At 48.0% G+C, this 144,179-nt stretch overlaps 2 protein-coding genes across 4 annotated transcripts in view; one reads left to right on the plus strand and one right to left on the minus strand.

Annotated features, from left to right (window-relative positions):
- Nucleotides 1–7,432: 7,432 nt before the first annotated feature.
- LOC141173051 (uncharacterized) lies at nucleotides 7,433–90,720 on the minus strand. Of its 2 annotated transcripts, none has more exons than XM_073657685.1 (2): nucleotides 90,392–90,720; nucleotides 7,433–9,035 (listed from the first exon to the last, which is right to left on the minus strand). In XM_073657685.1, the coding sequence occupies exon 2, from the start codon at nucleotides 8,485–8,487 to the stop codon at nucleotides 7,510–7,512; it is 978 nt and encodes a 325-aa protein (XP_073513786.1). In that variant the 5' UTR covers nucleotides 8,488–9,035; nucleotides 90,392–90,720; the 3' UTR covers nucleotides 7,433–7,509. The 2 variants fall into 2 exon arrangements, 1 of the variants encoding a protein (XP_073513786.1); XR_012252578.1 differs by lacking the exon at nucleotides 7,433–9,035 and adding an exon at nucleotides 32,504–33,244.
- An 11,641-nt stretch (nucleotides 90,721–102,361) lies between these two features.
- The window catches only part of LOC141173052 (uncharacterized), a 51,637-nt gene continuing 9,819 nt past the window's right edge, over nucleotides 102,362–144,179 (plus strand). For both annotated transcript variants that reach the window (XM_073657686.1, XM_073657687.1), the window contains exons 1-4: nucleotides 102,362–102,473; nucleotides 107,508–107,627; nucleotides 108,547–108,696; nucleotides 112,218–112,361. In XM_073657686.1, coding sequence (XP_073513787.1) covers nucleotides 102,419–102,473; nucleotides 107,508–107,627; nucleotides 108,547–108,696; nucleotides 112,218–112,361 — 469 coding nt within the window. In that variant the 5' untranslated portion in view covers nucleotides 102,362–102,418. The remainder of the gene's footprint in view (nucleotides 102,474–107,507; nucleotides 107,628–108,546; nucleotides 108,697–112,217; nucleotides 112,362–144,179) is intronic.

The raw sequence follows: 144,179 nt of genomic DNA on the forward strand, positions 1-144,179 counted from the left end.
TATCAAGATGGGGGTTTGGGGTGCCATGCACCAGGATGGGGGTTTGGAGTGCCATGCATACCAGGATGGGGGTTTGGGGTGCCATGCATGCCAGGATGGAGGATTAGGGTTCCATGCATACCAGGATTGAGGATTAGGATGCCATGCATACCAAGATTGAGGATTAGTGTGCCATGCATACCAGAATTGGGGATTAGGGTGCCATGCATACCAGGATTGGGGATTAGGGTGCCATGCATACCAGGATAGGGCATTAGGGTGCCATGCATACCAGGATAGGGGATTAGGGTGCCATGCATACCAGGATGGGGGATATTAACAGTGCATCACCCCTATACCAGTGTCAGCAGCAGACCCCCTCCCCCTTAACAGTACATCATGACCAAATTTTTTGCTTAAATGAAACCTAGTTCCGTCTTATGGTCTGAAAAATACAGTATGCCCCTATTGTGCTGTTCTTCACATACACATAAGAGAGTAAAAAAAAATTTCTTCTCACCTGTCCTCCATTTCCTCAGTTGTCCTTTCTGCACATGCGGCCTGCAGGCTCCATAGACTCCTTGACGATCTCGGCCCGTTCCATTGCTGCCTACGACAGCGCATTATTTCAGTTGAATGTGTGTCCTTGGACGCACATGCAACTGAAATGGATTGCCGCTCAGAAACCAGCTTTCTGCACAGCAATATCAATGCCAGTCGCCGGCCAATCAGAGGCCAGCAGCGGACATCTACGTGCCTGCGCAGCAGCATATCACGTCACTGCCATGCGCAGATGTCTGCTGCTGGCCTCTGAATTGCCGGCGCCTGGCATTGGTATTGCTGTGCAGAGAACTGGTCTCTGAGCGGCAATCCATTTCAATTGCATGTGCGTCCAAGGACACACATTCAACTGAAATAATGCGCTGATGTCGGCAGGTCCTGTAACAGGCCAGGATCATTAAGGGGTCTATGGTGCCTGTGGGACGCATAAAGCAACCTCAGGGACCACATGCAGCCCGCGGACAACCTAATAGAGACCCCTGATCTAGAGCCCACAAGGAATACGTTCTCAACTTCACATGTGTAAATGGCTAATATAATATCAGAAAAAGTCTGTTTAGTCACATAAAATAACCCCATTAAAAGAGGGTCTATCATTTGTCATAAATATATTACATTTATTTGGTGTAAACGTTGCTGTTCTTCTGAATCCAGCATTTTTTCCCTGTACCGCTCTGCTCCTGAAATATGGCCTCCTCTTTCTTTCTTGTATGTAAATCTAGTCCTTTTAGCTAAGTGAGAGTGATCCTTAACGCCTCTATTTTTGATTTTTCTTTGAAGATCACTCCAAGATGGTTATAAAGACTACTTTATACAAGGAGTGTCAGGAACTCCACAGGGACGACACCGGGGAGATCACGCATTATCTCGCCGTTGCCATCACGCTGTCTGTATTTCGTTCGAAATTGCGAGCACACGATCCAGACTATTCACTCCTTATGTATCGGCAAGCAACCAGTGAGCGTATGGGCGTCACACCTCTGGAGTCCAACACATGGAATACGTGTTTATGCCCCGTACGGTCACTGTCAGCTTCACGACAGCCCGATTATTAATATTATTCTCTGCCACCACTGTCCAGATTTCAAGTATAATACAGGCCTGGGCGGACGCCTGTGTTTCAGTAGCATATATGGCTTCAGGGGAGGGAACAATTACAGGACAAAAGAAACAGAACTATTAAATATTATATTTAATCCAAAAGGGAGGCGGCGTTTAGGAGAGATATATGCAAGGATATTACAAAAGAGACAATAAAATACATAAGCAGTTACATAAAATAAACATGATTAAAGAGGATACTTATGCTATACAGTTCGTAGGGATGAATCATCATAGGTGGAGGAGGGGCTCCCAGGTTTGATTTGAGCGTTAGCCAACACGACCCGTTGCTTATAGTCCTTATACCCCCCTGGCAATGAGTGCTCCTCTATTCTCCATGGGTTCTCTTATACCTAAGGAGAGATCTGCCCACACGCCCCTTGTGGTGACATCATGTAAGCTGGTCTCCAGCCTGTACATTTTTATTAAAACCGCTAACTTCTGCAATAACTTATCGCTCGTTGATCGCATAAGCTTGCAAATGATGCCATTTTACCTTCATTTAGAGACCACGCATGACGTATTTGTGACCCATCATTCTGGTGCTTTTGCGCTACAGCTTGACAGAGGGCTTTTCAGCGACAGAAAAATTTCCCAATCATTTCCTAGCTGGTCCTACCCCTAAAAATATGGGACCCGTTATTATCGGAGTTATGGAACTTACAATATTGCATATTCCGTATCAGAGTCGGCGTGTCCATAAACTTATTTTTGAAGCTCGGGAATCAAGCTTCAACAGTTAAACGCAAATGACTGCAATCCTGCAACTAATTACCCCCTGCATCTGCCAGGGACAAGATTCTGGCATTTTAACTAAGTTGTAACACTTCTTGGCTGGCATTTGTTTGTATAAGCTATTTTGGCTGTGGGTGATAATTTTCAGGGAGACACTAGATTGTCATCTCTGGATAAGGGAGGGGGTGAAGAGCGGCTTGGGAGAAATGGTCAATATGTATGAATTTTCAATATTCCTCAATAGTTCCCAGACAAGGAGTAAAATGCCATATTTCAGAAATTGAGGGACACAGGAAAAAAAAACCTAAATAAAATTATACAGATTCAGGAGAGCAGAAAACCGGAATTAGTCTTACCGGTAATGATGTTTTCAGGAGTCCACATGACTGCACCATAGGAGGAGTAATCCCATTTCCTGTGTAGTGACAGGAAGCACAAGAGGTTAAAAGCCCTCCCACCCCAACCTCCTCAGTGATTTTCCAAGAATCACATTGGCTGTGTACAACAAAATTTTATTTTAGACTGCTTAGACATATGTTAGAGTCACATACAGTAGCAATATAGGGAAGGAAATAAGGGTGCTGTCATGTGGACTCCTGGAAACATCATTACCGGTAAGACTAATTCCGGTTTTCCAGTATGTCCCCGTGACAGCACCATAGGAGTATACCCAAGAACTCATAGCTTAGGGTGGGATAACTGCCTGAAGTACCTTCCTACCAAATGCAGATCTCTTCTGTGAGAGAACATCTAGCTTGTAGTGTTTGCAGAAAGTAGTATGTCCTGACCATGTGGCTGCAGTACATATTTGTTCAATGGTAACCACTGCTCTAGTCGCCCATGAGGTGGAAATTGCTCTCGTGGAATGGGCTCTGATAATTTCAGGGGGAGGCTGTCCTTCTGAAAGATATGCTAGATTAATCATGGATGTAACCCATCTAGCTAAGGATTGTTTTGAAGCCTTCCTGCCTCTATTTTTCCCCCCAAACTGTATAAAAAGATTAGAGTCTAATCTCCAGTTCCGAATGGCTTCCAAATAGGCCAACACTGCTCTGCGGACATCAAGCTGGTGGAACTCTTCCTCCCTCTGATTCCTAGGATTTTCGCAGAATGATGGAAGAACCACTTCTTGGTTTAAAGTCATCGATGACACCACCTTCGTGGAGAAATTTGGATCCAGTTTGAGAATGATGCAATCATCCCAAATCTGAATACATGGCTCGATAACCGATAGAGTCTGGATTTCACCTAACCGTTTAGCCGCGGTGATTGCCACCAAGAAGACTGTTTTCAGAGTTAAGTTCTTGTTAAATAATACTCTTTTCTGTATTATTTTTTCTACTGAGTATTTCTCAAAGTATCAATATCACAATATTCTTATAAAAAAATGTATCGATTTATTCTTGGATTGTCCATTAAAAAGAATCAGATTGCAGCAGGTACATACAATAATTAATTATAAAGTAATTGTCCATTTGTCCATAATTAGCTTAATTGTTGAGATTCACCCATCTTTCCTTGGATCCTGGCTGGTAAATCACGTCTTTATCCAGCACGTGTGTCAGGATGACACCATGTGTCCGTTGGCCTACATCAGCAGCTGGGCTACACACAGATCTTCCTTCTGTGTGCTGTGGAGTGGGAAGAGCGAGCGAGAGAGCCCCCTGCCTCCAACCATGGGTTTTTATATAGACCGGTCATATGGCTGTTCTCTGTCTATGGTAGTGAACTAAAAATACACACACAAATGACGCATGTCAACTAGAAACGATGGCTGATGCAATCCTTGTGCAATGTATAGAACTCAGAATTAAGAATAAAATGAATATCCATAATTAATTATTTAACATTCTCCCCTTTTTTGAGGATAAAAAGACTTTAACTGAAAATCCTCAAAAGAAGATAGGTTCATCATTAGGATAACAATCATTTTTTTCTTTCCTTCTTCCTTGGCATATCATTCAATTTCCATAATAATAATATCAATATCTGATTATTGTTATATAATAATGTGAATTCATGTTATGGTAAGCCGTGACTAATATTCATTTAACATGTATAATTATACTTCCCTATATCTAAATTGAAGCAATCACGGGTCCAATCGTCATCATCTGAAGTCATCGGGTCTTCGTCTCGTCTTCTTCTTGGTTCTTTTTTAACACAGTATTTAGATGAAAACTCCTTTGAAATAAATTATAGCGTGTAGATATTGTACAGTCCATAATTGTATTCATTATTGTTCAGTCCATAAACTATACTCTTTATTAGAAAGATCATGTGTCAACTGATAAGAAAACAAAGTCCATGGATGAAATGTAGCTTTAATATCTGTGCGATGTCACCTGGGCTTACATTGGATTGTCTTCAGATAATTCTTGAATTCTCCGTGTCGCACTGGTCTCGTGTCACTTTTGGAGCAGATGTGACGTCTTTGGTCAGCAAAGCAAGGGTTAACTTGACACTTCCCTGCTTTATATAGCACCATAACCAGTACTCAGTCCTTTATGTACAGGACACATATGCCAGGCATTACCTGTTCACCAGCTTTCATTGAAGCGTTGCAGGTGATAAGAAACCACTGGAACGTGATGAAACTTGAGCACAACACAGTACATATAGGATCATCGTCCTCTGCCGTCCCGGTGATCAGTGGTGTGAATTGTATCTGACACAGTCTATTATCACTCAGCATTCACACCTGTTACCTTCTGAGACTTCCGGATAACGGTTGCTTCTTCTTGTAACTTTTGAGAATCTCTTTAATTTATAAATATTAAAAGTCTTTATTAAAATAGAATTCATAATTGTGATGTCTTGATTGAAGTCTTCATTCCCTAATCTGATACCAAATCTGGCAATTTTTCCTAACCTATAGTATCACAGCGTACCATAGCAATCAATAATATCAATCTAATTATTATCAAAATATTAAAATAAATTATGTTTGGAATAATAAACAATAATAGATAATAATTCATTATTAATCAAGTTCTTCATGTGATAAAAATATTGTGTCATAGGTGTAATTACTTTTTCCAACCCATAGGTGTCAGTGTGTTTTGAAACAACAAGTGTTTATATCTTTATTAAACCAATAATACCAAAGAATGTATACTCCTGAACTAAAATGAATAAATATATGAATGAATGAATGAATGAATTGTTGTGTTTACTCAAAAAATTTAAACATTTTTCTTATATTAATTTATCATTATATTTAATGAAGCAATATTCTTGTATTAGACATTACTTTATTAACTATTAATGTGTTTTCTCAATTGAGATATTGAACTGAAATAAAATCAAAAAATGAGAATTAAAAATGAAAAATGGAAAAATAAGAATAAAGTAGGAATAAAAATTAAAAAATAAAAATAAAATTAAGAGTAAAAATAAGAATAAAAAATAAGGCCTTTAAATTTTAATGACAAATGCAGAGTAATTATATTCTCCATAAAAAATACCCTTATATCTCAATTATCTGAATGATTTAATATTTGTCATAACCTTGTATCACCAAAAACTATTAAATGATGCAACTTTGCATGTAATACCCTTCTTAATTATACCATAGTACCTTATTATTATTTTACCTTTATTAAAATGTGTGAAAAATAAGTATTGATCAAAAGTGATTATGTAATCAGGATCAAAAACACATTTTCCCCCTTAATACCAAAAAATATTATTTTATAAAATAATTTATGTATATATCAGAACCAAATTAAAAATAATTATTCTTCTATAAAAAATTTGCATAAAGTTCATATCGATGAGTAGCATAGATTTGTCTAAAGAGAGGTGTGTACCTATTTAGGTAACCATTAAAAAATAATAATATCATAGTTATTCAAGGATATTATCATGTGGAAAAATTATTCTAAATGTAAATTTGCTTTGCAAACCATTTTGATGTGTGGTTGCCCTTATCCACTACTAGTTAAATCAAGAAATAATAATTACTAAAGAAATCTAGAAATATATATATATATATATATATATATATGTTGATAATACTTAATTATGTATCATAATTTTCTCAGAATTAAATATATTTTTGTACCTTCACATAAAGAAACGTTTTTTTTTTTGTTGTTTGTTTTTTACACTCATGAGGCTTCTGTCACACCAATCACACTTAGCAGCTGCTGATTTACTCATCTGTCATATTCACTCTGACATTCACAGATCTGTTCAACCCATACATTCCACATATGAAGTTATAGATATATATATATTTAACCCAAAATTGTTGTATCCTATTTATCAATTAAATTTAATATATTATATATATTATGTTATATACATATAATATAATATGAGAGTAAGTCACTGAAATTTAAGATACTTGAAAAAAACTCTTGACTTACAAAAAATAGAAATGTACTTAGATTATTTTTTCGCTGGCTGCCAGGTTTTAAGTTACATCAGCTGGAAATAGAATGAATGGGATTCTATACTATTTGCTCAAAGTTCAAAGGCTGCAGCTGTCACACGTCATGCTGTAAAGCTACTTTAATTAGCACGAACACTTCATGCACAGAAAATATTAATTAATAAGTGTTACACATAATAATTCAACTAGTTATATTGTTAATATTTTAAAATGTTATACACATAAAATCATGCAATTTTTCCAACTTCCTGTGTGAATAAAGAAATAAATCCATTTTAGAGTTGTTTGATCAAATCCTGCTTTGGAATGAAAACTCTAAGGAAATATAAAAAAAATAAAATTAAATATCAAATTTATACAAAAAGAGAATTATTTAAATGTCTTATACATATATTGGTTGGTTCTAATGTAATTCAAAATATTACTATTTTAATTTATATATGAAGTTCTAATTTATTAATTAATATTTTAATTTTTACTATAAATATATATATATATACAATTATACACAATCTCTACTTAGACAAGTATATATATATATGAACTATTAGAAACTATGTAATTACAATTTTACTGTATAAGATTATAAATAAATAATGATACATTGTTACACTTTTATGCAACATAATAATTACAGTTTTTCCTTAGCCACTCCCTAAACCAAATCTTCTGTCTCTGTCGAAAATCTCCATAAACGCCCTATTTAGAAAATTAATTTTTCTATTCTTCAAAACCTAAGAGAACTGCCTGTTCTTCTGTCCACATTCCATGACATCACTCTCAGCCGGTCGTCTCACCTGTCCCTGTCCATCAATTTCAGCCATTTTCGTTTCTAGGGAGAAGTCACAGCTTTGAATTTTTAACTCTTTCGGTGGAGAAATTGACTTTTGAATTGTCTGATATGGCTTATAACATATATGAAATCTTCTGCGCATTTGATAGATTTCATTATGGGGATGACTCAGTCTAGGAGAGTTTGATATTGGCTTTTGGTAAGATTTTACCTTTTCTGGTTTTATAAATTTAGCTTGATTTATTTTCTTTTCACGATTCTCATGTTTTCTAACAGAATCCAGCAACTGCGCACATTTAAATAGAGAAAATTTTTGTGATGCAATAACTTGAAATACTGGATTTAAGAATTTGAATTTCTGTACAAAAGTGCTTATCATTTGTTGTAATTTTCCATTTTTGTACATCCGTTCAAATATGGACATGAATGTATATGTACATTCTTTCCTACCAATCCTTAATTTCTGCAGATCTTCTATGTTGGGAAAATCCTTTGTGACACAATAAATCAAATATCTTAATCTGTCCGAATCATTTTCCCATCCATTAGGAGAGTCATTTTCACAGGGCATTAAATTTAAACGTCTGGAAAATGTCACAGGAATCCACATTTTAAATAATTGATTCCTCTCCTCATTGGATAAATCAAACTTATCAGAGAAGCTCTCAAATGTCTCTAAATTTCTACAGGCATGGATTTTGACATCATATTTTGGCATGATTTTGTATAATTTTAGCAAATTTTTCCTCATTTTAATTTGGAGTTGAGCCTGGGTAATTTCTGAATTCTCTAATATTTTTAGTGGCTCTTGTACGTCAGCTCCTCCTACGTCACTCACGTCTCCTCCCACATCACCTAATATGTCAGTTTCTCGTATGTCAGTCATGTCTCCTCCCATGTCTGGTTTCTGTATGTCCATCTCTTAGTCAGACCCAAGGTCACCTTCAGTTACACACACGTGTCTCAAATCTTGTTCAATTTTATCTTTACAGTCAGAATCATTGTCACCATCTGACACTATCTCTACTCTATTGTCCTGCTTAGAACTTTGAAGCACAAAATTATGAAATACTTGTATCAAATTTAGAATATTCTGCAATTTGTGTTTATTTCTATTTATCAATTTAGAAATTAACTGTAAATTTAAATTCTCCAATTCACATTCTCTATATAAACTAAGCCACAAACCGTCTAAGTCATTTTCTTCATTAACTCTAAAGTTATCCTTACTTTGTTTAGCTTGTTTAGCAAAAGAAGAAATTTTATCGATATTTTGCTTACCTTCAGATTCCTTAGCTTCTCTTTATCAGCACGTCCTGTCTTCAGTTCGTCTGATTCTGATCCTTGTTAGTACCTCTGATTCTTGTCAGTTCTCAGTCTGTAGGTTCCTTTCTGCTTCTCGTGACAAATTAGTGGATTTCCTGACATGTGAACAACAGCTGTTCAGCTCGTCTCTTCTCTCCCTCCCTTTGTTCAAAAAAGGAAATTCACTTAAAAACGAAAAATCAGGACTGGCTAGGCTCTCCATTGTTAAATAATACTCTTTTCTGTATTATTTTCTCTACTGAGGACTTCTCAAAGTATCAATATCACGATATTCTTATAAAAAAAGTATCGATTTATTCTTGGATTGTCCATTAAAAAGAATCAAATTTCAGCAGGTATATATAATAATTAGTTATTAAGTAATTGTCCATTTGTCCATAATTAGCTTAATTGTTGAGATTCACCCATCTTTCCTGGGATCCTGGCTGGTAAATCACACCTTTGTCCAGCACGTGTCCGGCCTACATGTCAGCTGCTTCTCAGCATGCAGATCCTTCTTCTGTGTCCTGTGGAGTGGGAAGAGCGAGAGAGCCCCCTGCCTCCAACCATGGGTTTTTATATAGACCGGTCATATGGCTGTTCTCTGTCTATGGTAGTGAACTAAAAATACACACACAAATGACGCATGTCAACTAGAAACGATGGCTGATGCAATCCTTGTGCAATGTATAGATCTCAGAATTAAGAATAAAATAAATATCCATAATTAATTATTTAACATACCTCTGCCTTTGTGCAAGGAGGAACAAGAGGAGCACTGCCGGAGCCCTGCAAAATGACCTCCAGCAGGCCACAAATGTGCATGTGTCTGCACAAACGGTTAGAAACTGACTCCATGAGGGTGGTATAAGGGCCCGACGTCCACAGATGGGGGTTGTGCTCACAGCGCAACACCGTGCAGGACGCTTGGCATTTGCCACAGAACACCAGGATTTGCAAAGTCGCCACTGGTGCCCTGTGCTCTTCACATATGAAAGCAGGTTCACACTGAGCACATGTGACAGACGTGACAGTCTGGAGACGCCGTGGAGAGCGATCTGCTGCCTGCAACATCCTTCAGTATGACCGGTTTGGCAGTGGGTCAGTAATGGTGTGGGGTGGCATTTCTTTGGAGGGCCACACAGCCCTCCATGTGCTCGCCAGAGGTAGTCTGACTGCCATTAGGTACTGAGATGAGATTCTCAGACCCCTCGTGAGACCATATACTGGTGCGGTTGGCCCTGGATTCCTCCTAATGCAGGACAATGCCAGACCTCATGTGGCTGGAGTGTGTCAGCAGTTCCTGCAAGATGAAGGCATTGAAGCTATGGACTGGCCCGCCCGTTCCCCAGACCTGAATCTGATTGAGCACATCAGGGACATCATGTCTCGCTCCATCCACCAACGTCACGTTGCACCACAGACTGTCCAGGAGTTGGCGGATGCTTTAGTCCAGCTCTGGGAGGAGATCCCACAGGAGACCATCCGCAACCTCATCAGGAGCATGCCCAGGCGTTGTAGGGAGGTCATACAGGCACGTGGAGGCCACACACTCTACTGAGTCTCCTTTTGACTTGTTTTAAGGACATAACATCAAAGTTGGATCAGCCTGTAGTGTGTTCTTCCACTTTAATTTTGGGGGTGACTCCAAATCCAGGCCTCCATTGGTTAATACATTTGATTTCCATTGATGATTTGTGTGTGATTTTGTTGTCAGCACATTCAACTTTGTACAGAACAAAGTATTCAATGAGAATATTTCATTCATTCAGATCTAGGATGTGTTATTTGAGTGTTATTTGAGTGTTCCCTTTATTTTTTTGAGCAGTGTATAAATGAAATTGTGAACAGCTCTTCTGAGTGTTCAAATGTAGGATCAGTTGTCTCCGGGCACTCAGCATGGTGGGAGGAAGGAGGATCAGGGTGAGGAATATGTGGACTGAGACTGGACCTTGTGAAAGACAGGGTGGTGGTGGTGGCAAACTGACTGGCAGCATTATCTGCTATACAACCAACAACCTTTTCACACTGCTCTGGCTTCAAGAGTGGTGTTCCACAGCCCCCTAGAAAGTGAGACAGGAAGCTAAGTTGACATGATGTGTGTGCTTGTTGTGTTCCCTCAGCAGGCACAGTCTCATGTTGCCCACGGCCTTGGCCTCTGGTTGCGCCACCAGCATCACGTCCACTTCCGCGTCCCCTACCACGTCCCTTACTCAATATTTTGTAGCTTGCAAAAAAATATCAGGATTAATACCACAGTATTTGATCACGTCTGCTGACCAATTCTTTTGGGCAGTGCCAGTATACCGATGCTATTGGTCAGCGAACAAGTGAGAATATATTTTGGACACACAAGTAGCAGACTTTAAATGGAGTATAATATTTTCCAGCTTCCAAAAAAATTCAGGATTAATACTGCAGTAATATTTGATCACCTGAGATGATGGACAAGTCTCTCTGCTTCCACAATACAGCAATGCTATTCAAATCATACAGATCTGGCTGTATGCTGCTAGCAAGCAAATGGAGCAGTAAAATGGGGTATTATATTGCTTTTCACCAAAATTATCAGGATTAACAGCAAAAAGAATATTATTAGCCCTGATATCTAGGGCTATTGATAGGAGTTCCAGCAGCAGAAAGAACGTGCAATATTCTGTACTATAGTAGCTCTCCTCAAACTCTGCCTAACTAGTGCTATCAGCAGGATTAATATTCTTGAGAATTAGTCCTTACAGGGACTGTTAGAGTAGATTAATAATAGTGGTGTGGAATCTCTGTTTAAAATAACCGTCAATTCTCTCCCTCGCTCAGCTGTTGCTCTCCCTACTCTGTGTCTTTGACAGGTAGATTGTGACTAGCATAGGGTCCCGGTCTTATATAGACCTGATGACGCTAAGCGACCAGCCAATCACTGTAATGCCCACAACCAACATGGCTACGGCATTACAGTGACAGGCAGGCAATCTGTGCATAGTAATTGGCTGCCTAGTATGTGCCAAACATTCCAGGTGGGGATTCGAGTTCCCATCCGAACATTCAAAAAATACTCGCCGAGTAACGCGACTCTTAAGCACTGTGATGCTCGGGTGGGTAAAGAATAGTGGCAAGCATGCTCACTCATCACTAGTAGGCAGTGTTTATAAAAATTATACAAGATAATAAAAAATGAGAACAAACACAGCGATATATACAATTACATAAAACAAAAGGAATAATGAAAGAATATTACTAAATCTGATGTCAAAGAAATGGCTGAGAGCTTAGCGGGGGGAGACACTCCTTAAGAAAACGGACGGAACTACAGCAAGCTGTACCTTCCAGGACTGACAAATGAACAATTACAAATTTTGGTTTTTATTAAATTAAGGTTATGCCCACATACCTCCCCTTGGTGAGCTCATATGGGGCACTGGTTGCGGGATGTGATAGTGTCGCGCCCAGGGGATGGGGACGAATCGGCGCCCGGGCCTTGTTGCCTGGTCTTGGGGGATGTCGCGGTAGTCGGCTCCCGGGCCCGTACCCTGGGCCTCTCTTTAAAAGGGTGGAAAATTATATAAAAATTTGTGACGCCACTTGTGGTGTCTGGTGAGGCTCACCAGCGCTGCGGCAGTCCACTGAGGCCGGTGTTAATGCAGCTTGCGTGGTATAGCTCCCCACAGGTGGAGCTAGGCCTCAGGGAAGTGGGGATGTAAGGATACAGGGATGCAGGACAGAGGTGACCCAGCCAGGCCAGAGTAAAAACGGAGACAGACACGATAGTCACTTCAGTACCTTTTACTGATGGAAGTTCAGGCACATCCCGGAGCACCGTAGGGTGAAGGGTGCATATCAGGATCCTCCCCAGTGAGCGGGTGTAGGGCCTCCTGTTTCTTGCCTTTGTGTAGTAAGTTTCTGACCTGCCTGGAGCTAGGCCTAACTTTGTCTCTGTCCTGCACCGGCTGACTTTGTGGTAGGGCCTTCTCTTGGAGTACACACTCCCAGCTCGCGGGGCCTCCGTGACTCCTGGCTCTGTTACGTATCAGCTCTTGGGTGATCCTGGGACTTGAAGTCTTCCAGGGGTCTCCGGTTGTCTCTACAGGGGGGTATACGGCCCTGTAGACGCGGACCCGGTGTCCGGTATATGTTTTCTGGGGTGAGCTTGTACAGCTCCTCTGCCCCCAATGCTACTCACTCCTCTAGCCTTCAGCCTCGCTTGAGGCCCTCAATAGGCTATACACACTAGCGGCAGCTTGCCGCGCTTCACCGCTCTTATGGCGTCGGCACGCCTTGGGCTAACTAACCTGAGCTTCACTCTAGGCTGAGCTCTACTCTGTATTCAGGCCTGTACTTGCTGAACTCTCCAGAGGAACTACTCAGAGGAACTGCAGACTTAGACTGAACTGCCTAGCTCCACCTTCCCTATTTATATCCCTATCGGGCTCCCTCTGGTGGTCTGAGGTGGAAGGTGGTGGTGTGTGTATGCTGTGAGGGCCTCTTGTGGAGGAATCCGTTCATGCACCCCTCTAGGATCTGTGGCACTCATGCGCAGCAGGGGCGCCACAATAGGTCCTTCAGAATTTTACGAGCTCTCCAACTTACAGGATATCTTCACCGCTGGAGGTCCCAGGCAGTAGATATTGTTGTTACATTTCTTATCTCACCTGTCTATAGAGATGAAATATGGCATGGATAGCACCATGCATTGGACCAATATTAAGTTGGAGGGGTTCTGCCGGCTTTACGGTGATGTGAGTGTTTGTCCCATCGCTATGACGCCGAAAATATATCTCCCATAAAAATCAGATTGATGCAAATCCTAATTTTCATTACTGACCACTGGCTCCAACTAGTCTGTGATCAGTGCTTTGATCAGACGAAGCTCTTGGTTTGGAAGTGTACTTCACTGCCTTAGCGTAAACTAATTTCAGCATCAGTGTCTTCTTCCTAGAAAATCTCCCTGCTATAATTACCTGATCACTGCAGGGAGTCCCTACTGCTCCATGACTAAAAGGATAAATGTTTGGGCAGCAGGTAGTGACAAGAGCAGCCACTCATAGCTCAGATCTATAGGATCCACAGATCCCCAGTCAGTGATAGAGACTCTACATACAAGACATGTGCAGGAATTGTCTCCTGACATGAAGACTCCACAAGTAGATGGTGATGAGGAGCTATTTTGCAGCCGGTGGCAAGAAGATCCTAGGTGACACCCACCATAGGTAGCCATTATATCTCCATGCAGTTGTCACCGGAGTCCTCACCTGGAGAGAACACTGTCACCTCCCAGCCTCGCCTTGGTCATAATGGGGTCATGTGTGGTCACATCTGGCAGGTTTCCCAGAGGAATAACAAGAAGTTCTTGGACCTCGATCAAAATTTTTTAGAACCCCTCCATGTATTTGATATCTTATTCAGCAGCAACATATGTGTCCTTGGTTACTTTTGCTCTTAATGTAAGAGTGACGCGAGAAAAAGCAGATAATACTTTCCTGGGAGATATTTATGATATATGGCCACCTAGTGGTCTTGGTGTGCATTGCATTCAACAATTCATGAATTGCAAGAGTATGCACCAAGTTATTTTTAAGTGCTTAGGGGAGTTTTTATTTATTGATTATCAGATCAATGGGAAAAAGTGTTTAAAGGGACGGTAATTCAGTGGAAATCACACAGCTCCCTACTTTGTGTAGTGGCCGGAATTGTTACTGCAGGCGCTATATCATTAGTTTGTATACTTGAGTCACTCCATGTATGAAGCTGTTATACGGAAGTAAGGAACATATAATTAGTATTGCCTCATCCACAATGCCCCAAACTTTTCACAATAATTGACCCTTTAAAATAAAAGTCGTAAAAATCAAATAAATATAATAAAAAATGGCAGAATTGCTCTTTTTTTTGCCTTTTACATCTCACAAAGAATGGAATAAAAGGCAAACAAAAAGTTGGATATATTACAAAATGAGTATAAAAGTCAGATCTGCTTGTAAAATACAAGGACTCAAACAACTTTGGTTATAAAAAAAAAAGTTTGGGCACATAAAAGAAGAGGAGGAGAAATTGAAATAGTGAAAATTAAAATTGGCTGCAATTTTAAAGGGTTAATGGGATGTTTGTGTGATCTTCAAAGAAGAGAATGTGACATCAAATAAAGGCATCCTCTTGGAACTTGTAAAGTAGGGCGCCCTCTAAAGGCCACATTGGTTGCTAGCGATGACAGATTTCCGAACCTGCAGGGCTAACCCCTTCAGATCATCATGTAGATGTTTCTATTTGCAATGTACAAAGAAAAAAAATCTAATAATGTCCACAACCAGCAGGTGGCAGCATCAGACTTAGAATAAATGTTATATAGTCATAAACTTTTTCCCCCACTGCTGAGGGTTTGCTACAATGTATCAGCTCTGGGGTATAATACAGAATGTAACTCAGGATCAGTAATGTAATGTATGTACACAGTGACTGCACCAGCAGAATAGTGAGTGCAGCTCTGGAGTATAATACAGGATGTAACTCAGGATCAGTAATGTAATGTATGTACACAGTGACTGCACCAGCAGAATAGTGAGTGCAGCTCTGGAGTATAATACAGGAGGTAACTCAGGATCAGTAATGTAATGTAATGTACACAGTGACTGCACCAGCAGAATAGTGAGTGCAGCTCTGGAGTATAATACAGGATGTAACTCAGGATCAGTACAGGATCAGTAATGTAATGTATGTACACAGTGACTGCACCAGCAGAATAGTGAGTGCAGCTCTGGAGTATAATACAGGATGTAACTCAGGATCAGTAATGTAATGTATGTACACAGTGACTGCACCAGCATAATAGTGAGTGCAGCTCTGGAGTATAATACAGGAGGTAACTCAGGATCAGTAATGTAATGTAATGTACACAGTGACTGCACCAGCAGAATAGTGAGTGCAGCTCTGGAGTATAATACAGGATATAACTCAGGATCAGTAATGTAATGTATGTACACAGTGACTGCACCAGCAGAATAGTGAGTGCAGCTCTGGAGTATAATACAGGATGTAACTCAGGATCAGTAATGTAATGTATGTACACAGTGACTGCACCAGTAGAATAGTGAGTGCAGCACTGGAGTATAATACAGGATGTAACTCAGGATCAGTAATGTAATGTATGTACACAGTGACTGCACCAGCAGAATAGTGAGTGCAGCTCTGGAGTATAATACAGGATGTAACTCAGGATCAGTAATGTAATGTATGTACACAGTGACTGCACCAGCAGAATAGTGAGTGCAGCTCTGGAGTATAATACAGGATGTAACTCAGGATCAGTAATGTAATGTATGTACACAGTGACTGCACCAGCAGAATAGTGAGTGCAACTCTGGAGTATAATACAGGATGTAACTCAGGATCAGTAATGTAATGTATGTACACAGTGACTGCACCAGCAGAATAGTGAGTGCAGCTCTGGAGTATAATACAGGAGGTAACTCAGGATCAGTAATGTAATGTATGTACACAGTGACTGCACCAGTAGAATAGTGAGTGCAGCACTGGAGTATAATACAGGATGTAACTCAGGATCAGTAATGTAATGTATGTATACAGTGACTGCACCAGGAGAATAGTGAGTGCAGCTCTGGGGTATAATACAAGATGTAACTCAGGATCAGTACAGGATCAGTAATGTAATGTGTGTACACAGTGACTGCACCAGCAGAATAGTGAGTGCAGCTCTGGAGTATAATACAGGATGTAACTCAGGATCAGTAATGTAATGTATGTACACAGTGACTGCACCAGCAGAATAGTGAGTGCAGCTCTGGAGTATAATACAGGAGGTAACTCAGGATCAGTAATGTAATGTAATGTACACAGTGACTGCACCAGCAGAATAGTGAGTGCAGCTCTGGAGTATAATACAGGATATAACTCAGGATCAGTAATGTAATGTATGTACACAGTGACTGCACCAGCAGAATAGTGAGTGCAGCTCTGCAGTATAATACAGGATGTAACTCAGGATCAGTACAGGATCAGTAATGTAATGTATGTACACAGTGACGACACCAGCAGAATAGTGAGTGCAGCTCTGGAGTATAATACAGGATGTAACTCAGGATCAGTAATGTAATGTATGTACACAGTGACGGCACCAGCAGAATAGTGAGTGCAGCTCTGGGGTATAATACAGGATGTAACTCAGGATCAGTAATGTAATGTATGTACACAGTGACTGCACCAGCAGAATAGTGAGTGCAGCTCTGGAGTATAATACGGGATGTAACTCAGGATCAGTAATGTAATGTATATACACAGTGACTGCACCAGCAGAATAGTGAGTGCAGATCTGGAGTATAATACAGGATGTAACTCAGGATCAGTAATGTAATGTATGTACACAGTGACTGCACCAGCAGAATAGTGAGTGCAGCTCTGGAGTATAATACAGGATGTAACTCAGGATCAGTAATGTAATGTATGTATACAGTGACTGCACCAGCAGAATAGTGAGTGCAGCTCTGGAGTATAATACAGGATGTAACTCAGGATCAGTAATGTAATGTATGTACACAGTGACTGCACCAGCAGAATAGTGAGTGCAGCTCTGGAGTATAATACAGGAGGTAACTCAGAATCAGTAATGTAATGTATGTACACAGTGACTGCACCAGCAGAATAGTGAGTGCAGCTCTGGAGTATAATACAGGATGTAACTCAGGATCAGTAATGTAATGTATGTACACAGTGACTGCACCAGCAGAATAGTGAGTGCAGCTCTGGAGTATAATACAGGATGTAACTCAGGATCAGTAATGTAATGTATGTACACAGTGACTGCACCAGCAGAATAGTGAGTGCAGCTCTGGAGTATAATACAGGATGTAACTCAGGATCAGTAATGTAATGTATATACACAGTGACACCACCAGCAGAATAGTGAGTGCAGCTCTGGAGTATAATACAGGATGTAACTCAGGATCAGTAATGTAATGTATATACACAGTGACTGCACCAGCAGAATAGTGAGTGAAGCTCTGGGGTATAATACAGGATGTAACTCAGGATCAGTACAGGATCAGTAATGTAATGTATGTACACAGTGACTGCACCAACAGAATAGTGAGTGCAGCTCTGGAGTATAATACGAGATGTAACTCAGGATCAGTACAGGATCAGTAATGTAATGTATGTACACAGGGACTGCACCAGCAGAATAGTGAGTGCAGCTCTGGAGTGTAATACAGGATGTAACTCAGGATCAGTAATGTAATGTATGTACACAGTGACTACACCAGCAGAATAGTGAGTGCAGCTCTGGAGTATAATACAGGATGAAACTCAGGATCAGTAATGTAGTGTATGTACACAGTGACTGCACCAGCAGAATAGTGAGTGAAGCTCTGGGGTATAATACAGGATGTAACTCAGGATCAGTACAGGATCAGTAATGTATGTACACAGTGGCTGCACCAGCAGAATAGTGAGTACAGCTCTGGAGTATAATACAGGATGTAACTCAGGTTCAGTACAGGATCAGTAATGTAATGTATGTACACAGTGACTGCACCAGCAGAATAGTGAGTACAGCTCTGGAGTATAATACAGGACTGTAACTCAGGATCAGTACAGGATCAGTAATGTAACGTATGTACACAGTGACTGCACCAGCAGAATAGGGAATGCAGCTCTGGGTATAATACAGGATTTATCTCAGGATCAGTAATGTAATGTATGTACACAGTGACTGCACCAGCAGAATAGTGAGTGCAGCTCTGGAGTATAATACAGGATGTAACTCAGGATCAGTAATGTAATGTATGTATACAGTGACTGCACCAGCAGAATAGTGAGTGCAGCTCTGGAGTATAATACAGGATGTAACTCAGGATCAGTAATGTAATGTATGTACACAGTGACTGCACCAGCAGAATAGTGAGTGCAGCTCTGGAGTATAATACAGGAGGTAACTCAGAATCAGTAATGTAATGTATGTACACAGTGACTGCACCAGCAGAATAGTGAGTGCAGCTCTGGAGTATAATACAGGATGTAACTCAGGATCAGTAATGTAATGTATGTACACAGTGACTGCACCAGCAGAATAGTGAGTGCAGCTCTGGAGTATAATACAGGATGAAACTCAGGATCAGTAATGTAATGTATATACACAGTGACTGCACCAGCATAATAGTGAGTGCAGCTCTGGAGTATAATACAGGATGTAACTCAGGATCAGTAATGTAATGTATGTATACAGTGACTGCACCAGCAGAATAGTGAGTGCAGCTCTGGAGTATAATACAGGATGTAACTCAGGATCAGTAATGTAATGTATGTACACAGTGACTGCACCAGCAGAATAGTGAGTGCAGCTCTGGAGTATAATACAGGAGGTAACTCAGAATCAGTAATGTAATGTATGTACACAGTGACTGCACCAGCAGAATAGTGAGTGCAGCTCTGGAGTATAATACAGGATGTAACTCAGGATCAGTAATGTAATGTATGTACACAGTGACTGCACCAGCAGAATAGTGAGTGCAGCTCTGGAGTGTAATACAGGATGTAACTCAGGATCAGTAATGTAATGTATGTACACAGTGACTACACCAGCAGAATAGTGAGTGCAGCTCTGGAGTATAATACAGGATGAAACTCAGGATCAGTAATGTAGTGTATGTACACAGTGACTGCACCAGCAGAATAGTGAGTGAAGCTCTGGGGTATAATACAGGATGTAACTCAGGATCAGTACAGGATCAGTAATGTATGTACACAGTGGCTGCACCAGCAGAATAGTGAGTACAGCTCTGGAGTATAATACAGGATGTAACTCAGGATCAGTACATGATCAGTAATGTAATGTATGTACACAGTGACTGCACCAGCAGAATAGTGAGTACAGCTCTGGAGTATAATACAGGACTGTAACTCAGGATCAGTACAGGATCAGTAATGTAACGTATGTACACAGTGACTGCACCAGCAGAATAGGGAATGCAGCTCTGGGTATAATACAGGATTTATCTCAGGATCAGTAATGTAATGTATGTACACAGTGACTGCACCAGCAGAATAGTGAGTGCAGATCTGGAGTATAATACAGGATGTAACTCAGGATCAGTACAGGTATGTACACAGTGACTGCACCAGCAGAATAGTGAGTGCAGCTCTGGAGTATAATACAGGATGTAACTCAGGATCAGTAATGTAATGTATGTACACAGTGACTGCACCAGCAGAATAGTGAATGCAGCTCTGGGGTATAATACAGGATGCAACTCAGGATCAGTAATGTAATGTATGTACACAGTAACTGCACCAGCAGAATAGTAAGTGCAGCTCTGGAGTATAATACAGGATGTAACTCAGGATCAGTGATGTAATGTATGTACACAGTGACTGCACCAGCAGAATAGTAAGTGCAGCTCTGGAGTATAATACAGAATGTAACTCAGGATCAGTAATGTAATGTATGTACACAGTGACTGCACCAGCAGAATAGTGAGTGCAGCTCTGGAGTATAATACAGGATGTAACTCAGGATCAGTACAGGATCAGTAATGTAATGTATGTACATGACTCGACCCCTGGGCCGTGGGGCACTCGGGACCGGACTTCAGGGCAACGCTGGGAGTTGTAGTGGCGACCCGGTCCCGTGGCTCAGGGTGGTCAGACCAGTGGTAGTCTACTATGTGCTTTAAGTAATGTCCGACTACGCCACCCGTGGATTGCGGTCAGGGCTAACCACCGCTGCAGTGCAGACCGCTGGGGCTGATATAAATGTGCAGCACTGAATCGTTCAACTCCCCATGGGAGGAGTATGGCCCCAGGGCAGAATATATAATGGATGATGGAGGGGATGATTCCGACCGCGATAGCCAGGAAACAGAGGCCTCTTAAACAGTTCAGGGTCTTTATTAGAACAGGTAATATGACCCAGAAACAGGCCCGGCTAGGAGGGGGCCTGGATGTCTGAGAACAAGTGGGAGGCTGGCCCTGGTCAGGGTGAGGGTTGTAGGCCTACCGTGCTCTCTGTGCTCCTTCTGGCTATTTCCCTCCTTGTAGGGTAACAGCCCACATTCCCGAGCTCACTGTGTCCTCTCGCCCGTATGGCTTGCAACGTGGGTCACTTTCTACTCCCGGCCTGGTACGGCTTTGCTGGTCCCTTCTGCTGTGGCGGAGCCTCCGGGCTTCTTAGGCCAAGGAACATGCAGTCCCCTGCGGACTGGTTTCTGCTGTGGGACGTGGAATCCTCACAGCCTCAGACACCAAAGTCTGGTAGAGTAGTCTCTTTGTCTCCCAGGACAGGCGCACTTCGCCTCTTGTCCCTGGCTCGTGGCTCTCCTATTGCCACACGTCCTCTTAGGCTGCAGCACAACTGTCTGTCCCTGCTCTGGGACACCTCTCAATCCAGAGACAGGTTGTCCAGTTCTCCCTAACCCTGCCCCCAGTTCCAGCTTTTAAAGGGGCAGCCTGCTCCCCCTACTGGCCTGAGACAGGAGGTATTGCATGCTAATGTTCCCCTGACTAGAGAACCTCCCCCTTGCTCTCAGACACAGCTTTATTATATTTGTGGCATCCAGGCCAGGGTGACACATACACAGTGACTGCACCAGCAGAATAGTGAGTGCAGCTCTGATCAGCTGTTGCTCAGTGTGCTGATTACAGGTGTGGTGGCTGCAGATCCTGCTGTGTGCTCCTGATCTCTCTGAGTACCAACACCTCTCCACCTGGGGACCTGCTCTCTCTCTTACCCAGGGAGGGAGCAGGTTTCTGGGATGAGTGATGGAGCCAAGTCCCAAGCTTCTGATTCCCGAACCAGGCCGGCGGGGGGCAGGAGAAACCAACAACCGGCCTGCACATCGGAGGACTCGGGGGTGAGACGCTCCACCAGGAGTCGCAGCAATGTGGCTCCTACTCCCCCCGGGACTGTGGAGACTCCCAAAAGCCACAAGGATTCCAGCATGGAGGTAAAGCCTGACAGCGGCGTGCATGATGGCGCTTCTTCCGGAGGAAAGCTGAGTGCTCACGGAGGTGAGGCCGACCTCACTGAGGGGGGTTGGGCGCTGCAGGGACTCCGGGAGTCTGTGTGCACCTATGCCTCCCGGGTCATGATCCACCTCCGTGAGTATGAAGATGCCAGTAAGCTCGTCAGGAGACTTCGGGAGGAGCTGCACTGCACAAGCGCAAAAGCTGCAGGAGTCTCCAAACAGAGGAAGGCTAAACTCCAGGCTGAAGTAAAGAGGCTGACCAGTGAAATTCACCTGCTGGAACTAAGGAAAGCCACCATCAGGGAGCAGAGTGGTCCATTCAAAGAAACACTTAAAAATGAAGACCGCTTCAGAGAAATGGCTGATACCAGAGAGCAAAGGCAGATGGGGCTGCAGCCTGAGAGCCAGGTGGATGATGAGAGTGATGATGACCAGCAGGAAGCCCCACCTGGCAGCCTGCAAAGTCACCCGCAGGCCACGTGCAGCGAGCTCCCTGCAGGACAGGTGGCAATGGCATCCGGTCGCAGTTCTGCCGGCTCTGGGGAGGACAGTGACAGCAGCAGCCAGGGAGGGGCGCTAATGGCCGAGATAAAGATCCTGGAGTCCCCAGTGTGCCTCCAAAACTTCCATCTTGGTGACGATCTATCAGAAGAGGCACCTGGGGGCCACAAAAAGGCTAAGAAGACCAAGCCAAAGCTGCAGGAAGCGGTAAGCTCTGTCTATGCCCCCCTCCCTGTACCCCCTGAGTCGGCGGCAGGCTCAGCTCACTGTATAAGCCCCATTGCCCAGCCCAGCCCGGGTTCTGCTGTGGATCCGGTGCCAAGGCGCGGGAAGATTGCACAGCGCGGTAGTGAGGCGCAGAGCTCCGTCTCTGCTTGTAGTAGCGGGGACGCAGCAGGAGGTGCATCAGCCGAGAGGCTGAACAGTGAGGGCGGCCCGGCGGCATGCGTTCCGTCAGGCCACGATGCTGTGGTGTGCACCTCAGTGGGAGGGGAGAGCGGCCCGGTGTCGGGGGCAGCTCCGGTAGCCTCGGCGCCTCTGAATGCTGTTGCCGCTGATCACTTAGTTGAGGAGCGGCGGCAGTGTGAGGGGGCTGTCGGGGCTGAGCGTTCCAGTCCTCCCACCAAAGTGCTATTCTGTGTTGGCGCCGCTGATCAGGAAGATCCTAATGCTAAAGATCAGCGGCGCCTCACAGCGGCTAAAGATCAGCGGCGCATCACTATAAATTCAAAACAGTGGAAATTACCGACTGATGATGTGGAGGGCACACACAAGACCAGGGGTGAGGTCGCCTCCAGTTCTATGGAGGTGACTGAGACCCTTGTGCCTGATGCAGAGGTCAAAAGGTCATCCACCATTGTCACTGGTCCAGCAGGAATGAATGTGGTGGTGGGTGTGAATCAGGCCAATTCATTGTCTAGTGGTATGGTTGGTGGTTTGGTGGAGGGTGAGATGGAGGTGGGTAATAGTGATGCTGTTGGGGCTGATGTAGTCACTGGTCCGGTTGCCCCCCCTGGGGTGGCAACGCCTATCCAGAGTTATGTCAGTGTCACCTCCGGGGCAAATAGGGCATCCTCCTCGTCTCCGGGCTTTGGGGACGGCATGTTGCAACGGCGCCTTCTGGATGCTCTAAAGAAGGGGGAGAGATCACTAATGGTAGAGGGTCGAGAGGTTGATCTATCCTTCTGAATAGAGAGGCATGGCCTCGGGGCCTTCCGAGAGCAAAAAGGGGGGGATACAGTGTGGTCCCATCCAACAGCCCGGCCAGGCAGTGTGCGTAGGAATGTGATCCGTCTTTGGTGGAGGGGCAGTGATACATGTCCTCCAAGGTCTAAAGTTGTGGAGCTCCTGCTGAGGATGGGCTTAAAGGCGATTGACATCTACGCCTTGATACATCCCTATTCCACGCCTAAGTTTGATGTCAGCTTTGTTCGGCCGGAGGGGCTTGAGCTCTTCTGGACGAATTATGAGTTGGCAAAAAATGAGCCCGGCTGGCGAGACTTTGCCGTTCAAGCAGTGTCTCGCAAAAACCAGATCAAGAAAGTGACCGTGATGACTTGTAACGAGTCGCTTTCTTGTTATGACATCATGACGTGGCTTGGTCGGTATGGAGAGATGGTGGAGATGTAAAAGAAAAACCGCGACGGGTTTGGTATCTGGTCAGGGGCCTGGACGTTTATGGTAAAACTTAAGTGTTCAGGTGGTACGGTTGCCCACATTCCATCATCTGCCTTCCTGGGTAGGGATCGTACCCTGGTCTTCTACCAGGGGCAACCGAAGCTCTGTCACAGGTGCAGTTACCCCACACACTTCAGTGCAAGCTTCACTGTGCAGAAATGTGCGTTCTGTGGGGGTGTCGGCCATCTTGCTGCCTCTTGTGTGGAGATAAGGTGCCACCTGTGTGGTGAGTTAGGTCACCCATTCAGCCGTTGTCCTCTGACTCCCCTCTAGTTGGTCTTTCTAACCGGTTCCAAGCCCTTGATAACATCTCTTCCTCAGAAGAGGAGGCTGAGGGTGAGGTTCCTGCTTCGGCGGACCTTACAGGGGGCGCCGAGTCTCCTTCTCCTGGGGATGCAAGGTCCTTGGGGGGAGGGACTGGCCCAGAGTCCGGAGACGAGGACACAAGGGGCATCTTGCTGCCCCTTGTGTGGAGATTAGATGCCACCTGTGTGGTGAGTTAGGTCACCCATTCAGCCGTTGTCCTCGCTCCTTCGCTAATGCAGTCGAGACCCCGGTGGGAGAAAGCCATGAGGCCGATTCTGCTGGGGAGGAGACTAGAAGGGGTGGGGGAGCTGAGGGGCCAGGGAAGAAAAGCATTAAAAAAAGTGTGCCCAGCTGAGGCGTCTAGACAAGCTCAGACTGGAGAGGGAGCGGGGCGAGCCCCGGGTTACTGGGGCGGGCCCTGTCCTGGATGCCAGTCTTGCTTCTGAGGCCCTGAGGGATGCTGAGTTGGATGAGGAGGTCAGGAGGATCCACAGGGAGGAAACTGCCTCTGCCTCAGAATCCTCCCATTATGAAAGTATGGATGAGGATAATAAGCGGTGGCTAGAGAACGAGCGTGAGCTCAGTACCAAAAAGAAGAAAAAGAAGGGAGATAAAACATCTTCTCCCGCTCTGACCAAGGTACCTAAGGAAGGTAAAACTGACTCCCCTCTGGTTGGTCTTTCTAACCGGTTCCAAGCCCTTAATAACATCTCTTACTCTGAGGAGGAGGCCGAGGGTGAGGTTCCGGCTTCGGCGGAGCTTACAGGGGGTGCCGAGTCTCCTTCTCCTGGGAATGCAAGGTCCTTGGGGGGAGGGACTGGCCCAGAGTCCGGAGAAGAGGACGAAAAAAGAAGGAAAAATGTGGGAATGGACACCTCTGTGTCATTAAAGAGGGGGAAGGATTCCTTGTCTGAGGCAGAGGATAAGGGGAGTGGGAAGAAGAAAGCCATCTAACTCAATCACCAATAATGGCTTTACCCACTCCGTTGACGCTGGCGTCCATTAATGTCGCCAGCATTAAGTCAAATATGGCTAGATTTGCGGCCTTTGATTTTCTCAGCCTGGTTGAAGCTGACATTTTCTTTTTGCAGGAGACCAGGCTGCCAAATATGGCAGAGGTGTTTATAGCCAAGAGGGAGTGGAGACTCGGGCCCTCCTATTAGTCTCTTGCAGCCGAGCCGTATAGCGGAGTGGCGGTCCTTTTTACCGCAGCGGTAGAATGCAGACGAGTTATTGAGTTAGAAATGGGGACGTGCCTGATATTAGATGTCCTCATGAAGGGACAAGAGCTCCGGCTCATTAAATCTATGGTCCCCAATCTAAGTGGGACCGGAAGCGTCTCTTTATGAGGATCAAGCCCTACCTTTTTATGAGTCGGCAGGTCGTCTTTGGAGGGGACTTTAGCACTGCCACGAGGCCCCGGGATAGAGGAGGTTCCAGAGACAAGCTGACTTATGATAGGGTCGCCCTTAATAGTATAGCTAGTGAGGCTCGCCTGGTGGATGTCCACATCCGGCACACCGCAAGCCACGAGGGGTTCACCTATCATAGAGGTAACTGTAGGTCCAGGATAGACAGGTTTTATTTAAAGGAGGAAGCCGTCTCTTCAGCAGTATCTGTTGTCGAGGTGGAGTTCTCCGATCACTGTTTGATTTTGTTTCATTTGAATGTTACAGAGACCCCCCCAGATGGGAAGAGGCTTTAGGAGGCTCAAATCGTCTCTCTTGGAAGAAGCGGAGAAAAGACAGTCCTTTGAGGATTTTCTTTAGAGCCAGGTACCCTTACTGGATCTTTGTAGTAGTAAGTCAGAGTGGTGGGAGATGTTCAAGAAAATTGCGTCGAGATTCTTCCGCCAGCTCTCGAGCCTCAGGAGCCTGGACAGGTACAGCCTATATCAGGGTCTGAGGAGGAAACTCGAGCATCTTGTCTCAACTAGAGGTAGCCGCGAGGAGATCTCCAGAGTGAAATCTTTGCTAATGAGGTGTCAGTATGATAGACACGCATCTTTGGTTTTTGAGAGGGATTATGGGAAGTACCGCTTGCCCGACCCTTACAGAAACTGCAAGATGTCAGTGAATAGTAAAGTTTTTACAGGACTGGTTGACACTGCGGGTTCCCTGAAAAGATCCATATCAGGGATCCTGGAGGTCGTCAGATTCTTCTACTTGCACCTCTTGGGGAAGAGAGATCTGGATTGGGATGAGATGTCGGCTTTTCTGGCTGAAGCCGTCCCCGAACCAGGGGTAGACCCCTCTCTTGGCGTTTTGACAGAGATGATCAGGGAAGAGGAAGTTAAGCTGGCAATTGAAGGGCTTGCCCTAAAGAAATCTGCCGGTCCAGATGGCTTAACATCTGAATTCTATAAGACCTTTAAGGACGCCATGGTTCCCCTCTTGACTGAAGTATTCAATGAGTGTCTTTCCTCGGGCACTCTGTCAAAGTCAATGAGGAGGTCTGCTCTGATCATCTTGTCAAAGGGTAAGGACCCATCTTGCATTGAGAATTGGCATCCCATAGCGCTTCTCAATGCAGACAGGAAGGTTTTGGCAAAGGTGCTGTTTAATCGGCTGGTGAAATTTGTGCCCTGACTCCTTTTGGGAGCTCAGCATTGCTCTGTTCCGGGCCGCAGTACAATTAGTGCTGTACTCTGTGTCCGAGAGGCGGTGGACCAGGGTAGGGCTGGTCACTGGAAGGGGTACATGCTGTCATTGGGCCAGGCAAAAGCGTTTGATCGGATTAATCATGAGAACCTCTGGTCTGTCCTTCTGAGGTATGGCCTGCCAGGGGGGTTTGTTGATTGGCTTAAGACCTTGTACGCTGGGGCAGAGAGTTTCCCGCTTGTCAACGGTTGGATTGGCAGCTCTTTTAAGGTTGGGTGTGGTGTTCGCCAGTGTTGCCCCTTGAGCCCACTGCTGTACGTGTTTGCAATTGACCTGCTTCATAGGAGGGTGGAGCGTGGACCATTGGCTGGGATCGGAATGGACCAGGCAGCACCGGAAGCCACTCTGAGAGTGGTGGCGTATGCAGATGATGTCACCGTTTTTGTTTCCTCTGATGGGGAGGCAGAATGGATGATGTCAGAGGTAAATCGCTACTCGGAGGCATCCGGGTCCAAGATCAACCGGGATAAGTGAGAGAGTCTCTGGTTGGGAGGAGGAGATCCTGGTTTTGATCTCCTGGACACCCTTCCAGGACCCAAAATCTCTGAAAAAGTTCTTGGCATCGAATTTGGCCAGGGGGATTACCCCAAACAAAATTGGGACAGCAGGCTAGGGATCGCCACTCAGAAGGTGAACCAATGGAAGGGTTGGTCTTTGACCCTAAGGGAAAGGATAAACCTGAGCAAAACTTACCTGCTCCCTTTGCTGATCTATCTTGGCAGTGCGTGCATCTTGCCGGAGCCTCTCTGGACTCGGGTCTACAGTTTGTTCTTCCAACTGTTATGGGGGAATAGAGTCAACCTGGTCAAGAGGGAGGTTACTTACCGTACGAGGAGACTAGGAGGGTTGGGTATGGTCAACCCTATGGTATTCCTTGTGAATACCTTCATTAAGATCAATATTGCAAACCTCTGGAAAGAGAGGGCTCCTCCGTGGGTACTCTCCTGTAAGGGATGGTTTCAGCCTCTCTTCCAGGAATGGGAGACAGGGGGGCAAGTAAAGGATCTACGCACACCGCATGGACATCTCCCGGCTTACGCTACCGTGGTTCTGAAGGTAATTCGCCGGTGGGGTCTGGGAATGTGGGAGGTCAGGACTCTGCCAAGGAAGCTCCTTGACAAAAGGGTTCTGTTGACCCATTTTCAGAGGCCTCTGCGCTCAGGAATTGCCCAAGTCAGGATCTTGGGGTGGGTCTGCATCTTTTGAATTCTATCAGGATCCCCTCGAAGTTTTGGGACTTGGCTTGGCGCTGCTTCCATGGGAAAGTGTGTGTGAGGGACAATCTGAAGTGTAGGAGCTCTGAGGACAGGAAGGGAGAATTGTGGTACCATGCTAGAAAGCATGGACCACTTCCTGCTTCATTGTCCCTTTAACACAGAGGTGTACAGGGTGGACGCCTCCATTGGCTGCCCCCGGCTGGCCGGTCTCTCTTATGCGGAATGGGCCTATGGAGCATTTGGGGACCTGGGTGGTCGGGACCATTGCACCTTATTTCTAGTTAGCGCAGTGGTTATGTATCACACGTGGAATGCACGGTGCTTAGTATCGACGCAACGGAAAATCCTCCCAGTGGACGATGTGTTTAGGACCATACTTGGAGACCTGGTGAAGGTGCGTTCTCTGGAGTATGAGAGACTGGGTACACGAAGGGCCGCTCTCCTCTGGAGGGGCTTTTCTTTTAGTGTGCCCTAGTCTTGTCATCTCCTCTCCTGGTGGTGGGCTGCTGCTTACACCATAGATTTTTGCTTTGTTTTGAGTAGTAGACAGTGATGTAGGGCTGCAGGCGCCGAACTTGGGCTTTGTCAGTTGTGGTTATTGTATTGTTTGTTTCTGTATATATTGTTTATAAGGATATGGATTTGGGTGTAGATGTTAGGTTGGGTGGTGGGAAAAGGGGGGAGGTGGGTTCATCTTGTGGGACACTGGTTATTTGGGGGAAAAGTTGCACTGCCTGATCTGGCCTATGGACGTTGGACATGGACTGAGGCATGAGACGCAGGACCAGCTCTCAGGTCAGTGCCGGGGTTGGGAATGGTGGGCTTGAGTGTGGGGTGCTTAGTTTGGTCTTGTATTTATTTTATATTTTATAATTAAAAAAAAAATGTATATATTTTTGTCGGCTATTGTTTATTTTACTTATTATGTTGTTATTATTTGTTTGGTAACCGGGCCAGATGTCACAGTGTAAGTAGTTATTATTGTGTATATATGTATAATATGTGTGTGAGGAGAGAGGGAGCGGCTGGACCAGTTCATTACATTGTTTATTTTGTGGTTGTTAATTTTGTTTTGCTTCTGTTATTATTATTGTTATGCTTTTCATTTTTATAACAAAAGATCTACAGGATGTAACTCAGGATCAGTAATGTAATGTATGTACACAGTGACTGCACCAGCAGAATAGTGAGTGCAGCTCTGGAGTATAATACAGAATGTAACTCAGGATCAGTACAGGATCAGTAATGTAATGTATGTACACAGTGACTGCAGCAGCAGGATAGTGAGTGCAGCTCTGGAGTATAATACAGGATGTAACTCAGGATCAGTAATGTAATGTATGTACACAGTGACTGCACCAGCAGGATAGTGAGTGCAGCTCTGGAGTATAATACAGGATGTAACTTAGGATCAGTACAGGATCAGTAATGTAATGTATGTACACAGTGGCTGCACCAGGAGAATAGTGAGTGCAGCTCTGGAGTATAATACAGGATGTAACTCAGGATCAGTAATGTAATGTGTGTACACAGTGACTGCACCAGCAGAATAGTGAGTGCAGCTCTGGAGTATAATACAGGATGGAACTCAGGATCAGTAATGTAATGTGTGTACACAGTGACTGCACCAGCAGAATAGTGAGTGCAGCTCTGGAGTATAATACAGGATGTAACTCAGGATCAGTAATGTAATGTATGTGCACAGTGACTGCACCAGCAGAATAGTGAATGCAGCTCTGGAGTATAATACAGGATGTAACTCAGGATCAGTAATGTAATGTATGTACACAGTGACTGCACCATCATAATAGTGAGTGCAGCTCTGGAGTATAATACAGGATGTAACTCAGGATCAGTAATGTAATGTATACACACAGTGACTGCACCATCATAATAGTGAGAGTAAGGGCTCATACTCATATACGGGTAAAAAAGATGAGTACAATCTAATAACAAATCGGATTGCACTTGGACCAATGTTAATCCATGAGTCCCTGCTCATCTGCGATTTTTCTCTCAGCTGAAATCGGACTGAGAAAAAAATCGCAGCCTATATTGCCGTATATCTCGGATGAGACTCTCCAATGCAAGTCAATGGGTGTGTGAAAAAAATCGCACAGCACTCGGGCCATGTGAGTCCGCCTGATTTTCATGCACCCATCTCCTTGAAACCCGACAATTCATCAGGTGCTGTACTGTAAAATCACAGCGGTATCCAACATTATAGAATAGAGAGAATAGATATACATAGAATATTTAGATAGAAAGATGTCATTTATATATATAAGTAGTACAGTGACTTTGTTGCTCACTGTGCATCTAATTTATTGGAAAATTTAAGAATTTTTTTTTAAAAATGTCATGGGGGTCTATCCAGCCTGCCATCCTGCAGAGACACTGAGGAGCATATGCTTGCGCTCCTCAGTGACTCACAATGCCGTCAAATTGGTCAGGGTTCATCTCATATGAACTCTGTTCAACTCACTGACATCAGCGCGAGCGTGGGAAAGTTCTCACCGCGCATGCACTGATGTCATTTGCCGACACCATGAGCGTGAGAACTTTCTGTCAATGAGGTGAACAGAATTCATATCACATATACATATTTTTATATGTAGTGAAGAATATTTCCTTTGAAAACTAAGTAAAAGCCCATGTTAAAATCGCATGGCAATCGGATGTAAATCGGGTGCTAGATGAGAAAATCGCACAGCACTCGCATGAAAATCACATGACACTCATCCGTTTTTTCGGTCCAGAAATCGGAACGTATTTTTTTCTCACATACGGGCATGAGCCCTTATACAGTATATAAACATTATCAAACAATAATTTCTGATTCATTCATTTTACACATACCCTCAGTAGTAAGTTTTAGCATCTTTTCAGAGCACTACTCTGATATTTTCCTGTATAATTAATTATCCTCTCAATACTTTTGCAGACTCATTAGGGATTACAGCACAAAGCTAAGGACTGTTTTCAGTTTCCCACCCGTCATTATAGCAAAAGTAGTCAACAAAAGGATTAAGAATCAGAATGCAAAGAAGCGGCAAAAGTCAGATTATTACCGTAACATGATCGCCCCAAAGACTTGAAATTAGAACAAAGACGAATTATTTTTAAGTCTGTACATTACATGGCAAAGCGCAATCCACAGAAAATGTTCTTAGAGTGTGATGCTTCTATTAGAGATTAATTAATTTGCATTTTATTGCATGAAATAAGTATTTGATTACCTACCAACCAGCGAGCATTCTCACAGACCTGTTAGTTTTTCTTTAAGAAGCCCTCCTACTCTGCACTCATTACCTGCATTATTTGCACCTGTTTGAACTCATTACCTGTATATAAAACACCTGTCCACACACTCAATCAATCACACTCCAACCTCTCCACCATGGCCAAGACCAAAGAGCTGTCTAAGGAAACCAGGGACAAAATTGTAGACCTGCACAAGACTGGGATGGGCTACAGGACAATAGGCAAGCAGCTTGGTGAGAAGGCAACAACTGTTGGCACAATTATTAGAAAATGGAAGAAACACAAGATGACTGTCAATCTTCCTCAGTCTCGGGCTCCATGCAAGATCTCGCCTTGTGGGGTAAGGATGATTCTGAGAAAGGTCAGGAATCAGCCCACAACTACATGGGAGGAACTGGTCAATGACCTGAAGAGAGCTGGGACCACAGTATCAAAAATTATCATTAGTAACACACTACGCTGTCATTGATTAAAAATTCTGCCGAGCATGCAAGATCCCCCTGCTCACACCAGCACATGTCCAGGCCTGTTTGAAGTTCACCAATGACCATCTGGATGACCAAGAGGAGGCATGGGAGAAAGTCATGTGGTCAGATAAGAACAAAATAGAACTTTTTGGTGTCAACTCCACTTGCCGTGTTTAGAGGAAGAAGAAGGATGAGTACAACCCCCAAGAACATCATTCCAACCGTGAAGCATGGTGGGAAAAACATCATACTTTGGGGGTGATTTTCTGCAAAGGGAACAGGATGACTGCACCGTACTGAAGAGAGGATGGATGGGGTTATGTATTGTGAGGTTTTGGCCAGCAACCTCTTTCCCTCAGTAAGACAATTGAAGATGGGTCGTGGCTAGGTCTTCCAGCATGACAATGACCCAAAACACACAATCAGGGCAACTAAGGAGTGGCTCCGTAAGAAGCATTTCAAGGTCCTGGAGTGGCCTAGCCAGTCTCCAGACCTGAATCCAATAGAGAATCTTTGGAGGGAGCTGAAACTCAATGTTGCTCAGCGACAGCCCCAAAACCTGAACGATCTGGAGAAGATCTGTATGGAGGAGTGGGCCAAAATCCCTGCTGCAGTGTGTGCAAACCTAGTCAAGAACTACAGGAAATGTCTGACCTCGGTAATTGCAAACAAAGGTTTCTGTACCAAATATTAAGTTCTGATTTTCTATTGTATCGAATACTTATTTCATGCAATAAAATGTTAATTATATATCTGTCACCTTTATCCTAGCAGCTCTCTCACTTTAAATCAGTGGTTCAGGACCACGGACAGTACAATAATGTCATGCATGGGATTCTCTTTATCTTCATGGTCAGATTTCGGACCGTGGCTTTAGAGATGTGTGTCCATTGCCACAATAAGGACATTAATGAGCCAAAACCTTAGCAGCCAACAGATTTTGGCAGATACCAAGCTTCACTAGTTCTTGGTAAACTTTTTTCAGTCCTTCAGTAAAAAATGAAACAATTCAACGACAAAGTCGTCTCTGCTACATCTGAACCTTCTTCATGATCCGGGGTGTTACATTGTTACATTATGATGCAATTCCGCTCTTTAATCAATTATAATGATGTCATCATCATCGCGGCCCTGGAAATCCGGGAAATTCAACTTTTGAGTAATAGTTACGTTCTTAAAGTTTATATTCTGCAGTTTGACAACTTTTTCTGAAACCTTTGCCTTTAAAAGTCAGTCCAGCTTCTGATCCGAGGAGGTAATGTAAGGATTGGTCTCAGTATTCGTGACTTTTTTTGTTGTCAGCGGTTGTCAGATCAACTGAAGAATTAAGAGGAACAAGAGAAACATTGTAATGACTCCTGAAAGTTTCTATAGGCTGAGACTCATTGTGAAGACAATAGGGGGTCATTATATTCCCATTATTACGTGTTCCATGACTGTAGAGCCCCAGTGTATGGACTGTATATAACATAAGCATTCTATTACAGAACATAAATATGTTATATAAATACAGGTATAATCTGAGGATATACAGTAAAGGGGTTTATTACAGATCTCTGTACTCCAGTAGAGGGAATAATGCTGGTGGATGACACACAGCCTCCTATGCAACCTCCAGCTTTATATTTGCTCCCTCCATGGACTTGGTATTCCAACAGACCCCACAGATGGTCAATCGGACTGAGATTTAGGGATCTGGAAACAAATCATCACCTTCATCTTTCTCGTGCTCCTCCTTTCCTGACCAACATGATCTGATGAATAAGGCCACAGTCATTATGGAACCTGCTATATATTGGGAGCACCCAACAAGACCTGTGGTATACTGGGAACACCCAACAAGACCTGCCATATAGTGGGAACACCCCACAAGACCTGCCGTATACCGGGAAAACATCACAAGATCTGCCGTATACCAGGAGCATCCCACAAGATCTGCCGTATACCAGGAACACCCCACAAGACCTGCTGTACATTGGGATCACCCCACAAGACCTGCTGTATGCTGGTGTGACGCTCGCTCGATGGAAGCCCTACCCTGGGAGATGGGGGACTCGGAGCCGGGTCCTGTGTTGCAGATGGGGTGCAGCCGTGGCCCGGACCCGCTCCATGCCCAGGGCCGTCACATTAAAAAGGATGGTATGGGCTTATCCGGGTTTAGTGGCTGATCTCGACTACGCCACCTGTGGCACCTGGTGAAGGCCACCAACGCTGCTGCAGACCGCTGAGGCAGGATGTTATGGCAGCCGTCGTTGTTACTACTCCACACAGGCGGAGCAGGGCCTCAGGGCAGAGAGAGACAGGATGGAGGGGGTTGTAGTCTAGGAGGTCTGGTGCTGCGTAGTGCAGTGCAATGCAGAATAAAGAGTCCGGAGGCCATAGGGGTTAACTTCCAGGGTTTTTACTCACCGTGGACAGTACAGCTGCAAGGCTTCTCCCTGCTCCTCGCGGAGTTCTGCGGTCACCAGCAGCCGAGGTCCGACAACCTCCGAGTAAGTCAAGTCTTCAATCAGGACCCCACACCAGAGTGTTCCTAGACTTCAGACTGGGTCCTTTCCTGTCTGTGTGTGTGTAGATAGGCCGGGTCTCCCTCTGAACTTCACTCAGAAAAAGGGTACGCGCAGCAGCTCCGCTCCTTCCGTTACCCGGTGGGGTCCTCAGGGCCTACCAGACTTCCCTGACCAGGACGTAGAGTAGCAAGGTCAGGTGTCGGGGGCTGGTTCCCCTCTTGCAGCCGGAATCCCTCTGAATAGATCAGGTAGGCGAGGACAGGTGGCGTATACCGCTCCGTCTGCATCCCCCCCGGGATCAATTTGCAGTGGAGCTACACTCCTAAGCTCCAGGCCTTCTTGGTCATGGTCCTTGACCGGGCTGAGACATACATTATCTGCAACCTGCCCCTCGACCCAAGGCCAGGGTACGAGGGCAGTGTCCCCATCCTCTGCAGGTCCACACAGGATCCACTCTCAGGGAGGAAGATCACGATCAAAGAACCCAGAACCAAGATGGCTGTGAATTAAATATGAAATATTAAGTGTCACTAAAATGTGAGTCCTCCACCCTCACCCACTAGTTGGTTCCCCTATCTCTTGGTTCCCGAATCTCCCAACTTCCAGTAGGGGCAGCACCTAGTGCCTTCTATCCCCCTCTGGTGGGAGAAGTGTGGTGTTGGATGTGGAGGTAGGGTCCTGACCATCGCATTGTTCTTACCTCAAAGGAGGAACACTACACCCCATTAAAGAGGTGTAGCATCCTTGTGACGGTTGAACCCTCAGGGGCGCCACATTGGGGTCACACCATAAGACCTGTCGTATACCGGGAATGCCCCTCAAGACTTGCCATAGACTGGGAACACCCCACAAGACCTGCTGTATACCTGGAAAACCCCTCAAGATCTGTCATACACCGAGAACACCCTTCAAAACCTACCGTATACCTGGAACACCCCAAAACACCTGCCGTATACCAGGAACACCTCACAAGGCCAGTGATTTACCGAGAACACTCCACAAGTTGTGCCGTATAGTGGGAACACACCAAAAGGTATGCCATATACCGGAAACACCCCACAAGACAAGTTGTATACCGGAAACACCCCACAAGACAAGTTGTATACTGGGAACATCCCACAAGACCAGCCGCATACCGGGAACACCCCAGAAGACCTGCCAAAAGCCAAGAACACCCCTCAAGATCTTGCCATATACCAAGAACACTCCACAAGTTCTGCTGTATACCGGGAACACACCACAAGACAAGTTGTGTACCAGGGACACTCAACAAGACATGCTGTATACCGGGAACACCCCACAAGACCTGCCATATACCGGGAACATCCCACAAGAACTGTTGTATATCGGAAAGAGCCCACAAGACCTGCCGTATACCGGGAACATCCCACAAGACCTGCTGTATACCGGAAACACCCCACAAGACCTGTCATATAATGGGAACATCTCATAAGACCTTTTGTTTTGGAGATGCTCTGACCCATCTTCTAGATAGTGTAAGAAGGAAGACTTGCCTAGAGACAGGTGCGGAGCTCCTGCGCCGGAACTGTCAGGGTCCTGCCCAGTGTTGCCAGGGGACGGGATTAAGAGTGCACGGGGGACTTCCTGGACAGTGCTGGGGAACAGAGGAGAGGGACTGAAGAGAGGAAGTCAGGTGTCTGGGCTCGCACGAAAGAGACAGTTGGTTGTGACTCGCCCCCTGGGCCGTGGGGTACCCGGAACCAGGCCTTCTGGTGTACGGTGCTGATGGGGGTAGTAGTGGCAACCCGATCCCGTGGCTCAGGGTGGTCAGACCAAATGGCGGCAGTCTATTTATCAGTGTTTTGAATGTCTGACTATGCCACCCATGGATTGCGGTCAGGGATAACCGTCGCTGCGAGGCAGACCGCTGAGGCCGGTGTTGGTGTGCAGCACAGGGATAGGATAACTCCCCACGGGAAGAGTGTAGCCTCAGGGCAGTGTAGATGGATGCCTTGGGTGATGGTGCAGGCGCAGCAAAGATCACACTGAGTCCAATGGTGCAGTCCAGGGTTTTTACTCACAGTTGTTATCCATGTCACTTCTGTCAGCAATGACTGCCCAAGCCGTGCTGCGTCCACCAGGTGAGGAGCTCGGTCAACCCCCAGGCAATTCAGGAGTATGGCACAGGACCCCCTTCTGTCCTTTCTCTGGCCTCTCGTGCCCCACCAGTGACCAAACTTCTGTCCAGCTACCGCGGACCGTTTTGGGAAAGCGTTGGCCTCCGCTTCCCGCTATCCTATATGGTGCCTTCCTAGCAGGTTTGGCGGGGGGTCACACCAATAAATGATCACGACCTCCGGTTCTTGGCTGAGGGATAATTTACCTTCACCAACTTGGGAATCTGGTACCCTTCCACAGCCTGACCCTTCACCCGATATAACACGGGCTTGCAACGGTTGCTGTCCATTCTGCTCTCTTAGGGTCCCTTCTGCCTTCTTGTTTCTGGAGCCTTTCTACTCCTCTGTCTCTCCTCCTTCCTTCCTTCGCCTTCTTCTCTTCTCCTCTCTGGCCCCGGCCTTCTCTCTAGGCCTGCCTCGTGGAACTGAGCTCAGGCTGAGCCTCGGCTCCCTGTCAGCTCTCCACTCCTTTACTCTGCTCTGCTTCACTGAACTGAACTCTAAAGATGGCCCCCACCTTTTATCTGCTTCTCTGTGTCTGAGCTCAGGTGACCTGCACCCAATGAGCTCCTTCCTATGCTCCAGAAACAGTCCCCTTATGCTCCTACATCACTGAGTTCTCTCCCCCCTCCCCACTCCAGCCAGGGACATGGTCAGTTGTGCCCACATAAAATGGGAGCACCGTCAAGCTGTCCCCCGGAAATGGGGTGAGTGTGTGTATGCAGCTAACTGAGCCCTGGTCCACACTCCATCCTTACCTGGGAGTGGAATATCACACCTCTGGTTGAGGTGCAATACCCCTGTAGCAACCGATCCCTAGGGGCGCCACAGTTGTGGAGAGCAGACCGGCAGTTGGGGAGAAACGGTCTAACCTGCCGACAACGAGAGAGACGTGCTGCCCTGTCCTCGGTGAAATAGAGACGTGCTGACCTGTCTGCGGTGATGGACAAACAGGTGACACAGCTTGCCGCAAAACAAGGGGCGTGCGGTCTGTACCGGGCCTACAGAAAGTGATCGTTCAGTTACCTGCATCACCACAGTTTTCCAGACATCTGACGGTGACCTACGGGTGAGGACGCACCCGGGATTAGTGATCCTAACACAGTTTGTTGTACGCCGGAGGAGCTTACTACGGCTCTTAAAGGAGTCGTGACCGCTGTCGTGTGGTCAAAGGACTGGGTCCCAGTGGGTAAGACCCGAGACCGCCCACTGCCGTCAGAAGACGGACACCCTCCGGAGTGAGTGTCTGAAGACGGATGTAGTTATCGCTAAAGGACAGATAAGTGCAAGCCTCCAGTAATCTACCTTCTCTTATTCAGCCTGAACTTTTGGGACTGTGCCGTATTGTTCATCCTTTCCGTGTTCTAGTTAAACCACAATTGTTTATTGTCCGATTTTACTGTTTTATTGTTGTTACTTAAATTTACACTCCCTCCATGGAGAAACCAAATCTTGAATTAAACCTCTGCCATACTCTCTGCGTGCTGTGTGCGGCATCCGAACCTTTTAACATTTGGCGTAGTCGGCAGGATGTCATCCCCAGACGCAGTTGCAGGCATGGCAGACCAGGCTAGCGCGAGAGCCCCTACAGCTAGCCTACCCCTGGGCGCCATCTTGAATAATCTCTCAAAATTTACCGGAGACAACATGATGCTGTGGGATTGGGTAGAACGGGTTAAGAGCATGTTACGGATGCACCCAATGACCCCCGATATGCAAGCAGAGATAGCTTTGCTGGCTTTAGAAGGAGAAGCTCGTCAGTCAGTAATGTTTCGTTCCCCCACTGACTGAAATACGGTGGAAAAGGTGGTACGGATCCTAGAAGAAATGCATGGGGACCCTACTAATGTGGCAGAGTTAAGGATGCGACTGTTCCAACAGGTACAAAGGGAGGGGGAGACTGTGACCAAATATGTCAACGCCCTACAGAGTGTGTGCACTTACATCACTAGGAAAATGAACCTAGAAGACGTGGGAGTGGGGCCCCCGGACCTAGTACTTAGGGACCAGTTCGTAGCCGGCCTCAGAGATGCGCAGCTGAGACAGGCCTTGCGAGAGCTCTTGCGCACCAACCCGCGTATGACATTTCTGGAGGCAGGGGCAGAGGCCCGCGTGAGGGAACAGGAGATGGGGGTAGTGACCCTGGCAGGGATGGTCCCGGGGAATGCAGTGCGCCCGTCACCCATGGATGAACCAGAATAGGCCCAAGAGATGTGGCGGGAGATCCAAGAAATGCGAGAAGAGTGGTATAATATTCGAGTGGCTCAATCAGTGAGAGCCGGAACAGCTGACCCGAGACCCCCGGGCGAAGTAAAGGACGAGCCCAGACCCTGGGTTGGAACAGAGCCCAATCGGGTGGCCCGACGACCCCCTGCAGACATGGGACCAACGTGTTAGAATTGTGGGGGCATGGGGCATTACGCCAGGAGCTGTGCCAGTCGAGGAAGGCCTCTGTCCCAGCAGCCGTTAAATTGACGGGCTCAGGGTGTGAGGGACGCAACCCGGAGCAGAGGTAGGCAGTGAGTCCCGAAGACTTAATATCCATGAGCCCGACAGTGTGGGCTAAGCTTGGGGGATGGGCGGTTCACTGCTTGATCGACACGGCATCTCAAGTGAACACCATGGGAGAAACTTATTTCAGCGGTACCCAGAGATGGCACGAAATGAAGGGGGTCCCTTGATAAAGCTCACAGCCGCTAACCAACTGCCCATTCCAGTCACAGGAGTAGTGTGGTTATGCATCCGGGTGTGCGGACAAGATGTGGGAAGAAAAGGAGTCGTCCTGACAGGCGGAGATGCCGGCCCAGGACCACCAGTGACCCTCGGTATGAACGTGCTGAAGGAAATCGGGCAGATCCTGATTAGAGAACCAAAAGAGCTCACGCTAAGGCGGTGGAATTCTAGAGCCCCTCAAAGGAAGGCCCTCCAGCAGCTGATCAGGGTTACCCAGGCGCAAGAGACCTCGAGTGGGGGAAAAGTTCTGGGAAAGGTGATAATACCCGCCACCAACACCCTTATCTTACCACCAGGAAAGACAGTCCTCACTTTGCCCATCCGAGCCTGTACCCCACTAGAAGGGGTAGAGATTCAGATCGAGTCAACCACCGTGGACAAGGTGCCTCCGGGTCTATTGGTAGCGTGGACCTTGGCTACCGTCCATGAGGGAAACGTGGTGGTACGATGCGTGAACCTGAATCCGAGTGAGCTCATTCTTCCCGCCAAGACCGAAATGGCCCAGATCCTGGGGATGCCAGAACAGCTGGAACCGCCAGATGCGATACAATTGGTAGCCGTAAGGGGGGATCCCTGGACCCTGGCGATCACTGTACGATCGGAGTCTCCTCGACCTCAGACTAAGGACGGTCGAAGGATCCTAGAACAGATGCGTGCTGATTTGACAGGACTCACGACGGAACAGGTGTACCAGGTCGAAGAGATGCTGGGACGGTACCAGGACGTCTTTGCCCGACATGAGGACGACTTTGGATGTACCGAGGCCATCACCCATGAGATCCCTACAGGAAATGCTGCTCCGGTACGGGAACGGTATAGACAGATACCCCCGCAAATGTACCAGGAGGTGAAGGAAATGCTGGCCCATATGATACAGAACGGGGTGATTCGGGAAAGCCAGAGCCCGTGGGTGGCTCCAATCGTCCTGGTCAGGAAGAAGGATTGAACCCTACGATTCTGTGTGGACTACAGGCGGCTAAATGCTTGCACCGTAAGAGACTCGTACCCTTTACCCAGGATCGAGGAGTCTCTATCCACCATAGGCAAGGCGAAATACTTCTCCTCCCTGGATCTGGCCAGCGGATACTGGAAAGTTCGAGTGGCTGAACACGACCGCGCCAAGACAGCATTCGTGTTGCCCATGGGACTTTTCAAGTTTAATCGGATGCCTTTTGGCCTAACCAACGCTCCAGGGACCTTTCAACGCTTGATGGAGAGATGTTTAGGCGATCTGAACTTTGAGGCCTCACTGATCTACCTCGATGACATCATCGTCTATGTGTCTACCTTCCAGGAACATCTACGACGACTGGAGTAAGTCTTGAGTTGCCTTCGAAATCACGGCCTGAAGGTGAAGCCACAAAAATGTCATATATTCTGCAAGCAGTTTGAGTATCTCGGACACATGGTGTCCAGTGAAGGAGTCAGGCCCACTCGGGAGAAAGTGGCCGCCGTGCAAGAGTGGCCCTCCCCGAAGACTGTAAAGGACGTTCAGGCCTTCCTAGGACTCGCAGGGAATTACCGCAGATTCGTGAAAAATTTCACATGCATCGCTAATCCGCTACTGGAGCTCCTTCAAGGGATACCTGCGGGTTCAAAAAATCGAACAGTGAAATGGGGAAGAGAACAGGAGGAGGCCTTCATGGCCTTGAAGATGGCCCTGACGGAAGCTCCCATACTGGCCTATGCTGACTTTTCTCAGCCCTTTTTTCTTCACACCGATGGAAGTCTCCTTGGTCTAGGGGCCGTGCTGTCGCAGGAGCAGGAGGGGAGAGACCGGGAGATAGCATATGCGAGTCGCTCCCTCCGAGACTCGGAGAAGAACCCAGACAATTACATCTCCTTTAAGCTGGAATTGTTGGCCCTAGTGTGGGCAATGACAGAAAAGTTTGCAGAGTACTTGTCGGGGTCTGAAGTGTTGGTGAAGACAGACAACAACCCATTGGCTCATCTGGAGAACGCGAAGTTGGGAGCCCTGGAACAACGATGGGTGGCTCGCATGGCTCGGTACCGGTATAAGATCACCTACCGGCCTAGGACTGAAAACATGCATGCTGATGCCCTCTCCAGGGTGACCCATGAGTACCCCGACCGTGACTGAGATGAAGAACTGGAGGCTGAAGAGGTGCCCAGCTTCCGGAGGGTTGGCAGCCCGTTGTTTGCTATGCAGAGACAGATCGGGGAAGTGAAAGAAGGACATGTGTTGGGGCGGCCCAGGGACGAGTGGGTACGGATACAGCAAATGGATGGAGAGATTGCGCGGTTGCGACAGTGGGTGGCTTTGAAACAAGTCCCTAACCGCGAAGAAAGGGGGACCCTGACGCCAGAGGGGCTGAAGATGCTGTGGCAGTGGGAGAGACTGAGCCTGCAGGACGGCTTGTGGTACAGACGGGTGCAGTTGGTACGGGAGTTCGACCCCACTTGGCAAGTAGTGGTTCCAGAGAGTGTGATCAGGACACTGGCCAAGGAAGCACACGAGCGGGGAGCACACTTTGGACCCGAAAAGACCTTCCAGTGGCTGCAGAGACTGGTGTACCACCCCCAGCTAAGAGTTGCAGTGGAGAACGTCTGCCAGAAGTGCCGGAGTTGTGAGTTGGTGATAACCCGAGAGCAGCGGGCCCCCATCCAGACCATTGTGACGGCTGCACCCTTAGAGGTGTTGATGATCGACTACCTGACCATCGGGCCGGCGCATCTCGGGTATGGACATTGCCTGGTCATGACCGACCACTTCACGAAATTCGTGGTGGTAACTCCGACCAGGGATCAGACAGCTGAATCTGCTGCCCAGGCTATCTGTTGGGACTTCATCAGGGTCTATGGCTGTCCGAAGAGAATTCACTCCGATCAAGGAGCTTGTTTCCAAGGACGGGTGATGGAGGAGCTGCACCAGCTATACAAGATCGAGAAGTCTAGGACCACCCCTTACCATCCGCAAGGGAATGGGTCTTGTGAACGCTTCAACAGAACTTTGATCCAGATGCTTCGAACCTTTGAAGAAGATCAGAAGGTACGCTGGCCGGAGTTTGTGGCCAAGCTGGTGTGGGTCTATAATAACCGGGTACATAGTGCCACAGGGTTCACCCCCTACACCCTGCTGTTCGGACAAAGAGGTAGGGAGATCACCGAGCTCGAACTAGATCCCGTGGAGGACTGGCCCCGGACGGGCCCATCTACCTCGGTCCGGGAGCATCGGCACCGGTTGCAGACTCTTCGGAAGGTTGGTGCAGCAGAAGTTTAAGGAACATAGGCACCATGAAACGCCACCTATTCGGGGGACAGCCCTTAAGTCGGGAGAACGGGTGTTGGTACGGGACAAGAGACCCCGGGGCAAGCTGAGTAGACAGTGGGAATCAAAGCCGTATCGAGTGAAATGGAGAGTTAGTCCTGAAGGACCGGTGTATGAGGTTCGGCCTGAGGGGGAAGAAACGGCTCCAACTAGAATCGTTCATCAAAGCATGTTACGGCCCTGTTTGTCTAGCGATGAGGAAAAGAAGGAAGAACTCAGCATAAGGACGAGAGATCCCACACCCAGTGCGCCCATCTACGATGATGAGGAGAAAGAGACTATAGTGGCTGCGATCCCCAGTCTCACATCGCCCACAGCTTCCCACACAAGAGAGGAGGGCCCACCTCTCCGTTAGGCTGGGCCGGGCGAAGTTGGGAACCCCAGTGACTCTCAAGTACCCTGCGCTCCATCTGCGTTACGCCGGTCCGAACAATCCACGGCTGGTGTGCCGCCTATCCGCTACAATCAGGATCAGTTCATCTGGCAACGTATCATCCAAGAGGTCAAGGAGTGTGAGCACCTGGTGAAAAAACTCTCGCCCGTGGAATGGCGAGCTCAAAGGGAGCGGGAGTGTAAGAAGGAAGACTTGCCTAAGGACAGGTGCGGAGCTCCAGCGCCGGAACTGCCAGGGTCCTGCCCAGTGTTGCCAGGGGACGGGATTAAGAGTGCACGGGGGACTTCCTGGACAGTGCTGGGGGACAGAGGAGAGGGACGGAAGAGAGAAAGTCAGGTGTCTGTGCTCGCGCGAAAGAGACAGTTGGTTGTGGAGAGCAGACCGGCAGTTGGGGAGAAATGGTCTAACCTGCCGACAACGAGAGAGAGATGTGCTGCCCTGTCCTCAGTGAAATAGAGACGTGCTGACCTGTCTGCAGTGATGGACAAACGGGTGACACAGCTTGCCGCAAACCAAGGGGGGTGCGGTCTGTACCGGGCCTACAGAAAGTGATCGTTCAGTTACCTGCATCACCACAGTTTTCCAGACATCTGACGGTGACCTACGGGTGAGGACGCACCCGGGATTAGTGATCCTAACGCAGTTTTTTGTACGCCGGAGGAGCTTGCTACGGCTCTTAAAGGAGTCGTGACCGCTGTCATGTGGTCAAAGGACTGGGGGCCCAGTGGGTGAGACCCGAGACCGCCCACTGCCACCAGAAGATGGACACCCTCCGGAGTGAGTCTCTTAAGACGGACGTAGTTATCGCTAAAGGACAGATAAGTGCAAGCCTCCAGTAATCTACCTTCTCTTATTCAGCCTGAACTTTTGGGACTGCGCCGTAATGTTCATCCCTTTCCGTGTTATAGTTAAACCACAATCGTATATTGTCCGATTTTACTGTTTTATTGTTGTGTTACTTAAATTTACGCTCCCTGCGTGGAGAAACCAAATCTTGAATTAAACCTCTGCCATACTCTCTGCGTGCTGTGTGCGGCATCCGAGCCTTTTAACAATATCACTAATTGCCCTTGGTCACAGTCGCTCAGGTCCGTACATTTGCCCATTCTTTTTTCTCCTAACACATCAACCTCAGGAACTGACTGTTCACTTGATGCCTCAAAAGTCTCAGCCCTCCCAGCTGGAGCCATTGTCATGAGTCATTATTCTCTTCATCTGTCAGTGGTATTAATGTCATGATTGTGGCATACTGTCTATACCTATATACACAGCACTGTCCTCTTATATACCTGACTCCCGGCCCCTCCTCTGGTCTCTATGGAGAGCTCTGCCTATATATCAGGGATATGTCCTTGATGCAAATACTCCCAGGTGCACACAGGTATCGTACCATGGTCGTCACCGTCACATTCCTGTGCTTCGTGTGCGGATGGCTGGGCTCAGGTAAGAACTAGAACTGATATTTTCCAAATTTACTTCCAGAAGTCAATAAATGTAAAAGTAAAAAGTTCTGCAACTTTAAAATATTTTGATTTTTTTTGCTTCAAAGTTCTTTGCTGTAAGTTAATGGAAACATTTTCTTCATTACATTAGAAGCTGAAAACTTGTAAGGACCTAATATTTTTCACAACTGAGGGTTGGGTACAATATCATCATCCAGTCTAGATAATTATTTGTGAGCAAAATAGCCTGGATTCCGGAGTGATCCTTTTTACCAGCATTACTTCGTTGTTACAAAATGATTTATTCTGTTCACAGGATTTTTCGAGATCAGTGATCAGGAACCTTCGACTCTCTGACTGTTATGGAAATATAACTTTTAGATACCCTAAAAAATCCTAAATATGAGGAAGCAATTAATCAAGAAAGCCAACACATGCACTACCATTAGTTAATAGTTTATATCTTTATTGAGAATACAACACAGAAAATCAATAAAAACAATTAAAGAGAGGTTGTACTGCAGTAAACACAGGAAATATGAATATACGTTTTATGCCAGTTCAAAACAATCCTTATAGATGTGTCTATTCCTTATTAGTGACCCATGTGGAGAAAATATAGCACATCTACAGTACAGACCAAAAGTTTGGACACACCTTCTCATTTAAAGATTTTTCTGTATTTTCATGACTTTGAAAATTGTACATTCACACTGAAGGCATCAAAACTATGAATTAACACATGTGGAATTATATACTTAACAAAAAAGTGTGAAACAACTGAAAATATGTCTTATATTCTAGGTTCTTCAAAGTAGCCACCTTTTGCTTTGATGACTGCTTTGCACACTTTTGGCATTCTCTTGATCAGCTTCAAGAGGTAGCCACCGGAAATGGTTTTCACTTCACAGGTGTGCCCTGTCAGATTTAATAAGTGGGATTTCTTGCCTTATAAATGGGGTTGGGACCATCAGTTGTGTTGTGCAGAAGTCAGGTGGATACACAGCTGATAGTCCTACTGAATAGACTGTTAGAATTTGTATTATGGCAAGAAAAAAGCAGCTAACTAAAGAAAAACGAGTGGCCATCATTACTTTAAGAAATAAAGGTCAGTCAGTCCGAAAAATTGGGCAAACTTTGAAAGTGTCCCCAAGTGCAGTTGCAAAAACCATCAAGGGCTACAAAGAAACTGGCTCACATGAGGACCGCCCCAGGAAAGGAAGACCAAGAGTCACCTCTGCTTCTCAGGATAAGTTTATCCGAGTCACCAGCCTCAGAAATCACAGGTTAACAGCAGCTCAGATTAGAGACCAGGTCAATGCCACACAGAGTTCTAGCAGCAGACACATCTCTACAACAACTGTTAAGAGGAGACTTTGTGCAGCAGGCCTTCATGGTAAAATAGCTGCTAGGAAACCACTGCTAAGGACAGGCAACAAGCAGAAGAGACTTGTTTGGGCTAAAGAACACAAGGAATGGACATTAGACCAGTGGAAATCTGTGCATTGGTCTGATGAGTCCAAATTTGAGATCTTTGGTTCCAACCACCGTGTCTTTGTGCGACGCAGAAAAGGTGAACGGATGGACTCTACATGCCTGGTTCCCACCGTGAAGCATGGAGGAAGAGGTGTGATGGTGCTTTGCTGGTGACACTGTTAGGGATTTATTCAAAATTGAAGGCATACTGAACCAGCATGGCTACCACAGCATCTTGAAGCGGCATGCTATTCCATCCAGTTTGCGTTTAGTTGGACCATCATTTATTTTTCAACAGGACAATGACCTCAAACACACCTCCAGGCTGTGTAAGGGCTATTTGACCAAGAAAGAGAGTGATGGGGTGCTACGCCAGATGACCTGGCCTCCACAGTCACCAGACCTGAACCCAATCGAGATGGTTTGGGGTGAGCTGGACCGCAGAGTGAAGGCTAAAGGGCCAACAAGTGCTAAGCATCTCTGGGAACTCCTTCAAGATTGTTGGCAGACCATTTCCGGTGACTACCTCTTGAAGCTCATCAAGAGAATGCCAAGAGTGTGCAAAGCAGTCATCAAAGCAAAAGGTGGCTACTTTGAAGAACCTAGAATATAAGACACATTTTCAGTTGTTTCACACTTTTTTGTTAAGTATATAATTCCACATGTGTTAATTCATAGTTTTGATGCCTTCAGTGTGAATGTACAATTTTCAAAGTCATGAAAATACAGAAAAATCTTTAAATGAGAAGGTGTGTCCAAACTTTTGGTCTGTACTGTATATACTTCACACAAAAATGGGTATTAGGTCTCCATCTGATGGCCAAATTTGGTTAATCACTCAAAAGGTAAGTGTGACAATTCATATACATCTTATATAGTAATAAAGTGCATGTGCTAAAGGAAAATCCCCATTTAGTAAGGACCTGCTTGGAGTTGTAGATTGCAGAAGTTGGAATGGGTCTCAATGAAGAACTTCTGATGAAGCATTCTGCGAAACGTGCGTTAAAGGGCTTTTAGGTGCTAAATACGAAAATGTCTATTTTTATCCTTTGAAATATGTATTCTTGGGTAAACTCCTCTTTTGTGATGTTCATGTGCTCCTTCACTGCAATTACTTATGCATTTGCTCTTTATTGTGTAAAGTCTAAGCTCTGTCTGAAGCTCTGGAGCATTTGATCACTGAGATTGTATATATACTGTACCTTTGTAATCCTCTAAATGGCCTCCATTTGACCTTACTGAATGGGTTTTTCCATTAGCACATGCACTTTATTGCTAATGTAGCACCCCGAGGGCTCAGTTGCTACAGAGGTATTGCACTTCAACCAGAGGTGTGATATCCCACTTCCAGGTAAGGATGGAGTGTTGATCAGGACCCTGATACCTGCATGCATTACAAGGGCGACCGATATGCCCCTAAGATGGGCACGACAGTCCCTGTCCCTGGCTGGAGTGGGGGGAGGGAACACCAAGGAAGGGGGGACCCTGTAGTGCAGGAGCAGGGAGGAATCAGTTCTTGGGTGCACAGTTAGGAAGTATAAAAGGGAGGAGCCATCTTGGGTTCAGGGCTCAGTCTGAGGAGAAGTGACAGGGAGCAGAGGCTCTGCATGAGCTCTGCTCCAGAGGCGGGCCTAGCAACTGAGGCCCAAGCCTGGAGAGGAAGAGAAAGGAAGAGGAGCGGAGAAGGCTCCAGGAACAAGGAACGAATGGACCCCAGGGGTGTGGACCGGCGAGTCGCCACCACATGCCCGAATCTACCTGCGTGGAGGGGTCAGGCCAAGAGAGGGTACCGGATCCCTAACTAGTGGAGGCGGGGAACTACCCTCAGCTAGAAACCGGAGGCTGTGACATTTCATGTGGCGCAGCCCCTCGCTACACTCGCTAGGAAGGCACCACATAGGGTCAGGAAAACTGGCACCAAGTTTACCAAGAGAAGGCCCAAGGCAGCCGGACAGAAGCGAGGTCACTGGCGGGGTATGACAGGCCAGAGAAAGGACACACAAAGGGGGCCCTGTGTAACACTCCGGAGATGCCTGGGAGTCGGCCGAGCCCCTCACCTGGTGAGCACAGTACGACATGGGCAGCCGTTACCTGCAGAAGTGGTCTGGATAATAAGAACTGTGAGTAAAGACCCTGGACTGCATCACTGACTCTGTGTCGTCACTGCTATTCCTGCACCATCACCCCCATCCTCCGCATACACTGCCCTGAGGCTACACTCCTCCCGTGGGGAGTTGTACTACACTCAGCTGCACCCACAACACCAGCCTCAGCGGTCTGCCCTGCAGCGGCGGTTCATCCTGACCGCAATCCACGGGTGGCGTAGTCGGACATTTTAATATCATCAAAACCACATAAATAGACTGCCATTTGAGTTGACCACCCTGAGCCATGGGACCGGGTCCCCGCCACACGAGGACTACAACCCCAAGCATCCGCAACGGGTCCGGTTCCGGGTATCCCCTCACACGCGCGGCCCAGGGGGCGCATCAACTTTTGGCGTAGTCGGCAGGATTTTGTGCCCGCCACCAACGGGTACTGTGTGCCTGAAAAGAGACTGTTTCACTGTATTAAATATGGCGCCCGCCCCAGCAGAACGGATGCCATAATGTGCGCACCAAAAGACAACAGGAAGCCACCTCCCATCGTGGGTGAGGTCCCAAAATGGCGCCAAAGATGGAGCCCACCCCCAACAGCCATGAGTGCGGCTGTAGAGATGTCCATCAACGTGGGGGGGCTGCCCCTAAGAGTAATTGTCAGAAGATTGCCCCAGGACCTCCCCCAACAGGGGCGGAAAGAGAGAAAAACCGGGGGGCAGGGCGTGGTTTATATCAGTCTCGGCAGACCACACCCGAAGATGGCGAGCAGCACCGACTTCAGCACCCTAACGGGTGGCTTGCTGCTGGCCATCGTGGCCCCGTACAGCCTCAGGGAGCTGATGGCGCAGCTCCCCGGAAAAGACCCGGAGTTCCTTCGAACTGCGTTGGAGGATTTGGACCGGAGGATGGTCCAGGCGCAGCGAGAAGCTGTAATGGAGTGGAGAGAGGAGATGGCCCGGCGGGTCACGGCCCAGCAGCACAGGACGCCGCCAACACCGGCCAGCGAGCCAGCCCCTGAGGACGAGGAGCGGAGGCCGGAAGCAGAGAGCAGCGCAGCCCTGGAAGCAGGTGAGGGGGACACCCCTGACACCAGCCCTAATGCTACCAACCTGCCTCTGGACCTTGTCGCGGAGCCAGACGTCCCGGGCGTCGCTGCGCCACCCCCGCTCCCGCCGCCGGCATGCAGGCCCCAAGCTGTGAGCCCCGTCGCCGGATCACGCCCCAGACCGTGCCCCCTGACCCCGGGTGTGGTCGGAAGCGGCCCGCTCCAGGCCCGGTCGCAAGGCCTGGCCTCCCCAGGCGCCTCCGAACCGCGTGCGCCCCAGGTCCCGAAGCCACCACCCCTTGGGACCGACCTGTACAGCCAGCTCGCCGGACCCGATGGAGAGCCGGTCCCTGTGCCAGAGGGATGGGTTCACCCCAGTCAGCAGAAGAACCTGTCCGCAGAGGCCGAGGCCCCACTTGCTCCGCTCCTGCCCGTGCCACAGCCAGTCACCATCCCCCAGCTCCCGGAGGAAGAGGCCCAGATCGAATGGAACCAGACCGGGGAGGATCTGATGGGGTTTGTGCAGGAGACGCAGGCGGCTACAGCCCGCAGGCAGGAGTTCTGTGAGCAGGAAATTAGGTAGCTTAAAAAAGAAGAGCGGGCGCGGCGCCAGAAGAGGGAGCAGCTGCAGGCCCGGAGCACGGAGGAGAAGACACGAACCTGCCGAAACCCCCAAGCTCCATGCGGTCCTAAAACTGCTGGGACCGTGGTAAAGTTCCACCAAGAGAAAGGGTGGGGGTTCATCCGGGACTCTACCACAGCCACAGACCTCTATGTTGACAGGAGGGACGTGGATGGTCATCTGCCAGCGGGTCACCCGAAGCGGGAGCTGTTCCCGGGAGATCGGGTAATATACACTCGACATCGGGGCCTGAAAGGGTGGTATGCCCTCAATGTCCAGCAGGTAGAGGAAGAGCACTACCTTGAACACTGCTATTCAGAGGACCCGGACGGGTCTGAAGAAAACTATGAGGAGGAAGAAGGTGCGCAAGGAGGACACCGCTACTGATGAGCGGCAGCGTACAATGTACATAGTTACCCGTCAGGGTAAAGAGAAAAAGTTGGCTACTGTTACCTGACTGTTGTCTGACTGTTACCCGTTGTTCTACCTAAAGTTACCCGGAAACGGGTCAGATAAAGCCGGCTGAGGACTGGGAGCAGTCAACCCTGTAAATAATTGCACTTCTTAAAGTGCCCCCTACTGGTTTTATAAGGAACTACAACAACTGACCTCAGAACAAAAACCCGTCAGAGGTGGCCGAAGACGAGGTCCAGCAGCTGGATCAGCTACGCCCTGCAGCCACCCCAGGGGCTTCGTTGAGGGTTTACGAACGGGTCCCTCCTGTTAAAAGTTTTGCAAGTTGGCACCTTATAAAAAAAAAAAATGGACACCTGGTCGCAAGTTGCACCGCGGCCCGTGAAGAAGAGAATTTACCTAAAAATGTATTACTTGAAAAAGTTTTATATATAGAATTGTTATATATGCTGCTAGAAGAGTAACATGATAGTAAAAATGTTTTATATGATGTCTACCAAAAGAGTTCTGGTGATATTAAAAATCCACTAAAATATTGAGTAAAGAAAAGTGGCTGAAAATGTTGAAAAAGAGAAAGTGTTTCCCATAAAGGGAATTGTATAATGTCGGCTGTTTTAAAAAAAAAAAAAAGTTTTTGCATGTCTTGTAAATCAAATGTCTTTTACTCTGTTCCAGCCCGCGGACGTGCTGTGATTTACCAGGGGGGAATGTAGCACCCCGAGGGCTCGGTTGCTACAGAGGTATTGCACCTCAACCAGAGGTGTGATATCCCACTTCCGGGTAAGGATGGAGTGTGGATCAGGACTCTGATACCTGCATGCATTACAAGGGCGACCGATATGCCCCTAAGATGGGCACGACAGTCCCTGTCCCTGGCTGGAGTGGGGGGAGGGAACACCGAGGAAGGGGGGACCCTGTAGTGCAGGAGCAGGGAGGAAGCAGTTCTTGGGTGCACAGTTAGGAAGTATAAAAGGGAGGAGCCATCTTGGGTTCAGGGCTCAGTCTGAGGAGAAGTGACAGGGAGCAGAGGCTCTGCATGAGCTCTGCTCCAGAGACGGGCCTAGCAACTGAGGCCCAAGCCTGGAGAGGAAGAGAAAGGAAGAGGAGCGGAGAAGGCTCCAGGAACAAGGAACGAAGGGACCCCAGGGGTGTGGACCGGCGAGTCGCCACCACACGCCCGAATCTACCTGCGTGGAGGGGTCAGGCCAAGTGAGGGTACCGGATCCCTAACTAGTGGAGGCGGGGAACTACCCTCAGCTAGAAACCGGAGGCTGTGATATTTCATGTGGAGCAGCCCCTCGCTACACTCACTAGGAAGGCACCACATAGGGTCAGGGAAACTGGCGCAAAGGTTTACCAGAGAAGGCCCAAGGCAGCCGGACAGAACCGAGGTCACTGGCGGGGTATGACAGGCCAGAGAAAGGACACACAAAGGGGGCCCTGTGAAACACTCCGGAGATACCTGGGAGTCGGTCGAGCCCCTCACCTGGTGAGCACAGTACGACGTGGGCAGCCGTTACCTGCAGAAGTGGTCTGGATAATAAGAACTGTGAGTAAAGACCCTGGACTGCATCACTGACTCTGTGTCGTCACTGCTACTCCTGCATCATCACCCCCATCCTCCGCATACACTGCCCTGAGGCTACACTCCTCCCGTGGGGAGTTGTACTACACTCAGCTGCACCCACAACAGCAGCCTCAGCGGTCTACCCTGCAGCGGCGGTTCATCCTGACCGCAATCCACGGGTGGCGTAGTCGGACATTTTAATATAATCAAAACCACATAAATAGACTGCCATTTGAGTTGACTACCCTGAGCCACGGGACCGGGTCCCCGCCACACGAGGACTACAACCCCCAGCATCCGCAACGGGTCCGGTTCCGGGTATCCCCTCACACGCGTGGCCTAGGGGGCGCGTCACTATATAAGATGAATATGAATTGTCACACTTACCTTTCGAGTGATTAACCAAATTTGGCCATCAGATGGAGACCTAATACCCAATTTTATGTGAAGAATATAGATGTGATGTATTTTCTCCACATGGGTCACTAGTAAGAAATTGACACATCTATAAGGATTGTTTTGGACTGGCATAAAACTTATATTCATATTTACCTGTGTTTACTGCAGTACAACCTCCTTTTAATTTTTTTTTATTGTTTTTCTGTGTTGATTTTATAAGTATAACTTTTAGTAGACATCACAGGACTTGTTTGGAGTTGTAGTTTGCAGAAGTTGGAAAGTCACAGATTTTGGAGAACATTGTTCTATAAATTAGAGGGATTGTCCCCATAGGGAAAAAAATGATAAATATATGATCCCTAGGAGTCTGACTGCCGATATCCAAGAAAAGGGGGCTAAAAGTCCTCTGTGTGAGTGAAACGGCACTGACCTATAGAAAGTGAATGGAGCAGCGGTTGCACATGCTCACTACCACTCCATCTCTACAGGGCATTGTTGTGATTGGTGGGTGTCCGATACATCGGATCCCCTGTGATCCTGCATTTATCATCTGCGTGTGCAATGCTATTTAAAGGGGACATGCTCTGTATAAATCATTAGTGGTGGCTATGAAGTACCAGAACCCAACCAATATCAATATTGCACCAGTTTAATAAATATGGCACCTTCTTTATTCTCCCCAGCATCCGCTCTGCTCTGTGCCGAATGCACTTCCCAAACATCCACCTCTTGTACATCTGTGGAGGTGAAATGTCCGACGTCCGCTCCTCTATGTATGTCTGTATGGACCATGCAATACACAGGTACGACTCTTTGTATAATACTCTACCAAAATGTCAATCTGATAATATCTTGTAATATCTTATTTAAAATGAAAATTGCACTCCAATCATTGTCCAGGACATAGCCAAGCAGCAATGTATGAAGCGGTGGCGTGCACGTTCGGACACCGCGCCACACTAATGGAGCTGTCAGAGCCCCAGCAATCGGCAAGTTATCACCTGTCTATATAAAATATACTTATTAGCCCACAAATTGGCCAATTTATGAGAGCCCACCAGCCACGACAAGGCGACCGTTCTTTGGTGGAAAAAAGTATATTAAAAATACAGTTTATGTAACCCCTTTTTGCGCTGTTATTTATAAAATCTTATTTTTCTTTTCGTATATTTTACTGGTTTAAACAGAGGTACAGTATTTTTACGTACAAGTACAATATACCTATTAAAAAAAATAACATTTAGATCTTTAGTCATTGAAAATTCTGTCCTAAACTACACTGCAACCTATGGATCACTGTTGGAGATGCGGCCTTCCACACCGCAAGTCTTGAGTTTGAATCCTTTAAAAAGAAAAGTAAAGAACTAAATTAATAAAGGCTTCAACATTGGAGGAGAATCCTCTTGGGAAGAGAGTTAATATTTTTCTGTGTCAAACTCTACACATATACTATTATAGTTATGGTGTTAAGTAATTTGGCCCTGTGGTGGATGAACTGGCCGCACATTATTATTGTTAATATTATTTATTATTATAGCGCAATTTACTCCATGGTGCTTTACATGTGAAAAGGGGTATACATAACAAAAAAACAAGTACAATAGTCATGAACATTACAAGTCACCGACTAGTACAGGAGGAGAGACGACCCTGCCAGAGAGGGCTCACAGTCAACATGCGGTATGTCAGCCCCTGATCTGGATCCCCTATACACTATTTATCTGTATGCAACAATGTATCTGGATGTACTAAGCATCTGGACACTGTTTATCTGTTTTAGAATAACTCATTCACTTGGTAAAAATGTTATAATAAAGGAACCATGCACAGGGCCCTGACCGCCCAGGTAACCATCAACAAAAGTTTAGCGGGAAGTTAGCTCTAAGTCTTGTATAATGTGATCTATTAGAGTATAAACCGCTTCAACTTAGAAGTTTCTTGGGTTCAGTTTACGACCGGTGAGAAAAGAAGAAATACACAGGTATGTGATTTCTATCAATCTCCATGGGTTTTCTGGAGTGTTTGCTTATTTTATACCCTTAATGAATATAGGTGTTACATACATAAATGTAGATGGTTCATACATAATGCCAAAAAGAAAACTTCATAGGTGCATAATAAGTCAAATATTCCCTGTGTCCACCCAGCTTAGTCACACCCCTCAATAAGTTTATGTTCCATAATTCTCAAAATTTGGCAAGGCTTCAAGACATCAATCCCTATCTGAACCTTATAGATCTAACTCCTATATTTTTGCTCTCTTCTTCTTTATAGAAAGTGGATACCCCATCAGGTTCATGTTTAAAAGGATGTGTGGACAAATCAGTATGTGTAGTACAAAGAGTTCAATGACGGATCTGCACTTCAAGACACTGGTGTCTACTAGCTGTTGTATTCTGAGCAAATGCACCCCCACAGTCCCCATCTGTAAGTCCAATGTACATTTTGGAAATCTTTTACAGTCTTGTATTGTTTTTAAAACCTACATATAATACCAGAGGAAAGATTAACTAGGCCAATTCCCAACCCTACAGGCTGCTTGGGGATATGGATGGTGGGAGAAAGCAATAAGGGTTTCAGAATTATTAGTCACAACTAGGTCCTAACCGCCTGAAGCTCCATACCACGTTCAAGTCCTTGGATGAGGTTTTTCAGGGTGTTCAAGTGATGATTTATCCTTAAGATACACTATCGGTCAGTGAGGGATATAATACTTGTGACATCTATGACGAGAACCAAGAGACAAAAACCTTAAATGCCAACCAGGAATTCTTCACTGCAAAAGGTATAACGCCACTACTAGGTACTTAATAATTTTATCAGATGCTGTTCCGAGGCGCCATTAAACTTTTTGCCCTATAGCCGTGCTGTTTTTCAGATCACACCCCTTAAATGCTCATTTCACAATATGCCTCTTTTCTGATCCCTAACCATTTATTCTGACCCTAAGGGGATAGAATGTCCATAAGTCATGCACAAGAAACCTTCCGTAAGAGCTGCTTCTGGGTAGCATTGGTGGCTTTCAAGACATTTACAAACTCTTTGAAGAGTCCTAATTGACAAGGGTGAAGAAGCTACCACAGTCTGGTGATCTCCACAACCCTCAGATTTTCTTATTATTTTGGGATTAAAGATTAAGAGGTCATTGCCACCTTGGCACCTCAATAGATAACCCTTTAGTGAATTATCTTGTTTCTAATCCACTTTCCAAGCTATTGTCAGAAAAAAGGGCTCACTAAGTAAGGTGGTTCTCTAAGCCCAAGGTCTGGATGGGCACATGGACCCCCTGTGTTGGTGACACAGGCAGGTGTTGCACCTGAGAAACAGGTAGCAGAGTTACTGGAAACCGCAGTAAGACAGGAGACATCCTGGAGACCGCAGACCAGTAGCAGAGTACTGAGGAACTGGAAGCCTCAGGCAGCCGGGACTCAGGAACACTAAAGTCTTAATACAAAAACACAGGTGTGTGTCTTGGTGACCCTTATATAGGCCCAGGAAGATGATCACATGGGAGCACACCAGGCTACTTGCAAAGCCCAATGTGTAGCTCAAGAAAGTTTAGCGGGGTGAAGGGATCAGAAACCGGACCTGGAACAGGTGTGTAACAGATGCGTTGATTGGTTTATTAATCAGCTATTACGTCGATGTGTTGAGTTTGATGGCTCTCCCAATGTCTTGTAGTGCCTACAATGAACACAACAGGGAACCATCTGATCTGTCCTGCCTGCCACAGATCCAATACCATAGACTGCCCCTTGGAGTACAACATCAAATGCACTGGTGCTGAGACAGTGTGCGTGAGCTATATCGAGCTGGAAAGTGGTAAGTAAATTAAATTTTACAGCAAGTGATTATTCAATGCATGCTTGTAGAAATCCATGAACTGATTACGAAACCCTTTCTTTAAGATAATATGGATATAGCAGAGGGAAATCCCCTCATCCCAATCCCATAGACTTCTCTCTCTTATCCAAAGCAGAGATCAGACATAAAAGTTAATAGGATTCCGAAGCTCTCTGTATGAGTGGGCCAAGAAGCAAGAATCACAGGCTTTGTGGATGAGTGGGTGAATTAGGGAGAAATCACAGAGTTTCTTGATGAGGGAGAGTGGAAGGAAGGAGTCACAGGCTTTCTCTTTGTCTTAATGGGGGAAGCAAGTTTCACAGGTTTTTTAGAGGTACAGGTGGAGAAAGGACTCTGATGCTTTCTCTATGAGTGGATGAAGAAAGCAAGACTCACAGGCTTTCTGTATGAGTGGGTGGAGGAAGCAGGACTCACAGACTTTCTCTATAAGTGGGTGGAGGAAACTGGACTCAGGCTTTCTCTATGAATGAATGGGAGAAGCAGGACTCATAGGCTTTCTCTATGAGTAGCCGGGAGAAGCAGGACTCACAGGCTTTATCTATGAGTAGCTGGGATAAGCAGGACTCACAGGCTTTCTCTATGAGTGGCTGGGAGAAGCAGGACTCACAGGCTTTCTCTATGAGTGGGTGGGAGAAGCAGGACTCACAGGCTTTCTCTATAAGTGGCTGGGAGAAGCAGGAGTCACAGGCTTTCTCTATGAGTGGCTGGGAGAAGCAGGAGTCACAGGCTTTCTCTATGAGTGGCTGGGAGAAGCAGGACTCACAGGCTTTCTCTATGAGTGGCTGGGAGAAGCAGGACTCACAGGCTTTCTCTATGAGTGGCTGGGAGAAGCAGGACTCACAGGCTTTCTCTATGAGTGGGTGGAGGAAGCAAAATTAACAGGCTTTCACTATAAGTGGGTGGATGAAACTGGACTCACAGGCTTTCTCTATGAATGGATGGGAGAAGCAGGACTCACAGACTTTTTCTATGAGTGGCTGGGAGAAGCAGGACTCACAGGCTTTCTCTATGAGTGGCTGGGAGAAGCAGGACTCACAGGCTTTCTCTGAGTGGCTGGGAGAAGCAGGACTCACAGGCTTTCTCTATGAGAGGGTGGAGGAAGCAGGATTCACAGGCTTTCTCTATAAGTGGGGGGGGGAGCAAGACTAACAGGCTTCCACTAAAAGTGGATAGAGGAAACTGGACTCACAGGCTTTCTCTATGAATGGATGGTGAGAAGCAGGCCTCACAGGTTTTCTCTATGAGTGGCTGGGAGAAGCAGGACTCACAGGCTTTCTCTATAAGTGGCTGGGAGAAGCAGGAGTCACAGGCTTTCTCTATGAGTGGCTGGGAGAAGCAGGAGTCACAGGCTTTCTCTATGAGTGGCTGGGAGAAGCAGGACTCACAGGCTTTCTCTATGAGTGGCTGGGAGAAGCAGGACTCACAGGCTTTCTCTATGAGTGGGTGGAGGAAGCAAAATTAACAGGCTTTCACTATAAGTGGGTGGATGAAACTGGACTCACAGGCTTTCTCTATGAATGGATGGGAGAAGCAGGACTCACAGACTTTTTCTATGAGTGGCTGGGAGAAGCAGGACTCACAGGCTTTCTCTATGAGTGGCTGGGAGAAGCAGGACTCACAGGCTTTCTCTGAGTGGCTGGGAGAAGCAGGACTCACAGGCTTTCTCTATGAGTGGGTGGAGGAAGCAGGATTCACAGGCTTTCTCTATAAGTGGGGGGGGGAGCAAGACTAACAGGCTTCCACTAAAAGTGGATAGAGGAAACTGGACTCACAGGCTTTCTCTATGAATGGATGGTGAGAAGCAGGCCTCACAGGTTTTTTCTATGAGTGGCTGGGAGAAGCAGGACTCACAGGCTTTCTCTATTAGTGGATGGAGGAAGCAGCACTCACAGGCTTTATCTGATTGGTTTATATAAGCAGGACTCAAATGCTTTCACTATAAGTGGATGGAGGAAGCAGGGTTCACAGGCTCTCTCTATGAATGGGTGGTAGAAGCAGGACTCACAGGCTTTCTCTATGAGGGGCTGGGAAAGGCAGGAATAACACACTTTCTCTATGAGTGGGTGGGAGAAGCAGGAATCACGGGATTTCTCTATTAGTGGGTGGGAGAAGCAGGACCCACAGGCTTTCTTTATGAGTGGGTGGAGGAAGCAGGACTCACTGGCTTTTTCTATGAGTGGGTGGGAAAAGCAGGACTTGTAGGCTTTCTCTATAAGAGGGTGGAAGAAGGATTCATAGGCTTTACCTATGAGTGGGTGAGAAAAGCAGGACTTGTAGGCTTTCTCTATGAGTGGGTGGAGGAAGAAGGATTCATAGGCTTTACCTATGAGTGGGTGAGAAAAGCAGGACTCATAGACTTTCTCTATGAGAGGGTGGAGGAAAAATGACTCACAGGCTTTGTACGTGAGAGAACTGGGAAAAGCAGGAATCATAGACTTTCTCTGTGAGTGGGTGGAGGAAGCAGGACTCACATGCTTTCTCTATGAGTGGGTGGGAGAAGCAGCACTCACATGCTTTCTCTATGAGTGGGTGGAGGAAGCAGGATTCACAGGCTTTCTCTATGAGGGGCTGGGAAAGGCAGGAATAACACACTTTCTCTATGAGTGGGTGGAAGAAGCAGGAATCACAGGATTTCTCTATTAGTGGGTGGGAGAAACAGGTTCCACAGGCTTTCCTTATGAGTGGGTGGAGGAAGCAGGACTCACAGGCTTTTTCTATGAGTGGATGGAGGAGGCAGGACTCACAGGCTTTTTCTATGAGTGGGTGGGAAAAGCAGGACTTGTAGGCTTTCTCTATGAGAGGGTGGAGGAAGAAGGATTCATAGGCTTTACCTATGAGTGGGTGAGAAAAGCAGGACTTGTAGGCTTTCTCTATGAGTGGGTAGAGGAAGAAGGATTCATAGGCTTTACCTATGAGTGGGTGAGAAAAGCAGGACTCGTAGGCTTTCTCTATGAGAGGGTGGAGGAAAAATGACTCACAGGCTTTGTACGTGAGAGAACTGGGAAAAGCAGGAATCATAGACTTTCTCTATGAGTGGGTGGAGGAAGCAGGACTCACATGCTTTCTCTATGAGTGGGTGGGAGAAGCAGCACTCACAGGCTTTCTCTATGAGTGAGTGGGAAAAGCAGGACTCACAGGCTTTCTCTATGAGTGAGTGGGAAAAGCAGGACTCACAGGCTTTCTCTACGAGTGGCTGGAGGAAGTAGAACTTACAGGCTTTCTACATGAGAGGACTGGGAGAGGACTCTCAGGTCTTTTTTACTCCGTATGGTTTTGATATTTATTCCAATTATATGAATATATACTGTATAATATATTAACTCTAGACCTCTGTAACTTTTTTTCATAGGTGCCCCACATAAGTTTGTGAACATGACGGGCTGTGGATCTACTTCCTTCTCTCTGAGCACACTTATATTGTTCTTCAGCAACTCATCAGCAAACAGAACCACTTACACAAGTGCCACTTTGATCCCAAGTATGTAAAGTCTCCAATGTTGCTCTGTATAGAAGGTGAATATTGTAACAGCAGCTTTAATTAAACTGGAAAAACCTGTTATTTATCTGAACAAACTCATTACATCGAAGCATCCCTGGCGATCCGCTGGTCATTGCCGATCCAACAACTCTAAATCCTAACAATCAGCTGATACTGAAAAGAGAAGACTCATGATTCCTCTCATTTTCCCTGCAGTGGCCACTACAGGCGGACATGCAGCATTGCATGATATCTATTGAAATGCACAGCTGACCATTAAATGCATGGTCACATTGAGTCCTCCACAGTGAGAGCTACTCTTTGCAGTTTGCTGGATAATGAAGGGGATCTTCAGAAGATGTCACTCACTAATTATCTTTGTCCACTACACATAAAGAAGGAACGTTATTTCTTTTTCTAATTAGGCAGAAAATATTTCACTTTCTATAATTGTATGATTTAGTGGCGCTTATATTATTGTATTTCTTTATGGTTTATGACTTATCTTTCCTCTATAGCACACCATATGGTTGGGAGTGGTACTGCGAGTAAAAAAAATAAAAAAATCTTTTAATGAGAAGAATCAGCTCGTCTTTTCAGTTTTGTGTCTGATTTAATAAAATTATTTGTTTTCTGTCTCTTTTCAGGTAACATCCTTTATTGCCATAAAAACATATCCTCCATGACCTTAACAAATCTTTACAGTCCTTATATATGTTTACCAGGTGAAGATGTCTGCATATCCGAAACTACTCAGGTTACAAACGGTTAGTGCTGATGACAATGCCAAATAATTAACACTTCAATTTAAAGAGCAATCGGTAGACATTGGTAGATTACATGGTAAATATATTTGAAAGATATTTATTAGAACTGAGCGAATCAGACAAAATTTTAATTTGTCAGATTCTATCAAAATTATCCTGGAAATTTGATTTTCATTCCTTGAATTGAGTGTGAATTGAAAAAAAATTGGAGTACAAATCGAAAAAAGTTCCTCATACTTTCCTCAGCCTTCTCAATACCTATGCCGCTGTTGATCCTCCAATGGGCTCCTTTGTCTTGCCTCTTTTCTCTTTTTCTTTCTTGGCTTCAGGGCCACCATTCTTCACGAGACTCCATGAGATTACATGGGCACAATGCACAGATTAACATGACAACATGGGACTCAGTGAAAAATGGCAGTGACAGAATCCTCGAAAGAAGAAGAAAATGGAAACTAAAAGACAGAGAAGCTGATCAGAGGCACGACAATGGCGGGAGATATACTGGGAATTCCGAAGGGAGAGAAATAAAAGTTTTTGCTAAACCCCTCATAATCAAGTAAATTTGGAAAAAAAAATGGATAATCCAAATTTTGGAGGAAATTTGTAATTAATTTGATTTTGTGTTGATTGATTTGCTCATCTTTAGTGTTCCTCTTCTATTCTGAATTTCCCTCAAGCCTGAGAAAAAGCACAGCTTCCATTTTCTCATAGTCATGTTTTTGGTCACCCATAGCTGAACAATGTAGGAAATAATCTATTAAAGCGGGGTAAGGCAAGTGACAACGTTTTTTTGCCACATTTCTAGCCTAAGAAAAAGGTTGTCTTTGCCCTGAAATGTCTTGACTGAATATTTCTACACAAAATGATGACCTTCGTTATCAAAATATATGTATTACTGGAGAATATTCCTATTGAATCGAGACATAACACAACATGAACAATGATTTGAAGACATCTTTTGAATCTCTATATAAAACATATCAACCATTACATATTTGGTTCAGGTAGAGTTCAGCCACCTCATCGGGAACCATGAGGTGGCTGAACGAGACAATACATACCATATATAATAGAAATGGACCCCAAGAACATATTTGAGATTTCTGTTGGTATGCTAGGACTTCTATGTCCTCAATCCAACCAGGACTATCCTCATTAGAAATGACATCTGTATTGGTGGGTGACCACAGATGATGAAAAAAGTAAAAGTTTACACCAATGGAATAGAAGATACCGAGCTCCAACAACCCAGCAGTAGACCATTCCAAAGTTGGACACCAAGACAGTAGAGTTGACCCTTCTTTTGTAGTTTAAGGGGCATGATGGAAAAAGGAAATGTTTCTCCCAATGGTACAGAAGATGTTGGTGCTCTAATAATCCAGCAATAGACCATACCAAAGCTTGACAACATGGCAGTAGAGTTGACCTTTCTTTTGTAGTTTCAGGGGAATGATAGAAAAAGGATTTGTTTTCACCAGTGCTACAGAAAACATTGGATCTCCAACAACCAAGCAGAAGACCATATCAAGTTGGCTATCATGACACTAGAGTTGACTTTTCTTCTGTAGTTTCAGGTGCCGTAATATCTACGGAACAGATAAGAAGATGTGGGTCGTCAAGTGAATGTGGTCGAGCCATTGTTACTAGTGACCTCACAAGAAACATCGCCATCAACACGACATGTTGTAACACAAATGGATGCAACCCCTCACCAGTCATTGGTAAGACAAATGAGTCTTTTTGGGGTTTTATTCTTAATAATGTCTGGAACAGCGCTTCTGAAGGATTTATTTTATCTTTTTTCAAGTTCCCGAAGTAAGTAAAGTACAAGGAAACCTCACATGCAAATCATGCTATGGAAAAAATGGAGATTCTTGTCTCACTGTTGATACCATGTATTGCCTGAAAAATCAAAACAAGTGTATCAAATACTCAGTGGTGAAAAATGGTAAGAACCTTCATGACTTCACTCATATATAACTGCATGGTAGGTCAAAATACTTAGATTATTGGGTAGGTATAGGTCTTCTTGGAAGTTTGAAGGCTTCATACCAACCATAAATGCAACAGGTTTTCATTATAAGGTTTCCAAAGACCATGGGTTCCAGGATTTGGGGTGCAGGGTACAGAAATTTAGGATGCATACCCAGGTTATAGCTAGCTCCGATCACACAGTTTAACCTCTTAGATGGCATTTTAAAAGTTGGAATTGGGGGTCGTTCTTTCTGTTGTCCATCAGCTCTCCTGTGATTCGATCACAGAGTGCCAATGGCACTGCCATGTTTGTCCACCTATGAAGGCCCCAAACCTACATATGGGCTTTATTAAGACATCAGTAATTATTCCATAGACTGTGAGACCACAGTCAAGCAAACGCAGGTTGAAGGCATCTAATAGCACCGATTAAAAATGGAAAAAAAAATGTTAAAAAAAATCTTAAAAAGATGTACATAAAAATTCAGATCTCCTCCTTTCCCCAACAAATAAATAGTGAAATCTAAAAAATAGAAAAGTAACACCATGTGCATAATTGTCTGAAGTAATAAAATAATAAAATATTTATCACATACTGTGAACACTGAAGTGGGAAGAAGAGAAATTGCAGAATTTCTGTCTTTTTGGTCACATCGCCTTCCAAATAAACGGCGTAAAAAAAAACCCAGAAATTTATGCTATGGAACAAAAAAAGAAAAAGGGATAGCGTTCAGAATATGGCTATTAAAGCCAATTTATTTTTTGCTTTAGTTTTTTAATTTTTTTTTTAAGTAGCAAAGCAAAGAAAACCTACAAAATGTTGTTTGTTTTTTCCCATAAAATAAAGTTACCAAGCCATTTTTTTTCCACCAAAAAGCATTGTTAAAACAAATTATGGTACGTTAAAAAAACTATGGTGGTACTGCTGTTTATCCACCCCACTTTGTGGATGGAAAAATTAAGAAAAAAAAGTGATGGCTCTTGGAAAGTAGGAGGAAAAAACCAAAAGAGAAAAAAAAATTAAACATGACTAATATATTTTCAGGTACTACCAGCTTGACCGAAACCACTGAAGGCTGCGGAACTGAAGGATCGTGCTCGTATGGCAGGAGTATCGTAAGCCACTTTGCTCAATATGTGGAGGTCAACATAAGTTGTGTTACTAATGATATCTTAAAGGATAGTCCAAACAAAACTCTCACTACTCAGAGTACAATCACAGCTGCAAAAACTGCATCTGGAACAATCATTGTATCTACAAAGAATGTCCCAAGTGCTACCACCATCTACACCCTTAGTAGCACAATGATTGGCTCCTCCACCACAATCACAAAGAGTGCTCCTAGTACTTTACATGTCACTATTGCAGCCACTACCTCAACTTTGAGCTCAATCCTTGGAACCACTACAAGCAAAGACCCCAAATCTTCTACGAGCAGCCTTCCCCCCACTACTATAAGCAGCTCGTATAGCATCAGTACAACTGGTATTCCCAAGCCTTATTTGACTACCAGCAGCATAAATCCAGTTACTAATATGGGAAGCACTGGTGCCACTATTACAGAAAGTCCTCCTGTACCTGCCACTACTATAAATGGTGCCATTGGTAACACTACGAATAGTACTCCTGGCCTGGATGGAAGTGATAGTCTTCTTCAATATATGACAGGCAACACAATTAGCATTAATGCAACCACTTCTACCCGACTCCCGGATCTGGTCGCAACCGCAACCAGTACCCCTAAATCGACAAGCAATCTTGTGAACTCAATTATAGGCAATGTCACTGTATCTGTCGGCAGTAGTAATCCTTCCACTACAATAGGTAGCACACTTGGCACCACTTCAAGCAGACCAACCAACATGACCTTAAGCAATGGTCTTGTGTGGGACTCAAACAACAATACTGACACTACTACAAGTAGTATCGATACGTTCCCTACAAACAGAAGCTCAGACGTTACCACAACCTGTGCTCCCAGCTCTACAATTGTAAAATCTACTGGCCATAGTAGTCCTTCTGCAATGGACACCACTACAAGGAGACCTACCAACATGACCTCAAGAAATAGTCTTGCATATGACTCAAGCAACTATACTGACACTACTACAAGTAGTATCGAAGCTTCCCCAACAAACAGAAGCTCGGACGTTACCACAACCAGTGTTCACAGCTCTATAATTGCAAAATATACTCCTTCTACTACAATGGGCTCCACTACAAGCAGACCTACCTACCTGACCTCGCACAATGTCTCTCTTGCAGGCAACAATCATGACACTGAGACAAGAAATGTTCCTGAGTCTACTACCAATAGCATTAATATTACTACTACTATTAGTAGCATGCATGGCTCCACTATGGGCGGTGCACCTAATATGACTACCAGTAATGTTCCAGAATCTACTAACAGTAGCATTATAATTACTACTATTACTAGTATGCATGCCTCCACTATGGGGGGTGCACATGACTTGACTACCAGAAGTGTTCCTTTGTCTACTACCAGTAACATTAATATTACTACTACTACTACTAGCATGCATGCCTCCACTATGGGCGGTGCACCTAAAATGGCTACCAGCAATGTTCCTGAGTCTACTACCAGTAACATTAATATTACTACTACTACTAGTAGCATGCATGACTCCACTAAGAGTGGTGCACCTGACATAACTTCCAGCAATGTTCTTGAATCTACTGCCAGTAACATTAATATTATTAATACTACTACTACTAACAGCATGCATGCCTCCACTATGGGCAGTGCACCTACTATGGCTACCAGCAATGTTCCTGAATCTACTAAAATTAACATTAATATTACTACTACTACTAGTAGCATGCATGATTCCAGTAAGAGTAGTGCACCTACCATGGCTACCAGCAATGTTCCTGAATCTACTAAAATTAACATTAATATTACTACTAGTAGCATGCATGGCTCCACTATGGACGGTGCACCTTATATGACTACCAGCAATGTTCCTGAACCTACTACCAGAAACATTAATATTACTACTACTACTAGTAGTATGCATGGCTCCGCTATGGGTGGTGCACCTGACATAACTACCCACAATGTTTCTGAGTCTACTACAAGCAGCATTTATGAAACAACTGATACTCTTGGCACTACTAAAAGCCAAACTCTGGAAATAGCTACATCCGCCTTGACTGAATCTATAAGAAAATATATTTCAGAATCTGATGCTGGTATTAACGGAGATGCTGACACATTTAAAAGCAGCATTATTGACATCACTGGGATCCATGATCATGAGACAAACAATGGTCCTAATATTCCAACCAGGGGTGGTCTTGACATCACATCAATAAGAATCACCAATCCTACTACACGGACAACAAAGAGTAACACACAAGGCACAACTACAACTACAACTGATGTGTCCAAAACCACTGCAGACACTACTACAACCAAGGATATCACAACCACTACAAGCAGTATCTCCAGCTCGACCACATCCAGCTTCCCGAGCACCATGAGTAATGCCACCACTGATAGAACAAGTGTTGCTTCTGTAATGACTCAACCCATAGTTCCTAGTAATAAAATAATTACTACCTCTAAAAGTAACTTTCCTATCACTTCTTCGATGACTACTAAAACCACTACTTTTACTATTTCACACCTCATGACTACAATGAAGGATATCAAGATCACTACACACAGTGCCTCCAGTTCCACCAAGTCCAGTTTCTCCAGCACTATGAGAAGTGCCACCGCTAATAATACAAGTGGTGTTTCCCAAGCTACTCAACCCATAGTCTCTAAAAGTAGTATAGTTACTACATCTAAGACCATGAGTACCCAAACCAAATCTACGAGGAAAACCGCAAATACCAATTCAGGACGCCAAATTACCACCACAAGTAGCCAAAGACTGATCAAAAGCCAAACTGATCGTGAAAGTTGCAGCCTCATTTTTATGTTACTTTGCTTTCTTGTTGTATCCTTCATAAGTCTTTACCAATGTGATTCTTACACCTAGTGCCAAATCTGTACCAGGGCCACCAAATGTCAAGTATCGAAGAACCTGATGTGAAAGAGTCAATTTTCAGTAACCAAATCCTAGAAGGAGTGCAATCTCTAGGTGCACTTACTAAATGTATAGATGGATAAGTCAATACTAGAAATTTCTGGAAGCTTTATACTAATGGCAACAATGACAAAAAAGATTAATAATCCTGTAGTATTATAGCTGATATTTTGAAAAAGTCCAGTTTTTGATCTATTGTTGATTTCCCCAAGTCCCCAAATAAAAAATGTTAACATTTTTTCATTTGTCAAAAGTTTTTTGGAGGCGACACCAACTTACATTAGTATATTCTTGAGACCCAAGTACATAAGTCTAGTGATGGTGATTTACCAAGACTTAGGATCCCAGAAAGTGACTGTCCCTTGGGTGTATACTATATATCTGAAAGTCAGGAGGGTTATGGAGGAAGTATTGAGAAATGAGAGGAAAGAAGGAGAACCCTATATTACTTGCATAAATAGGCAGAAGCACGTGAGTCATGTACAAGATAGGAAACCATCAAATATCAACTCTACCTTATCATATACCAATTAAAACTAAAACTACTAAATGTGATTATTGCGATCAAGCTGGAAATATGGGCAAGAATAAGGAGCTGATGAGGGCCAAATGGTAATGGAGATGACTGAGTCAGAGCATCGAAAAAATGGCAGGGTTTGTGGGATATTCACAGTAAACGACAAGGTTTATGGGTTGTTCTTGGCAGTGACGTAGAGTTGGTTTCCAGGGCCTGAGGCAAGTATTTTTCATCCCCAGCCTGTGGATCGCTGTAGTATCGGCGTCTCTGCCATCTGCCGGGCAGAGACGCCGTTCCCTTCACCGCCGCGGTCCCGGCCCAGCGTCTTCCTGCTCCCCTCCTGCTGCTACTGTGGCGCGCACCGCACGCAGCTTCCCGGGCACTGTGCTTAGGGCGCGCGCTCCCTTCCTCTTAAAGGGGCCACACGCGCCGTCCTAAAGAGTCTCCAGCCAATGTCCGGAGGACTTCCCCTTTATAAGGCACCTCCACCAAAACGGAGGTGCCTGTGCAAGGTTGTTGTTTTGTTCACTAACACTTTCTCCAGCCCTCAGGTCCCGCTGCCTGTCAGCTTTGCCAGCCAGTCTGTCTAACAGTCCTGTCTGCCAGTCTGTCTAACAGTCCTGCCCGCCAGTCTGTCTAACAGTCCTGCCCGCCTGTCTGCCTACCTGGAGCACCTGCCAGCTTCCTGCCATGCCCGCCAGCCTGCCTACCCAGAGCACCTTCCAGTTACCTGCCGTGCCCGCCAGCTTGCCTACCTGGAGCACCTGCCAGTTACCTGCCGTGCCTGCCAGCTTGCCTACCCGGAGCACCTGTCTGGCTATCAGCCATACCTGCTGGCTTATCTACCCGGATCACCCTCCAGCCGTCCAGCCGTGCTCATCCGCTGTACTGGTCATCTCCTGTCATGTGACTTGTGGGAGTCACCTGCTCTCACACAAGGTCGGTCCCAGAGTGGCTCCTGGTTCACCTGCCCCGTCCCTCCCTGGTTCACGGAGTTGACTAAGCCGCCATGTGACCTGGGTCGGTCCGAGTAGGCACTCAGTTACGCCCCTCTGGTCCCTCCTTGCACCGAAGCACAGAGGTTCCACCACCTGGGCCCGTAACAATCGCTAAAGTCCTTTCAACCAGTGCAACATTGCACATGTCCGTAATTAGTGATGGGCGGACCCGTGGATGTTCAGGTCCAGCGGGTCCAGAACGGTACCCAAACTCGATCCTGAAGCCAGACCCCATTCAAATGAATGGAGGGCCCTAACATCTGTGTGACAATGTAGGAAACACCGGCTCTGATCGGTGGTAACCTTACTGACTTTACCACGGGTCATAACGCTGCGTTTCCCAGCTAACTCCACGTCTGTTTTTAGTTGTTTTTTTTATTTACAATGCTCCAGGCCAATCACAGCCATGCCAATACTTGACATGGATGTGATGGGGCCAGAAGTGCCCCCCACAGGAAAAGCTTGCTGATTGGCTGTGCTGCAGACTTATAACAAGCTTTTTTCTGGCTGCCAATCCTGAACAGTAACATGGACTTCCGGGAAAAGTTTGTGTACGGGGTCTATGCACGGACACTGGGTGTCCTGCACAGACCCTGAACTTTACTGTTCGGGTTCGCCCATCTCTAATTGTAATTTGTGAGAAATGTTGACGCAGTTATAGTTTGCACTTATTTCCTTCTTTCTATTGAAATCAGACATAAAATCTTACAAAGAAACAATAATAGGTTATTTTATGCTTTTTATTACATTTTTTATGTATCAATTTTAAAAGTCTAGCTATATCCCTATCCTTAACCCAAACCCTATCCTTAACCCTACCCCTATCCTTATTCTTATTCCTATCCCTATCCCTAACCATAAGCCTAGTTAAATCTAGTTAGTGTTAGAAACTCAGCTCTCACTAGTGAATGAAAACAGTATTGAATCCCATGCTCTGCCCTTGTTTCTATACTGTCTTCGATCAGTAGCTGCTCATCTTCTGTCATCTCAGTCAGTGCTGTGCTCTGCATTAGCAGTGATCGAGATAACAAAGCTCATTTCATTATACTGAGCTTCGTCACTTTGGTCTCTGCCTATAAAGAGCTCAGCTGCCAATAGCAAACTAATCTCAACTGCTGTGCTCTGCATGGGCAGAGCCAAGAGGAAGCAGCACTTTCAGATGCCAACCATTTGACATTACGAAAGGGTGGGGCAAACATTTGCACTCCATAGGCTTTGGCGTGCCCCTGGTTCCCCACTTTCCTCAATGCTACGCCACTGGTAATCACCAGGTTTTTGGAATGCTCCCGGTATACAATGCCTATCAAAAGTGGTCCAAGGAACTAGCACCTTGGTCATAGATGCTGAGGTTCATTGATACATGTAGGGGGTGAAATCTAGCCCATCTGACCTGATCCCACAGACAAGAAACTGTAGCCGAAATTACTGGTGGCTATGATAGAAAGGTAGGAGATAGGAGAACCACCGAATGTCCAGTCCAGGATACAAGAGACATGAATCAATGTGAATATAAAAAGACCTTTATTAGAAATGGTCAAAGTGGTGCTGCAAACACATGCAATCCCACCATAATCACAAACCATGAAATGCAACGTACTAATAAAAGCAAAATACATAGAACAATTGCAATGGGCAAGATACGCCCGCCCTTTCTGACGCGATCCTGCTGGGTCACTTCCGGTTTCGGAGCAGTCACGCCGCGCACACGGCGTCCCTCTTCTTTCTCACATTGTTAGTGATTGACTACACACCTCTTTTTATTCTCTGTGCTTCCAAAGACCAAACACCGGCTGACGAAGGACACTGCAGTCCGAAACGCGCGTCGGGGCCTTTCCTGTGATCCCTCCATTATCTCTCATATACAGGTATGTCAGTTTTTCAGGCTCTCTGCTCAATATTGTGCACATTATACTTAAATAGATGTGTCACTACAACAGCATAGTCACACTGATATATGAATTGGTGATTCTCTCCTATATATATAAAAATGTGTCCTTCATGCTGTGATATATTCATATACTCTTTTGATTCTGACATACGTATTGATTACTTTACTTTTGTGGGTTTGTAACATATCTTGCCCATTGCAATTGTTCTATGTATTTTGCTTTTATTAGTACGTTGCATTTCATGGTTTGTGATATGGTGGGATTGCATGTGTTTGCAGCACCACTTTGACCATTTCTAATAAAGGTCTTTTTATATTCACATTGATTCATGTCTCTTGTATCCTGGACTGGACATTCGGTGGTTCTCCTATCTCCTGTGTTTTCAACCGAATGGTCTGCCATTTATTATTGTCCGCATAATATATACAATCTTTTTACTGTTGTTGGGCCGCTCATATTGACAGATGTGTCTCTATGACATATCCCCATTGTTTTGATGTGGATTTTTCTAAGTGTATTTGCGTTAATAATTTACTGTGTTCTGCACAGGCTTCTTCACTTGGAACATGGATTTTAAAGCCAGAGAATCTTCCTGGCAAGGACAAATTAAAGAAGTATTTGGCAACAGTGGTGTAACAACACTTGGTTTTGACAGTACACAGGTTGATGCTGTGACTAATACTATTAAAAATTTATTATTTAGAAGAACTCGTCTTTGGTGGAATAAAGCTTTTATGGAGAATTTCATACTTAAACAGTTAATCCCCAGGGGATTGAGGATTCGTGTCACTCCATCCTTTATTGTTGAGGATAAGGATTTCATCAACAGTTGGGAACAAATATGTAACGACACATCAAAGAGATTAATGGAGTTGCTTGTTCAGTTGAATCACAAGTCTATTTTAGAGATTGATCAAACTCTTGAATCCACCTATACAAGTGCTAGGGCTGATCTAACATCTGATCAACTATTATCTATCGAGACTCAAATGAATAAATCTTTAGATCAATGGGTTAAAGATATTCAAGATAATCAAACAAATAAACTAAAACGAGATTTATGCGATTTTGCAGTGGGTAAAGTATACAGATGGAGGACACAACCAACACCTGGTATAGACAGGTCTCGTACCCCCTCCATTTCATCCAATCCACCAACCAGTGAAGTATCAGATGCCTCCTCTTCCGTCTCTGTGGTATCCACACCAAAGCGCAAACGGGAGTTACGTTTTATGCCAAATAAGCAAAATTATGGGTATTCACCTGAGAGCAATAAAAATAATCTAAAGGTAATTAATTTAAGCTCTCAAAATTTCTCTTATGTTGAAATTTCACTACTGAGCAGGGTTTTAATGTTTTGCCCCACGGCACAATTTGATAGATTTAAAGCTATCAAAGATTTACATCTATTTGCACGTAAACTCCTCTTCAAACGTTATTTTCATGATGAAAATATTCTTCAATTATTTCCTACAGAGACGGAACAGGAGGCGTTAGAAAATTTGGAGGAGCTGGCCAAGGAGCATAATGACCCAGATGGAGGTAAGATTCCAGCCTCCATAAAAATACGGTCCCAAAAATTTCCACCGCTGTCCACCTGCCCTACCATTGACATTTTTGTTAAGATGGTTAGCCATGATTTCGTTAATATTCCCCGATATCCGCCTTCTGACAACTTGACCAAGACTGAAAGACTGAGCCTGCTTCGGCTACGTAACCTTAATGATGTTGTTTTTAAAACAGCAGATAAGGGTGGGAATGTGGTGGTTTGGCCTAAAACTATGTACGAAGCAGAAGCGTTTCGACAGTTGAGTGATTCTAATACATATAGGAAGATGACATTTAATCCCCTTATTAAGTTTCAAAATGAACTGTCGAACCTTCTGCTCGAAGCCAAGAATGATGCGACCATTTCCAATGAGTTACACCAGGCATTGAAAGTTTGTGAGCCATCCATTCCCACCCTTTACCTGCTCCCTAAAATTCATAAAAATAGTCAGATACCACCTGGCCGGCCAATCATATCGGGGAAAGGCAACTATCTTGAAAATGTCAATAAGTTCATCGATTCCAAATTACAGCCTTTGGTTGAATTACTTTTTCTTTTACCAAAGATACTAGTGAATTTCTTAAAAAGATAGATGGCCTTCATGTGGATGGGAACACTCTCCTGGTTACATGCGATGTGGAAGCATTGTACACCAACATCCGACATACTGACGGTATACAAGCAACTCAATACTTTCTGATGAGTTCAACCTCTTGTTCTATGATGAATAATTTCATTGTAAAACTATTACGGTTTAAGTTGTCCCACAGTTTTTTTCTATTTAAGGGGTCGTTCTACCTGCAGTTCCAGGGAACTGCGATGAGGGCCTCTTTTGCCCCATCCTATGCCAACTTGTTCCTGGGGCTGTGGGAGAGGGACCTCGTCCTGTCTGATCGATATTCGTCTATGGACCGTGTCCTCTTTTGGACATGGTACATAGACGACATATTTTTGATCGGAACAGGAACTACATGAATTTATGAGCATTTTAAATCATAATTCATATAACATTCATCTTACGTATCATTTCGACAAGCAGTCGATTGAATTTTTGGATGTCAAAATAAGTATTGACAAATACAACTGTCTACAGACGGATTTATTTCGCAAGACTACATCGGTTAACTCTCTTTTACTAGCCTCTTCATCTCATCCACCAGCCATGATTCCATCTATACCAATAGGTCAATTTCTGAGGCTGCGTCGAATATGCTCCTGTGGCACCCCAGGGTTCTGGTTACCACAGTAATAGCAATATTACGTCTGTGAGCAGGTGGGAGGTCTCCTGGTCAGGAATCCTAAGCATGCCACACCTCCTGCCCAGTCCTGGGAGGGGAAGAACTTCCCCTATATAAACTGGGGCTGAGGTGGGGTTAGAAAAGAACACAGACAGAGACAGAGACACAGTCTGGTCTGGTGTGGATCAGTTACAGGGAAAATAAGAACAGGAGCTCTGTGGGAGCAGTGATAAAAGGAGTCCGAGACTGGAAGCTGTAGAGCTCGTCCGGACTGGAGAGATCTCACCGGACACGGAGTCCGAGGCTGTGGGGACTGTTCCATACCCAGCAGCAGAAACCGACCGGCAGGGGATTTCAGGTCCTCTGGCCAAGAAACCCGAAGGCACGGTCACACGCAAGGGACCAGCACCGCCGTCGTGGAGCGGAGGCTACCAGAAGGCCCCGAGTCACCGGCCATACGGGTGAGCACCACACGGTACACTCAGGGACGTGGGCTACTTTTACCCGCTTCTAGCAAGGTAGCCAAGAAGAGTACAGTTAGTTGGGGAGGCCTACAACTCCACCTGGCCAGGGGAGATCCTGTCTGCTCACGGACTGACCAGACCCCGACCGCTAGCCAGTACTCCCCGGGAGGGTCTATCTTTGTCACCAGTAAAGACCCTGAACTACACCGCACCGTCTCTGAGTGGTTCCTGGTGCCTGCGTGCAATTCTACCATCCCCATCATCCACGTCCGCTGCCCTGAGGCCATACCCCTCCCGTTGGGGGTTATACTACCCACGCTGCACAACTGTACCACCGGCCTCAGCGGTCTGCCCTGCAGCGGCGGTTTCGTAACCGCATTCAACGGGTGGCGTAGTCGAACAATATCACATCTGCCACTAAAAACATCACCACTTAGTTTGACACCCTGGGCACGGACCGGGTCACCGCCACGAGGACTACCACCCCCAACAGATCCGGCTCCGGGTATTCCCCAAACATGGCCCAGGGGGCGCGTCAACTTTTGGCATAGTCGGCAGGATCTCGTGCCCGCAACCACCGGGTACTGCGTGCCTGAAAAAGACTGTTAAACTTACCTGTGGTGAAGATTCCCGCCATCCGACGCCATCTGTTGCCTTCTTCCCGCCATCCGTGGAGTTTTCCCGCCATCCGACGCCATCTTTTGCCTTCTTCCCGCCATCCGTGGAGTCTTCCCGCCATTGGACGCCATCTTGAGGACGCCGCGCGGGAAGAAGAAGGGCGTGGACTCCGAAAGCGCGCGAGAACTGAAGCCCCGCCTCACGTCCGGACGTTGCGTAAGGTCCTGGAAGGAGCCCAGCAGACGCCGACGTCACAGGAGCGCGACGGAAGGTCCTCAACCCTGACGATCCACTGCGGAGCCGCGGCCTACGGAAGAGGATCATCGCAAGGTAGGCCACGGTCCACTAGGGGGGAGGAGGATGTCGGATACGGAGGAGAGCTTCACTGCCACAGCCACCGCCAGCACCACCGCTGCTGTGGTCATGCCTTTCACCATGCCCTATATCCCGGGGGCAGCCTGGCTACCCCAGTGCTCAGGGGAGTCACATACCCTAAATGACTTCAGAGAAAGGCTGGATAGCCTCTTCCAGGTGTACCCCCTCACAGAAGAGCAAAAAGTGAGCATCCTGGTGGCTCAATTAACAGGGGCAGCCCAAAGGGAGGTAAAGTCCTGGCCACTTGGGAGGAGGAGGACTGTCGCAGAGATACTAGCCCGGCTGAAGGACACCTTTGATACCCGTACCTCAGCCGAGATCAAGCTTAGATTCTACGGGTGCAAGCAGCGAGCACATGAGAATATAAGGGACTATGCACTAAACCTACAAGAGGCCCTGAGAGCCATTAAGCAGGCCGACCCTGACGGCGTGGGAAACGAAGACAAGCTGTTGACTGAACAATTTATAGAGGGTCTACATTGCAATGCCCACCGAACCCAGTTGCGGGCAATGGCCTTACAGGACCCTCATCTGGACTTTGCACAGTTCAAGGACAGAGCCATCCGGGTGCTCCGAGAACCGGCACCAGGTGGCGCTGTGACCCACAAACGCCCTGCTACCACTTACCACCAGGAGGCGGCGCCCTTGTCGGCAGGGCCTGTGGGAGCTGATGCGCAGGCTTTAAGCAATGACCCGGCTCCAGACCTGCACTATCAGGTCCAAGAGCTAACTAAAAGCGTTGCCGCGCTAACCCGAACTGTGCAGTCTTTACAGGTTTCTACTCCAGGGAAGATCCAGCTGGCATCCGGACCGGAGGATATCCCGTGGCGCCGACCAAGGAGGACCCCACCGGCCAGAGGAAGACCCAGCGACCGATACAATGAGGATGGACAACCCATCTGCCGCCGCTGCAATCAACCCGGACATATGGCAAGGTACTGTCCTTTAAAACCGGCCCAACCTGGGGTAGAGGGCCAACCCCTAGGAATAAGATCACCAGGCCCATCGAACTGGCGTGACAAATACGTGGGAGGACGTCCAGTCTTGCCTGTAGTACTGGATGGCATTCCTATGAGTGCCCTACTTGACACCGGGTCACAGGTCACCACCATCCCGTACGTGCTCTTCAAGCAGTACTGGAATGACTCGGATATAACCCGCTACCCAGACGACGACTTGAGTATCATCGCCAGCAATGGTCAGCCCGTGCCACAGATCGGATTTAAAGAGATGACCATTAAAATCGGTAAAGTCGAACTGGCAGCACAGGGACTGATCATTGTGGACATTGACAAGCGCGAGAGTCACCCAAAGATAACTCTAGGAACTAATGTGATTGAAAATTGTCTTGCAGAGGTGATTCTTATTTTACAGCAGGTTGCCAAGAACGCCAGCTCTGGCCAGCAGCGAGTGCTCCAAAAAGAGATCCGGGCACTGATGCGACGGCAACAGGTGGAACTCTCCGGTGGTGAGATTGGTAGCGTGAGAATGTGTGACCCTTTCCCTATTACCATGCCCCCGAAAAGTGAAATGATGATTTGGTGCCGGGCAGCTATTGGTCTGAGAGGTAGAGATTATCAGGCAATGGTAGAACCAGTCTACTCAGATAGTAGGCCCACCATTTTGACGGCACGGGGGGTGGTTGATGTACGCCATGGGAGGGTGCCCGTTCGCATAATAAATATCGGGAAGAGGGAAGTGTACCTGCCCCGGTATGCTATGCTAGCCAAATTGTATACCATCAACCAAAATTCTGTACAGTCCGTGGAACCCTTGCCTCCATCTCATCCAGAGGAAGGTAACGGCTCTAAGCAACAAATGGAGGACTGGTGTCAGCAACTGCATTTGGGTACTGACTCCACTCCCTCACACCAGAAACAGGGAGTCTATCGGGTGGTTCGAGAGTACGAGAGAGTGTTTAGTAAACACCCGCTAGACTTCGGGCGAGTAAAGGGGGTAGAACACCACATCCCCACGGGAGACCATCCTCCCATAAAGGAGAGATACCGACCCGTACCCCCTGCACACTACCAACACGCCAAGGGGATGCTTAGAGACATGAAGGAGGCTGGGGTAATCAGGGATAGCTGTAGCCCCTGGGCAGCTCCACTAGTCTTGGTTAAAAAGAAAGACAACACCATGAGAATGTGTGTAGATTACCGGAAAATCAACCGTATCACACACAAAGATGCGTACCCCTTACCAAGGATAGAGGAGTCTTTGGCTGCTTTAAAATCTGCTAACTTCTTCTCCACTTTGGATCTCACTAGCGGGTACTGGCAGGTTCCTGTAGCAGAGGCGGACCGGGAGAAGACCGCATTCACCACCCCGATGGGACTTAGCGAGTTTACCTGCATGCCGTTCGGACTCTGCAACGCACCAGAAACCTTCCAACGATTGATGGAATGTTGTCTGGGACACCGGAACTTTGAGACGGTCCTGCTGTACCTGGACGATGTTATAGTTTATTCCAAAACCTACGAGGACCACCTGAAACACCTGGCGGAAGTGTTTGAAGCCCTGGCAAACTACGGTCTGAAGGTGAAACCGTCGAAGTGTCACCTGCTAAAACCAAAAGTGCAGTACCTGGGACACGTGGTGAGTGCTGACGGAGTGGCTCCCGACCCTGATAAGATCACCGCGATTAAGGAATGGCCAAGACCCTCCAGCGTAAAGGAAGTGCGGCAGTTCCTCGGGTTGGTAGGCTACTACCGAAGGTTCATTCCCGGTTTCACCAAAAAGGCAGCTCCTATGCAGGACCTCCTGATAGGCCAGTCCAGGAAGGCCAAGAACCAGAAGCCGCCCTTCAGATGGGAGAAGCTGGAAGAAGAGTCCTTCCGCCAGCTGAAGATGGCCCTCACGGGGGATGAAATCCTGGCGTACCCTGATTACAGCCAGCCCTTTATCCTCTACACCGACGCAAGTAACATCGGGCTAGGAGCCGTACTGTCCCAGATCCAGCAGGGGAGAGAACGGGTAATTGCTTACGCCAGCCGAAAACTGCGACCCACCGAAAGAAACCCTGAGAATTACAGCTCATTCAAGCTAGAGTTCCTGGCAGTGGTGTGGGCAGTCACCGAACGCTTTAAGCACTACCTCGCCTCTTCCCGGTTCACCGTGTACACGGATAACAACCCGTTGACACACCTGGACACTGCAAGACTCGGTGCCCTGGAGCAGAGATGGATGGCCCGCCTGACCAACTATGAGTTCACGATCAAATACCGGGCAGGACGCTCCAATACCAACGCGGATGCCTTGTCCAGGATGCCAAACCTACCAGACGTAGGGGAAGATCCAGAGGAACTGGAAGAAGTTGAACTCCCCGCGTTTCACCGTAATGGGACTACCCAGTATTCCCACCGTATAAGGGGTAAGCAATCCACTACGTTCAACCCCTTACCTCATTACAACTGGGCGGAAACGCAAGACAGTGACCCCGTCATCCGACTAGTGAAGGAGATGCTGACTCAGCCAGATGCCCGCCTTGACCCAGACGCTCTGGAGGAGACCAAGCAACTGTGGGCTGAGAAGAGTCGACTGTTCCTTTACAAGGGGAAGTTGTGCCGCAGAATGGTTAACTCCCGGACGCATGAACTGGTCTGGCAAGTAGTGGTGCCAAGAAGAGACGCGGCAATGGTACTGGAGGCATACCACGACGGAGCTGGGCACTTCGGATGGAAGAAGCTGGAGTTCCTGCTGCGCGGGCGGTTCCACTGGGTAGGCATGAGAGGAACCATCGAGAGGTGGTGCAGAGACTGTGGCCCATGCAACCTAAGAAGGAAGGACCGTGCCAGCCAGAAGACTCCCCTGCAGTCCATCGTCACCAGGCAGCCGTTAGAACTGGTAGCCTTAGACCATGTAAAACTGCCCCCCAGCAGAAGTGGCTACGTCTATGCGTTAACCATCGTGGATCACTACTCCCGGTTCTTGGTTGTAGTCCCCGTCAAGGACTTAACGGCTCAAACAGCAGCTCGAGCCTTCCAGCAGCACTTCTGCCGTCCACACGGATACCCAGAGCAGGTGCTGACGGACCAAGGACCTGCCTTTGAAGCGGAAGTCTTCCAGGAGTTCTGCACTCTGTATGGCTGCCGGAAGATAAGAACAACACCCTATCATCCGCAAACCAATGGACTCTGCGAGAAGATGAACCAGGTGGTGATAGACCTTCTGAAAACATTGCCCCTGGAAGAACGCAGTCTGTGGCCTGAGAAACTGCCTGATCTGGTGGACCTATACAACCACATCCCTGTAGGTTCTACCAACTGTACCCCGGCTTACCTAATGAGAGCAAGACCTGGTAAGCTGCCTGTTGATCTGGATATGGGAGTCCTGACACCCGAGGACACTTCACCAGAAGCAGACTGGGACACAGAGAGGCAGCAGCAGTACCGAAAAGTACAGGAGAGCGTTGAGCGAAGTCTCCGTCAAGCAAGAGAAAGACAGGAGAAGACTTACAACCAGTATGCTCCCGCTGTTCCCCTGGTACCTGGAGAGCAGGTCTTGAAGAGGAAAAGACGGCTCCACAAGTTGGACGACCAGTGGGAGAAGGACCCGTACACCGTACTGCCATCAAGCCATGAAAACCCAAAAATCTGCACAATCAGTAAGGATGGAGGAGAAACCACAGCCATTGTCTTCCGAGATCACCTGAAGAAGTGTCCCGAGCAGCTACGAAACCCTGAAGAAGATCAAGAAAACCCTCGACCCGCAGAGAAAAGGGAAGAGGTGGTCAGTACTGTACTCGGAGACTTCCCTCGGTCTTGGACACAAGTAAATGGCGCTGTTGTGGTACCCGTCCTCACCTTCCTCCAGCCAGCATCCCAAGTGCCTACGGAAAAACAGGTAGAGCTGGAAGAGCAGCCGGTCCAGGAGGCAGAAGACCCCACACAAGCAGACCAGGAGAATCGACCCTCTGCTTATAGTGAGCCTGCCGTGCCCCTAGTGAGCCAAAGAGTCCGTAGACAGCTGCCCAGCTTACCTTTAACAGCTCCTACACCCTGTAGTGCAGGACCAGTTAGTGAGCTCCGTAGGTCCACTAGAGCCACTAGAGGCCAGTTGCCCGTACGTTGGAGGATCTAAAGTGTTTAGACTGTTTTATTAATATTTACCTGTTTACTGTTGCTTGTAAATAATTATGTTTTTCCAGTTATTTTATAGGTATCTTTTGTGGATTTACTAGAACTCTATTGTATATATGTTTGGAGCGTAACCCAGGAACGGACTAAAGACTGTTAAAGACTCGGGGCAGGACAGACCCCTACCTGGTTACGGCTCCCTGTTCTTTGGTGAAACGGACACCCTTTTGCTTCAAAAATTGCACCCGGTTGCGGACACTCCGTAACCACCCTAACGTGTTTTTCCTTATTGTATTGTTCCTGTTTATACCCTGTTATGTTTTCAAAAATATGTTTAGTCCCGGAGTACTAAATTTTACTAGGGGGGAATGTGGCACCCCAGGGTTCTGGTTACCACAGTAATAGCAATATTACGTCTGTGAGCAGGTGGGAGGTCTCCTGGTCAGGAATCCTAAGCATGCCACACCTCCTGCCCAGTCCTGGGAGGGGAAGAACTTCCCCTATATAAACTGGGGCTGAGGTGGGGTTAGAAAAGAACACAGACAGAGACAGAGACACAGTCTGGTCTGGTGTGGATCAGTTACAGGGAAAATAAGAACAGGAGCTCTGTGGGAGCAGTGATAAAAGGAGTCCGAGACTGGAAGCTGTAGAGCTCGTCCGGACTGGAGAGATCTCACCGGACACGGAGTCCGAGGCTGTGGGGACTGTTCCATACCCAGCAGCAGAAACCGACCAGCAGGGGATTTCAGGTCCTCTGGCCAAGAAACCCGAAGGCACGGTCACACGCAAGGGACCAGCACCGCCGTCGTGGAGCGGAGGCTACCAGAAGGCCCCGAGTCACCGGCCATACGGGTGAGCACCACACGGTACACTCAGGGACGTGGGCTACTTTTACCCGCTTCTAGCAAGGTAGCCAAGAAGAGTACAGTTAGTTGGGGAGGCCTACAACTCCGCCTGGCCAGGGGAGATCCTGTCTGCTCACGGACTGACCAGACCCCGACCGCTAGCCAGTACTCCCCGGGAGGGTCTATCTTTGTCACCAGTAAAGACCCTGAACTACACCGCACCGTCTCTGAGTGGTTCCTGGTGCCTGCGTGCAATTCTACCATCCCCATCATCCACGTCCGCTGCCCTGAGGCCATACCCCTCCCGTTGGGGGTTATACTACCCACGCTGCACAACTGTACCACCGGCCTCAGCGGTCTGCCCTGCAGCGGCGGTTTCGTAACCGCATTCAACGGGTGGCGTAGTCGAACAATATCACATCTGCCACTAAAAACATCGCCACTTAGTTTGACACCCTGGGCACGGACCGGGTCACCGCCACGAGGACTACCACCCCCAACAGATCCGGCTCCGGGTATTCCCCAAACATGGCCCAGGGGGCGCGTCACTCCAATGATACTGATTTTGAAACGCAGGCTGATGATTTGAAAAATCGTTTTTTGGAAAGAGGGTATAGCCATCGCTCTATAAAAAGAGCATACAATAGAGCCAAGTATACTTCACGTCACATGGTTCTATATTCAAAAAGGACTCCTGCTCTTGATAATCGGGTCAGATTCATCACTCAATATCATGTCCAAACGAATCTGATGCGTTATTTCTTAAATAAATCATGGCCAATCCTTTTTTCTGATCCTGTTCTTGCCAAATATCTTGATCCTAAACCCAGCATTACCTTTAGGAGATCACGCAACTTGCATGATTGTTTGGTGAAGAGTCATTACACCAATAAGGTTGACACGTTTCTGTCCAATTTTGAGACACCAAAAGGTTGTAAACCATGTGGAAGATGTGTGGCATGTCCCAACATTGGACGTGCGAGGGATTTTCAGAGTTCTGATGGATTATTAACCTACCAGATACAACATTGTATTACCTGTACTACATCTGCAGTAATATATTATGTTACCTGCCCCTGTCCATTAATTTATGTGGGATTGACGACTCGACAGTTGAAAATTCGGATACGCGAACATGTACTAGGAATCGAAGCAGCAAAAGATGTCAATGACGTGTCTTTACTGAAAACACTGCCACGGCATTTTAAACAACATCATAATTGCAATGCCTCTTTATTACGAGCTATTGGAATCGATCATATCCCACATAATATCAGGGGTGGCAAAATCAGCAAATCTCTGGCAAAATTAGACACTAGGTGGATTTGGACACTAAAAACCACACATCCCCTGGGCCTTAACGAAAATATAAGCTTTGTCCCGTTCCTGTAATCTCTCTGTTTTTTGGTCTTTGTACCACTTTTATAGGTTTTATCTTCTTTGTGTTTTAAACTATTCTCTTTTATCTATTAGTGTATTTTTCGTGTTGGCCTCCGTCTACTTCATTATCTGAGCAACAATATATCTGCCTACGTCATTTGGAGTGGCACCTGGAATCGTGGATCATTGAAACATCACTGTTGATCTGGCTGTGGCGTCCCATCTATCTTTATCTTTTTCTACATTCTTTATTTATTTTCATTATTATTTTTTCATTATTTTTTGTATTTACTTAATTGTATTTGTTTATTTTTTATTTTTTATACTTGTCCATCTATTCACTAATTATTATTTATCATTTATTTATTCTTACTTTTTTTCAGTATTTATTATTCATTATTATTCTTTATTTATTATCTCTATTATTTTATAATTTTTTTATATGGTAGTTGTTACTTTATTTTTCACTTTTCACTTTCATTTTTCTTTTAACTTTTCCCTTATTCTACTTTTAGTCATATCGTCATCATACACATACTCACCCCAATTTTTTATTCATCCTATTCTTTTTTATCCCACCATACACACACTTAGCACATATATGTCCTTTGCTCACTGCAATCATTTTACACATATCCTACACTAGTGTCCCTTACATCCTAACTTTTTTGCGCACATTCTTTTTCGCACACTTTTATTTATTTATTTTTTTTATTTTTATTTTTTTTATTTCTATTATTATTATTTCTTTTTTTTATCTTATTTATTATTTTTTATTATTTTTATTCATCATCTACTATTTTTATCCATGTTTCATTACTATTCATTTGTATTTTATTTATATTTATTATTATTTATTCATTTTTATGTTTATCTATTATCTTTTTGCCATATTCAGTGGTGATATATACTACGATTTGTCTGCCCATCATACGCGGTTGTATATATTTATATATATATCTTTATATGTATATTTATTTGTACTCATATGGATTTTTGTACATGTGATAATCATAGTTTTATTTGTGACATGTATATATATATTTATTTTCTTCAACATCCTTCTTATTTATATTCACACGTTTTGTGGAGCATTTGTCTTCACATTCTTGTTACTAATTAATCTCATGATTCATTGTATTTAATTAAAAAAAAAATTCACTATACTCTTCACATTTCCATAAATTCTCATGTATTTTATACTTATATCTCCCTGGTTGACATCCTCTTTTTATATTCCTTTTTATTATTTATTTTTTATTCGACACACACTTACCTCATACTTTACATATATATAGTTATATGTGTCACAGTTTTGCACATTGCACTTTATCTTTCCAGATCTAAATATGCTTGTCCTTAGTAAGGTATATATTATACATATGACGCGCCCCCTGGGCCATGTTTGTGTAGCGTTGCACACGCGGGGAATACCCGGAGCCGGATCAGATAGGGGTAGTAGTCCTCGTGGCGGTGACCCGGTCCGTGCCCAGGGTGTCAAACTAAGTGGCGTTATTGATATGATGGTATTAGTGTCCGACTACGCCACCCGTTGAATGCGGCTATGAAGCCGCCGCTGCAGGGCAGTCCGCTGAGGCCGGTGGTTCGGATGTGCAGCGTGGATGGTATAACCCCCAACGGGAGGGGTATGGCCTCAGGGCAGCTATGTTAGAGATGACAATGGGAGTGATGGTGCGGGTGTCCCAGTACTGATGGTGCAGGTGCGACGACGAAACACGGAGGCTTGAAGTGCAGTTTCAAAAGCTTAACTCACAGTTCTTTATCAGGTCCCTTGTGCACAGTTGGACCACCCGAGCCGTGCTGCGTCCACCAGGTCAGGGACTCGGCCAACTCCCAGGCAGTTCCAGAGCGTGGTCCTGAGCTCCCCTCTCTTCCTTCCTACTGGCCGTCCCCACCAGGGATCCACCTTTGTCCAGCTCCCTCGGGCCTTCTGGTGGTGAAACCTTTCCTGGCTTTCCTGACCCTATACGTGGTATGCCTTCCTGGTGGATATGGCGAGGGGTCGCGCCAAAACTTGTCCACGACCTCCGGTTCCTGGCTAAGGATAATTGGCCTCCACCAGTTTGGGATCCGGTACCCTGCTCTGCCAACCCTTCACCCGTTTCCGTTCTCTCGTGGGATCTCAGGGTTCCCTCTATGCTTTCGTCTCTGGGCCTTTCCTTGCATCTCTCTTCTTCCTCCTTTTTCCTTCTCTCTCTCTCTCTCTGCTTCAGGCCTGGCTCTGGAGCTGGGCCCAGACGGAGCCACAGCTCCCTGTCAGCCCTCTCTGGCTGAGCTCCTCTCCTCTTCTCCTCCTGCCTGAACTCAACCCTGATCTAAGATGGTGCCCACCTTATATACCTCCCTCTGACACCCGAGCCCAGGTGACAAGCACCCAATGGGCTCCTTCCTATGCCCAGAGTCCCTCCCCTGTCTGCTCCTACACCACTGGGATGTTCCTCCCCCCCCCACTCCAGCCAGGGACAGAAGCTGTCGTACCTGCACATCTATCTGGTGGGAGTACCGTTGATCTGTCCCCCGGAAATGGGGTGAGTGTGGTGCATGCAGCTAACTGAGCTCAGTTCCACACTCCATCCTTACCCGGGAGTGGAATACCACACCTCTGGTTCGAGGTGCAATACCCCTGTAGCAGAGGAGTCCTCGGGGTCCTACATTCCCCCCTGGTAAATCACAGCACGTCCTCGGGCTGGAAAAGAGCAAAAGCAAATTAAAACATACAAAAATTTTAAAGTGTACACTCACATATAAGATATATCAACTGACAACTCATCCCTTTATGGGAGGTACTCTTTTCTTAGAATGTTACAGGTATAAAACATTACGAAAACATTATCAGACTTTCTACACACACTTATAAAATACCATTAATTCTTTTAGCATAACATAAAACTTTTTCATATAAAACATTCTCATACAAAACACATTTTCGATCTTCTGGCCACGGTGCAACTTGTGACCAGGTAAAGTGCAACAGTCACTAGTAGAAAAACAGTTCTCTATAAAACCAGTAGGGGGCGCTTTAAGAAGCGCAACTATTTACAGGGTATGGCCGCTCTCAGTCCTCGGCCAGTGGGAATAGGGAAATGGCTGCTCACAGTCCTCAGCCTGGTAAGGGATTAGAGGCACACAGGATACAGTCCCTTTAAACAGTTCCACACTAGTCCCAACGGGGACCACACTTCAATTAGCAACAGTTTCAGCAACAGTTCTCATACCCTGACGGGTAACTATATACAGTACTTTGTTTATGCTACTTCCTTCAGTAGCGGTATCCTCTCCTTGTTTCCTCCCGAGGGTAGTCTTCAGACCCGTCCGGGTCCTCTTGGCTTTCCTCATATTGTATCTCCTCCTCCGTCAACCGGTGCACGTGAAGGGCGTATGGTCCTTTGGCACACTGATGCCGGGTGAAGGTGACCTCATCACCCGGGTAGAGGTCACGTCTGCGATGTCCCTCCGGCAGGTGGCTTTCGACATCCCTGCGGGTGACAAAGACGTCGCCGGGGGTTCGGTGATCCCGGATAAAGCCCCAGCCATGCTCCAGCTGGAACTTTATTACGGTCCCGGTGGCGCGGGGACCGTGGGCCGCACGGGGGTTTCGTCGGGCTCGGCGTTTCTGCTCCGCGCTTTGGACCTGCAGCCGTTCCTCGCGGATCCGCCTCTCCCGTCGTTCTCTCCCGAAGACCTCTAGTTGCTGACGGCAGCACTCCTCCCGCTGGGCTGCGGCCGCCCGGGTCTCTTGGGTGAACCCCATGAGGTCCTCACCGGTCGGATCCCATGCGAATTGGGCCTCTTCCAACGGGAGCGGAACAATTTTGGCGGGCGCCGGAGCCGGGATTAGAGGCTCACACAGGGGCCGTTCCCTCCGGAGTCGGGGGTTGATGTACTCCGGTGGCCACACGAAGGGCAGCCCGTCCGGGCTAGTATGCTGCGCGAAGAGATCTTCGCCCAGGGGCAGCACTGTGGAGGCTGATGGTTCTGTGGGGGCAGCGGCGCCCGGAGGTACTCGGCCTTGTGTCCAGGCCGGAGGCATCCTTTTTGGGTCCAGGTATGGCACCTTTGGGGAAGAGGGCGCTGGAGGGGTAACGGCGCCCGGATGCACCAGGCCTTGCGACCAGGCCGGTGGCACAGTGGAGGTAAAGGGCGCTGTGGAGACCGCGGCGCCCGGAGGCACTCGGCCTTGCGACCAGGCCGGTGGCACTTCCTCTTTTGCCGCGCTCAGGGTCAAGGGGCGTGGCGCGGAAGGGGGCGTGACCGCGGCTCCGGCCGCTTGAGGCCTAGTTGGGAGCAGTGGCGGTGCGGCAACGGGCGCAATGAGGGTGACTTCGGGCTCTGCGACGGGGAGCTGGGGCAGGCTTACGGCTACTGGGCTCGGGGTGATGACGTCCCCATTACCTGCTTCCATCCCTGCGGCTCCCTCCGCGGCGTCGTCTCCGGCCTTCGTCCCTCCTGCACCATCCTCAGGGGCAGACTTGCTCCACGTTGCGGGTGGCGTCCTCTGCTAGCGGGGTTCCAGCCTGCTGGGCCATCTCCCTTCTCCATTCGGCCAGTGCTTCCTGCTGTACTCGGGCCATCTTCCGGGCCAAGGCTTCCAGCGCGGTCTGTGCACGCTCCCGATCTCTGGGGAGCTGTGCCAGGATCTCCACCAGGCCTTCTGGGGTGGCAGCCTGCAACAGGTTCCGGACCACAGGGTCAGTGCTGCTCGACTCTTCCTCCATCTCCGGGTGCGATGTGTCCAGACTCCTCCAGGCCGCACCCATCCTCTCTGTTTTGTTCTCTATCCGCCCCCCTTGGGAGTGGTCCCGGGGCAACTTAGTGACAGTCAGTTTCAGGGGCAGACCCCCCACTTTGATGGACATTTCCATGGTGGTAGTCTCGGCTGGTGGGGGCGGTCTCCGCTTTTGGCGCTCTTCTGGGACCGCGCCCACGATGGGAGGTGGTCTCTTGCCACCCTCTGGCACGCCCACAATGGCGTCCGCTCTGCCAGGGCGGGAAACTGTCCAAGATGGCGGGAATCGTCTCCTGATGGCGGGAAACTTCGCTGATTGTGGGCAAAGGCTGCAGATGGCGGGCAAACGGCGGGAAACGACTCCGGACGGCGTCCGATGGCGGGAACCCTCTGGAATTGGCGGGAGACTCCTTTTTGCGGTAAATGTGAACTTTTCTTCAGGCACGCAGTACCCGGTGGTTGCGGGCACGGTATCCTGCCGACTACGCCAAAAGTTGACGCGCCCCCTGGGCCATGTTTGGGGAATACCCGGAGCCGGATCCGTTGGGGGTGGTAGTCCTCGTGGCGGTGACCCGGTCCGTGCCCAGGGTGTCAAACTAAGTGGCGATGTTTTTAGTGGCAGATGTGATATTGTTCGTCCTCGTTGTATCGGTCGCTGGGTCTTCCTCTGGCCGGTGGGGTCCTCTTTGGTCGGCGCCACGGGATATCCTCCGGTCCGGATGCCAGCTGGATCTTCCCTGGAGTAGAAACCTGTAAAGACTGCACAGTTCGAGTTAGCGCGGCAACGCTTTCAGTTAGCTCTTGGACCTGATGGTGCAGGTCTGTAGCCGGGTCATTGTTTAAAGCCTGCGCATCAGCTCCCACAGGCCCTGCCGACAAGGGCGCCGTCTCCGGGTGGTAAGTGGTAGCAGGGCGTTTGTGGGTCACAGCGCCACCTGGTGCCGGTTCTCGGAGCACCCGGATGGCTCTGTCCTTGAACTGTGCAAAGTCCAGATGAGGGTCCTGTAAGGCCATGGCCCGCAACTGGGTTCGGTGGGCATTACAATGTAGACCCTCTATAAATTGTTCAGTCAACAGTTTGTCTTCGTTTCCCACGCCGTCAGGGTCGGCCTGCTTAATGGCTCTCAGGGCCTCTTGTAGGTTTAGCGCATAGTCCCTTATATTCTCATGTGCTCGCTGCTTGCACCCGTAGAATCTAAGCTTGATCTCGGCTGAGGTACGGGTATCAAAGGTGTCCTTCAGCCGGGCTAGTATCTCTGCGACAGTCCTCCTCCTCCCAAGTGGCCAGGACTTTACCTCCCTTTGGGCTGCCCCTGTTAATTGAGCCACCAGGATGCTCACTTTTTGCTCTTCTGTGAGGGGGTACACCTGGAAGAGGCTATCCAGCCTATCTCTGAAGTCATTTACGGTATGTGACTCCCCTGAGTACTGGGGTAGCCAGGCTGCCCCCGGGATGTAGGGCATGGTGAAAGGCATGACCGCAGCAGCGGTGGTGCTGGCGGTGGCTGTGGCAGTGAAGCTCTCCTCCGTATCCGACATCCTCCTCCCCCCTAGTGGACCGTGGCCTACCTTGCGATGATCCTCTTCCGTAGGCCGCGGCTCCGCAGTGGATCGTCAGGGTTGAGGACCTTCCGTCGCGCTCCTGTGACGTCGGCGTCTGCTGGGTTCCTTCCAGGACCTTACGCAACGTCCGGACGTGAGGCGGGGCTTCAGTTCTCGCGCACTTTCGGAGTCCACGCCCCTCTTCTTCCCGCGCGGCATCCTCGAGATGGCGTCCAACGGCGGGAAAACTCCACGGATGGCGGGAAGAAGGCAAAAGATGGCGTCGGATGGCGGGAAAACTCCACGGATGGCGGGAAGAAGGCATAAGATGGCGTCGGATGGCGGGAATCTTCACCACAGGTAAGTTTAACAGTCTTTTTCAGGCACGCAGTACCCGGTGGTTGCGGGCACGAAATCCTGCCGAGTACGCCAAAGTTGACGCGCCCCCTGGGCCATGTTTGTGTAGCGTTGCACACGCGGGGAATACCCGGAGCCGGATCAGATAGGGGTAGTAGTCCTCGTGGCGATGACCCGGTCCGTGCCCAGGGTGTCAAACTAAGTGGCGTTATTGATATGATGGTATTAGTGTCCGACTACGCCACCCGTTGAATGCGGCTATGAAGCCGCCGCTGCAGGGCAGTCCGCTGAGGCCGGTGGTTCGGATGTGCAGCGTGGATGGTATAACCCCCAACGGGAGGGGTATGGCCTCAGGGCAGCTATGTTAGAGATGACAATGGGAGTGATGGTGCGGGTGTCCCAGTACTGATGGTGCAGGTGCGACGACGAAACACGGAGGCTTGAAGTGCAGTTTCAAAAGCTTTACTCACAGTTCTTTATCAGGTCCCTTGTGCACAGTTGGACCACCCGAGCCGTGCTGCGTCCACCAGGTCAGGGACTCGGCCAACTCCCAGGCAGTTCCAGAGCGTGGTCCTGAGCTCCCCTCTCTTCCTTCCTACTGGCCGTCCCCACCAGGGATCCACCTTTGTCCAGCTCCCTCGGGCCTTCTGGTGGTGAAACCTTTCCCGGCTTCCCAGACCCTATACGTGGTATGCCTTCCTGGTGGATATGGCGAGGGGTCGCGCCAAAACTTGTCCACGACCTCCGGTTCCTGGCTAAGGATAATTGGCCTCCACCAGTTTGGGATCCGGTACCCTGCTCTGCCAACCCTTCACCCGTTTCCGTTCTCTCGTGGGATCTCAGGGTTCCCTCTATGCTTTCGTCTCTGGGCCTTTCCTTGCGTCTCTCTTCTTCCTCCTTTTTCCTTCTCTCTCTCTCTCTCTGCTTCAGGCCTAGCTCTGGAGCTGGGCCCAGATGGAGCCACAGCTCCCTGTCAGCCCTCTCTGGCTGAGCTCCTCTCCTCTTCTCCTCCTGCCTGAACTCAACCCTGATCTAAGATGGTGCCCACCTTATATACCTCCCTCTGACACCCGAGCCCAGGTGACAAGCACCCAATGGGCTCCTTCCTATGCCCAGAGTCCCTCCCCTGTCTGCTCCTACACCACTGGGATGTTCCTCCCCCCCCCCACTCCAGCCAGGTACAGAAGCTGTCGTACCTGCACATCTATCTGGTGGGAGTACCGTTGATCTGTCCCCCGGAAATGGGGTGAGTGTGGTGCATGCAGCTAACTGAGCTCAGTTCCACACTCCATCCTTACCCGGGAGTGGAATACCACACCTCTGGTTCGAGGTGCAATACCCCTGTAGCAGCCGAGTCCTCGGGGTGCTACACATACAATATCATCTGTGTTTTGATATTGCACATTGGTCACTCACCCTGGACTGTCCATGCGCTCGCGCTGTCTGTGCTCCTTGTTCCTGCCGGCCTCGCATCTCTATGTGTACGGTGGCTCGGGTCACCCGATTCATCCGATCACATGATGCCGGGACCCGCAGGTCCTGGTGCCTCCAGACGGCGTGTGCGTAACCACGCTGGATGGACCACCGTGTAGGACCTTACTTTATAGTGCACTATGGGTACTGTTAACGCCCGCCCTTTCTGACGCGATCCTGCTGGGTCACTTCCGGTTTCGGAGCAGTCACGCCGCGCACACGGCATCCCCCTTCTTTCTCACATTGTTAGTGATTGGCTACACACCTCTTTTTATTCTCTGTGCTTCCAAAGACCAAACACCGCCTGACGAAGGACACTGCAGTCCGAAACGCGCGTCGGGGCCTTTCCTGTGATCCCTCCATTATCTCTCATATACAGGTATGTCAGTTTTTCGGGCTCTCTGCTCAATATTGTGCACATTATACTTAAATAGATGTGTCACTACAACAGCATAGTCACACTGATATATGAATTGGTGATTCTCTCCTATATATATAAAATTGTGTCCTTCATGCTGTGATATATACATATACTCTTTTGATTCTGACATACGTATTGATTACTTTACTTTTGTGGGTTTGTAACATATCTTGCCCATTGCAATTGTTCTATGTATTTTGCTTTTATTAGTAAGTTGCATTTCATGGTTTGTGATATGGTGGGATTGCATGTGTTTGCAGCACCACTTTGACCATTTCTAATAAAGGTCTTTTTATATTCACATTGATTCATGTCTCTTGTATCCTGGACTGGACATTCGGTGGTTCTCCTATCTCCTGTGTTATCAACTGAATGGTCTGCCATTTATTATTGTCCACATAATATATACAATCTTTTTACTGTTGTTTGTCCGCTCATATTGACAGACGTGTCACATATCCCCATTGTTTTGATGTGGATTTTTCTAAGTGTATTTGCGTATGATAGAAAGGTGACAGAACACACAGAGAATTACAATTTGCTGTGAACGTGGCTCTTTAGCTGCAGAACGATAAAAATACCTAAATTGACCCCTGTCCACTGCTATAAGTGCCTTCAATGGGTAATTGACCATGGAACAATGAAAGAAAATGATCTGGTCTGATGAATCATGCTTTACATCTAGATGTGCACCACTTACCCAGGGAGAAGGAACCATGATGTGCTATGGAAAGAGTCAAGCCCTCATCTGTCCCACCATCGGTCCTCCACGGTCTTCTCTTCCTTGGTCTTCTTCTCTTCAGTCTTCACAGCACCCAATAAAATCATTAGGCTGTACATATAACGTATGGACACAACAGGTTATCTAGAATAAGAATTCCTCGCCAAATGGACAAGTGAGTAAATAAATCCCATTAAACACACACATAGCAGGGCAAATGAAATCCTACATCTAAGGTCTTTCCATCTGCAGTTCAACGTCCCATAGATATTTTTAGAAACAAACTTGTACAAAACAGCTCCATAATGTTTGGCGTTGCATCAGTAGTCACATGATCTTTAATGTACATTATGTGTCTCTGCTTGTTAACCTGCAATTAAGAAAGACGGACTGACTCACGGCTGGCACTGGATGAGGCGCTGGAAGAAATCTTGTTTTTTTCAGGTCGGGCTCAATAACATCACCTGGGACTCACTGAGCCTCAGGGCAAACATCTCATTATTGTGCTTTAATATTTAAGCATATGTGGGAAAGTACGGCTCTGAATAAATGTGTCTATAAATGCTCCTGTTCTCGTGGTTTGCATGGAATTTAACTTGATAGAGCCGCAGTCTGTGCTTCGGAGCTGCTCTTCCAACAGTATTTGGGTAGAGAAAGCCATTTTAAAGCTTAAGAGAACACTTTTATTAACCAAGTATTTGGTCCCTTACCAACTCTTATTTCTTTTCTTCCCTTTCCTCCTTTCATATCTTGTATATATCGTTTTGATATTTACTAAGAAATGGCCACGTGACAGCCCACATACCTGGGCAGCAGCACAAAGTCCTCCTCTAAAAAGTTCACATTCATCTTATAGGAGGTACAGTCATGACTCATTATGGACCCTGTAAAATATGAAGATATCTCAAAATGAAACTGAGTCCTATGAGACTCAAAAGGGGTGGGATCAATTTTATTTACATACAAATGGGTGTTTCTGGGTCATTGAGGTTGTTCGTGGGGAAAAGCAAGGTTGGGGCTAAAATATTAAGCAGGGGTAGGGCTTAAATAGCCACACACCATTAATAGCTGTTGGCCAAACACGCGTATGACTTTCTCATACACATGAATGATCAGTTCAACCAAGCATTCATCTGTTTTCAATAGAGAAAGGGGAATATGGGTCACTGCTAGACACCTTCATCGCTCCAGACACCAAAGTCCTCTCCAGACACCTTTGGCAGAGGACTATCTCCTGGGAGAACAAAAGAAAGTTGTATGCAACTTGCTCAACCTTTCCCTTTCCCAATGTTCCCATCTGTCCCATTACATCGTCAGTAGTGTTGAGCCACCCCCGTAGTGTTCGAGTTCGGTTCGGTCCGTCGAACACCCGTGTGTTCGCCGAACTGTTCGTCGAACTGTTCGTCGAACACCTTCGAACACCGTTAAAACCAATGGCAGGCAAACAAAAACACATAGAAAACACCTTCAAAGGTGTTCAAAAGCTGACAAACTGCTCAGAAGACACAACTAACACATGGAAAAGTGACAAGTACATATAGTCATGCGAAAAGAAAAGAGGTGGAGGAGTAAAAGGAGGGGGAGACACAGATATAGGCATGTCATGCCCTTCTAAAATCCAAAAAGTGAGAAGCCGAGACGGCCAGTCCGCTCCTGCCCGTGCCACCTCCGTGTCGCCGGGTTTGTGCCAGAGCCGCGGTGAACCCTGACGGCCAGCCCCCCTCTCCCAATACTGGTGCCTGTCCGCTGGTGGGTCGAGAGAGCCCCCCTGTGGTGGAGGCAGCTCTAAGCTTTTTAATTTAAATTGTCCCTCTAATTTGAATGAATACACTTTAAATCCATTTACAAGGATCTATTGGAGGGCAAGTCTCATGCCAGCAGCCGCGTAATTCCAGCTCCAGTAGCGTCCACTAAAGCTGCTGCAGTTAAAAAGCTTTTATAAGGATCGAGCTCGGCTGTCCACCGCAAGGCATCCTAGTGCCAGTCCCAGCCCCTATGCCTTGGGGTGCCTCCTGATGCTCTTCACTAAGTATCCCGTGGTCCCGAAGCATTTCCTTTGAAAAATTAAGTGTCCAAACTACAGGTGGTGTAGCTTGCTTAACAGCCGGGATAATCCGCTGACTAGCAGACACTGCTACTAGGCACAAAGTATTTCCTGGGCTAGATGCAGTTAAAAATTTGTAAGTAGATACTCTCGTTGGATGCTGAGAAAGCATTCCATAGAGTCTCCTGGCACGCCATATATGATTCTCTTAAAAAGCTTGGGGTAGGGGTCTAGGGGACCCTTTTATAGCCAAAATCACGGCCCTGTATCACAATACGTCACCTAGGCTGAAGATAAATGGAACTGTAGCACCGAGGGCTCGGTTGCTACAGACGTATTGCACCTCACCCAGAGGTGTGATATCTCACTCTCAGATAAGGATGGAGTGTGGATCAGGACCCGACACCTGCATGCATTACACCACATTGCCGTGGGGCAGGGCGACCAATATGCCCCTGAGATGGGCACGACAGTCCCTGTCCCTGGCTGGAGTGGGGGGAGGGAACACTGAGGAAGGGGAACCCTGCAGTGCAGGAGCAGGGAGGAAGCAGTTCCTGGGTGCATTGAGAAGGGAGTATAAAAGGTGGGCACCATCTTAGTTCAGTGCAGAGAAGTCTGAGCAGAAGTAGCAGGGAGCAGGGGCTCTGCATGAGCTCTGCTCCGGAGGCGGGCCTAGTAACAGAGGCCCAGGCCTGCAAGAGGGAGAAGGAAGGAAGAGGAGTGGAGAAGGCTCCAGGAACGAGGAATGAAGGGATCCCAGGGGTGCGGACGGGCGAGTCGCCACCGCACGCCCGAATCCACCTGCGTGGAGGGGTCAGGCCAAAGGGGGAGACCGGTCCCCGAACTAGTGGAGGCAGGAAACGACCCTCAGCTAGAAACCGGAGGCTCTGACATTTTATGTGGCGCAGCCCCTTGCTCCACCCGCTAGGAAGGCACCACATAGGGTCAGGGAAACTGGCGCCAAGTTTACCAAGAGGAGGCCCGAGGCAGCCGGACAGAAGTGTTGGTAAGAAAGGCCAGACAAAGGACACACAAAGGGGGTCCTGTGAAGCGCTCCAAAGTTATCTGGGAGTTGTCTGAGCCCCTCACCTGGTGAGCACAGTACGACGTGGGCAGCCGTTACCTGCAGACGTGGTCTGGATAATAAGAACTGTGAGTAAAGGCCCTGAACTGCATCACTGACTCCGTGTCGTTACTGCTGCTGCCCTGCACCATCACCCCCATCCTCCGCATACACTGCCCTGAGGCTATACTCCTCCCGTGGGGAGTTATGCTACGCTCTGCTGCACCCACAACACCAGCCTTAGCGGTCTGCCCTGTAGCGGCGGTTCACTCTGACCGCAATCCACGGGTGGCGTAGTCGGACATTTAAACATCAAAACCACATAAATAGTTCCGCCACTGGTTTGACCGCCCTGAGCCACGGAACCGGATCGCCGCCACGAAGACTACAACCACCAGCATCCACCAAAAAGGGTCCGGCTCCGGGTGTCCCAAGGCCCAGGGGGTGCGTCAGAACATTTTCATCACCTTTCACAATCACCAATGGGACAAGGCAGGGATGTCCTCTGTCCCCTCTCTTATACATCCTAGTGACGGAGCACCTGCTCTCATCAATTCGCCATAACCCCAATATTAGGTGGATTGAGGTGGGAGGCACCGAGTACAAGTGCTCTCTATTTGCTGATGATGTCCTAGTATATATCACTCAATCACATATATCCATCCCTGCTGTTATGGCTGAAATAGATCACTTTGTTACATGGTAAAATTTTAAAATCAATGCAGCGAAGTCTGAGGCCCTCGATGTCTCCCTCCCTAAATCCATATAGGATTCCATCCAGTCCAACTTTCCCTTTGCCTGGCCCTCACAGGGTATCAAATACTTAGGAATTCCTATTCATAGAGACCTCTCCCATCTATGTTATCTTAATTTTGGGCCCTTTATTGAACAATTCCATACAGACCACGGTTGGCAAGTTAGAACTGTAAGATTCACTACGTGAACCACTGGTGTTTTGTGGAAAAGCACATGTACACCGCGTTCCAAATTATTATGCAAAAAGTGTTTAGGAGTGATAAGGGAAGAATTTGTTTGTTTGTCAGTTAAACTCATTGATGGTGATGTGTGTCAGGGCTCTTTATATCACTGTAAGCAATTGCAGACACCTGTGCTAATTAGTTTGGCAGGTGTGTCCAATGAAAGGCAAGACTACTTAAGAAGGCTCTCTCACATTATTAAGCAGCCTACATTTTCTGCCAAAATGGGAAAGAAAAAGGATGTGTCGGCTGCTGAGAAGCAACAAATTGTGGAGTGTTTAGGTCAAGGCATGACTACAATCAACATTGTGCGATGATCAGGATGAAGTGTCTTGGCAATCAAGAAGTATGTAGCTGATTCACAGTACACACGTGTGCGTGCTGATAAGGGCAAATTGAGGACTCTTTCCTACAGGCAATTACGTCAGGTTGAAAGAGCAGCGGCAAAAAAGCCTTGTCATAGCAGCAGACAAGTTTTTGAAGCTGCTTGTGCCTCCAACGTCCCCCGAACAACAAGATGCAGGGTCCTTCAGAGGTTTGCAGCTGTGCATACGCCATCCTGTCGACCTCCTCTATCCACTTCACACAAGCAGAAACGGCTCCAGTGGGCCAAACATTACATGAAGACTGATTTCAAAACTGTTTTGTTCACGGATGAGTGCCGTGCAGCGCTCGATGGTCCAGATGAATGGAGTGGAGGATGGCTGGTTGATGGACACCCCACGCAAACACGGCTACAGCGCCAACAAGGAGGAGGTGGAGTAATGTTTTGGGCTGGAATCATGGGGAGAGAGATTGTCGGCCCCTTTAGGATCCCTGAAGGCGCTAAAGATGAACTCCATAATGTATGTGGATTTTCTCAAACAGCACTTCCTGCCATGGTTCAAGAAGAAGAACCGTGTATTTCACAGCAAGATCATTTTTCTGCATGATAATGCACCATCTCATGCTGCACATAAAACATCTGCATCTCTGGCTGATATGGGCATAAAAGGGGACAAACTTATGGTGTGACCCCCATGCTCCCCTGACCTCTACCCCATTCAGAACCTTTGGAGCATCATTAAAAGGAGTGTCTATGATGGCGGGAGGCAGTTCACATCTAAGCAACAGCTCTGGGAGGGTATTCTGTCCTCATGCAAAACAATTGAAGCAGAAACCATCCAAAACCTGACAAATTCAATGGACGAGAGAGTTCAGAAGCTCCTTTCGAACAAGGGGTCCTATGTGAAAATGTAACATCACCTAGAATAAAGTTTTGAGTTGAAAACTGTTTGATTTCAGTTTCTAACAACCTGCTAATGCTTATAATTTCAAAAATGACCATTTTTTTGGTCTTTATTAAAATGAAAAGGTTGATCGAAAAGTTTTGGGGATCTAAGAGTGTGGCAACCCAGTAGTCATGATTACTTCGAATTCTGACAATATGAGGGTCATGCTGCAGGTAGTGCAGCAAGAAGGCACTTATGTGTCTTGCGCATCTCGGAGCCCCAAAATTATTTTCCGGGCTAGATGCAGCTAAAAATTATTTTTAATTTTAAATCTGGTGAAGCTTATTATAGATGGCCTAATAGGATCAGTGCTGCACACTGCTACAAAGCCCAAATTATTTTCCAGTCAAGATACAGATAAACATGATTAGTAATTTGAAAGCTTAAAACGGTTGGTAGGGTGATTTTAACCAATCATCAAGCTTTTACTCTCCCCAGGATGACACAGGGGTAGAAAAGTCGTTTCGGATCCATGATTTGTTCATCTTTATGAACGTGAGTCTGTCTACATTATCAGTGGAGAGCCGCGTGCGCTTATCTGTCAGCACACCACCAGCAGCGCTGAACACACGTTCAGACAGAACGCTGGCTGCGGGGCATGACAAGATCTCCAAGGCGTAAGTGGCTAGCTCCGGCCATTTATCCAGATTGGAAGCCCAAAAAGAGCAAGGGTCCAGTGACACAGTCGTGGCTTCAATGTTTACTTGGAGATACTCCTGTACCATCGTCTCTAGGCGTTGACTATGTGTCAGACTTCTTGTCTCCTGTGGCCTTGCAAAGGATGGGCTAAAAAAGTGGTGAAATGATTCCGCAAAATTGATGTTACCAGCAGATACTGTGGTTCTGTTACGGTTTGAGTGCTGAACACTTGACGGTCCCACGGTTGGCAAGTTGGAACTGTGAGATTCACTACGTGCACCACTGGTATTTTGTGGAAAAGCACATGTAAGATTCTGCAACAGTCTCTGCTGATACTCCTGCATGCGTGCATCCCTTTCTATGGCAGGAATAATTTCTGCAAATTTACTTTTGTACCGGGGATCTAACAGTGTGGCAACCCAGTAGTCAGGATTATTTCTAATTCTCACAATTCGAGGGTCATGTTGCAGGTAGTGCAGCAAGAAGGCACTCATGTGTGTTGCGCATCCAGGAGCACCAAGTCCCTGTTGTGTTGGTGGCGAGGTAACAATCATGCTTCCTTCCTCTGTCCTCTCCCCCCAACCTCGCACAACAGAAATGTGATCAAGGTCTCCCTCATCTGATGAGTCTTCCATCAGTTCGTCCTCCACTTCTTCCTGGGCTCCTGCACCTTCCTCACTAGTTTGGCTGCTACCATGCGCCCTGGTAAAATCATCTCCCCCACCCTCACATGCCTGCCGCCCTGGTGCTGCCGACCGTCTGGACCTTGCAGATGTTAGCCCTTCCGCATACAACTCCTCCTCCTCTACTTCCTCCACCTCCTCTTGTGCCACCACCTGACTCCGAATTCTGTTTAACATGTGCTCCAGCATGTAAATCACCGGAATAGTCATGCTGATAATGGCATCGTCAGCACTAAACATCTTCGTCGCCATTTCAAAACTGTGCAGAAGGGTGCATAGGTCCCTGATCTGAGACCACTCCTCCAGCGTGATTTGCCCCACCTCTGAATCTCGTTGGCCCAGGCTATACGTCAGAACGTATTGCACCAGGGCTTGTCGGTGCTGCCACAGTCGCTGCAACATGTGCAGAGTTGAATTCCACCGGGTAGGCACATCGCATTTTAGCCGGTGAAGTGGCAGGCCCAACGACTTCTGTAGAGATGTAAGTCGCTGAGCTGCGGGATGCGAACGGCGGAAGTGAGCACACAGCGACCGTGCCCTCTGCAGAAGGCCATCTAGTCTGGGATAGTGGGCTAAAAATTGCTGGACAACCAGGTTCAACACGTGAGCCATACAAGGCACGTGTGTGACATTGCCCTGACGAAGGGCCGCACCCAGGTTTGCAGCATTGTCGCACACGGCCTTCCCTGGTTTCAGGTCCAGTGGAGACAACCATTCATGAAATTGGTTCTCCAGAGCTGACCACAACTCCTCAGCTGTGTGACTCACATTTCCCAGACATTTCAATGTAAAAACCGCCTGATGACGTTGAGCCCTATTGCCAGCATAGTAAGGAGGTGTGCAGGATCCCTTCTGCGCAGTTAGAAAGCTTGTGGCATGACCAGACAGGCTTTGGGTGCAGGTGGAAGACCGAGAGGAGGTTGAGGAGGCAGAAGCAGTGGAGGAAAAATGACATAAAGAGGATTGACGCACAACTCGTGGGGACGGCAAGACTTGGACAGCAGCCCCTTGTCCTGCTGTCACCATAGTTACCCAGTGCCCAGTCAGCGACATGTAACGCCCCTGTCCATGCCTACTCGTCCAAGTGTCTGTGGTGAAATGCACCCTGTCACACACAGAGTTTCTCAAAGAAGCGGTGATGTTGTGTGCGACATGCTGGTGGAGCGCAGGCACACCTTTCTTTGAGAAGTAGTGCCGACTGGGCATCTGGTACTGGGGCACTGCGACGGACATAAGGTCTCGAAAATCCTGTGTGTCCACCAGGCGGAAAGGCAGCATTTCTGTAGCCAAGAGCTTGCAGATGGTGAAATTCAACCTCTTAGCTTTCTCATGGCTAGGAGGAAATGGTCTTTTACTTGTCCACATCTGAGGGACCGAGGGCTGGCTATTGTGCTTAGACGGGGTTGATAAGGGTGTCCCCGGCAAACTGCCGGTCTGTGAGGAAGATGCAGGCGGACATCTTAGGTTGCCTTGATCCAAAGGTGGTGCTATCGATGTCGGACAGCGCTCAAGACCAGCTGGTGTTACCACCTCCAAAGAAAATGATGACCTGCCAATCACGCTGGCTGTTGCGGGTAAAGAGGTGGCAGGTCTGCGCCCCAAAACAGGTGTGACTGCTGTCCCCCCAGTCACAGAGGATGAAGAGGCCGCGGATGCACAAGATATGGCAGACGGTGGTTGGCCCGGCCGGCTAGACCGCATTGTAGCACACTGAGCTTCCCACTGCAACTTATGCTTCATGTCCATGTGCCGGTTCATGCATGAAGTACTCAAACTATGTATTTTTTGGCCTCTACTTAGCTTTTGCTGACAAATGTTACAGATAACACGAGTTGGGTCATCTTTATCGATCTGAAAAAATGCCCAGGCTATGCAAGGCTTAGCACCCATGCGACCTGAAGAGCCACCACGACTTGTGGTGAGAGGCAGAGTTGTGTTTGAGGATGCAGTTGTTGACGTGCTTCCAGTACTACGTCTCTGTCCAGGAAGGCGCAACCTGACCTCGTCGTCACTAGCATCTTCCTCCACCTCCTCTGCTGACCTCATCTCTTGGCTGACTGTGGGTTGACAGTAAGTGGGATCTCCGACCTCATCATCATCACCCTGTGCGTTATCACACACGTCGTCCTCAGAGCCAACCTGTTCCTGCCCTGACAAAAAACTAAAGTTGTCGCTCCAATCAGGTATTTGAGTCTTATCATCGTCTTCCTCATTGTCTCCACCAACAGGAGTTACAGTTTGGGAATGAGGGTCTACATTATGGTCAGAACCTTCTGCGTCTGGTCCTGGATCCGACTCATAAAGATTCTGGGCATCAGTGCAGATCATTTCCTCGTCTGGATTCACAGAAGCGCTGGAGTCGACCTCTGATTCCCAGGCTATAGTATGAGTAAACAGCTCTGCAGACTCAACCATCTGTTCTACCTCATACTCAGACGGGCAGCTGGAGATTTGGGAGCTGTGAGGAAGCAAGTGCGATTTGGGTGACACCTTTGAGGACTGGAGTATTTGTGATGTTGAAGTTGATGTGGAGGAGAGCCCACTTAAAGGAGCACTTGATATCCGTTGAAGCACCTGCTGTTTTTGTGCCTCATCTGGAATTTGTAGCGATTGGCGTGGCCGTAAGAAAGGGATCTTATCACATTGTCCGCTAAAAGAAGTAGACATTTTAGTTTGGCTGGAAGATGGTCTTTCTTCTGCACCTACCCCACGGACACAACCTTTTTTCCCCTTCCCAACACGCCTATTCCCCTTTCCACCAGCAGCAGGCCTTTTTCCACTCATTTTGGTGGTTAACTAATTCACAACTCTGGAGTTGTTTGCACAAAAAAACAATGGATGGTAACCGAGCAGAGCTGAGTGGCCAAACTGTGGTATTAGGCCAAAACTATTGGCTGGGTTAGATGCAGAAAAAAATTATTTTTAATTTGCAACCTGATGGAGGTCAGTATAGATGGACTAATAGACCAAGTCCCACACACCGCTAGAAGCCCAAATATTTTTTCAGAGCTAGATGCAGAAAATTTTTTTATTCAATTTGCAACCTGATGGAGGTCAGTATAGATGGACTAATAGACCAAGTCCCACACACTGCTAGAAGCCCAAATATTTTTTCAGAGCTAGATGCAGAAAAAATTATTTTTAATTTGCAACCTGATGGAGGTCAGTATAGATGGACTAATAGACCAAGTCCCACACACTGCTAGAAGCCCAAATATTTTTTCAGAGCTAGATGCAGAAAAAAATTATATTCAATTTGCAACCTGCTGGAGGTCAGTATAGAAGGACTAATAGAACAAGTCCCACACACTGCTAGAAGCCCAAATATTTTTTCAGAGCTAAATGAAGAAAAAAATTATTTTTAATTTGCAACCTGATGGAGGTCAGTATAGATGGACTAATAGACCAAGTCCCACACACTGCTAGAAGCCCAAATATTTTTTCAGAGCTAGATGCAGAAAAAAATTATATTCAGTTTGCAACCTGATGGAGGTCAGTATAGATGGACTAATAGAATGATGCTATGCCCAAAAGATTTTACTTCACTAGGTGCAGTAAAAAAATTGGTATTCTATACACAGGTGGTATATCTTGCAACACAGATAGGCTACTCCACTGACTAACACACTCTGCAATATGCCAAAAAGGATTAGCTTTGCTAGATTCAGCCAAATGCTGTGAAAAAAACTTGCACAGCACTGGCACAGACCTGCCTGGCAAAAACTGATAGGAACTGATGTAACCTAGTCCTGAAAAGGACTCCAATTACAATTAGTCTTTACTCCCACAATCTATCTATTTAAGAGCACAGACCTGCCTGATAAAAGTCGTAGGAAATGCTGTAACCTAGTCCTTAAAAGGACTGCAATCACAACTATTCCCTACTCCCAAGCTATCTGTATATTTGTGCGAAAATTGGCTTGAAATTAACAAGGTATAGCGCACACAGCAACAGCGGTGCCGTCTAACACGCAGCTGCAGCAGTGAGAAAATGGTGGCGACGGGGAAAATGGCTTGGTCTTATAGGGCAAGGACATGTGACATACACTGCCAATCACACATGCCCTTGCTTGTGTGAAAAAAAGCACTTCGCTCCGTGTGTGCGCTGCTGATAGGCTGACAGATTGCACCTCCCCACTGCAAATGCGGGAAAGAGAAAAAAAAATGGAGATCTTCATTGTTCCTGCAGAGATCCATCCCCTGCCCCTCCCCCCGCCCCGCTGTACACTCAAACTGCGTATTAACATTAATTTTCATCATTACTGAGAAAAAATCCAGTTATGATTTTGGTGCACGAACAGTTATCGAACATAACCTCGAACAGCCGAATTTTTCTCAAATTGTTCGTGTTCGCCGACCGGCTCGAACACCGCCCAAAACAGCTCGAATTTGAGATTGGCGAACAGTTCGAGTACAACAACGTTCATCTCTAATCGTCAGTCAGACCTTTAAATAGTCAGTTTGGCCTGATTATTCAACGTGAATCCAGTAGAGATGAGTCAATTTGCCTCAAATTGTACAGGAAATTTAGATTGTCCTGAATCCAAATTTTTTTTTTGCAAGTTCATTTAAATGGCAGCCATGCACCATTTTCCTAAATTGTAGATGGCCAGGAAAAGTGTTAAAGAATCAATTGATACTCATTGTTTACCTGTCCCACCACTGTCGAACATTCAGCCTCTTCTTTCATCCGACACGTGTCCTCCATCTTTGGCCATCTTCACTGTCCACCAAGACTTCTGGCACCGTGTAGATTTTGATGGCACAAAGTCACAACATGTGTCACCCAAGTCCTTGTCAGTGGATCGGATGCCACATGTCCAATGTGCGCCTTGAGCAACGTCAGAGGCCTGCTCATCCTCAGAAGCCCCAACGAAGAATGAAGAAAGCTAAAGAGGATGTAGCACATAGAAGGAAAGAAGGGCTCCAACAAAGTGGAGGACCGGATGGCTGGCTGCAGTGGTGACAAAGCTAGAGAGACTATCATTGTTTTTTTGGCAACCTATGTTTATTATGCACTGGTGAAAGATTTTGCTGCAAATATCCTAGCCAATTTCGAAGGAACAGACAAATTTAAACCTGGGCAGATTTGCTTATCACTAATATGATATCCAGTCTATTTTGTGATCTGAGACAGTGAGAAAATAGGACTATACTGGAGCATGTGCCCCCGAGCCTCTACACACGCTCTGATCAGAAAACCATGTGTTGATTGACTCCTAACACGTGCCATCTGGTCTGTGCTCCCACTGGAATAGGAGTCGGTGTCTCCAGCAGTAAATATGAAGTAGACGACTCCGCTCAGTAAAGTCATTACCTCTGAGTCAATATGAGGACATTCATCTGCCTCCTGTACTTCATCTATAGCATGAAGGTGAAGATAGGTGAGTGAATCCGGGAGCGTAATTAGATCTAATGTATGTATGCACGTATATTATAGATAGATGATAGAAAGATAGATCTAGAGCTGACAATTGGATATTTTGCGTAATAATTTTTTTTTATTCTTACTTTTTTTTATGAGCGGAGTGTACAGAAGGTCTTGTGGGGTGTCCCTGGTATACAGCAGGTCATGTGGGGTGTTCCCGGTATACAGCAGGTCTTTAAAACCATGTGCACATGTTGAGTATTTGGTGAGTTTTTTACATCAGTATTTATAAGCCAAAACCAGGAGTGGAACAATCAGAGGAAAAGTATAATAGAAACACGTCACCACTTCAATATTTATCACCCACTCGTGTTTTGGCTTTACTGAGGTAAAAAACTCTAAACATGTGCACGTGGCCTTAGGGTGTTTCTGGTATTCAGCAGGTGTTGTGGAGTGTTCCTGGTATATGGCAAGACTTCTGGTGTGTTCCCGGTATACAGCAGGTCTTGAGGGCAGTTTTCAACATAAAGCAGGTCTTGTGGGGTGTTCCCAGTATGCGGTGTGTCTTGTGTGGTGTTCTAAGTATACGGTGTGTCTTGTGTGGTGTTCCCAGAATATGGTGTGTCTTGTGGGGTGTTCCCAGTATGTGGTGTGTCTTATGGGGTGTTTCCAGTATACGGCAGGACTTGTGGTGTGTTCTTTGTATTCCAGAAGCCTTGTGGGCAGTTTTTGATATAAAACAGGTCTTGTGGGGTGCTCCCGGCATACAATGAGTCTTGTGGGATGTTCCTCGTGACGCACCCCCTGGGCCGTGGGGTACCTGGTGTCGGGCCGGTGTATGCTGGGGAATGTCACAGTGGCGGTGACCCGGTCCGTGACCCAGGGCGGTCAATAAAAGGGGTTATGGATAGGGGATTTATAGTGTTTTTATAGAGTTTGTGACGACACCTGTGGAATGCGGCTAAAGGGAGCCGCCGCTGCGGAGCAGTCCTCTGAAGCTGATGTTACTGCAGCAGGGATGTTGTGGCTCTCCACAGGAAGAGCTAGCTCCAGGGCAGTGTGAATATTTCAGGTTGTGCTGGGCGTTGTAGTGCAGGGGTTGATGGCGCAGCAAGAAACACAGAGACAATGAAGTGCAATCCCAGGGTCTTTACTCACAGTTAATGCAGTCCAGATTACAAGCTCCAAAGTAATCTCCCTCGTCGTGCTGTGCTTACTCAGTGAGGGGTTCAGTCCACCCCCAGATAGCTCCCGAGTACTTAGCAGGACCCCCTTCTGTGTCCTCTCCCTGGCCTTTTCCCTGCACCTCACACCTAGTATCTCCAATCCGGTAGCCGTGGGCCTTGGCGGGCGACATCTGTTCCGTCCCCTGGGTCCTATATGGCTACCTTCTCGGTGAGACTGGCGTGGACTTGTGGCTACAGGACATAAAGTACTGCAGCCTCCGGTTTCTAGCTGAGACTTGCAATGTTCTACTAGTTGAGGTACCGGTTCCCCTTAGATGGCCCTCCACCACCGGGCAGATGCGGGCGTACGGGTGGCCTTCTGCACAGCCCGTACCCCTAGGGTCCTTTCTTCTGTTCCTGGAGCCTCTCTGCTCCCTCTCCTCTCTTCTCTCCTTCCTCTCAGACTTGGGCCTCACTGGCTAGGCCCGCCTCTGGAGCAGAGCTCCTGCCGAGCCTCTGCTCCTTTCACTTCTCCTTCTCTGACTGGCTTGTCTTTCTAAGATGGCTTCCCATTTTATATCTTCCTCTCATGTGCTCCCCTAAGATTCTTCCTCCACCCACACCCACTACATGGTTCCCCCCTCTCTGGGTTCCCCCGACTCCAGCCAGGAAAGGAGCTCAGCAAGTACGTGGGAGGCATCTTGCCCCTCCTGCTGGCTTGGAGTGCTGTGTTGGATGCAGGTGTTAGGATCCTGAGCTGTACTCCTTCCTTACCTGAGAGTGAGATGCCACATCTCTGGCTGAGATGCAACACCTCTGTGGCGACCGAACCCTCAGGGGCGCCACACTCGTATACAGCAAGTTTTTGTGGGATGTTCCTGGTATACAGCGGGCCTTGTAGGATGTTCTTGGTATATGGCGGGTCTTTTGAGGTATTCCCAGTATATACCAGATCCTGGGTGTTCCTGGTATACGACAGGTCTTGCTGGGTGTTCCGGGTATACAACGGGACTTGTACACTGTTTCCGGTATACAGCAGATCGTGTGGGGTGTTCCCAGTATATTACAGGTGTTGGTTGTTCCCGATATGTGGCAGGTCTTGTGGGTTTTCCCAGCATACGGCAGGTGTTGTTGAGTGTTCCCGGTATGAGGTGGGTCTTGTGGGGTGTTCCCGGTACACAGCAAGACTTTTTGGGTGTTCCCAGTATACAAGTCTTGTGAAGTGTTACTGGTTTACGACAGGCTTGGTGTGGTGATCGGGTTAAAAGACAACTTTTGAATGGTGTTCTTCGTATACGGTGAGTCTTCTGAGCTGTTTCCTGGTTACAGAAAGTCTTTTGGGCTGTTTCCATTATACGGCAGGTCTTACAGAGTGTTTCCAACAAATGACAGGTCTAACTATGGTATGCAGTAGGTCTTGAGGAGTTTGCCAGTATCCAGCTGGTTTTATAGATAAAAAGCTGGTGTTGTGGGACGTTCCCACTATATTACAGGTCTTCTAGAGTGTTCACTGTATATGTGGCACCCCAGGGGTCTGGTTGCCACAGTGGTAGAAATACCATGTCTGAGAGCGAGCATGGGTTTTCCTGGTCAGGAGCAATATTGCATGCCACACCTCCTGCCCCAGTCCAGGGAGGGGAGGAACCTGCCCTTTATAAACTGGATCTGGGGCGAGGTTAGAGAGTCCAGTCAGAGCAGAGGAGCAGCAAGGAGCTCTGTAAGAGCCAGGAGCTGAAGACCTGGGACTGGAGCAGAGCTCGTCCTGGCAAAAGACGCAGAGAACCGGACACTGGAGTCCGAGGCTGTGAGGATATCTACATCCAGCAGCAGGGGATTTCAGGTCCTCTGGCCATAGAAAGCCCGGAGGCTCAGTCACACGCAAGGGACCAGCACCGCCATCGAGGAGCGGAAAGAACCAAAGGCCCCAAGTCACCAGCCATACGCGTGAGCACCACACGGTACACTCAGGGACGTGGGTTACCACCCGACTACAGCAGGGTAGCCAGGAAGAGTGCAGTCAGACGGGAAGGCCTATATCTCCACCTGGCCAGGGGGACTCTTGTTCGCTCACAGACTGACCAGGCCTCTAATGTTAGCCAGTACTCCCTGCAGGGCCTTCTTCATTACCAACAGTAAAGTCCCTGAACTGCACTGCATGGACTCTGAGTCATTTCTGCTGCGCCCGTGCACCACAACCCTCACCATCTATAGACGCTGTCCTGAGGCTATACTCCTCCCGTGGGGAGTTATACTACCCTCTGCTGCGCACACAACATCGGCCTCAGCGGTCTGCCCTGCAGCGACGGTTCTCAGTGACTGCAATCCACGGGTGGCGTAGTCGAACATTTAAATATTACAAAACCAAAGAAACAGATCCGCCACTGGTTTCACCACCCTGAGCCACAGGACCGGGTCGCCGCCACGGTGACTACAACCCCCAGCATTTACAAGGCCCGGCTCCGGGTACCCCCACACTGCCCAGGGGGTGCGTCATATACAGGAGGTCGTTTTGAATGTTGCCAATACAGAGTGGACCTGGTGGTGTGTTTTCACTGTACGTCAGGTCTTGTGTGATGTTCTCGATATACAGCAAGTCTTCTGAGGTCTTCTTAGTATATTGTAGGTCATATGAGGTGTTCCAAGTATACAGCAGGTCTTATGGGATGTTCCCAGTATATGGCAGGTCTTGTGGTGTGTTCCTGGCATATGGTAGTTTATGTGGGGTGTTCCAAGTCTACCACAGGTCTTTTGGACCACTAAAGCTACAAACTCATTATGTTGGAATCTCATCAGGTTTCCTCAGCTTAAGACAACATCAAAATTTTTGTTCCTAGATATTTCCTAACTAGAGATACAAGCCCTATACAGAGTGGATCATGCAAAGTGTTTCTGGTATTCGCCAGGTCTTATGGGATGTTCTCGGTATATAGCTGGTCTTCTGCCATGTTTCCAGTATATGCCGAGTCCTGTCGCTTGTTACCAGTATACGGCAGGTTTTGTGGGGCATTCTTGGTGTAAAGCAGGTCTTTACTCAGTTTACAGTGGTTAATATCTTTCAAAATTGGTGCTAGGAAGGAGAACTGGTAACCCACCATCCAGGTTATGGGAAACCAAGGATCATTGATATGCGCTATGAGTGAAGACTAGCCCATTGCGTCAGAACCCAGAATAGAATGACTGTAGTACAAATTGCTGAAAAAGTCCCTGTTAGCTATGGTAGAAGGGTGTCAAAACGTGCAGCTACGAAAGAAACTGTTGAGAATTGTATAAATTGTACGTAAACTTTTCTGCAAAAACTTTAGTTTCATGGTGACCCGAAATGGTTGCTAGAATAAAGAGATCTGCACTCATCCACCATCTTTGTTTGCTTTACATTTTTCACATAGAAAACTTATTTTTGTAAAGAAAATTTATAACCTCATAACTATAATTAATCACTTTTACTGTCAATGAATTCCAAACTGTGTAAGAATCCAGAGCAGCATTCACAGTTCTGCCAGTAGCTACTGAAAAAAACCAATACGTCAAGATATGACCGGCCCAAAACAGAACGAGGGCACCTTCAAGTGGGCCCAAGCTCTTTCACGATAAAGGGCCTTAAAAAAATAGAGACTATTCATGAATTAGGTTTCAGCAATTCTTTCCATTGACAGGAAACAAGTAGGGGATAGTGTGAGAATTAAAGGGAAACTGTCAGTAAGTTTTTACATATGGGAGTAGGGTTGTGGCTCTATAGGAGCTTGGTCCTCAATAAAAATGTAGCTATGTGGTGTGCCAGTCATCAGAAATCTAATGTTGAAGTTGTATGCAAATAAGGCTGGAAGTGCACTGGGGGCGTGTCAATGTATGTGTGTGATATAACGTATCTCCTCCTGTGTTTTCAGTGTATGCTCTGTCCTGTGAAGTCTGCAATAATAGTCAGTTTCAGATTTGTCACTCAAAAGCCGTCCCATGTTCCAATGTCGATCACGTGTGTATTAACGTGTCCAAAAACGTGTCCTCAGGTATGACCGTCGCTATGCACAATAGTATTTCTCTTTGAATATAGATACATTTATCACCTTTTACTAGAGATGATCACTTTTTTTTTTTCATTTCGAATTCGCGGCTTTGTCAAATTTTTCCCAAAAATCTGTAATGTTTATTCAGTCTTTTAGAGCTTTCACTTCCTATCTATATTGATGACTTCCTCTCATTATCTAGAGTCACCAAAAAATAGCTGCCGCATTTCCTGCCTCGGCTTTTATAGTGGCTGTGACATTCCCTCCTTTTAAAATGCCGGTGGTCATGTTCTTTGGCAATTTGTGCAACTCTGATCGCAAATTGTTTGAATTCCCTGGGTCTAATAAATTTACTAAAGTTTGACATGAATTTGATTTACATTGATTCAGTTTGCTCATCACTACCTTCTACCTGTAATTGCATGATCTCTGGGGGTCCGATCACAGGAATCACTGATTCTGATAGCGGGTGGTCCCAGAGTCTTGTGTGTGAACAAAACAGTAGTGACCACTACTCTACTCACTTTATGGGATGTTCCATCGGAAATTAATGGAGCCGTGGTTGAAGGGGGTCCCAAAAATTGATGATAAATTAATTTAGTGTACATCCCCTTTAATTTTGCCCGACATTATAGTTTTTTCAGCGTATACATATATTTGTTTTTTGTTTTTTGTTTTTTTTCGCTAAAATGATGGTCAGGGACAAGTTTTGGCTACATAAAGCTACCATTAGGGGGGTGGCAATAATAAACTACTAGAATTGAACTCGGCCACATCTTTTAGCTCCCCCTATTGGTGGTTGCAGGTAAAATACATAACTGCATCAGAACAAGCAGGGGAAGTAATTGAGGTTTTAGACCTTTGCTACCACAGCTCCCATAGCTTTTCATCATGTGTATAACATTTTTTTTTTTTTATTCAGAAATTGTTCCCCTTCAAAGCATGCTCAGGAGGCAGTGTGGTAAACCAAGTCAGTGTGATTTGCAAGGCACGGTAACAAGTGTGCACCTCAAATTCACTTTTGCTACCGCCTGCTGCAATACAAGTTCATGTACTCCACCTCTACCAACATGTAAGTCCGTTATAACTTAAAGAAGCACTAACCCAAAAATGAATTATAATAGTACTCACAGCTTGTTAGTCTGTATAATATTCTGCTTGATTGTGTCCAAATTTTGCAGAGGACAAAGGGGTTCATCTCCTGCTGATCAGTTCCATGTTCAGTTACTTGCCAACTGAAGACTCAGCAAAGTTTTTTGAGCAGACAGGGAAAAGGGGAGAGGCTTCTGCTGCAGGCAGTTGTCTTACAGCAGTACACACGTGAGTGAGGAAGAGGAGAGGAGGGGCTTCTGCTGTATGCAGTTGTCTTACAGCAGTACACAGGTCAGTGAGGAAGGGAGAGGCTTCTGCTGCAGGTAGTTGTCTTACAGCAGTACACACATCAGTAAGGAAGAGAAGGGGCTTCTGCAGCAGATAGTTGTCTTACAGCAGTACACACATCAGTGAGGAAGAGAAGAGGAGAGGCTTCTGCTGCAGGCAGTTGTCTTACAGCAGAACACATGTCAGTGAGGAAGAGGAGGGGAGTGGCATCTGCAGCAGGCAGTTGTCTTACAGCAGTGCACACGTCAGTAAGGAAGAGGAGGGGGAGAGACTTCTGCTACAGGCAGTTGTCTTACAGCAGTACACACGTCACTAAGGAAGAGGAGGGCGAGAAGCTTCTGCTGCAGGCAGTTGTCTTACTGCAGTACACACATCAGGGAGGAAGAGGAGGGGGAGAAGCTTCTGCTGCAGGCAGTTGTCTTACAGCAGTACACACGTCACTAAGGAAGAGGAGGGCGAGATGGTTCTGCTGCAGGCAGTTGTCTTACTGCAGTACACACATCAGGGAGGAAGAGGAGGGGGAGAAGCTTCTGCTGCAGGCAATTGTCTTGCAGTAGTATACATGTCAGTGAGAAAGAGGAGGGGGAGAGGTTTCTGCTGCATGAAGTTGTCTTACAGCAGTACACATGTAAGTGAGTAAGAGGAGGGGAGAGGCTTCTGCTGCAGGTAGTTCTTTTACAGCAGTACACACATAAGTTAGGAAGAGGAGAGGCTTCTGTTGCAGGCAGTTGTCTTGCAGCAATACACACATCAGTAAGGAAGAGGAGGGGGAGAGGCTTCTGCTACAGGCAGTTGTCTTACAGCAGTACACAAGTCACTAAGGAATAGGAGGGGGAGAGGCTTCTGCTGCAGACAGTTGTCTTACAGCAGTACACACATCAGTGAGGAAGAGGAGGGGAGTGGCTTCTGCAGCAGGCAGTTGTCTTACAGCAGTACACACATCAGTGAGGAAGAGGAGGAGGGGGACATGGATGAAGGTTAAGGGAGGAAATGATGGGATATTTTAGATTTAATAATAGAAAACATGGGTATAAAAACCTTTGCAAAACAATGACAACATGAAAAAAAAGCAAAAATATATATTTTTTTCAAATAAAAATCACATATTGCTTTATGTTTACAGCTATAAGTCTCCATGGGCACAGAATACATACAAACCCCGTGTGTAGTCGGATTTGATAGTCATGGTTTACTATTTGCAATCAGACCATTTTTCTATTGCTTGCCTGGAGTATCCAACAGTTCCAATTTTCAGATATCATCATGGCAAATTCATGGGTGTCTCAAGCTAAAAAAGGGCATCATTTTTTTAAAAACTTTTCCAAAAAAAAGGAGTTCTTGCTCTGTTTGCGTCAAGAGGGCAAGACTAGGACGCGGCTTAAAAAAATGCCTCTTTTCTGCCAACAGCAATGTTGGCAAGTGGGAAAAAATGATGGTCGGATCAGACTACGCAGATGCCTATTTGTAGTCTGTAACTATGGAGATACATAGGTCTGCATAGGAGCTGCAAACACAAAACATCACATTACATTTAAATATACAGTACAGACTAAAAGTTTGGACACACCTCATTTAAAGATTTTTCTGTATTTTCATGACTATGAAAATTGTACTTTCACACTGAAGGCATCAAAACTATGAATTAACACATGTGGAATTATATACTTAACAAAAAAGTGTGAAACAACTGAAAATATGTCTTATATTCTAGGTTCTTCAAAGTAGCCACCTTTTGCTTTGATGACTGCTTTGCACACTCTTGGCATTCTCTTGATGAGTTTCAAGAGGTAGTCACCGGAAATGGTCTTCCAACAATCTTGAAGGAGTTCCAAGAGATGCTTAGCACTTGTTGGCCCTTTAGCCTTCACTCTGCGGTCCAGCTCACCCCAAACCATCTCGATTGGGTTCAGGTCTGGTGACTGTGGAGGCCAGGTCATCTGGCGTAGCACCCCATCACTCTCTTTCTTGGTCAAATAGCCCTTACACAGCCTGGAGGTGTGTTTGGGGTCATTGTCCTGATGAAAAATAAATGATGGTCCAACTAAACGCAAACCGGATGGAATAGCATGCCGCTGCAAGGTGCTGTGGTAGCCATGCTGGTTCAGTATGCCTTCAATTTTGAATAAATTCCCAACACCAGCAAAGCACCCCCACACCATCACACCTCCTCCTCCATGCTTCACGGTGGGAACCAGGCATGTAGAGTCCATCCGTTCACCTTTTCTGCGTCGCACAAAGACACGGTGGTTGGAACCAAAGATCTCAAATTTGGACTCATCAGACCAAAGCACAGATTTCCACTGGTCTAATGTCTATTCCTTGTGTTCTTTAGCCCAAACAAGTCTCTTCTGCTTGTTGCCTGTCCTTAGCAGTGGTTTCCTAGCAGCTATTTTACCATGAAGGCCTGCTGCACAAAGTCTCCTCTTAACAGTTGTTGAAGAGATGTGTCTGCTGCTAGAACTCTGTGTGGCATTGACCTGGTCTCTAATCTGACCTGCTGTTAACCTGCGATTTCTGAGGCTGGTGACTCGGATAAACTTATCCTCAGAAGCAGAGGTGACTCTTGGTCTTCCTTTCCTGGGGCGGTCCTCATGTGAGCCAGTTTCTTTGTAGCGATTGATGGTTTTTGCAACTGCACTTGGGGATACTTTCAAAGTTTGCCCAATTTTTTGGACTGACTGACCTTCATTTCTTAAAGTAATGATGGCCACTCATTTTTCTTTACTTAGCTGCTTTTTTCTTGCCATAATACAAATTCTAACAGTCTATTTAGTAGGACTATCAGCTGTGTATCCACCAGACTTCTGCACAACACAACTGATGGTCCCAACCCTATTTATAAGGCAAGAAATCCCACTTATTAAACCTGACAGGGCACACCTGTAAAGTGAAAACCATTTCGAGTGACTACCTCTTGAAGCTCATCAAGAAAATGCCAAAAGTGTGCAAAGCAGTCATCAAAGCAAAAGGTGGCTACTTTGAAGAACCTAGAACATAAGACATATTTTCAGTTGTTTCACACTTTTTTGTTAAGTATATAATTCCACTTGTGTTATTTCATAGTTTTGATGCCTTCAGTGTGAATGTACAATTTTCATAGACATGAAAATACAGAAAAATCTTTAAATGAGAAGGTGTGTCCAAACTTTTGGTCTGTACTGTATATAATATTGGTGCATTCGAAAAAATAGAAAATGTATCATTCTCTTTCAGATTCTCCATTTTCAGAAAAGAAAAGTGGACTCCTGTGCCCCACCGCCTACAATACTGAAGGGATGGATAACTCGGATGAATATATCATGGAATGCCGGGAAAATGAAACTCAGTGCTTTATGTACAATGAAGTCATCAGAACGAGTAAATGGGAAAATTAAAGGGATGGTAGGGAAGGGTTAAAAGCGGCGCAAATCAAAACTGAGGAGGGCGATTAAAGTCGTGGATTACGGTACCATTTTAGCAATTTTTCCAAAGTATTTTGTCATTCTGGAGCATCTTTTTGCTTTTTAATGACTATGTTGTGCCGTTCCTCTACTTCTCCTGTAAATGTATAAATATATTGACAACTGGGTGTAATCATTCTGCTTGTCCAATAGACATATCCATATTCGTTGTGACATCATCAGTATTGATTGGACAGTATGAACACACCCCCAAATGATAACATGTAATTTTCAGAGTAATAGAGGAACGTTGTAACAGATAACTAAGAAACCATGCTCTAGAATTCTTAGATTAAGGGAAAGAAAAGAATTTACTGAAATAGACTCTAACCCTAACACTAAAATGGACATCTCTAGCCCTAACCCTAGGAACCTTTGCAAAATTACAATAAGGACCCATTACTTTTGAAGGTACAGTTTTCCTAGTACACATCCTTAGCTCACAGCTAACTATAATGTACTAACAGCTAACTATATTCTTTAACCCTTCTTTAACCCAACCCCTCCTAGTCCTTGGCCCACACCAAGGAATCATGAGTCCTAAAGCATCTTATTTTTAAATGGTTTGTCCACTTTGATAATAATATTTTTTATTTTTATAGCGCCAACATATTCCACAGCACTTTACAATTTTAGGGGGGGGCTTGTACAGACAATACAGACGTTACAGAATAAGTATAACTCAGATATTAATAGGAGTGAGGGCCCTGCTCACAAGCTTACAGTCTATAAGGAAATAGGGGGGGACACAAAAGGTAAAATGTACATATATTGTACAATACAGCCTTAATATATTAAATAGGGTATGTACATAGCACTACATGAACTGGTCGCCAGCCAGTATGTGTACAGTACAGACAGAGGCTATTCCGTGCATGGATGGTATGAACATGATTTTGAAGAAAATTTTAATTTGGGCCAAATTGGGACAGATAGTGTGTTGAGGCGATAGGTCAGTCTAAAGAAATGGGTTTTTAGGGCACGCTTATGTGGCGCCCCTGAAGGTTCGACCGGCACAGGGATGCTGCACTTCTCTAATGGAGTGTGGTGTTCCTCCTCTGAGGTAAGGCCGGTGTGATGGTTGTGACCCAGCCTTGCATCCAACACCACACTTCTCCACCAGAGGGAGCTAGTATGCGCTAGGTGCTGCTCCCCTGGTTACAGGGAGACTGGGGAACACAAAGTGGTAGGAACCAGTTAGTGGGTGAGGGTGGAGGACTTACTAGTTAGATACACTTCAAATTTCATATTTAATAGAATGTCATCTTTGATCTTGGTCTTTCGGTCTGTCCTTTGTCTAGCCTTTGCTAGTCTGTCGGCTGTCTCTGTGCTGTCAAAATACTGTGTGTTAATGTGACTTCCCTCCGGGAGCGCAGATCCTGTGTGGGCCTGCACCGGCAAGGGACACAGCTCTCGTACCCTGGCCTTGGGACGAGAGGTAGGTTGTAGACAAGGAATGTCTCAACCCGGCCAAGGACCAGGATCAAGAAGGCCCGGGAGCTTTAGAGTGTGGCTCCCTAGCAAATGGGTCCCGGGGAGGATGCAGACGGAGTGGAGCTAGCCACCTGTCCTCGCCTACCTGATCTATTCAGAGGGATTCCGGCTGTAAGAGGGGTACCGGCCCCCGACACACGACCTTGTACTCTACGTCCTGGACGGGAAAGCCCGGTTAGGCCCTGAGGATCCCACCGGGCATCGGATGGAGAGGAATTGCCACCCGTACCCTAGTCCTGAGAGGAGCTCAGAGGGAGATCCGGCCTATCCACACACGCACAGACGGGAAAGGGTGAAGTCTGTAGTGCAGGAACACTCTGGTGTAGGGTCGCTACCGAACACTGGCCACAGGACTCCGCGAGGAGCAGGGAGTCACCTTCCCGCTGTCATCTCTAAGTGAGTAAAGCCTTGGAAGTTCACCCCTATGGCCTCCGGACTGTTCATTATGCGCCATACCACGCGACACGGTGCCCGTACTCCCCACACTACTACAACCCCCCTTCATCCTGTTTGCCTGCCCTGAGGCCTTGCTCCGCCTGTGGGGAGCAGTGAGAACTTTGGCCGCCACGACACCGGGCCTCAGCGGACTGCAGCGGCGCTGGTGACCCTTCACCAGGCACCACAGGTGCCGTAGTCGTTTATCAGCCACTCAACCCGGACAAGCCCACACCATCTCTTTCTAATGTGACGGCCCTGAGCACGGGTCGGGCCCGGGCCACGGCTATATCCCATCTCTTCAACACAGGGCCCGACACAGAGTCCCCCAACACCCAGGGTAAAACACGGGCTTTTCGAGTAGAGGCGTCACACTTAAAACTGTAGGTATTGGGAATTAATCGGATTGTCCTGGCTAGTGCATTCCAAAGAATTGGCACAGCACATGAGAAATATTGGAGACGGGAGTGGGAGGTTCGGATTATGGAGGATTTTAGTTTTAAATCATTAGCAGAACGGAGGGCACGTGTAGGGTGGTAGACTGAGACAAGGGAGGAAATGTAGAGTGGTGCTGAATCATGGAGAGCTTTGTGAGTAAGAGTGCTAAGTTTATATTGAACTCTGTATTGGATGAGTAACCAGTGCAACGACTGGCACAGGGAAGAGATATCGGTGTAGCGGCTGGCGAGGAATATGATCCTGGCTGCTGCTTTCAGGATGGATTGGAGAGGGGAAAGTTTAGAAAGAGGGAGACCGATTAGTAATGAGTTGCAATAGTCCAGATGAGAATGAATAAGAGCTACAGTAAGAGTTTTTGCAGAGTCAAAGGTAAGAAAAGTTCTGATTCTAGAGATGTTTTTGGGGTGTAGATGACACGAGCGAGCGAGTGATTTGATGTGAGGAGTGAAGGAAAGATCTGAATCAAGTATGACCCCAAGACAGCGGGCGTGTTAATAGTGGAGCAACAAACAAAGATGGCAATATCGGGCATAGGTCGGTGTTATGATCTGCAACAAGTACTAAGGAAAGAACGGGGAAAGCTATCCTTACAGTAAGACTAAGCTGAATCCCTACGATGTGTAACGGGTCTGGGAGGCGGAACCTCTGAGCTACTATACAAGGGGGCGGTCCTTGTAAGGGAGCGGGTGGCGACCGGGGAAGACGGGCAGGAAGTCACAGCAGGTGACCGGGACAGTCTCTGAGTGAACGGGCTGGAGGTCACGGCAAGTGACCGGGGCAGTCTCTGGATGAACGGGCAGATGGTCACGGCAAGCGACCGGGGCAGTCTCTGAATGAACGGGCAGATGGTCACGGCAAGTGACCGGGGCAGTCTCTGAATGAACGGGCAGATGGTCACGGCAAGTGACCGGGGCAGTCTCTGGATGAACGGGCAGATGGTCACGGCAAGTGACCGGGGCAGTCTCTGGGTAAAGGGTTGGTACGACCTGTGGCGGCTGATGATAGACGTGAGCTCCCAGGTGAGCAGGCAAGCTGGTCCATAGACAGACTGACAGGAGTTGGAAGGCAGACCGTCGGACCTCAGGCAAGCAGGCAGGTGGCTGAAGTGCGCTCCCAGGTGAGCGGACAGGCTGGTCCTTAGACAGACTGACAGGAGTAGTAAGGCAGACCGTCGGACCTCAGACTAGCAGGCAGGTAGCAGATAATCAGGCAGGAATAAGACAGCAAGCTGGCAGGAATCTGGCAGGTATCTGGCAGGTAACTGGCAACGGGACCTGAGGGCTGAAGCAGAGTAGTGAACAGTGCAACAGCATTGCTCGGGCACCTCCATTTTGGAGGAGGTGCCTTATATATGGTGAAGTCCTCCGGCCATTGGCCGGGGACTCCTTAGGACGGCGCGCGCGGCCCCTTTAAGAGGGAGGGAGAGCGCGCGCGCGCGCCCTAAGCACAGTGGCCGGGAAGGAGCGCGCGCTGCCAGCAGAGCGGGAGGAGGACGCCGGGCACGGAGCAGAGAGGTGAGGGGAACAGCGTCCCTGCCTAGCAGAGGGCAGGGACGCCGGCGCTACAGTACCCCCCCCCCTTTAGGCCCCCCCTTTTTTAGGCCAGACAGAAATTTAGCTAGGATAAGAGGGGCATGGATGTTCTCCCGGGGCTCCCACGTTCTCTCCTCAGGACCAAACCCCTTCCAATCTACTAGAAAAAAGGTCTTTCCTCTTACCCTTTTGGTGGCAAGAATGTTCTCTACCTCAAACTCGTCCTCAGCAGAAACCGGAGCAGGAGGCGTACCTGTAGACTTGGAGAAAGAGTTAAGTACCACAGGTTTGAGGAGAGATACATGGAAGGAGTTAGGGATCCGTAAGTTGGCCGGGAGTTTCAATTTATAGGCCACCGAGTTGATCTGACTGATGACCTCCAGAGGGCCGATGAACCGAGGCCCTAACTTGTAAGAAGGTATCTTGAGTCGGACATATTTAGATGAGAGCCAGACTTTTTCTCCAGGACGAAATTGTGGAGGATCCAGGCGTTTTTTGTCAGCGTGTCTTTTCATCCGTTCGGACGACTGAAGGAGTGCGGATCGGGTACTCTCCCAAATGGAGGAAAATTTGCTAACGAGAGATTCCGCAGCCGGGTTGTCCACAGAGGTGGAGACAGGAAAAGGAATCCGAGGATGCTGACCGAAGACTACAAAAAACGGGGATTTGGAGGAGGATTCGCTCTCGTGATTGTTATAAGAGAACTTGGCCCATGGTAGGAGATCCACCCAGTCTGAATGATGGGCATTAACGAAGTGCCGGAGGTAACTGGTCAGGTTCTGATTGATCCGCTCCACTTGACCATTGGACTGTGGGTGGTAAGCGGAAGAGAAGTCCAGGGTGACGTCTAGCAGTTTACAAGTGGCTCTCCAGAAACGTGAGGTGAACTGTACCCCACGATCCGACACGATGTGGAGGGGCAGGCCATGAAGACGGAAGATGCGGCGGATAAAGTCTTTAGCCAGCTCGGGTGCAGACGGGAGGGCTGGCAGGGGAATAAAGTGAGCCATCTTGGAAAAGCGATCAGCGACCACCCAAATGACCGTACAACCGGCGGAGACGGGGAGATCAGTTATGAAGTCCATAGCAATATGCTGCCAGGGGGCAGCAGGCACAGGAAGCGGAAGGAGGCGACCGGCTGGCAGGTGTCTCGGGACTTTGTTGCGGGCGCAGGACACACAGGCAGAAACAAAGTCTATTACGTCCTTGTGCAGGGTAGGCCACCAGTAGTGCCGGGCAATAAGCTGGAGGGTCTTTTTCTGACCGGCGTGGCCAGCCAGTTTAGACGAATGGCCCCAGTGTAGGATCTTCTTCCGATCAGGTACTGAAACAAACGTCTTACCGGGAGGGAGACGATTTAGACTCACGGGAGCCACCTGCATTACTCTGGCGGGATCGATGATATGTTTAGGTTCTTCCTCGAGATCGGACACCAGAAAGGATCGGGACAAGGTGTCTGCTTTGACGTTTTTGTCAGCCGGGCGAAAATGAAGAACAAAATCAAAGCGAGCAAAAAACAAGGACCACCGGGCTTGGCGCGGGTTAAGTCTCTGGGCATGCTGGAGGTAAGCCAAGTTCTTGTGGTCAGTGTAAATTATTACCGGGTGAAGAGCCCCCTCGAGTAGGTAACGCCACTCCTCCAACGCCAGCTTGATGGCCAATAACTCTCGGTCTCCTATGGAATAGTTGCGCTCAGAAGAGGAGAAGAGTTTGGAGAAGAAGCCACAAGTTACCATTCTCCCGGAAGATGATTTTTGAGTAAGTACCGCTCCGGCTCCAGAGGAGGAGGCGTCAACTTCCAGGAAGAACTGCTTGTTGCCGTCCGGGCGATGCAGCACCGGGGCGGAAGAGAAGGCCTGTTTTAGGGAAAGAAAGGCCTCCTCTGCTTCAGGCGGCCACTCTTTGGGATTAGTACCCTTACGGGTGAGCGCGGAAATTGGGGCAGTCCGGGAAGAGAAGTGTGGTATGAAGAGGCGGTAGTAGTTAGCGAAGCCCAGGAATCGCTGAATGGCCTTCAACCCCTCCGGTCGAGGCCATTTCTCGATGGCAGACAGTTTCTCTGGATCCATTCGTAGGCCGGTCTGAGAAATAATGTAGCCCAAAAACGGAAGCGAGGTCTGCTCAAAGAGGCACTTCTCGTATTTAGCGAAGAGGTGATTCTGCCTGAGCCTGAGCAGGACCTGACGAACGTCCCTCCGGTGAGTCTGGAGATCCGGAGAGAAGACCAAGATGTCGTCCAGGTACACCACTACGCAGGAGTAGAGAAGGTCCCGGAAGATGTCATTGACCAACTCTTGAAAGACGGCAGGAGCGTTACAGAGACCAAAGGGCATTACCAGATATTCATAGTGGCCGTCCCGGGTGTTGAATGCCGTCTTCCATTCATCCCCCTGACGGATACGAACCAGGTTGTACGCCCCACGGAGGTCCAGTTTGGTGAAGATTCTAGCCCCCCTCAGACGATCAAATAACTCCGGAATGAGCGGAAGGGGGTACTTATGTTGCACCCCAGGGGTCTGGTTTCCACAGTAACAGCAATGTTATGTCTGAGAGCAGGTGGGAGGTCTCTTGGTCAGGAATCCTATGTATGCCACACCTCCTGCCCAGTCCTGGGAGGGGAAGGACTTCCCCTATATAAACCTAGGGCTGAGGCAGGGTTAGTGAGTAGAGAAGAAGTAGAGACAGAGAAGAGAAGCAGATATAGGAAAAGAACATCAGGAGCTCTGTGGGAGCAGTGCTATAAGGAGTCAGGGGCTGGCAGCTGCAGAGCTCGCCCTGACTGAGAAGCTATCACCGGACCCGGAGTCCGAGGCTGTGGGGACTAATCTTTACCCAGCAGCAGAAACCGCCCGGCAGGGGATTTCAGGTCCTCTGGCCAAGAAACCCGAAGGCACGGTCACACGCGTGGGACCAGCACCGCCGTCGTGGAGCGGAAGCCACTAGAAGGCCCCGAGTCACCGGCCATACGGGTGAGCACCACACGGTACACTCAGGGACGTGGGCTACTTATACCCGCCTCTAGCAAGGTAGCCAGAAGAGTACAGTCAGTTTGGGAGGCCTACAACTCCGCCTGGCCAGGGGAGATCCCATCTGCTCAAGGACTGACCAGGCCCCGATCGCTAGCCAGTACTCCGGGAGGGTCTATCTTTATCACCAGTAAAGACCCTGAATTACACCGCATCGTCTCTGAGTGATTCCTGCTACCCCATCATCCACGTCGGCTGCCCTGAGGCCATACCCCTCCCGTTGGGGGTGATACTATCACGCTGCACAATCCTACCACCGGCCTCAGCGGTCTGCCCTGCAGCGGCAGCTCCTTCGCTGCATTCAACGGGTGGCGTAGTCATCCAACATCTATCGCTAATACAGCGCCACTTAGTCTGACTCCCTGGGCACGGACCGGGTCACCGCCACGAGACTTCAACCCTCAACAGATCCGGCTCCGGGTAAGCTCCCGCGTGCGCAACGCTGCGCGACACAGGCCCAGGGGTGCGTCACTTATTCTTCACCGTGATCTGGTTAAGGCCTCTATAGTCTATACAGGGACGGAGAGAGCCGTCCTTCTTTTTGACGAAAAAGAAGCCTGCTCCCGCCGGGGAGGTAGATTTCCGGATGAATCCCCTGGCCAGATTCTCCTCAATATATTCGGACATCGACCGAGTCTCAGCAGCGGATAATGGATAAATACGCCCACGGGGAGGAATAGTACCAGGTAACAGGTCGATAGGGCAGTCGTATGGTCTATGAGGGGGTAGTGTCTCTGCTTCCTTTTTATTAAAGACATCAGCATAAGACCAATAAGGAATCGGAAGTCCAGGTAGATTAGCTGGGGTAGGAGAAGGACGGACGGGATGGACGGGAACCAGACAGGTCTTATGGCAGTCCTGTCCCAAGCGAAGGACTTCTCCGGTCTGCCAGTCAAGCACGGGTGCATGTCTCTGGAGCCAAGGTAGGCCTAGCAAGAGGGTGTGGGAGAGTCCAGGCAGAACATGAAAGGAGATACTCTCAGAATGCAGCATTCCCACCTGCAGAGTAATGGATTCGGTGATGAGTTGGATGGGGTGTGGTAAGAGACCCCCATCCACGGCAGCAACAGACAAGGGTACAGCCAGAGGTTTGGTGGGGATGCGGTATTTCTCTACCAGGGACTGTGAAATAAGATTCCCGGCTGCTCCAGAGTCAAGTTGGGCTAGTTCGAAATAACGGTTCTCCCCGCAGACGATTGAGACTGACAACAGCAGAGATGGAGAGGATTTATTCTTGTCTAGGTCGACCTCTCTGAGCGAACCTAGACACAGGCGTTTCCCGACCTCTCCGGGCAGGTACGGATCCGGTGCTCCTTACTGCCACAGTAGAAGCAGCTCCCCTCGGCACGGCGTAAGTCCTGACGGGTTTTGACCATCTTGGTCTGGTCGACCTGCATAGGCTCAGGAGAGTGTACCTGGGTAGAGACGGAGGGAGTGACGGGTTTCTGAAAAGTAGGAGCTAGACGTGGTAACCTCCTCTCACAGGTGACCTCTTTGGCACGCTCCTGGAACCGTAGGTCAATCCGGGTGGCAAGAGTTATTAGGTCATCGAGAGTGGTACGGATGTCCCGACCGGCAAGTTCATCTTTAATACGGCCGGACAGACCCTCCCAGAAGACGGATACCAGAGCGTCGTTATCCCAGGCCAGCTCCGAGGCAAGGGTACGGAACCGTATGGCATATTGGCCCACAGTGAGACTTCCCTGACGGAGGCGTAGCAGTGATGATGCGGATGAGGTCTTCCGTCCGGGTTCGTCGAAGACTTTCCGGAAAGCCGTGAGAAAAGCAGGCAAGTTGGACACCAGGGGGTCTCCTCTCTCCCATAGAGGATTTAGCCAGGCCAGGGCCTCCCCGGTGAGATGGGACATGATGAATGCAATTTTGGCTCGGTCAGAGTTAAACTGGTGGGACAATAGTTCAAAGTGCAGGGTGCACTGATTTATGAAGCCCCGAGCCTGGGCGGAGTCGCCTCCGAAGCGAGGAGGTGCAGAAAGTCGGGGTCCGGGGTAGGATACCATGGTATTAGTGGGCAGCGCAGCTGCCGGATTGCGAGACATGGCACTGGCGGAGGTTGCTGGTGGAGCAGTCAGAGTGTCCAGGCGAGTATTGACATTCCGCAGGTGACCCAGGATGGACTCCTGTTGGGACCTTTGACGGGACAGTTCATGACACAGGTCCGAGAGCGAGGGAGCTTGGGTGCCACCGGGTTCCATGGCCCGAGCAAACTGTAACGGGTCTGGGAGGCGGAACCTCTGAGCTACTATACAAGGGGGCGGTCCTTGTAAGGGAACGGGTGGCGACCGGGGAAGACGGGCAGGAAGTCACAGCAGGTGACCGGGACAGTCTCTGAGTGAACGGGCTGGAGGTCACGGCAAGTGACCGGGGCAGTCTCTGGATGAACGGGCAGATGGTCACGGCAAGTGACCGGGGCAGTCTCTGAATGAACGGGCAGATGGTCACGGCAAGTGACCGGGGCAGTCTCTGAATGAACGGGCAGATGGTCACGGCAAGTGACCGGGGCAGTCTCTGGATGAACGGGCAGATGGTCACGGCAAGTGACCGGGGCAGTCTCTGGGTAAAGGGTTGGTACGACCTGTGGCGGCTGATGATAGACGTGAGCTCCCAGGTGAGCAGGCAAGCTGGTCCATAGACAGACTGACAGGAGTTGGAAGGCAGACCGTCGGACCTCAGGCAAGCAGGCAGGTGGCTGAAGTGCGCTCCCAGGTGAGCGGACAGGCTGGTCCTTAGACAGACTGACAGGAGTAGTAAGGCAGACCGTCGGACCTCAGACTAGCAGGCAGGTAGCAGATAATCAGGCAGGAATAAGACAGCAAGCTGGCAGGAATCTGGCAGGTATCTGGCAGGTAACTGGCAACGGGACCTGAGGGCTGAAGCAGAGTAGTGAACAGTGCAACAACATTGCTCGGGCACCTCCATTTTGGAGGAGGTGCCTTATATATGGTGAAGTCCTCCGGCCATTGGCCGGGGACTCCTTAGGACGGCGCGCGCGGCCCCTTTAAGAGGGAGGGAGAGCGCGCGCCCTAAGCACAGTGGCCGGGAAGGAGCGCGCGCTGCCAGCAGAGCGGGAGGAGGACGCCGGGCACGGAGCAGAGAGGTGAGGGGAACAGCGTCCCTGCCTAGCAGAGGGCAGGGACGCCGGCGCTACACGATGTAGCGGGCTGCCTGTTCCTTGCGAACAGACCCGCCTTAGTCCTTGGCTAGTCTGAACGAAAACCTATAGCATAAAGGGAGGGGTCCCTAAAAGAACTAAGGACTGGAACAAAAATGGGACCCCTCCTAAACAGAGAAGTTGTTGCAGAACACAAAAAGATAAACTGACAAAAAGGTACTAGAGGTCCCAGAAGGACCAAGCGAACAGACAGAGAAAGGCACTGAAGCACCTGGCTACCAAAACAGTCAAACAACACTGAAGTCCAGCACAGCCAAAAGGGCGGAGCTTGAATATAAAGGCAGATGGTCACATGACCACAGAACACAAGATGGAAAAACCAAACAGGAGGGTTCTAACAGTACCCCCTCTTTTATGAGGGTCCTCCGGATCCTCCAGGCCCAGGCCTATCCGGAAACCTCTTGTGGAAAGCTCTAACAAGCCTAGGAGCAGAGACATTATCCGTCCTTACCCAGGAGTTATCTTCAGGACCGAAACCCTTCCAGGAGACGAGATACTGTAATCTCCCTCTATGCCATCTAGAATTCAAGATACGAGATCTTTCATATTCGCCGTCTTCCACCACAGGAGGAACTGTGACAGTGGCATCCCTATCAGATACATCAGCTTTTTTCAACAAGGAAACATGAAACACAGGATTAATCTTCCAGGAAGTAGGGACATCCAACCTAACCACAGATGGGTTAATAACCTGAAGCACTTTAAATGGACCCACAAACTTAGGACCCAGTTTTGTAGAGGGAATCCTCAACCGCAAGTTCCTTGAGGACAACCAAACCATGTAACCCACAGTAAACAAAACCTCCTTACGTTTCCTGTCAAAATACTTTTTGGACTTCTTGTTAGCCTCTTGAAGATTGCAACGTACATTAGTCCAAACTCTCTCCAAATCACCGGAAAAATTCTCCTCCTCCGGCACCGCCGACCCCAATTTGGAGAACGAACCAAAAGATGGATGTCTCCCAGTACAACAAAAAAAGGAGAACACCCAGCTGAAGAGGATGTATGATTGTTTAGAGCAAATTCTGCGAGAGGCAGAAACTCAGACCACACCTCTTGATTGTCCGCCACAAAACATCTCAAAAACTGTTCTACATCTTGGTTCTTTCTTTCAATCTGTCCATTAGACTCAGGATGATACCCAGACGAACATGACAAATGGACTCCCAACCTGTCATAAAAAGCACGCCAAAAGCGAGCCATAAACTGAGGTCCTCTATCAGAAACAATATCCGTGGGAACGCCATGGAGCTTGACAATCTCCTTAACAAACGCCTTAGCGAGAGTCTTTGCGCCGGGCAACTTAATGAATGGAACCAAATGACACATCTTACTAAAACGGTCCACGACCACTCAGATGACAGTAAAACCCTCGGACACAGGCAGATCAGTAATAAAATCCATTGTGAGTTGCGTCCAAGGCGCACTAGGAACCTCCAGAGGGCAAAGCAACCCCGCAGCAGGAGTATGTGAAGCCTTTGACCTAGCACACACAGTACATTGACGCACCCACTTGATGACTTCCTTCTGCCATCCAGGCCACCAAAAACTGCGACTGATAAGTCTCTTAGTCTCAGCAATTCCTGGATGACCTGCCAACCGAGACTCATGACACTCCACAAACAAATCTCTCCTAAAGGTTCTAGGCACGAACAACCTCCCATGGGGAGTGTTAGATGGAGCATCATCTTGAGCTTTCAGAATCCCATTCTCCAAAACGGAGTCCAATGCCGCCACCACAACTCCTTTCCGTAAAATGCTCTCCTCCTACTCGGCACTGACCGTAGGAGAGAAGCTGCGAGATAAAGCATCGGCTTTAACATTCTTAGTACCAGGGATATACAGTAGGTAACAGAAAAATGAAACCGAGAAAGAAAAAGTGCCCACCTAGCTTGACGGGCATTCAAGCGCTTGGCAGCATCCAGATAGATCAAATTCTTATGATCTGTGAAAACCTGAATAGGAAATCTAGCGCCCTCCAAAAAATGACGCCAATGTTCAAACGCGAGTTTAATAGCCAGCAACTCCCAATTTCCAACATCATAATTCAGTTCAGTTTCCCAAAATTATTTCGAAAAGAAGGCACAAGGATGTACTCCCTGTTCTCCTGAGACAAAACTGCTCCGACCCCCACCGATGAAGCATCGACCTCGACCAAAAAAGGCTTGGTCTCATCAGGCTGCATAAGGATAGGGGCAGAACTGAACCTCTCTTTGAGATACTTAAACGCTTCAATGGCCTCAGTAGTCCATTGGACCGTATTCGCACCTTTCCTGGTGAGATCGGTTAGAGGCTTAACAATTGCAGAAAAGTTATTAATGAATTTCCTGTAATAATTGGCAAAACCCAAAAATCTCTGTATAGATTTCAAACCAATAGGCCTAGGCCATTCCTGCACAGCCTGAACCTTCACCGGGTCCATCTCAAAGCCCTCACTGGAGACAATGTAGCCCAAAAAACTAATTTTCTGCACAGCGAACTCACATTTCTCCAGCTTAGCAAAGAGTGAATTATCACTCAATAACTGCAAAACTTCACGTACACTCTGCCAATGGGACTCCAGATCTGGCAAATAAATCAAAATGTCATCCAAATACACAACCACATTCTTACCAATCAAAGGTCTCAGGATGTCATTAATAAGGTTCTGAAAAAATGCAGGTGCATTGGTAAGACCAAAAGGCATCACCAGATTCTCAAAATTACCTACCGGAGTGTTAAAAGCAGTTTTACATTCATCACCCTCCTTCACTCGTAACAAATTGTATGCCCCCCGGAGATCAATCTTAGAGAACCACTTGGCCCCCACTAATTGGTTAAACAAGTCAGGAATTAATGGCAATGGGTAGGAATTGCGTATGGTAATCTCATTAATTTCACGAAAATCCAGACATGGACGTAAACCCCCGTTCTTTTTTTTAACAAAGAAAAATCCAACTGCCACCGGCGACTTAGAAGGTCTAATGTGACCAGCAGCCAGGCTAGTCTGTATGTACTCCTCCAAGGCCTTTCTTTCAGGGATAGTCAGATTAAACAAGCGACTCTTGGGAAGAGTAGCTCCCGGAACAAATTCAATGGCGCAATCATAATCCCTATGAGGAGGTAAAACTTGCGACTCCTCCTCCGATAAAACCCTCCAAAAATCTTGAATAGGTACAGGTAATTCCCCTTTTTCCACAGCCGCAATGCGACCATTACAACATTTATCATAGCACTTCGGACTCCAAGACTTTATCATATTAGTAGACCAGTCCAGTGAAGGATTGTTCAGTTTAAACCAAAGCAATCCTAGAACGACCGGAGAGGGTAAATTATTTAATACAACCAAGTCCAAAATTTCTTGGTGAAGGCCATTGATAGTGAGAGGAAATGCAGCAACCTTGTGAGTAATACATTTCAAGGGAGTGTTATCAATTGCAATCACAGAAATAGGTGATGACAAAGGTTTGGATTTCAATTTAAGTTTTTCCAAAAACCCTTTATCAATCACATTAAGTGTTGAACCACAATCCACAAATACCTGAAATTCAATCAAATTTTCCTGCAAAGTAGTACTCTCTGAAAGAAATACTTCTGCAGAGCATAAACAAGCTATACGGGCATACCTGACCTTTCTTTTTCTTTACTTAAATGAAGCTCACAATACTTAATTAAATGGTCAGCTTTACCACAATAAAGACACAATCCCTCGGCGAACCTCCGGTCTCTTTCCTGAGATAGGAGCGACTTCGCCCCAACCTCCATCGGTTCTCCGCCATCTGAGCAGATTTTCTGGGGACTAGGACCTGGCATTACAGGAGTCTTTACCTCATTCTGCCTAAATCTCAGCCTCCTATCCACATGAGCAGCTAATTGCATGGCATCCTGCAGAGTCTCAGGAGCGGGGAATGCAATTAGCAAATCCTTAACCCTTTCACTCAGACCAGCAATAAATAGACATTTCAGAGCAGGATCATTCCATTTGACTTCTGGACGCCCATCTCCTAAAGTGTGTGCAATAATTTTCAACATCTCCTAATCTCTGATTCAAATGCCTGAGTTCTGCCTCAGCAGATGAGATTCGATCCGGATCGTCATATAATAGACCCAGAGCAGAAAAAAATTCTTCTACAGACCTTAAGCATGGATCACTAGGTTGGAGAGAAAAGGCCCACCCCTGTGGTTCATTGCGCAAAAGTGACATAATAAAACCAATGCGCTGTGATTCATTCCCAGAGGACCTTGGTCTCAAACGAAAATATAACAAACAAGCATTTTTAAAGGAAAAAAAATCTTGCTGTTTACCATAAAAAACATCAGGCAGTCCTACCTTGGGTTCCACAAAATGTGCTCCAGAATAGAGATGAGCGGTGTTCGACTAGAACTGTTCGCCAATCTCAAATTCGAGCTGTTTTGGGCGGTGTTCGAGTCGTTTGACGAACGCGAATGATTTGCAAAATATTCGGCTGTTCGAGGTTATGTTCGATAACTGTTCATGCACCAAAAGCGTGTCCTGCATGTCTTGCACTATTTAGAGCACCAAACATGCAGGGATTGTCTGCCACTCACAGTAATGCCACAGCCATGGTGGTTGTGGCATTACAGTGGTTGCTCAAATCGATGGAAACAGTGCTCACAGTGAAACATGAAAAGCCGGCAATTCAGCAGCGGCATACACCGGTACCCGACAATTTAGAACCGAAAGAATAGAGTATCACACATAGATTAGATAGATAGAAACATGTCAGTCACATATATAAGAAGTACAGTGACAGTGTTGGTTACTGTACTTGTCATTTAGTGTAAAGGATTTATTAAAAAAAATATGTGTTTTCATGCACCATCTCTTTAAATAAGCTGGCCGGCAATTCAGCAGCGGTACCCGACAATTTAGAACAGAAATAATAGAGCATCACACATAGATTAGATAAATAGAAACATGTCAGTCACATATATAAGAAGTACAGTGATAGTGTTGATTACTGTACTTGTCATTTAGTGTTAAAATAAAGGATTTATTAAAAAAAAAATTGGCGTGAGGTTCCCCGAAATTTTAGTCTCTAGCGGAGGTTAAGCAGACGGCTGGGGCAGATGTTTGAAGCCTGGGAAGGGGGTAATACCCATGGAGCTTCCCAGGCTACTAATATCAGCCCCCAGCTGAATACCTAGCCTTTACTAGCTATTAAAATGGGGGACCCCAAAAAAAATGACGTGGGGTCCCTCCTATTTTAATAGCTAGCAAAGGCTAGGCAGACAGCTGGGGGCTGATATTAATAGCCCAGGAAGGGTGCCATGAATATTGGCCCCCTCCCAGGCTAGAAACACCAGCCGTCAGCCGCCCCAGAAATGGAGCATCCTATGGATGCACCAATTCTGGCACTTAGCCTCGCTCTTCCCATTGCCCTGTAGCGGTGGCAGTGGGGTAATAGGGCTGGGGTTGATGTCAGCTTATAATGCCAGCTGACATCAAGCCCAGGTTAGTAATGGAGAGGCGTCTATAAGACACCCCCATTACTAACCCCATAGTCAAAGTTACAAAAAAACACAAACACCCAAAATAAAGTCCTTTTATTGAAATAAAGACACAATTCTTTATTGTTCTTATTTAAACCATACTTACCATCACGCCCATTCCAGCTGAAGCCAACGATCTCCTGCAATAAAAGTAAAATAATAAAGCAACATCATCCTTACCTTTCCATGGTTCCCACAACAGCTTCAGCTCTGCTACATCGAGATGACAGGCTGGACCGCAGCAGAACGCTGCCATCCAGCCTGTCATCCCACAGACACTGAGAAGCGCAGGCATGCTTGTGTGTCACCCTGACCTGGATGCCACAAGTGTAATTAAAGCTGTGTCTGAGAGCAAGGGGGAGGTTCTCTAGTCAGGGGAACATTAGCATGCAATGCCTCCTGTCTCAGGCCAGTAGGGGGAGCTGGCTGCCCCTATAAAAGCTGGTACTGAGGGCAGGGTTAGAGAGAACTGGAAAGCCTGTCTCAGCACTGAGACGTGTCCCAGAGTGGAGCAGGGACAGAAAGTTGCATTGTAACCTAAGAGGAAGTGTGGCAGTAGGAGAGCCACAAGCCAGAGACAAGAGGCGAAGAGAGCCTGTCTTGGCAGAGAAAAGACTTAATCTACCAGACTTTGGTGTCTGAGGCTGGAAGGATTCCACATCCCCCAGCAGAGAACCAGTCCGCAAGGGACTGTATATTCCTTGGCCTAAGAAGCCTGGAGGCCCTGCCACAACCGAAGGGACCAGTAAAGCCGTACAAGGCTGGGAACAGAAAGGAACCCACGTCGCAGGCCATACAGGCGAGAATACACGGAAAGCTCGGAAATGTGGGCTGTTGCCCTATAACGAGGAGATAGCCAGAAGGAGCACAGAAAGCACGGTAGGCCTACACCCTCACCCTGACCAGGGCCAATTTCCCCGTTGCTCTCAGACATCCAGGTCCCCTCCTAGCTGGGACTGTTTATGGGTCAGTTTACCTGTTCTAGTAAAGACCCTGGACTGCAACCTGTTGTCTGCGTGATCCTTGCTCCTCCAGCACTATCAGCACTGGGACTCTCACTACCATCACTCCCAACATCCACTACACTGCCCTGGGGCCGCACTCTTCCCGTGGGGAGTCACACCATCCCAGCTGCACACCTCATCAGCCCCAGCGGTCTGCCTTTCAGCGGCGGTACCTAATGACCGCAAATCCACGGGTGGCGTAGTCGGACATTATCAGCAGAACATAGCAGACTACCATTGGCCTGACCACCCTGAGCCACGGAACCGGGTTGCCACTACTACTCCCATCGTTCCCCCTATTGCCCGGATCCAAGTGCCCCACGGCCCAGGGGGCGAGTCAGCTTTGGCGTAGTCGGCAGGATTTCGTGCCCGCAACCACCGGGTACTGCGTGCCTGAAAAAAGACTTTTGTAACTTACCTGTGGCGAAGTTTCCCGCCGTCCGGACTCGTTTCCCGCCATCCGGAGCCGATTCCCGCCATCAGACGCCATCTTGGACCGTTTCCCGCCGTCTTCTGCCGTCTTCCCGCCATCCGCAGCTGTTTCCCGCCATCGGACACCATCTTCAGGACGCCGCGCAGGAAGAAGAGGGGCGTGGACATCAAAACCGCGTGAGATCCGAAGCTCCGCCCCACGCACCGACGCTGCGCAAGGTCCTGGAAGGGAGAGAGGGCGACGCTGACGTCATCAGGACGCGACTCCAGGTCCTCGTCCATAGCAGCAGCAGCGGAGCCGCGGCCTACAGAAGAGGATCGTCGGAAGGTAGGCCACGGTCCACTAGGGGGGTAGAAAGATGTCGGATACAGAGGCGCCCACTACCACCAACGCAGCTGCAGCAGCGGTGATGCCATTTTCCCTGCCCTACATCCCTGGAGCGGCCTGGCTGCCCAAATACTCAGGGGAGCCCCATGCCCTAACTGACTTCAAGGAAAGGCTATACAGTTTGTTCCACGTTTACCCCCTGACAGAGGAACAGAAGGTCAGCATATTGACAGGGCAGTTAACTGGCGCAGCCCAAAGGGAGGTAAAATTATGGCCCACTGAGGAGAAAAGGACTGTGAAGGGTATTCGGGCCCGGCTGCGGGGTACCTTTGATACACGTACCTCCGCTGAGATTAAAATGAGGTTCTATGGATGTAAGCAGCGGGCACAGGACAGCATCAGAGACTATGCCCTAAATCTGCAGGAAGCCTTGAGGGCTATTCAACAAACTGACCCTGGCAGTGTGCAGGAAACGAATAAACTGCTAACAGAACAATTCATAGAGGGTCTGCTGTCTAGCGCCCACAGGGCCCAACTGCGCCTCATGTTCTTTCAGAACCCCGACCTGACCTTTGCCCAATTTAAGGACAGGGCCATAAGGGTGCTCCGTGAATCTACAACCAGTGGCGCTATAAACCCCCGGCGCCCTGCTATCACCTACCACCAGGAGGCGGCGCCCTCCTCTATGGACTCCATGGAGGCTGATGCACAGGCCCTGAACCAAGCCCCGTCGAAAGGCCTGCACCACCAAGTCCAGGAGCTGACCAGGAGCATCGCGGCGTTGACCAGGACTGTCCAGGCATTGCAAGTGGACCCATCAAGACCCATAGAGCTGGCTTCAAGTCCGGAGGATGTCCCGTGGCGTCGACAGAGGAGGATCCCGTCGTTCCGAGGGAGGCCCACAGACCGCTACGCAGAGGATGGACAGCCCATTTGCCGTCGTTGCAACCAGCCCGGACACATTTCCAGGTACTGTAATTTAAACGGGTCCAACCTGGGGCAGAGGGCCGACCCCCAGGCATAAGATCACCAGGCCCTTATAATTGACGTGAAAAGTACGTTGGGGGGCGCCTGGTTTTACCCGTGGTGCTGGACGGTATCCCCATGAGCGCCTTGCTGGATACTGGGTCGCAAGTAACCACAATCCCTTATGTACTTTTTAAGCAGTATTGGACTGATGCTGATATCACACGGTATCCAGACAGTAACTTGAGCATCATCGCCAGTAATGGCTTACCCGTGCCGCAGATGGGGTTCAAGGAGATGACCATTAAAATTGGTAAAGTTGAACTGCCGGCACAGGGAGTGATTATTGTGGACATTGACCGTCATGAAAGTCACCCTAAAATAACTGTGGGTACTAACATAATTGAAAATTGTCTTTCAGAGGTAATTGTAATTCTACAACAGGTGGCGGTGAATGCTAGTTCCAGCCAACAGAGGGTCCTCAACAAGGAGATGAAAGCCCTGATGAGACGGCAGCAGGTAGAACTGTCTGGTGGTGAGATCGGTAGCGTAAGACTCAGTGATCCATTCCCCATTTCCATGCCTCCCAAAAGTGAAATGATGATCTGGTGTCGGACTGCAATCGGGTTGAGAGGTAGAGACTACCAAGCCATGGTAGAACCCGTGTACTCAGACAGCAGGCCCACCATTTTGACAGTCCGGGGGGTGGTTGATGTCCGTCATGGGAGGGTGCCCGTCCGCATCCTCAACATTGGGGAGAGGGAAGTACACTTACCCAGGTACGCTACACTCGCCAAACTGTTTGTTGTCGAACACCAAGCTATCAGGGCCGTGGAAGCCTTGCCTCCATCTCCTCAGGCGGAGGGTAATGGCTCCCAGAAACAAAAAGAGGACTGGTGCCAGAAACTCCACGTGGGTGCTGACTCCACTCCCCTGCACCAAAAACAAGGAGTCTACCGGGTAGTACAGGAGTATGAGAGAGTCTTTAGTAAGCACCCGCTAGACTTCGGCAGAGTAAAAGGGATAGAACACCACATCCCCACAGGGAGCCACCCACCGATAAAGGAAAGACACCGACCTGTACCCCCTGCACATTATCAGAACGCAAAGGGCATGCTAAGAGAGATGAAGGAAGCTGGGGTCATTAGAGACAGCTGTAGCCCCTGGGCAGCCCCCTTGGTTCTGGTCAAAAAGAAAGACGGCACCATGAGAATGTGCGTGGACTATAGACAAATCAACCGTATCACTCACAAAAACGCATATCCGCTGCCTAGAATAGAGGAGTCTTTAGCCGCACTAAAATCAGCTAACTTCTTTTCTACTTTGGACCTTACTAGCGGGTACTGGCAGGTTCCTGTGGCAGAGGCGGACAAGGAGAAGACCGCCTTCACCACCCCGATGGGACTGAGCGAATTCAACTGCATGCCTTTCGGGCTCTGCAACGCACCAGGGACCTTCCAGCGGCTGATGGAATGCTGCCTAGGGCACCGAAACTTCGAGACGGTTCTCCTCTACCTGGACGACGTGATCGTCTATTCGAAGACCTACGAGGACCATCTGAAGCACCTGGCCGAGGTGTTCGAAGCCCTGGCAGGCTATGGCCTGAAGGTGAAACCATCGAAGTGTCACGTGCTGAAACCAAAGGTCCAGTACCTAGGGCACGTGGTAAGCGCGGAAGGAGTGGCCCCTGACCCTGACAAGGTCACGGCAATCAAGAGCTGGCCAAGCCCCTTGAACATCAAAGAGGTGAGACAGTTTCTCGGGTTGGTAGGCTACTACCGAAGATTCATCCCCGGGTTCACCAAGATGGCAGCTCCTATGCAGGACCTCCTGATCGGACAGTCTAAGTCCAGGAGTCAAAAGCCACCCTTCAAGTGGGATAAACCAGAAGAGGAGTCCTTCCGCCAGCTAAAGATGGCCCTCACGGGGGATGAGATCCTGGCCTACCCTGATTACGGCCAGCCTTTCATTCTCCACACAGATGTCAGTAATGTGGGACTGGGAGCCGTACTGTCCCAAAACCAACAGGGCAGAGAACGGGTGATAGCATACGCCAGCCGGAAGCTGAGGCCCACCGAGAGGAACCCGGAGAATTACAGCTCCTTCAAGCTAGAATTCTTGGCGGTGGTGTGGGCCGTGACGGAACGCTTCAAGCATTACCTGGCCTCCGCAAAGTTCACCGTGTACACGGACAACAACCCGTTGACACACCTGGACAATGCAAGACTGGGTGCCCTGGAACAGCGGTGGATGGCCCGTCTCTCCAACTATGACTTCGTGATCAAGTACCGGGCAGGCAAAACCAATGCCAACGCGGACGCCCTATCAAGGATGCCTCACTTACCTGAAGATGACGAAGACCCAGAAGAGCTGGAGGAGGTAGAACTCCCGCGTTTCACCGGTATGGAGCCGCTCAACACTCTCACCGCGTGAAGGAGGAGGATCTAACAACTGTGATGATGAATCCCCTACTTCACCACAGCTGGGCTGAGACCCAAGATAGTGACCCTGCAGTCCGCCTGGTGAAAGATCTGCTGACCCGGGAAGACGCCCGCCTAGATCCAGATGCCCCAGAGGAAGCCAAGCAGCTGTGGAAGGAGAAGAGCAAGCTGTTCCTCTACGAAGGCAAGTTGTCCAGAAGGATTGTTAACCACTGGACGCACGAGCTGACCTGGCAAGTCGTGGTCCCAAGGCGGGATGCAGCTATGGTCCTGGGGGCTTACCATGACAGAGCGGGGCACTTCGGTTGGAAGAAACTGGAGTTCCTGCTAAGAGGAAGATTCTTTTGGGTCGGCATGAGAGGAGCTGTAGAAAAATGGTGCAGAGACTGTGGCCCTTGTCACCTAAGGAGGAAGGACCGCACCAGCCAGAAGACACCCTTGAGGCCCATCGTCACCACGCAGCCTCTTGAGCTGGTAGCTCTGGACCACGTCAAATTGGCTCCAAGCCGGTCCGGATACATCTATGCCCTGACAATCGTGGACCACTATTCCCGTTTTCTAGTGGTGGTCCCGGTAAAGGACTTGACAGCTCAAACAGCGGCCAGAGCCTTCCAGCAATACTTCTGCCGCCCACACGAGTATCCGGAACAGGTTCTGACAGACCAGGGTCCAGCGTTCGAGGCTGAAATCTTCCAGGAGTTCTGCAACTTCTATGGCTGTAAGAAGATTCGTACAACGCCTTACCACCCCCAAACCAACGGGATGTGTGAGAAGATGAGCAATATAGTCATTGATCTCCTGAAGATGTTGCCCCTGGAGGAACGCAGCCTGTGGCCAGAAAAATTGCCGGACCTGGTAGACATGTACAACAATATCCCGGTGAATGCTACAAACTGCACCCCGGCTTACCTGATGCGAGCCAGACCGGGTAAGCTGCCCGTAGACCTGGAGATGGGAGTCCTAATACCTGAGTACACCTCCCCGGATGCGGACTGGGATACGGAAAGGCAACTGCAGTACAAGAAGGTACAGGAGAGTGTGGAGAAGAGCCTGGCCCAGGTGAGAGAGAGGCAAGAAAAACTCTTCAACCAACACGCCCCTGCTGGTCCCCTAGAACCTGGTGAGCAAGTCCTAAAGCGGAAGAGAAGGCTACATAAGTTGGACGACCAGTGGGAAAGGGAACCCTACACCATACTGCAGTCTGACCACGACAACCCAAAGGTGTGCGTAATCACCAAGGACGGAGGAGAAACCACTAGTGTCGTCTCCAGAGACCACCTCAAAAGATGCCCCGAGCAACTCCGTAGTGCAGAAGAGGATCAGAGTGACCTTGAACCCGCAGAGGACAAGGAAGAAATGATCAGCACCGTTCTCGGAGAGTTCCCTCAGTCCTGGACTCGCATAAATGATGCCATAGTGGTACCCGTCCTGCATTTCCTGCAACCGGCCCAGCAACAACCAACACCAGAGCTGGAAGGTGAAGAGGAGCAAGCGGTTCCAGAGGCAGAAGAGCCTGTTCCAGAAGCCCAGGAGAGTCAACCCTCTGCTGACAGTGAGCCTGCCATGCCTGCGGTAAGCCAAAGGACCCGCAGACAGTTGCCTGCCCTACCTGTACACCCAGCTGGTAGCTGTACCCCCAACGCTAGTGGGGAAAGCCAGGTTGGTCCACCACCAGACAGTGGGCTACGTAGGTCAACCAGGAGCACAAAGGGACAGATACCCGCTCGCTGGAGAATATAGAGTGTACTAAAATTGTAAATAACCTTGTTGCCAAATGTTGAATTGCTTGCCAAAGTTACCTGCATGTTTATTAATAGTGTGTTTCAGTTTCTTGCAGCTACCGTAAGGACTCAAAGGTTATGGACTTTTTATAACCGGGACCTTGCATGGACTGCGTTCGGAGCTTAACCCAGGAATGAACTAAGACTGTAAAGGACTTGGGGTAGGACAGACCCCCACCTGGTTAAGGCTCCCCGTTGTATTGGTGATATGGACACCCGGTCACAGGCCACACTGTGACCTTAAGAACTCAATTTGTGCGTCGTCTGTCTATTAATGTTTTATTGTTATGCATATTGTCTTTGTTTAATGTTTAGTCCCGGAGTACTAAATTTCACTAGGGGGGAATGTGTCACCCTGACCTGGATGCCACAAATGTAATTACAGCTGTGTCTGAGAGCAAGGGGGAGGTTCTCTAGTCAGGGGAACATTAGCATGCAATGCCTCCTGTCTCAGGCCAGTAGGGGGAGCTGGCTGCCCCTATAAAAGCTGGTACTGAGGGCAGGGTTAGAGAGAACTGGAAAGCCTGTCTCAGCACTGAGACGTGTCCCAGAGTGGAGCAGGGACAGAAAGTTGCATTGTAACCTAAGAGGAAGTGTGGCAGTAGGAGAGCCACAAGCCAGAGACAAGAGGCGAAGAGAGCCTGTCTTGGCAGAGAAAAGACTTAATCTACCAGACTTTGGTGTCTGAGGCTGGAAGGATTCCACATCCCCCAGCAGAGAACCAGTCCGCAAGGGACTGTATATTCCTTGGCCTAAGAAGCCTGGAGGCCCTGCCACAACCGAAGGGACCAGTAAAGCCGTACAAGGCTGGGAACAGAAAGGAACCCACGTCGCAGGCCATACAGGTGAGAATACACGGAAAGCTCGGAAACGTGGGCTGTTACCCTATAACGAGGAGATAGCCAGAAGGAGCACAGAAAGCACGGTAGGCCTACACCCTCACCCTGACCAGGGCCAATTTCCCCGTTGCTCTCAGACATCCAGGTCCCCTCCTAGCTGGGACTGTTTATGGGTCAGTTTACCTGTTCTAGTAAAGACCCTGGACTGCAACCTGTTGTCTGCGTGATCCTTGCTCCTCCAGCACTATCAGCACTGGGACTCTCACTACCATCACTCCCAACATCCACTACACTGCCCTGGGGCCGCACTCTTCCCGTGGGGAGTCACACCATCCCAGCTGCACACCTCATCAGCCCCAGCGGTCTGCCTTGCAGCGGCGGTACCTAATGATCGCAAATCCACGGGTGGCGTAGTCGGACATTATCAGCAGAACATAGCAGACTACCATTGGCCTGACCACCCTGAGCCACGGAACCGGGTTGCCACTACTACTCCCATCGTTCCCCCTATTGCCCGGATCCGAGTGCCCCACGGCCCAGGGGGCGAGTCACTTGCGCTCCTCAGTGTCTGGCTGTGACGGCATCCAGATGAGCCGAGTTCATGTCCAATGAACTCAGCTCACCTCATGTCCGTCACTGACAGCGTGGGAAAATTCTCAGCGCTCAGCGCTTGAGCAGGAGAATTCTCCCACGCTGTGATGGCATTGAGATGACAGGCTGGAAGGCAGCTGAGCGCTGCCATCCAGCATGCCATCCTTCATAGACACTGCCTGCGCTCTGCAGTGTCTCTGAAGGATGACAAGCTGGATGGCAGCGCTCAGCTGTGATCCAACCTGTCATCTCAATGCCATCCCAGCGTGGGAGAATTCTCCTGCACAAGCGCTGAGCGCTGAGAATTTTCCCACGCTGTCAGTGACGTGCATGAGGTGAGCGGAGTTCATTGGACATGAGCTCACCTCATGCACGTCACTGACAGCGTGGGAAAATTCTCCTGCACTCACCGCATGCGCAGGAGCATTTTCCCACGCTGTCAGTGACGTGCATGAGGTGAGCTGAGTTCATTGGACATGAACTCGGCTCATCTGGATGCCGTCACAGCCAGACACTGAGGAGCACAAGCATGCCTGCGCTTCTCAGTCTCTGCGGCATGGCAAGCTGGATGGCAGCGTTCTGCTGCGGTCCAGCCTGTCATGTGAATGTAGCAGAGCTGAAGCTGTCGTGGGAACCATGGAAAGGTAAGGATGATGTTGCTTTATTATTTTACTTTTATTGCAGGAGATCGTTGGCTTCAGCTGGAATGGGCGTGATGGTAAGTATGGTTTAATTTAGAACAATAAAGAATTGTGTGTTTATTTCAATTAAAGGACTTTATTCTGGGTGTTTGTGTTTTTTTGTAACTTTGACTATGGGGTTAGTAATGGGGGTGTCTTATAGACGCCTCTCCATTACTAACCTGGGCTTGATGTCAGCTGGCATTATAAGCTGACATCAACCCCAGCCCTATTACCCCCTGCCACCGCACCAGGGCAGTGGGAAGAGCGAGGCTAAGTGCCAGAATTGGCGCATCCTATGGATGCTCCATTTCTGGGGCGGCTGATGGCTGGTGTTTCTAGCCTGGGAGGGGGCCAATATTCATGGCACCCTTCCTGGGCTATTAATATCAGCCCCCAGCTGTCTGCCTAGCCTTTGCTAACTATTAAAATAGGGGGGACCTCACGTCATTTTTTTGTGGGTCCCCCATTTTAATAGCTAGTAAAGGCTAGGTATTCAGCTGGGGGCTGATATTAGTAGCCTGGGAAGCTCCGTGGGTATTACCCCCTTCCCAGGCTTCAAACATCTGCCCCAGCCGTCTGCTTAACCTTCGCTAGAGACTAAAATTACGGGGAACCCCACGCCAATTTTTTTTTTTTTAATAAATCCTTTATTTTAACACTAAGTGACAAGTACAGTAATCAACACTGTCACTGTACTTATTATAAATGTGACTGACATGTTTCTATCTATCTAATCTATGTGTGATGCTCTATTCTTTCTGTTATAAATTGTCGGGTACCGATGCTGAATTGCCGGCCGGCTTTTTTAAAGAGACGGTGCATGAAAATACTAATATTTTTTTTAATAAATCCTTTAACACTAAATGACAAGTACAGTAACCAACACTGTCACTGTACTTCTTATATATGTTACTGACATGTTTCTATCTATCTAATCTATGTGTAATGCTCTATTCCTTCTTGTCTAAATTGTCGGGTACCGGTGTATGCCGCTGCTGAATTGCCGGCTGGCTTTTTTAAAGAGAGTGTCTTCTGAGCAGCTTGTCAGCTTTTGGACACCTTTGAAGGTGTTTTCTATGTGTTTCTATGTGTTTTTGTTAGCCTGCCATTGCTTTTAACGATGTTCGACGGTGTTCTAAGGTGTTCGACGAACAGTTCCTCAAACATCCCGGTGTTCGACGAACCGAACCAAACCCGAGCACTACGGGGGTGGCTCAACACTACTCCAGAACAGCTACTCACGTATTGCTGGAGCTCGGCTACCTCCAGAGACAATCCCTGCTGGCATTAAGCCAAATTTCTGGATGGAAACCATACTGATGCCCAAATTTCTTTCCTTTAGTTTTTTTTGGCTGGACTTACTGTTATGATCTGCAACAAGTACTAAGGAAAGAAAGGGGAAAGCTGTCCCTACAGTAAGACTAAGCTGAATCCCTATGATGTAGCGGGCTGCCTGTTTCTTGCGAACAGACCCGCCTTAGTCCTTTGCTAGTCTGAACAAAGACCTATAGCATAAGGGGAGGGGTCCCTAAAAGAACTAAGGACTGGAACAAAAATGGGACACCTCCTAAACAGAGAAGTTGTTGCAGAACACAAAAAGATAAACTGACAAAAAGGTACTAGAGGTCCCAGAAGGACCAAGCGAACAGACAGAGAAAGGCACAGAAGCACCTGGCTAGCAAAATAGTCAAACAACACTGAAGTCCAGCACAGCCAAAAGGGCAGAGCTGGAATATAAAGGCAGATGGTCACGTGACCGCAGAACACAAGATGGAAAAAAAAACAGGAGGGTTCTAACAGTCAGTTAGTGGAGGGAGGAAATATGAGTAGTTCGGTTTTTGACAGATTCAATTTTAGATAGAGGGAGGACATAGTGTTAGAGACAGCGTAAAAAAAATCACTGGTATTTTGTAATAATGCAGGAGCGATGTCCGGAGAAGATGTGTATAATTGGGTGTCATCAGCATAGAGATGGTACTGAAAACCGAATCTGCTGATTGTTTGACCAATAGGAGAGGTGTATAAGGAGATGAGGAGGGGACCTAGGACCGATCCTTGAGGAACCCCGACAATAAGGGGAAGCGGTGGTCAGAGAGGTAGGAGGAGAACCATGAGAGAAGAGTTTCCTTGAGGCCTATAGAGCGGAGCAGAGTGAGGAGGAGCTGGTGATCCACAGTGTCGAATGCTGCAGAGAGATCCAGGAGACTCAGCAGGGAGTAGTGACCATTAGATTTAGCTGTTAGTAGATCATTAGAGACTTTAGTGAGGGCAGTTTCAGTAGAATGTAAAGAGTGGAAACCAGATTGTAGAGGGTCAAGAACAGAGTTATCTGAGAGATATCGGATTAGACAGGAGTGGACCAGGCGTTCCAGGAGTTTAGAGATAAAAGGATGATTGGAAACAGGTCTGTAGTTAGCAGTGCAGTTCTGGTAGAGGGATGTTTTTTTAAGTAATGGATGTATGCTGGCATGTTTAAAAGAAGAGGGAAAGATACCAGATGAGAGGGAGAGGTTGAATATTTTAGTTAGGTGAGTGGTGACAGCTGGAGCAAGGGACTGAAGGAGATGTGAGGGAATAGGGTCACTGGTGCAGGTAGTAGGACGAGAAGATGCAAGGAGCCTGATCATTTCTTCTTCCGTGTCTGGTATGAAGTCAGAAAATGAGCAAGATGCAATGTGGAAGGGAAGAGCATGTGACGCGCCCCCTGGGCCATATTCTTTTAGGGGGAATATCCGGAGCCGGATCAGATGGGGGTTGTAGTCTTCCGAGTGGCTGTGACCCGGTCCGTGCCCAGGGTGTCAAACTGAGTTGTATGTGGCAGTCATACAGATGTTATAAGTTCTTTATTGTCGACTACGCCACCCGTTGTGTTGCGGTCACTGTGGCCGCCGCTGCAGCAGGGTCCGCTGAGGCTGGTGGTGTAGGTGCAGCTTTGGTGATATAACCCCCAACGGGTGGGGTATAGCCTCAGGGGGATCAGGTGCAGAGGATGGGAGTTGTGGTGATGCAGTGTAGACGGCAATCAGAGACAGAGTCGGGTTATGCAGTTTAGGATGTTTACTCACTGCTGATGTTCTGGTCACTCCAGCTTCGAGTGACCTCCCGAGCCGTGCTGCGTCCACCAGGTTCTGGATCCAGCCAACTCCCAAATAAGTCCGGAGCGTGACCCTGAGCTCTCCTTCTGTCCTTTCTCTGGCCGTCCCCACTATTGATCCACCCAGGTCCAGCTCCCTCGGGCCTTCTGTTGGGAGACCCTTGGCCTCGGGTTCCCTGACCCTCCACGTGGTATGCCTTCGTGGTGGATGTGGTGGGTGGCCGTGGCAAACGCTGCCCACGGCCTCCGGTCTCTGGCTGGGGTGTGTTTTTGCCCCCACCAGCTTGGGTTCCGGTACCCTGTGCCGACTCTTCACCCGGGGATTTAATTTGGGGTCTTAGAGTCCTTTCTTCTTTTTCCCCCTCTGGGTCTCTCTCTCTCCTCTCTCACTCTGGGTCTCTCTTCTCCTCCGCTCGCTGACTTTCTCTCTGCAACTGACCCTGTTCTTAGTTGGTGCCCACCTTATATACACCCTCTATGTGTGAGCTCAGGTGACCAGCACCCAATGAGCTCCTATCTTTACCCAGGCTGCTCCCCCTATCTGCCCCTACACTACTTGGGATGTTCCACCCCCCTCCCACTCCAGCCAGGAACAGACTCGGTTGTACCTGCACATTTCTAAGTGGGAGTACCGTCGGCCTGTTCCTCGGAAATGGGATGTATGTAGTGCATGCAGCCTACCGAGCTCAGTTCCACACTCCATCCTTACCCGGGAGTGGAATATCACACCTCTGGGTTGAGGTGCAATACCCCTGTAGCAGCCGAATCCTCAGGGTGCTACATTCCCCCCTGGTAAATCACAGCACGTCCTCGGGCTGTAAGACATAACACCAAAAACATACAATTTTTTTTTTTTCATAAACATATAAAACATATAAAACAACATATATTAGCATATAAAACATTCTCGTCGCCTCTGGCTCCTCCTCCGGTCACTGTGCAACGTGTGACCGGGTAAAGTGCGACAGTCTTTCTGGAAAACTGGTTTTCCTGGAAAACCGGTAGGGGGCGCTTTAGGATGCGCAACTATATACAAGGATATGGCCGCTCTCAGTCCTCGGCCAGGTATTAGGGAGGAATGACCGCTCTCAGTCCTCGGTCAGTGGGATTTAGGGGTTAAACGGGTAACAGTTCACACATGCTGGTCCCAACGGGGACTATATTAGCAACAGTAACAGTTTCTTTATACCCCGATCGGGTAACTATTTACAGCACCTACTCCGCTGTACTCAACAACGTCTTCCTCCTGCTCCTTCTTTGGGGATCTCAGCTTCAGACCCGTCCGGATCCTCTTGCTCTTCCTCCTCACATCGCAGCTCCTCCTCTGTCAGGCGATGCACATGGAGGGCGTAAGGTCCTTTGGCACACTTGTGCCGGGTAAAGGTGACCTCGTCCCCGATATAAAGGTCACGACCTCTGTGCCCCTCCGGCAGATGGGACTCCACATCTCTGCGCGTGACAAAGATGTCGCCGGGGGTGTTGTGGTCTCTGATGAAGCCCCACCCATGCTGCATGTTGAACTTAATTACAGTCCTGGTGGTGCGGGGACTGTGCGCTGCACGGGGGTCCCTCCTGGTTCGGCTCTTCTGCTCAGCGCTCCTTATTTGGGCCTGTTGTTCCCGGACCCGCCTCTCTCTCCGCTCCCTCGCATACTCCTCGAGCTGCTGTCGGCAGCACTCAGCACGCTCCGCTGCAGCTGCCCTGGTTTCTTGAGTGAACCCCATTAGGTCTTCTCCGGTGGGGTCCCACTCAAATTGGGTCTCTTCAAGCGGGGGCGAGATCCTTATCACGGGCTTCGGAGCCGGAATCAGGGGTGCACACATGGCCCCAACTCTCCTCTGGTGCTCCAGTTCATAATATCTCTGGGGCCAGATGAAAGGCTGCCCGTCCGGCCACGTGTGCTGGGCAAACAAGTCCTCTCCCAGACGCGGCACCCTTGGTTTTACGGGTGCGGGCGCGGTGGTGGTGGCGCCCGGGTTGCCCAGGCCTTGCGGCCAGGCCTGGGGCACCTGGAAGGTGAAGGGCACCGTCAGGACGGCGGCGCTCTGGGCTACCTGGCCTTGCGGCCAGGCCGGAGGCTCCGCGGAGGTAGGGGGCGCTGTTGGTGATGCGACGCCCGGGAATTCTAGGCCCTGCGACCAGGCTGGTGTTACTTCCTGTTTTGCCACGCTCGGGGTCGGTGCGCATGGCGTCACAGGGGTCGCGGCGGCGGCTTCCGGTTGGGGCCTAGTCTGCGTCGGTGACATGGCGTTTTCGGGCACAGCAGGGGGACTTTCGGGCTCTGCGACGGGGAGCTGGGGCAGGTAAGCGGTGTCCTGGTTTGGGGTATAGACGTCCCCTTTACCTGCCTCCATGCGTTCGGCTCCCTTCTCGGCGCCGTCTCCGGCCTTGGGTCCTCCCGCGCCATCCTCAGAGGCGGTCTGTCTCCTCATCTTGGCTGGCGTGCTCCGGGTCTTGGTTTGCTGGGCCATCTCTCGGCTCCACTCCGCCAATGTCTCTCGCTGTACCCGGGCCATCCTCCGTGCGAGGCCCTCCAGAGCGGTCTGTGCACACTCCCGGTCTCGGGGGAGCTGTGCTAGGACCTCCACTAGTCCTAGTGGGGTCGTTGTTTCCAGCAGGCTCCTGACCAATGGGTCGGTGCTGCTCTGCTCTTCTTCCAGCAGGCTCCTGGCCAGCGGGCCGGTGCTGCTCTGCTCTCTGGCCATCTCCGGGTGAGCTTCTCTGCTACTCCTCTCCAGGCTTCTTGCCTCCGGGTGCGCTCGCTCTAGACTGCTCCAGGCGGCACCCATCTTTGTTCTCTCCTTTCGTCTCCTCCCCCTTCGAGGGCGGTCCCGGGGCCACTTGGTGATTGTCAGCTCCAGGGGCGGTTCTTTCACGCTGACAGACACCTCTAGCATCACAGTCTCTGTTGGTGGGGGCGGTTTCCACTTTTGGCGCCATTTTCGGTCCTGGCCCACGATGGGAGGTGGCCTCTTGCCACCCTCTGGCACGCCCATAATGGCGTCCGCTCTGACAAGGCGGGAAACCTTTGGAAATGGCGGGAACCGCTTCCCAGTGGCGGGAAACTCTGCAGATGGCGGGAAAACGCTGTTAATGGCGGACAACTGGCGGGAATCGACCTGTGATGGGGTCCGATGGCGGGAACCCTCCGGAACCGGCAGGAGACTTCTTTTTGAGGTAAACTCGTTCTTTTCTTCAGGCACGCAGTACCCGGGTGTTGCGGGCACGTAATCCTGCCGACTACGCCAAAGTTGACGCGCCCCCTGGGCCATATTCTTTTAGGGGGAATATCCGGAGCCGGATCAGATGGGGGTTGTAGTCTTCCGAGTGGCTGTGACCCGGTCCGTGCCCAGGGTGTCAAACTGAGTTGTATGTGGCAGTCATACAGATGTTATAAGTTCTTTATTGTCGACTACGCCACCCGTTGTGTTGCGGTCACTGTGGCCGCCGCTGCAGCAGGGTCCGCTGAGGCTGGTGGTGTAGGTGCAGCTTTGGTGATATAACCCCCAACGGGTGGGGTATAGCCTCAGGGGGATCAGGTGCAGAGGATGGGAGTTGTGGTGATGCAGTGTAGACGGCAATCAGAGACAGAGTCGGGTTATGCAGTTTAGGATGTTTACTCACTGCTGATGTTCTGGTCACTCCAGCTTCGAGTGACCTCCCGAGCCGTGCTGCGTCCACCAGGTTCTGGATCCAGCCAACTCCCAAATAAGTCCGGAGCGTGACCCTGAGCTCTCCTTCTGTCCTTTCTCTGGCCGTCCCCACTATTGATCCACCCAGGTCCAGCTCCCTCGGGCCTTCTGTTGGGAGACCCTTGGCCTCGGGTTCCCTGACCCTCCACGTGGTATGCCTTCGTGGTGGATGTGGTGGGTGGCCGTGGCAAACGCTGCCCACGGCCTCCGGTCTCTGGCTGGGGTGTGTTTTTGCCCCCACCAGCTTGGGTTCCG

Source organism: Phyllobates terribilis, unplaced genomic scaffold, assembly GCF_046119375.1.
Source record: "Phyllobates terribilis strain yellow unplaced genomic scaffold, ASM4611937v1 Scaffold_12__6_contigs__length_324123572, whole genome shotgun sequence".
Taxonomy (NCBI): domain Eukaryota; kingdom Metazoa; phylum Chordata; class Amphibia; order Anura; family Dendrobatidae; genus Phyllobates; species Phyllobates terribilis.

Coding starts and splice junctions, on each gene's coding strand:
- LOC141173051 (XM_073657685.1), bottom strand. CDS start 8,487: ATGGACATACAGAAACCAGACATGGGAGGAGACATGACTGACATACGA.